Raw genomic sequence first — 144,179 nt, forward strand, 5'->3', positions numbered from 1 at the left:
AAATAATCTACCATTTTACATGAATACTCACTCCATTCTCTATGCAGATGATACCACTTTTTTTCAATATCAGCTCAGACATGGATATGCTGCAAACTGTGGCAAATGACGCAATATCACAAGCATCAGTCTGGTTTTGAGCTAATCGGTTCCTGCTTAATGAGACTAAAACTAAAAAGATTGTATTTAGTTTAAGAGATCTGCCAGTAGCAGATGTCATGGATAGTGTTAAGTTCTTAGGTATTGTTATAGATAGTAAATTGACTTGGGAGCCACATATTAAATACATTATAAGGCTGTCTAGAGTAGTGTATTTGTTAAGGAATTTAAAAAAAGCTGTGTACCTATAAACTTGTATATTTGCATTGCCCTACTGCATACAAAGAGCAACTTATCAGAATACCAGCGTAGAAGAGATGTACACTCTCATGGAACCAGGAATAGTAGCCATCCTGACATACCTTACTACAGATTATCCGTCACTGAACAGCTACGAAGTGGTGGGTATGAAGATGTTTAACAAACTGCCACTGGAATGGGTAGAAGCTCCATCTGATTTATTTAAAGACAAATTATTCGGTTGGTTAGCTGGAAATCCTTGCTACTCACTTCAGGAATTTTATGATTGTAAAATATCATACTGGTACCAGTTTGGAGAGTACAGCATAATTTCTTTAACTGAGTAATTTATGTTGCAATGTTATTGTATTTTATGGAAAATCAATAGTGACATATTGATCTTCATGTATATATGCTGCATAACTTGTATATATGTAACTTGACTTTGTCAATTGCTGTAATAGCTAAACGACAATAAAATTTCATTCATTCATTCATACATCTTCATTTTTAATGGATTTATCTTTATGATCCCGAGCAAGGAGCAGAATTTTATATATGTACAAGCTGTAGAAGGTCAGAATGTTATATTTTTTGAAAAGAGGCTTGCAACTATCTCTTGTTCTTTTGTTTCCTATTATTCTAATCGCTCTCTCTTGTAATTTGAATATTTTACTTGCCTCAGTCGAGTGGCTCCGGATTTCTATACCACAGCTCTTTACGGCATCAAAGTTCGAAAAATACACCATGCACACATCATCTTCAGTTATTAGTGGCTTAATTTGTCTTAGAGCAAAAGCGGCACTGCTAAGTTTATTGCTTATATTGGAAATATGATCTTTCCACCCTAAATTGCGCCAAAATGTAATCACATATCAGTTCCAGTATAATATATTTGTCCAATGAATATCCGTTTATCATCTGCATTTCTTCTTGGTGTAGCAATTTTAATGGCGAGTAGTGTACGTTTCAATTCCACAGAGCGAAATACAGTAAAGTGTGATAGAAGAATGGTGTTTGAAGAGGCATCGCACTGCACTTTGACACACACTTAACAGCAAAAGATATGTCTTACATTTCCTCGAATATTTTTGTTTTATATATGAAACTCTTCAGAAAGATTTGCGCTACAAAATGAACATATTTGTGAAAAATTGACTTTTTTAATATTCGATGTGCTGTCTCGGAGATGGCGCCACTATAAAGTTTTTGCCTCGGCTGGGAAATATCGCAGATCCGGGGCTGCCACAGAGGACAACCAGCCAAGTCTTGTCGTCTCCTCTGTCACCAGACTTTACTTCTGGGCACTGTTAAAGCGAAGAGTAGGTGTCTATACGGAACAAACCCACACACAACTGAAGAACTCGAGACCAGGATCCAGGATGTTATCAGTAGCATCACAAAACAAGAACTGACAGGGGTATGTATGAATCTCCTCAAGAATGCCCACAGATGTACTGATATGGGTGGAGGACACTTTCAGCACCTACTGTCAGGTGAGTAATCATATTCAGTACATTCCGTCTCATTTTATGTTCATGCATTGACCTTACCTGCCAGCTTCAGGTGTCACGCCCTGTACATTAATCGAATTTCTCTGCTGACCTCCGATGAACGAAAATCTGGTATCTGCTTTACTTGCGACACAACGCAAGTGTTGATTCCATACTACACAGAAGAGACAAAGAAACTGGCACAGTACACGTGCATACCATTGTGTAGGGCCCCCGAGAGCACGCAGTAGTCCCGCAGTAAGACGTGCCATAGACTCGACTGATGCCTAAACTAGTGCTGGAGAGACTTGTCGCCATGAATGCTGCAGGGCTGTCCATAAATCCGTAGGAGTACAAGGGGGTGGAGATCTCTTCTCGACACCGCATTGAAAGGCATCCCAGATGTGCTCCATAATGTTCATGTCTGGGGAGTTTGGTGGCCAACGGACCTGTTTAAACTCAGAAGAGTGTTCCTGGAGCCACTCTGCAGCAAATCTGGACGTGTGGGTTGTCGCATTGTCCTGTTGGAATTGGCTATGTCCATTGGAATGCACAATAGACACGAATGGATGAAGGTTATCAGACAGGATGCTTAGGTATGTGCCACCTGCTAGAGTCGAATCTAGACGTATCAGGGGTCCCAACTTCACACGCCCAACGCCATTACAGAGCTTCTACCAGCTTGAACAGTCCCACGCAGACATGCAGGATCCATGGATTCCTGAGGTTGTCTCCATACCTGTACACGTCTATCTGCTCGATACAATTTGAAAAGAGACTCGTCTGACCAGGCAACTTGTTTCCGGTCATCAACAGTCCAATGTCGGTGTTGACCGGCCCAGGTGAGGCATAGAGCTTTGTGTCGGTGCAGTCACCAACCATACGCGAGTGCGCCTTTGGTTCTGAAAGCCCATATCAATGATGTTTCGTTGAATGGTTCGCATGCTGACACTTGTTGATGGCCCAGCATCAAAATCTGCAGCAATTTGCGAAAGGGTTGCAATTCTGTCACTTTGAGCGCTCCTCTTCAGACATCGTTTGTCCTATTCTCGCAGGATCTTTTTCCGGCAGCAACGATGTCGGAGATTTGATGTTTTACTGGATTTCTGTAATTCCTGGTACACTCGTAAAATAGTCGTAGGCGTACAAAGGGGCCGTAAGAGTACAAAGGGGTGGAGATATCTTCTCGACACCGCATTGAAAGGCATCCCAGATGTGCCCAATAATGTTCATGTCTGGGGAGTTTGGCGGCCAGCGGAAGTGTTTAAATTCAGAAGACTGTTCCTGGAGCCACTCTGCAGCAATGCTGGGCGTTTGGGGTGTCGCATTGTCCTGTTGGAATTGCCCAAGTCCGACGGAATGCGGAATGGACACGGATGGATGCAGGTGATCAGACAGGATGCTAATGTGTGTGTCACCTGTCAGAGTCGTATCTAGACGTATCAGGGGTCCCGTATCACTGCAACTACACACCTTCCACACCATCACAGAGCCTCCACCAGCTAGAACAGTCCCATGCTGACATGCAGGGTCCATGGATTCCTGAGGTTGTCTCCATACCTGTATACCTCCATCTGCTCGATTCAATTTGAAACGAGACTCGTCCGACCAGGCAACATGTTTCCAGTCACCAGGAGTCCGATGTCGGTGTTGACAGGCCCAGGCTATGCGTAAGACTTCGTGTCGTGCAGTCATCGAGGGTACACGAGTGGTTCTTCGGCTCCGAAAGTCCATATCGATGATGTTTCATTGAATGGTTCGCACGCTGACACTTGATGGCAGGGCCGGCCGGGTGGACGAGCGGTTCTAGGCGCTACAGTCTGGATCCGCGCGACCGCTACGGTCGCAGGTTCGAATCCTGCCTCGGGCATGGATGTGTGTGATGTCCTTAGGTTAGTTAGGTTTAAGTAGTTCTAAGTTCTAGGGGACTGATGACCTCAGAAGTTGAGTCCCATAGTGCTCAGAACCATTTTTGAACTTGATGGCACAGCACTGTAATCTGCAGCAATTTGCGGAAGGGTTTCACTCCTCTCTCGTTGAACGATTCTCTTCAGTCGTCATTGGTCCAGTTCTTGCAGGATCTTTTTCCGACCGGAGCGATGTCGGAGATTTGATGTTTTAACGGATTCCTGTAATTCACGGTACACTCGTAAAATCGTCATACGGGAAAATCTCCGCTTCATCCCTACCTCGGAGATGCTGTGTCCAATCGCTCGTACACTAAGTTCAGACTCACTAAAATCTTGATAACCTGCCATTGTAGCAGCAGCAACCGATCTAACAACTTCGCCAGACACTTGTTGTCTTATACAGGCGTTGTCGACCGCAGAGACGCATTCTGCCTGTTTACATATCTCTGTATTTGAATACACATGCCTATTCCAGTTTCTCTGACGCTTCAGTCTATGTTCATGTGTTGACTTTATGGGCCGGTTTTACGTGCCGCGCCGGCCGCTGTGGCCGAGTAGTTCTCGGCGCTTCAGTCCGGAACCGCACTGCTGCTATGGTCGCAGGTTCGAATTCTGCCTCGGGCATGGGTGTGTGTAATGTCCTTAGGTTAGCTAGGTTTAAGTAGTTCTGAGTCTAGGAGACTGATGACCTCAGATGTTAAGTCCCATAGTTCTTGGAGCCGTTTGAACCTTTTTCTATTTTTTTTACAGGCCGCGCCCTGTACATTAATCGCATTTTTCTGGTCTAATATCTGCTGCGCCTGCGACAGAACGCATGTATTGATTCCATTTTATATCCCAGCAATTTGTTAATCATTCGGTAGGTGATCAATATGTCAAATTTCCCCCTGCCTGTCAAATTATTTGGCAGTGTGCTACCTCGTTTCAGATCTCTGTTAACGTGTTTGAGAAAAATTTGGACTGAAAGGCTGCTTGACCAACAAGTTCGTCCATTTACACATGCGTTTGTCGAATAGCCAGTTGCTTGCCAGACTATTACCAATAAAGAGTTCTATTTATGCATCAGCTGCAACTGTAGAAGTCCATTTTTTAAATGGTTCAAATGGCTCTGAGCACTATGGGACTTAACATCTGAGGCCATGAGTCCCCTAGAACTTAGAACTACTTAAAGCTAACTAACCTAAGGACATCACATACATGCTCGAGGCAGGATTCGAACCTGCGACCGTAGCAGTTGCGCGGTTCCGGACTGAAGCGCCTAGAACAGCTCGGCCACCGCGGTCGGCCTCCATTTTTTAAGATGAAGAAACTGTGCAACAGTTGCTTAATCCACAAACTTTTATTGTGTGCACGATCGTTTTCGAAACAGTTGTAGTTCCGTCATCTGGTGTAACAAAAAAACATCGCTTAACACTCCAGAGGTCATCGTCACATCAATGGTATCGTGGAAATACAGGTCAAAAAGATAAAAGTCTCAAATTCGATAAAAACTGTTCCTCAATGTTGCGCGATGGGAAGACCAGATGATAAGGAACTTGTAAGTGTTCCGAAACCGGCCTTGTACGCAATAAGATATTGTCGATTAAGCAACTGATGTGCAGTTTCCTCAATTTACGAAATATTATCTATAACTCTGAGATATGTGGCAACTGGAGCAGATACTGATCGTTTAGAGTTTCACTGGTACCAAGTAACTTCTCGACACGATACGCACAATATTGCAGCTGCTTGAGAAGTGGGGTTAAGTTTGACAAACACGGCTGGTGCATATACGCGCTCTTTTGACAAAACCTTCGATAGCTAACGCCGAATTTGACAAACAAGTTTGATCATTTACAGGGACCTTTACAGTCACGTGCACTGTTACCTTAGAAAAATACATTTTTTGATTTCATTAAGTACAAATGAACGTATCCGTTAGGACAGTGCTGCGAAATAGGACGTTAGTGGTGCTATGGCAGCAGACGACCGACGCGAGTGCCTTTGCTAACATCACGACATCGCCTGCAGCGCATCTCCTGGGCTCGAGACCATACCGGTTGAACGCTAGACCACTGTAAAACTGTGGTCTCGTCAGATGACTCCCGATTTCAGTTGGCAAGTGCTGATGGGAGGGTTTAGGAAAAGCAAAGGGACGAGAGAGGCAATTCTGACGTTACGGCTAATAATGGAAGCAAGGCTAAAGAAAAATCAAGACACTTTCATAGGATTTGTCGACCTGGAAAAAGCGTTCGACAATATAAAATGGTGCAAGCTGTTCGAGATTCTGAAAAAAGTAGGGGTAAGCTATAGGGAGAGACGGGTCATATACAGTATGTACAACAACCAAGAGGGAATAATAAGAGTGGACGATCAAGAACGAAGTGCTCGTATTAAGAAGGGTGTAAGACAAGGCTGTAGCCTTTCGCCCCTACTCTTCAATCTGTACATCGAGGAAGCAGTGATGGAAATAAAAGAAAGGTTCAGGAGTAGAATTAAAATACAAGGTGAAAGCATATCAATGATACGATTCGCTGATGACATTGCTATCCTGAGTGAAAGTGAAGAATTAAATGATCTGCTGAACGGAATGAACAGTCTAATGAGTACACAGTATGGTTTGAGAGTAAATCGGAGAAAGACGAAGGTAATAAGAAGTAGTAGAAATGGGAACAGCGAGAAACTTAACATCAGGATTGATGTCACGAAGTCAATGAAGTTAAGGAATTCTTCTACCTAGGCAGTAGAATAACCAATGACGGACGGAGCAAGGAGGACATCAAAAGCAGACTCGCTATGGCAAAAGAGGCATTTCTGGCCAAGAGAAGTCTACTAATATCAAATACCGGCCTTAATTTGAGGAAGAAATTTCTGAGGATGTACGTCTGGAGTACAGCATTGTATGGTAGTGAAACATGGACTGTGGGAAAACCGGAACAGAAGAGAATCGAAGCATTTGAGATGTGGTGCTATAGACGAATATTGAAAATTAGGTGAATTGGTAAAGTAAGGAATGAGGAGGTTCTACGCAGAATCGGAGAGGAAAGGAATATGTAGAAAACACTGATAAGGAGAAGGGATAGGATGATAGGACATCTGCTAAGACGTGAGGGAATGACTTTCATGGTACTAGAGGGAGCTGTAGACTGCAAAAAATGTAGAGGAAAACAGAGATTGGTATACGTCAAGCAAATAATTGAGGACGTAGGTTGCAAGTGCTACTCTGAGATGAAGAGGTTACCACAGGAAAGGAATTCGTGGCGGGCCGCATCAAACCAGTCAGTAGACTGATGACCAAAAAAAGATGGGAGGGTTCGAGTGTGGCGCAGAATCCACGAAGCCGTGTACCCAAGTGGTCAACAACGCACTGAGCAAGCTGGTGGAGGCTCCATAACGCCGGCCGGGGTGGCCGAGCGGTTCTAGGCGCTACAGTCTGGAACCACGCGACCGCTACGGTCGGAGGTTCGAATCCTGCCTCGGGCACGGGTGTGTGTGATGTCCTTAGGTTAGTTAGGTTTAAGTAGTTCTAGGTTCTAGAGGACGATGAGCTCAGAAGTTAAGTCCCATAGTGCTCAGAGCGATTTGAGCCCTTTTTGAACCAAGCTCCATAACGGTGTGGGCTGTGTTTCCATCGAACGGACTGCTTCTTTCGTTCCAACTGAACCGATCATTGAGTGGAAGTGGGTATGTCCGGCTACATCCAGACCTTCTGCAGCCGTTCATATTCCCAAACAACGATGGGGAGATCTGGGTGAAGATTTTAATTTGCCGGATATAGACTGGAAGACTCAAACGTTTATAACGGGTGGTAGGGACAAAGAATCCAGTGAAATTTTTTTAAGTGCTTTATCTGAAAACTACCTTGACCATATCAGAACAAATAAACCCGTGGTCACAAATATTAAGTCAAAATTGACCAGGTTTCGACGCTACTATGAGCGTCGTCTTCAGAATTAAACTAACTGTTCTAATACATATTAGGTATGTAATACATTAATAAAAGTAAAGTTTGTATTGACCGAAAAAAGATGCAGTACTTACAAGTCACATTTAAAAAAAATCTAAGCCGGAAAGGCGACGTCATTAAAAGTTGTAAATAAGATGGCGAGCCGCTAAGGGCTGCTCCTACTTTAGTGAACAAGGGTTGCAACAAGAGTCGTTCCCGTACGCAGTTGATGGCCGTTGGTAATCGCAACAGCGAATACGTTTCATATACACTACTGGCCATTAAAATTGCTAATCTACGAAGAACACGTGCTACAGACGCGAAATTTAACCGACAGGAAGAAGATGCTGGCGACGCCTACAACGTGCTGACATGAGGAAAGTTTCCATCCGATTTCTCATACACAAACAGCAGTTGACCGGCGTTTCCTGGTGAAACGTTGTTGTGATGCCTCGTGTAAGGACGACAAATGCGTACCACCACGTTTCCGACTTTGATAAAGGTCGGATTGTAGCCTATTGCGATTGTGGTTTATCGTATCGCGACATTGCTGCTCGCGTTGGTCGAGATCCAATGACTGTTAACAGAATATGTAATCGGTGGGTTCAGGAGGGTAATACGGAACGCCGTGCTGGATCCCAACAGCCTCTTATCACTAAGTTCGACGACGTTTGCAGCAGCACGGACTATCAGCTCGGAGACCGTGGCTGCGGTTACCCTTGACGCTGCATCACAGATAGGAGCGCCTGCGATGGTGTACTCAACGACGAAATGGGAGCACGAATGGCAAAACGTCATTTTTTCGGATGAATCCAGGTTCTGTTTACAGCATCACGATGGTCGCATCCGTGATTGGCGACATCGCGGTGAACGCACATTGGAAGCGTGTATTCGTCATCGCCATACTGGCGTATCACCCGGCGTGATGTTATGGGGTGCCATCGGTTACACGTCTCAGTCAGCTCTTGTTCGCATTGCCGGCACTTTGAACAGTGGACGTTACATTTCAGATGTGGTACGACCTGTCGCTCTACCCTTCATTCGATCCCTGCAAAACGCTACATTTCAGCAGGATAATGCACGACCGCATGTAGCAGGTCCTGTACGGGCCTTTCTGGATACAGAAAATGTTCGACTGCTGCCCTGGCCAGCACATTCTCCAGATCTCTCACCAATTGAAAACACCTGGTCAATGGTGGCCGAGGAACTGGCTCGTCACAATACGCCAGTCACTACTGTTGATGAACTGTGGTATCGTGTTGAAGCTGCATGGGCAGCTGTACCTGTACATGCCATGCAAGCTCTGTTTGACTCAATGCCCAGGCGTGTCAAGGCCGTTATTACGGCCAGAGGTGGTTGTTCTGGGTACTGATTTCTCAGGATCTATGCACCCAAATTGCGTGAAAATGTAATCACATGTCAGTTCTAGTATAATATATTTGTCCAACGAATACCCGTCTATCATCTCCATTTCTTCTTGGTGTAGCAATTTTAGTGGCCAGTAGTGTAGTTTTCACTTAATATATGACTACAGTTTTTTGTTTTGTTTATTCTTTTGTCAAGAACAATGCCCAGTTCAGTAACCTGTTAGCCATTAGCCTCCGGGATTATATCTTCTGCCTGCACAGTGTTTTCAGATCGTGAGAAGGACAGACGATTCACCGTGAGGATAGTGACTTAGGAAGTACGGAATATTATAAAATCATGTGATCTAGAAGCAAGACAGGAAAAGTGTGGTGTCACCGCCAGACACCACACTTGCTAGGTGGTAGCCTTTTAAATCGGCCGCGGTCCATTAGTATACGATGGACCCGCGTGTCGCCACTATCAGTGATTGCAGACCGAGCGCCGCCACACGGCAGGTCTAGAGAGACTTACTAGCACTCGCCCCAGTTGTACAGCCGACGTTGCTAGCCATGGTTCACTGAGAATTACGCTCTCATTTGCCGAGACGATAGTTAGCATAGCCTTCAGCTAAGTCAATTGCTACGACCTAGCAAGGCGCCATTTATCTTTTGCTATGTATCTAATGAAGCATGTACAGTAACAAGACCAATGTTCACCAATTGTGGATTAAAGTTAAGTATTCGAGAAGCTACGTACTTTTCTTTATAGCATTCATTACGTATCCTGTTTCAGACCTCACGCCAGCCTGCGTGAGTTTAAGCGCGTGCCTTTCGGTTACCCGTCACTGTGGACTGGCTGTCTTGTCAGTCCACAACAAAAAGTATAACAAGGTCATGTACTTCCTGCCTGTTATCTTCCGGTCTGTTGGAAAAAGTCGAAGAGGCGCACTTTCCACAGATTCGACCCCTCCGTGCTCCTGGTAAAATGCGTCCATGATATGAAGTACATAAGTTTCAGTATCATTACTTCGATATAAATGTAATAAGAGACATTATATGAGGCGTGTTTTTTAGGGAAGTGCCGTTTTGAAATTAAAATAAAAAGACGTGCTAAGATATCTCACTAATTATATTTTTACATCAAAGCCTGTACCTTAATCTACGCACTGACGCCAATACAGTCTGATTCTCCCTTGTTTACGTTGTGTACTCAGTGTTTAAGATGCCTCCGATAATCGTGAGTCCCGCCAACTGTGAAGTACGGCCTGTTGTAAGATTTCTTAGAGCTAAAGGCCTAAAAACAATCGATAGTCATCGTGAGATCTGTGCAGTTTACGGAGAAAACATTACGAGTGATGGAATGGTAAGAAAGTGGGTGAGAGCATTTAAAGATGGCCGCACAAATGTGCACGATGAACAACGGAGTGGGCGTCCTTCGGTTGTTAGTGTGTTTGGTGCAGGAAGTGGACAGTAAGGTGAGAGAAAACAGGCGTTTTACGATTTCCTCCTTGCGGGATGACTTTCCTAATGTTTCTCGTAGTGTTTTGTATGGCATTGTGACCGAGCACTTGAATTACCGAAAATTGTGCGCACGTTGGGTACCTAGAATGTTGACGGATGTGCGCAAAACCAACGTTTAGACAGTGCATTGACTTTCCTTGAGCGGTACCACAACGACGGCGATGATTTCTTAAGCCAAATTGTTACGGGCGATGAAACGTGGGTGGGCTACGTCACACCAGAATCAAAGCAACAGTCCGTGGCGTCAATCAACTAATTACAGAACAGCGTACAAAAATGAAGAAATCTACATCTACATCCATACTCCGCAAGCCACCTGACGGTGTGTGGGGGAGGGTACCTTGTGTACCTCTATCGGTTCTCCCTTCTATTCCAGTCTCGTATTGTTCGTGGAAAGAAGGATTGTCGGTATGCCTTTGTGTGGCCTCTAATCTCTTTCATTTTATCCTCACGGTCTCTTCGCGAGATATACGTAGGAGGGAGCAATATACTGCTTGACTCCTCGGTGAAGGTATGTTCTCGAAACTTTAACAAAAGCCCGTACCGAGCTACTAGCGTCTCTCCTGCAGAGTCTTCCACTGGAGTTTATCTATCATCTCCGTAACGCTTTCGCGATTACTAAATGATCCTGTAACGAAGCGCGCTGCTCTCCGTTGGATCTTCTCTATCTCTTCTATCGATCCTATCTGGTACGGATCCCACACTGCTGAGCAGTATTCAAGCAGTGGGCGAACAAGCGTACTGTAACCGACTTCCTTTGTTTTCGGATTACATTTCCTTAGGATTCTTCCAATGAATCTCAGTCTGCCATCTGCTTTACCGACGATCAACTTTATATGATCATTCCATCTTCCAGTTGCTGACCTGCTATTTTGTAGCTAAATGATAAGGGAACTATCTTTCTATGTATTCGCAACACATTACACTTGTCTACATTGAGATTCAATTGCCAATCCCTGCACCATGCGTCAATTCGCTGCAGATCCTCCTGCATTTCAGTACAATTTTCCATTGTTACAACCTCTCGATACACCACAGCATCATCCGCAAAAAGCCTCAGTGAACTTCCAATGTCATCCACAAGGTCATTTATGTATATTGTGAATAGCAACGGTCCTATGACACTACCCTGTGGCACACCTGAAATCACTCTTACTTCGGAAGACTTCTCTTCATTGAGAATGAAATGCTGTGTTCTGTTATCTAGGAGCTCTTCAATCCAATCACAGAATTGGTCTGATAGTCCATATGCTCTTACTTTGTTCATTAAACGACTGTGGGGAACTGTATTATTCCGGAAGAGCGGTATTATTCCTGAAAAGGCGTGTTGATTCGATAAATTTAATTTGTTGAAACGTATTGCTGACAAAGGCTGATCTACTTACATGACAACGTTTTGCAAACAATGTGAAGTCCCGCTCACAATGCTTGTCCGTTCTCTTTTGGAATTCTGCTGCACTGTGTGGGATCGTTACCAGATAGGATTAATGGAGTAAATCGAAAAAGTTCAAAGAAGGGCAGCACGTTTTGTATTATCACGAAATATGGGAGAGAGTGTCACTGAAATGATACAAGATTTGGTCTGGACATCATTAAAAGAAAGGCGTTTTTCGTTGCTACGGAATCTTCTCACGGAATTCCAATCACCAACTTTCTCCTCCGAATGCGAAAATATTTTGTATACACCGACCTACATAGGGAGAAACCATCACCACGATAAAATAAGGGAAATCAGAGCTCGTACGGTTCTTTCCGGGTGCTATACGAGATTAGAATAATAGAGAATTGTGAAGGTGGTTCGATGAATCCTCGGCCAGGCATTTAGATGTCATTTGCAGAGTATCCATTAGATGTAGATATCTACGAGAAAATTCGCGGCCATTCTAGTGATCTCGATACGTCGTTATTCTGTCTCTATTTGTTCGAGAAAAGTTGTATATATTCTACTGTTTTGTGATTAAAAAGAGACTAATGGGAGAGATTCTTGAGCACAAGCAAACGAGCATAAACGTCCTTAATGCTCTAGATTCTGTTATGCAACCGTTGTCTGTTTGTCCCAGATATGGCTATCCTACTTTGCACACGCTGTACAAAATATTTGCTTGTCTACATTAGGATATCCATTTCATTTTCATTGAAAAAGGGGACATTTAAAATAAATTTGAGAAAAACCTGGGACAATGAAGAAAAAAAAAAGCGGGACATAAATATTGCATTGACTAAATTTAATACAGATACAAGTTTACCTTTACAACGTGCACTCAGATGACCCCAAATCACTTTTTACAATTATTCTGCCACACTATCACCGTGCTTCTCACTTTTATGTACTTTATCAAGAAGTGCAATTTCGTTGAAATTGTATCATACAAGTCAGTACACGATACACCATTAAAGTGTGTTTTGACAAGGACCAAGGCCCTCACTGTTTCAACTTTCATTCTGTTTTTTTTTTTTTTCATCTGACCACAAAGAGTTCACTAACGAAAACACGCGTTCCACGGCAGCATTTGACCCAGGAATTGCCAGACAAAACTCCACCAAATGAGTCATGTTTTCATGTTAATGATTTTACTTTTGAACTAAGCAAATATTTTACACCACGTTGCACTAACACTTTCTTTGTCTACTTCTTCACTTTTTATGAAGTTCTGTGCACATGAAAATTCATCAAACAGTTCGCCTTTATCAACAGGAAAATTTGGTACAATACTTTTAACAAAAACACAACAGTCCTGAATATCCTTACATTGTAGCTGTTCCTTTTCATTATTAACCCAGTCAAATGCTTTAAAAGGTATGAGAAAAGGTAAACATCATTCTTTAATATACTCAGTGCAAGAGTCATAGCCAGCCGGTGTGGCCGTGCGGTCTAGGCGCTTCAGTCTGGAACCGCGTGACCGCTCTGGTCGCAGGTTCGAGTCCTGCCTCGGGCATGGGTGTGTGTGATGTCCTTAGGTTAGTTAGGTTTAAGTAGCGCTAAGTTCTAGGGGACTGATGACCACAGATGTTTAGTCCCATAGTGCTCAGAGCCATTTGAACCATTTTTTTGCAAGAGTCATAGAAGATGTCAGCACAAATATGAAATTATTCTGCAGTAATTTCACCCTCTTCTTCCAGCTTTCTTACAGTCTCATGTACAAAGGACGTGAGAAATCTTTCAGATTTACTACATTGTAATTTGCCCAATAATGTGTTTATTTCTTGATAAACTTCCACTATTGTGATTTCTTGTTTCTCAATACATTTAATTGTTGTGGAGATTGGTTTTAGTTGGCTAACAAGAAAATGTAGAAGATCAATAGACACAAGGTTATCAACAAATTATTTAAGGATAACAGGACACTTTTCAAGGGAAATGGAATATGATTTCAAAGCAGGAAACATCTCTACAATTCATTCCAATGCTGGTAGCAGAGATAGCCAAATTGTCTTGCTGTGCCCAAGTACAGTTTTGTATTCAGTTTCAGTAAACTTACAGAATTACTTCAGAGATTCAACCCTTACTGTATATATGTGGAAATGCTGGTAGATTTTGTTTAGAATTAATTGACAGTCGATGGGTAGGCAATCTGAGCCAATTGGTAAGGAATTGTGCACCACATGTGCTGGACAGCCAACAGCTACTATATTATTCACTGTGTTCTGTTGCAGTTTATAGAACAAATTGTTTTTTCCTTTCCTCTGCTCACCACCAAAATTGGTGTTAGTGATGTCTGCAGAAACTGCAATCACATTTCCCTCAAGATCATATTTCTTTTAAACCTCCAGCGCATAATTCTGAAGTAAATCTGAAGTTTACCCAGCTAAATTAACCAATTCGAGCACTTTCACCGTGATGCCACTTTCAGGGTGAAAATACCTTATAAGGAGAGGAACCAACTTCAAACCCAGATGATTCGATGTATCAATCATTACAGAAATGAATCGAGCACTTTTCAGTTCATTTAAAACCTGCTGAGCTGCATACGGTGCAAAAACATTTGAAATTATTGCATTACATTTTGTGTGTCCACATGTGAATTTAGGATTGAAAATTTTTTTAACGACTGCTGTAGTACAGTCCATTGACTTAAAGCTATGGTTACGCATTGCACTGCGGTATGCAAACGTAGCTTCTTGTGCTGCCAACTGCCTATCCATTTCTGTTACTGATTTTAAGTTTACATAGCAGTCACTCACGCATTTATTTGCTCTTTTCGTTTGATCACCCATGCGATGTTTCTTAGTCTTAATGTGATTCGCAATGTCAGACCTTCCACCATGACCAATAGCAAATTTTGATCTGCACAACGTACATTCTACAGTTTCTCCACTACCACTGATAAAAGGGAACTTGGTTTTTATACTGCTGTTAAAATTAGACTTTCGTTTTGGCATAATGAAACAGTGATTGCACAGTGAAAAACGTTAATAGTGTGGTGACGAAAGCCAGAGAGCAAGTATCAGTGGTGTAGAGTATCTCTGGACGGATTCAGTGGATCGATTTAGAAGAGAAGAGTCTTCGTTGTTATTCGTAACCTATAGTGCGTTTAAAATTACTTGCGAATTTTGACAGTTCGGTACATGTTTGGGGTATGCTGAAAGTCATCACACGCTTCCTGGCGTAAATAATTGCGCAGTTAATAGCAAGTCAAACAACCAGTAGAGTAAAATACTCTAGCCAAGCGGAATCATAAAAAAACGGGACATTTGAGCGTCCCCCAAAAAAACTTTCGGGACAGCGGGACATTTTGGTAAAAAACGGGACTATCCCGGGAAAAACGGGACAAATGGACAGCCTAGTCTACATGCGTCTGTTGCTACAGTAGAAAGAAGTTTTTTCAACATTGCGGCGTGCAGAGACATGGCTGAGGTCGACAATGAAGGGGGATCGACTTAATAGCTTAGCTCTGTTCAACACTCAGCCCGTCACTGATTGTTCTATTGACGATGTAATAAACCAGTTCGACAGGAAGGATAGGCGCATAGAATTCATCATTTAAGGAAGAGAATCACAACTGCAACTTTTTTATATCATAAGATAGCATTGTCTTGTATATGTGTATAACCAGTTTAAATAAAACTTTCCTAAACTTTGCATGTGACTTGATTTTTTATTACGGTAAAAGTAAAGGTAGCTCAAGATACCTTTAGCGCCCCCTCGATGTTTTTCTGTATCCGCCATTGCAGTCATGCGGCCATATGGCTATCAACGTTAGATGACAAAGGCATAGGATTCACACCTCAGCCAATTAGCACCAGATATCCGTAAATTAAACATACGAACCTACCTCGTGAATCACGTCACCTATTACAGAAAAACCGATCAAAATCCCTACCACAGTTACTGATATTTTTGACAGATTGCAAGTGTGATGTAAGTTTGTAATGGCAAAAAATGTTTTTTTACATGATATAATTATAGTTTAACAATTTTCGAATTTTTCCCTTTACTTGTACAGCGAAACCTTGCTTCTTCCCAAAACTAATGATTCCAGATCAAGTGGAAGTGCCCTATAGGTTTTGATGGTGAGTTTGACAAATATCAAAATATGTGACATTGCTGTTGTTGTGGTCTTCATTCCAGAGACTGGTTTGATGCAGCTCTCTACGATACGCTATCCTGTGCAAGCTTCTTCATCTCCCAGTACCCACTGCAACCTACATCCTTCTGAATCTGCTTAGTGTATTCATCTCTTGGTCTCCCTCTAAGATTTTTACCCTCCACGCTGCCCTCCAGTGCTAAATTTGTGATCCCTTGATGCCTCAGAATATGCCCTACCAACCGATCCCTTTTCCTAGTCAAATTGTGCCACAAATTTCTCTTCTCTCCAATTCCATTCAATACCTCCTCATTAGTTATGTGATCTACCCATCTAATCTTCAGTATTCTTCTGTAGCACCACATTTCGAAAGCTTCTATTCTCTTCTTGTCTAAACTGTTTATCGTCCACGTTTCACTTCCATACATGGCTACACTCCATACAAATACTTTCAGAAACGACTTCCTGACACTTAAACCTATATTCGATGTTAGCAAATTTCTCTTCTTCAGAAACGCTTTCCTTGCCATTGCCAGTCTACATTTTATATCCTCTCTAATTCGCCATCATCAGTTATTTTGCTCCCCAAATAGCAAAAATCCTTTACTGCTTTAAGTGTCTCATTTCCTAATCTAATTCCCTTAGCATCACCCGATTTAATTCGACTACATTCCATTATCCTCGTTTTGCTTTTGCTGTCTCTGACAGAACTACAATGTCATCGGCGAACCTCAAAGTTTTTATTTCTTCTACACGAATTTTAATTCCTACTCCAAATTTTTCTTTTGTTTCCTTTACTGCTTCGTCAATATTTGGATCGAATAACATCGGGAATAGGCTACAACCCTGTCTCACTCCCTTCCCAACTACTGCTTCCCTTTCATGTCCCTCGACTCTCATAACTGCCATTTAGTTTCTGTACAATAAATGGCAGTATCTTTTGATTAAACGGTGTTAGGAGCTTAAAATTTTAACACTGCCAATGGACCGTAGACCGTAGTGTGTCATACGAATTTCAACCTGATACGTCTGTCCATTTCTCAGAAAAAGAGGTCTTAACAGTCAGATAGACAAACGAATAGCACAATGATAAGAGTTCTCACTTTACCGATTGGCTTAACGAACCTTAAAAACTCTCTCTCTCTCTCTCTCTCTCTCTCTCTCTCTCTCACGCACACATACACACAAACCTAATCTATTGTTTTCCCTCTATATTTCCACACCATCCCCACCCTTCACCCAATCGAGATAGCTCGGTCAGCGTACTGCGTAGTACCTTAAAATAAAATGCATCCTCAGATAACAAGACGTGCGGAATTCACTGATAAAGAGATAAGACCATTTCAAGTACCTTTTCAGACTTAATAACGTGGAAAAAGAGTCCATTTCCTTATGATGGACGGCGAATTGTCAACACCACGATAGCTAACATCCAGTGTTTTACAACGCTCCGTCTAGTCGATGGTCACAAAGTGTCCGCACAATCAGTGTCTGATGATCAGACTGTTCTTTAGAGGAAAGGTGTTGTTTTTGATTAGTCGTAGGAAATTTCAGAACTACATCTGCATCTACATCAACATACATACTCCGCAATCCAGCATACGGTGCGTGACGGAGGGTACCTCATACCACAACTAGCATCTTCTCTCCCTGTTCCACTCCCAAACAGAACGAGGGAAAAATGACTGCCTATGTGCCTCTGTACGAGCCCTAATCTCTCTTATCTTATCTTTGTGGTATTTCCGCGAAATGTAAGTTGGCGGCAGTGAAATTGTACTGCAGTCAGCCTCAAATGCTGATTCTCTAAATTTCCTCACTAGCGATTCGCGAAAAGAACGCCTCCTTTTTCCTCTAGAGACTCCCACTCGAGTTCCTGAAGCATTTCCATAACACTCGCGTGATGATCAAACCTACCAGTAACAAATCTAGCAGCCCGCCTCTGAATTGATTCTATGTCCTCCCTCAATCCGACCTGACAGGGATCTCAAACGCTAGAGCAGTACTCAAGAATAGGTCGTATTAGTGTTTTATAAGCGGTCTCCTTTACAGATGAACCACATCTTCCCAAAATTCTACCAACGAACCGAAGACGTCTATCCGCCTTCCCCCACAACTGCCATTACATGCTTGTCCCACTTCATATCGCTCTGCAGTGTTACACCAAAATATTTAATCGACGTGACTGTGTCAAGCGCTGCACTACTAATGGAGTATTCAAACATTACGGGATTCTTTTTCCTATTCATCTGCATTAATTTACATTTATCTATATTTAGAGTTAGCTGCCATTCTTTACACCAATCACAAATCCTGTCCAAGTCATCTCGTATCCTCCTACAGTCACTCAACGACGACACCTTCCCGTACACCACAGCATCGTCAGCAAACAGGAGCACATTGCTATCCACCCTATCCAAAAGATCATTTACGTAGACAGAAAACAACAGCGGACCTACCACACTTCCCTGGGGCACTCCAGATGATACCCTCACCTCCGATGAACACTCACCGTCGAGGACAGCGTAGTATTTGGAGAGAGCAGAGCGAAAGCACCTCATTACCCTGCACCAGGATTTCAAGTACCTCTTATCTACAAAAACAATTGAAACGCGACGTCTCACATCGCAGCAGTCCTGGCTGTGCCCGTCCACAAAACACTCTCATCTGCATCTGCATCTACGTCTGCACTTACTGGCGACCCTCCAGTTCTCAACCAAGTGCGTGGCTGAGTGTTCATGGAAGCACCTTCTAGCTGTTTCTCCACTGTCCCACTCTCCAACAGCGTGCTGGAAAAACGAACACTTAAATCTTTCTCTTATTTTATTATGATAGCTTTTTTCTCTGCGTAGCTGGGTGCCAACTTTCGGAGGAGCAAGTTGGTGATCGAAATATCGTGGGAAGATACGCCGCAACCATAAACACCTTCGTTTTAATGAAGTCCACCCCGAAATAACGTATCATGTCAGTAACACTCTCTCGCCTGTTTCGCGACAATACAAAACGTGCTGCTCTTCTGTGAACTTTCTCGATTTACTCCATTAATACTATCTGGTAACGATCCCACACAGTGCAGCAGTTTTCCAAAAGAGGAGTAAGCAGTCTCTTTCCTAAGCGCATTCTTTCGTTTGCCTTCCCCACAACATTTTCTGTGTGTTGTTTCTAGTTTAAATTGTTCGTAATTGTAAATGCTAAGCTTCTGACAATGTTGACTGGAATACTCTCTTTCAAATTCTGAAGATGGCAGGGGCAAAATACAGGGAGCGAAAGGCTATTTACAATTTGTACAGAAGCCAGATGGCAGTTATAGGAGTCGAGGGACATGAAAGGGAAGCAGTGGTTGGGAAGGAAGTGAGACAGGGTTGTAGCCTCTGCCCGATGCTATTCAATCTGTATATTGAGCATGCAGTAAAGGAAACAAAAGAAAAGTTCGGAGTAGGCATTAAAATCCATGGAGAATAAATAAAAACTTTGACGTTCGCCAATGACATTGTAATTCTGTCAGAGACAGCAAAGGACTGGCAAGAGCAGTTGAACGGAATGGACAGTGTCTTGAAAGGAAGGTACAAGATGAACATGAACATCAACAAAAGCAAAACGAGGATAATGGAATGTAGTCGGATTAAGTTGGGCGATGCTGAGGGAATTAAATTAGGAAATGAGACACTTAAAGTAGTAAAGGAGTTTTGATATTTGGGGAGCAAAATAACTGATGATGGTCGAAGTAGAGAGGATATAAAACGTAGACTGGCAATGGCAAGGAAAGCGTTTCTGAAGAAGAGAAATTAGTTACTATCGAGTATTGATTTAAGTGTTAGGAAGTCGTTTCTGAAAGTATTTGTATGGAGAGTAGCCATGTATGGAAGTGCATACATACTGCAGCCTACATCCTTCTGAATCTGCTTCGTGTATTCATCTCTTGGTCTCCCTCTACGATTTTTACCCTCCACGCTGCCCTCCAGTACCAAATTGTTGATCCCTTGATGCCTCAGAACATGTGCTACCAACCTGTCCCTTCATCTTGTCAGGTTGTGCCACAAACTTCTCTTCTCCCCAATCCTATTCAACACCTCATTAGTCATGTGATCTACCCATCTACTCATCAGCATTCTTCTGTAGCACCACATTTCGAAAGCTTCTGTTCTCTTTATGTCCAAACTATTTATCGTCCATGTTTCACTTCCATACATGGCTACACTCCATACAAATACTTTCAGAAACGACTTCCTGACAATTAAATCACTACTCTATGATAACAAAATTTCTGTTCTTTAGAGACGCTTTCCCTGCCATTGCCAGTCTACACTTTATATCCTCCCTACTTCGACCGTCATCAGTTATTTTGCTCCCCAAATAGCAAAACTCCTTTACTGCTTTAAGTGTCTCATTTCCTAATCTAAGAGACGCCCATGATAGGAGACCAATATCCTTAACATCAGTTTGCTATAGATTTCTTTGACACATTCTGACTTCGAATATAAAAAAGTTTTTCAGACCGAAAAATGTTTGTCCACAAATCAGAAAAAAATTAGTAAGCATCACTGATGCGAAACTCAACTTTCCCTTTTCTCACATAATGTCCAACAATACGTGGATAGAGCGCAACAGGCTGATTCCATATTTCTAGGTTTCCGAAAAGCAATTGGGGCCGTGTCCCGTTGCAGGCTGTTGGCGAAGGTCCTAGCATACGGTTCAAAATGGTTCAAATGGCTCTGAGCACTATGGGACTTAACATCTGAGGTCATCAGTCCCCTAGAACTTAGAACTACTTAAACCTAACTAACCTAAGGACATCACAGACATCCATGCCCGAGGCAGGATTCGAACCTGCGTCCGTAGCGGTCGCGCGGTTCCAGACCGAAGCGCCTATAACCGCTCGGTCACAGCATTCGGAATGCGTTCCCAGATATGTGAGTGGCTCGAAGATCTCACGTAACAGATCCCAGTATGTTGTCCTCGACAGCGAGTGTTCATCAGTGACAAGCAGTGCCCCAGGAAAGCGCTATAGGATCGTTGTTATTTCGTACGTACATTAAGTAGGTTAGCGCCCACTGCTTCGCTCCGATACACTGTATGGCCGGCAGAGAATTTTTTTGTTTTGTTTTTATTGAATCGAATTTTCATGTTGTTCGCAAATTGCAACACCTTGAAAGCCTTTAACGCTAATTATGATCTTTTAACCATGGTCTTTTCAGAATATACTTCTGAGCAAAAAGCAATTTTCGTTAATTATGCATTATGCTTTCTTGTGGAGATATTTACATAAGAACTTCCATTCCTTACACACACAGTGGTTACGGTTACTACAAGCGACACCAGAAGTTGGGAAACGGGGCCAAATTTCTAGTAGTTTACTGTCGAGTTGAGATTTTCACATATGTTTTATTCGTATCTTACAGAAACTAGCAGTACGGCAATAAACAGCCTTTTAAACACGCCGCTAACGGCAACCAAGTAATTTATAGCAATGCAACAGTTTATAAAATCTAAAGAACATTAGTAAACAGGCTACTAAAGTAAATACAGAAGTTTGTTAATAAGGTACGGTGAGGTAGTAAAGCTACCAACAGCGCCATTTAAAAAAAAAAAAATCAAAGGTCTCAGCAAACTCACGATTAATAGCAATAAAGGAATGGAGGAATTTTAAAAAAGTTTTTAAACAAAAGAGTCCTGGAATATCATTAGAACATAACAGACATGACGGACCCGTGTAAGGCAGCCACAAATCACCCACTCAGGCTGGGCAGAATAATGACCAATTTAAATACGCCCGTAAACACAATGGCCACTCTCAGGCTGGTCACTGCACCGACTTTTAGCCAGCGAAAAGTTGTAATAAGATGGCTTAACTTGCTGACAGAATTAGAGCTAACCTCGTGCAAGGAAACATTACACCACACAGTCCTGAATGAGCGTCCACATGATCGACCAACAAGAAGCACGAATTTACTCATAACCCACGACAGAACAGCGAAACAATTAAACTGCTCAAAACTACACCTCCCATCGGACAGTAACGAGAGGAGGAGGAAAGACCACTGTGTTCAATGACACCGGTGCCGGGGACAGGAAATCCGATCGCCGGAGGCCACAAGGCAGAAGAGACTCTGGTTACAGAAGATTATTACCTAATGATTAAACCTTCCACGAACTTAACTTGCAATTATGCTCGACCAGGCAGTACACGACCTCCGATGGCCAGCATCCACACATCCGACCTCGCACGCGTCGCCAGCGTACCCGACACGCCACGGTCACGCGACAACACGCTCTGTCACCGGAGTCCCCGTCTTCTCTGCAACGTTGACGGGTAGTGACCGCTCCTTCATCTTAGGTGTCTCCTTTTTAAACTCCAGTGTCGAAACGGAGAACTTAAAGAAGCTCGTTAACGTCCCACCGAGGCGAAACGAACAGCAACTACTCGTGGGGCGATTCTGTATACAACCAACCGGCGGGGCGCTCTTCCGTCAACTCGACCCGCTCGTTACACACAGCCGACATACATCACGTGGCGACTCGGTACAGCCGACCACGCCTGCTTCTCGCTGGAGAGCCACACTGGCCTCCCGTGTCCACCACACTTTCTCTACGCGCAACGCCCCTACTGCCGCACCACCACACGAAGTTACAACCGGTCAAAGATCTCACTTCCTCCATAGCAGTTTCCCGGAAGCAAACGCAGATATCGATAGCAGAGAGAAAAGACGACCAGGAAGCCACTTAATGACAGACCACGTATCAAACAAACATGCCAGGGGAAGGAAAGGAAAACCAGTGCAATCTAATTACAAGGTGTAGCACGAGTCGACACACGGCTCAGTTACAGTTGGTTGGGAACAATATTTAAGAGTTAGGCAGGTGCTTCGGGAACTCGAAAGAGAATCCCCAAAGGGAAGGCGACATCCTTTTCGCGAAGCACTATTGGGAATATCTAGAAAACCGGCATTTGAAGTTGACTGCAGAACGAGTCTGCTGACGCCAACATGCATTTTGCGTAACAACCACCAAGATAAGACGAGAGAAATTAAGAGTCGTTAAGCAGGCTTACAGACAGTCTATTTCCTCTCGTTCTGTTTGCAAGTGGAAGCGGACAGCAAATAAGTAGTAGTCGTACGTGATACGAACATCGTGAGAGAGCAGAATGGCGCGTTCCGCGGAACTCACGGACTTCGAACGTGGTCAGGTGATTGGACGTCAGTTGTGTCATACGTCTGTACGCGAGATTTCCACACTCGTAAACATCCCTAGTTCTACTGTTTCCGATGTGATAGTGAAGTGGAAACGTGAAGGGACGCGTACAGCACAAAAGCGTACAGGCCGACCTCGTCTGTTGTCTGACAGAGACCGCCGAAAGAGAAAGAGATTCGTAATGTGTAATAGTCGGACATCTATCCAGACCATCACACAGCAATTCCAAACTGCATCAGGATCCATTGCAAGTACTATGACAGGCGGCAGGTGAGAAAACTTGTTCGAGCCGCTGCTCATAAGCCACACATCACGCCGGTAAATGCCAAACGACGCCTCGCTCGGTGTATGTAGCCTAAACGTTGGACGATTGAACACTGGAAAAACGTTGTGTGGAGTGACGAATCACGGTACAGTGTGGCGATCCGATGGCAGGGTGTGGGTGTGGCGAATGCCCGGCGAACGTCATCTTCCAGCGTGTGTAGTGCCAATAGTATAATTCGGAGAAGATGATGCTATGGTGTGGGATGGAGGGAGGTTGCACACCTTGTTTTGCGTGGCACTATCACAGCACAGGCCTACATTGATGTTTTAAGTACCTTCTTGCTTCCAACTCTTTGAAGAGCAGTTCGAGGATGGCTATTCCATCTTTCAACTTGATCCAGCACCCTGTTCATAATGCACGGCCTTTGGCGGAGTGGTTACACGACAATAACATCCCTGTAATGGACTGTCCTCCACAGAGACCTGACCTGAATCCTATAAACACCTTTGGGATGTTTTGGAAGGCCGACTTCGTGCCAGTCCTCGCTGACCGACATCGATACCTCTCCTCAGTGCAGCATTGCGTGAAGAATGGGCTGCCATTACCCGGGAAACCTTCCAGCGCCTGATAGAACGTATGACAGCGAGAGTGGAGGCTGTCACCAAGACTAAGGGTGGGTCAACACCATATCGAATTCCAGCATTACCGATGGAGGGCGCCACGAACTTGTAAGTCATTTTTTGCTGGGTGTCCGGATACTTTTGTCCAGATAGTGTATGTAGATGCAGATGTGAGTTACAACATTTTAAACAGAATGTTGTTTATTCTGTTTCGTAGCTGCTAAGATGGTTATCCTAAACTTAAGGGCGAAAATAACTTTCGCATGATTCGTCGTTGGCAAGCACAAGCTTGATGAAACGTGGACTGCAGATTGAAAGAACTGCTGTAGTATAGTACAGAATAGTACATTCGAAGAAATATGGCATGGGTCGAAGAGAAATGACACTTTTATTCAAAGACAATAACTACACTGAAGTCATTGCGATTTCTGATGCTGTCACTGCTGACTGGGGTTTTTCCAGACATGTCTTCGGCCGGAGTCTGATTGAATGGGGTAGAACTGTTTTCAGTGATGGGCGCTGTTGACCAGCGAAGAAGTGTGTGGATACGCCCCGGACAGTGATGGGGTGCCAATTACACTGCTGCCCGCCATATGGCCCGAGAAACAGGAATGATGGTCTGAAGTGGCGCTTCCTTTCGTCGTGGGACCCCTTTGTTGACCATCCGCTGCACGCATACAAAACAGTCGTATGTCCACGTTATTCTACGTCTCGTTTTGTTTGCCCCTGATGGCAAGCCGTTCTGGGCTTACATTTAATCAAAGTAATACCTGCCCACCGGCTCTGTCCCCAGTTGACAACGTCAAGAGCATTACGGGCAGGGCTCAATAACTAGCTCGAGATTTTTACGTTCTAACGTACCAGTTGCACGCAATTTGGTATGATATCCCTCAGAAGGCCTTCAACAACTTTATCAATCAATAAAAAACTAACCTCTATCTAATCAGGACTTGAGGACCCAACGGTACCGACCGGCCGCCGTGTCATCCTCTTCCCACAGGCGTCACTGGATGCAATATGGAGGGGCATATGGTCACCATACAGCTCTTCTGGCCATTCTCAGTTTTCGTGACCGGAGTCGTTATTTACCAAGGCCTTGAAGGCTCAACGGAACCGACCGACCACCGTGTCACCCTAATCCCACAGGCGTAACTGGATGCAATATGGAGGGGCATATGGTCAGCTCACAGCTCTCCCAGCCATTGTTAGTTTTCGTGACCGTAGTCGCTATTTAGAAAGGCCTTGAAGGCTCAACGGCACCGACTGACCGCCGTGTCATCCTCATCCTACAAGGTGTCACTGGATGTAATATGGAGGGTCATATCGTCAGCACACAGCTCTCCCGGCGATTCTCAGTTTTCGTGACCGGAGTCGTTATTTACCAAGGCCTTGAAGGATCAACGGGACCGTCCGACCACCGTGTCATCCTCATCCCACAGGCGCACTGGATGCAATATGGAGGGGCATATGGTCAGCACACAGCTCTCTCGGCCGTTCACAGTTTTTGTGACCGGAGTCGTTATTTACCAAGGCCTTGAAGGCTCAACGGAACCGACCGACCGCCGTGTCATCCTCGTCCTTCAAGCGTCACTGAATGCAATATGGAGGGGCATATGGTCAACACACAGCTCTCCCAGCCATTATCAGTTTTCGTGACCGGAGTCGCTATTTAGAAAGGCCTTGCAGGCTCAACGTGACCGACTGACCGCCGTCTCATCCTCATCCTACAAGGTGTCAGTGGATGCAATATGGAGGGGAATATGGTCAGCACACAGCTCTCCCCACCATTCTCAATTTTCGTGACTGGAGTCGCTATTTACCAGGGGCTTGAAGGCTCAACGGAACCGACCGACCACCATGTCATCCTCATACCACCGGCATTACTGGATGCAATATGGAGGGGCATATGGTCAGCACACCGCTCAACCAGCCATTCTCAGTTTTCGTGACAGGAGCCTTTTTTTACCAAGGCCTTGAAGGCTCAACGGGACCGACCAACCACCTCGTCATCCTCATCTCACAGGCGCCACTGGATGCAATATGGAAGAGCATATGGTCAGCACACTGCTCTCCCAGCCATTCTCAGTTTTTGGGACCGGTGTCGTTATTTACCGAGGCCTTGAAGTCTCAACGGTATCGACCGACCGCCGTGTCACCCTCATCCTACAGGCATCACTGGATGCAATATGGAGGGAAATGTGGTCAGCACAGCACTCTCCCGGCGATTCTCAGTTTGCGTGGCCGTAGTCGTTATTTACCAAGGCCTTGAAGGCCAAACGGTACCGACCGACCACCGTGTCATCCTCATCCCACAGGTGTCAAATGGTTCAAATGGCTCTGAGCACTATGGGACTCAACTGCTGTGGTCATAAGTCCCCTAGAACTTAGAACTACCTAAACCTAACTAACCTAAGGACAGCACACAACACCCAGCCATCACGAGGCAGAGAAAATCCCTGACCCCGCCGGGAATCGAACCCGGGAACCCGGACGTGGGAAGCGAGAACGCTACCGCACGACCACGAGATGCGGGCCCCACAGGTGTCACTGGATGCAATATGGAGGGGCATATGGTCAGCATACAGCTCTTCTGGCCATTCTCAGTTTTTATGACCTTAGTCGTTATTTACCGAGGCCTTGCAGGCCAAACGGTACCGACCGACCACCGTGTCATCCTCATCCCACAGGCGTCACTGGATGCAATATGGAGGGGCATATGGTCAGCACACAGCTCTCCCATACATTCTCAGTTTTCGTGACCAGAGTCGTTATTTACCAAGGCCTTGAAGGCTCAAGGGTGCCGACCGACCGCCGTGTCATTCTCGTCCTACAGGCGTCACTGGATGCAATATGGAGGGGCATATGGTCAGCACACAGCCCTCCCGGTGATTCTCAGTTTTCGTGACCGGAGCCTTTTTTTACCAAGGCCGTGAAGGCTCAACTGGACCAACCGACCACCGTATCATCCTCATCCCACAGGCGTCACTGGATGCAATATGGAAGAGCATATGGTCAGCACACTGCTCTCCCAGCCATTCTCAGTTTTTGTGACTGGAGTCGCTATTTACCAAGGCCTTGAAGTGTCAACGGTCCCGACCGAACACCGTCTCATGCTCATCCCACAAGCGTCACTGGATGCAATATGGAGGGGCATATGGTCGGCACACAGCTCTCCTGGCGATTCCTAGTTTTCGTGAGCGGAACCGTTATTTACCATGGCCTTGAAGTCTCAACGGTATCGACCGACCGCCGTGTCATCCTCATACCACAGACGTCACTGGATGCAATATGGCCAGCACACAGCTCTCTTGGCCATTCTCAGTTTTCGTGTCTGGAGTCGTTATGTACCAAGGCCTTGAATCTGTAACGGTACCGACCGACCGCCGCGTCATCCTCATACCACAGGCGCCACTGGATGCAATGTGGTGGGGCATATGGTCAGCACACTGCTCTCCCGGCCATTCTCCGTTTTCGTGACCGGAAACGCCACTCACCAATCGAGTAGCTTCTCAATTGGCCTCACGAGGGATGTGGACGCCCTGCTTGCCGACGGCACTTGGCAGACCCAGACAGTCACCCATCCTAATACCAGCCAAGATCGACAGCACTCAACTTCGGTGATCTGACGAGGTCGGGTGTTATCACTGCGGCCAGCCTGTTGACTCTGGCAGGCATAACAACCAGACATGGACCAAACCCTTTCTGACTTGCTCCGTTTGTGAAGCTCTCTCTCTCTCTCTCGCTCTCTCTCTCTCTCTCCCTCTCTCTCTCTCTCTCTCTCTCTCTGTCTCTCTCTCTCTCTCTGTGATTTTAATTAAACTGGAGCATCCAACAGACCGGAAGAGGCATGTGTATCCAAATACAATGTAAATAGGCAGAATACGGCGCTGCGGCCGGCAACGCCTATATAAGACGGCAAGTGTCTGGCGCAGTTGTTAGATCGATCACTGCTGCTACAACGTCAGGTTGTCACGATTTAAGTGAGTTTGAACGTGGTGTTATAGTCGACGCACGAGCAAAGGAACACAGCATCGCTGAGGTAGCGGAGAAATGGGGAGTTTTCCGTACCACCATTTCACGAATATATCGCGAATATCAGGAATTCGGTAAAATATCAAATCTCCGACATGACTGTGGCCAGAGAAAGATCCTGTAAGAGCGGGACCGACGACGAGAGAATCGTTCAACGTGACAGAAGTGCAACGCCTCCGCAAATTGCTGTATATTTCAATGTTGGGCCATCAACAAGTGCCAGCGTGCGAGCCACTCAACGAAACATCATTGAAATGAGCTCTCGCAACCGAAGACCTACTAGTGTACCCTTGATGACAGCATGACACAAAGTTTTATGCCTCACCTTGGCTTGTCAACACAAACGTTAGATTGTTGATGATTGGAAACGTGTGCCCTGGTCAGACAAGTCTCGTTTAAAATTGTATAGAGGAGATCGACATGTATGGATATGGAGACAACCTGCTGAATACGTGGATCCTGCATGTAAGCAGGGGACTGTTCACGCTGGTGGAGGCTCTGTTATGGTAATATGGGACCCCTGATACGTCTAGATACGACTCTGACAGGTGACACGTACGTAAGCAAACAGCCTGATCACCTGCATCCATTCACATCTACATCTTCATCTACATGGTTACTCTGCAATTCACATTCACCAGGTGTACTGGTATGAGATGAGTGTTTTTTTTATGAAAATGAAACACTAATTTTGAATTGAAAAGTAAAAAACATTTTATTCGAAGTACTGACCATTGCTTTCTATACATTTTGACCACCTTTCTGGTAATTTGTGGACACCACGCCAATAGAAATGTTCGTCTTTTGAATCAAACCAATCAGACACCCAATTTTCGACTTCTTCGTAGGAATCGAACTGTTCCTCAGCCAATGCGTGTCCCATTGATGAAGACAATTAGTAGTCGGAAGGGGCCAAGTCTGGTGAATACGGCGGGTGAGATAGCAGCTCCCAGCCAAGTGTTTGTGTACTGAACCAGTTTTACTTCGTGTGCAGGTGCATTGTCGTGTAAAAAAGTTACTTTGCCATGTCTTCTGGCCCATTCCGGTCTTTTTTTGACCAATGCACTACCGCAGACATTAGTGTAGTCCATGCGGCACTTCTACATGCTTGCGGGATCCCTACACGATATTAGGCAGGTGTACCATTTCCTTTGACTCTTCATTGTAATTGTTTGTCTGTACACGTGTATGGAACTATACCGATTTGTGTCCAATTCGGATAGTCCCTTTGTGGTCCGTCCCTTTTTTAATCACCGTGAAAATGACCATGGAAATGGAAATGGTCGTTTGGGGTCAGTGGGCGGGAGTTCCCAGTCGGGAAGTTTTGTCGCCAGTTGCAAGTCTTACTGAGTGCGACGCCACACTGGGCGACTTGCGCGTCGGCAATGGGGATGAAATGATGAGGAGGACAGCACAACACCGAGTCCGTGAGGGGAGAAAATCTCCCGCCCGAGCCGGGAATCGAACCCGGGCCCCCGTGCGTGGCATTCCAACGCGCTGACCATTCAGCTAATGGGGCGGACGACTGGAGCGTATCAGCAACAGCAGGCGGTCCTGCTGATGACCACTACGTGAGCAACAGGTGGTGTCACTAGTCGGGCCCCCGGACCGTGCGTCTGTTGTTTCTACGCACGCGTGTGGCCGGCGACATTACGGAGACAAGAGACGCGGACCGCCGTGTGACGTCAGACGGCGCGTGTGGGGCCAGATAACAGCGGGCCGGCTGCCGTCGTCCTGGATTAGTGTCAGACGGCGGCGGCAGCTGATCCGTGCTGCTCTGCGCCTGGCGATAAGCCGCAGGCGGTCTCCCAAGTCGCGAGGTCTGGAGGCGGCGGCAGCGAATACAACCAGCCGCGTCTGCATCTACAGGTTCTCGGGAGCGCCGGAAACGGTGAGTAGGCCATGCCCGACAGCTGCATCCAGTCAACACCGGCTCAAAGGAGGGCCTCGGCGCTTGTTGGTGACGTCACGTCAGCTAGGCACGGCGAACGCCAGGTCTGTTGCAGGCATACTCATAACGGTGGTGTCTCCCTCTCTGACACAGGAGAATGTGAAACTCTTGGCGGTAGTTGACCAACACACATTGTTCTGAGAGATTTCTGCAATCAATTAATTGTGCAATACATTACACTTCTTAACAAATAGTGTACTCCTGAACTTAAATTTTCATCTGTTTTAACGATTGAGGTACAAAAACAACTTCATGGTCCGGCAGCAACAGAATTCGTGCTTCTTTACCTTATTTGTAAATCTGAGGAAGTTACATTTGTACTGGGTTGCTTTTACAAGAAACTGAACATATTGGTGCTCTTCTTTAGGTATTTTGGTTGACTATGGGGTGAGGAGCACTGAATGTTAATGAAATATCTTGCGACTGTACACGTTGTGGGAGGGGGTGCGGGACAGAAGAAGAGACAAAAGAGAGATACTCGTTTTATCAAATAAAATTTTTTTATGTTATGAAGTTTCTTCTTTCAGTTGCAAGAGGGGAATATTTATCTTTTCTAATGTGCATGTTTAAAAAAGTTTAAGCTCGGCAGTATTTTCGATGTATGAAGCTATTTTGTTTCCTGTTTAGAACTTCGTTGAAATCGACTGTAATCTAATGACTGACAACAGTTGGAAATTTACACGTGTAAATTAGTTCACATTTCCAGTGACGATGTCTAACGAAAATAAATAAATAAAAGAAACGAGTTAATTGTAAGGGAGTTGGGGGTAAGTTTCGATATCAAAATGGATCAAGTAAATATAGTTACTTGAATGTAAAATTTCCGAAGCTTGCAATGGGGCAAAGCATCTTGTCATATTGGTCTACGGTTGTTTCGACAGGATTCAGTAATACAGAACTATGATCTTCATTTGTAGCTTTACGACAGTAATAAAATCTTTCATCTAAATAAAACTGCGGAATTCAAAACAATACCAAACCAAACGCTCAGGCGTTTCTGCCTGCAACAGACGTGGCGTTCGCCGTGCCTAGCTGACGCGACGTCACCAACAAGCCCCGAGGCCTTCCTTTGAGTCGGTGTTGGTCCACTGCCGCGTAGGCTGACCACATTAGGACCACCTGCTAGAAGTACGCTAGCGGCAAGTTACAATCGATGCCTTCACTGCGCGATAGCGATGGAAATACTATCGATGACAGTGCTGCCAAAGCAGAGTTACTAACCACAGTCTCCCGAAATTCCTTCACCAGAGAAGACGAAGTAAATATTGCAGAATTCGAATCGAGAACAGCTGCAAACGTGATTAACTTTCAAGTACCAGTCGTGTTTTTTTAAGTAAGTACTGTTTTGAAATTAAAAAAAGACGTGCAAAGATATCTCAATAATTTTATTTTCACATGAAAGGCCGTACCTTAATCTACGCACTGACGCCATTACAGTCTGGTCCTTCCTTGTTTACGCTGTGTACTGAGTGTTTGAGATGCCTCCGACAATCGCGAGTCACGCCGACTGTGAAGTACGGGCTGTTGTAAGATTTCTTAGCGCTAAAGGCCTAAAAACAATCGATAGTCATCGTTGAGATCTGTGCAGTTTACGGAGAAAACATTATGAGTGAAGGGATGGTAAGAGAGTGGGTGACAGCATTTAAAGATGGCCGCACAAATGTGCACGATGAACGATGGAGTGGGCGTCCTTCGGTTGTTAATGAAACTTTGGTGCCGGAAGTGGACAATAAGGTGAGAGAAAACACGCTTTACGATTTACTCCTTGCAGGATGACTTTCCTAATGTTTCTCGTAGTGTTTCGTATGGTATTGTGACCGAGCACTAGAATTTCCGAATATTGTGCTCACGTTGAGTACCGAAAATGTTGACTTCTTAAGTAATAGAATCCAGTACGTTGTCCTCGATGGTGAGTGTTCATCGGAGGTGAGGGTATCATCTGGAGTGCCCCAAGGAAGTGTGGTAGGTCTGTTGTTGTTTTCTATCTACATAAATGGTCTTTTGGATAGGGTGGATAGCAATGTGCGGCTGTTTGCTGATGATGCTGTGGTGTACGGGAAGGTGTCGTCGTTGAGTGATTGTAGGAGGATACGAGATGACTTGGACAGGATTTGCGATTGGTGTAAAGAATGGCAGCTAACTGTAAATTTAGATAAATGTAAATTAATTCAGATGAACAGGAAAAAGAATCCTGTAATGTTTGAATACTCCATTAGTAGTGTAGCGCTTGACACAGTCACTTCGATTAAATATCTGTGCGTAACATTGCAGAGCGATATGAAGTGGGACAAGCATATAATGACAGTTGTGGGGAAGGCGGATAGTCGTCTTCGGTTCATTGGCAGAATTTTGGGAAGATGTGGTTCATCTGTAAAGGAGACCGCTTATAAAACACTAATACGACCTATTCTTGATTATCGCTCCAGCGTTTGGGATCCCTACCAGGTCGGATTGAGCGCGGACATAGAAGCAATTCAGAGGCAGGCTGCTGGATTTGTTGCTGGTAGGTTTGATCATCACGCGAGTGTTACGAAAATGCTTCAGGAACTCGAGTGGGAGTCTCTAGAGGAAAGGAGGCGTTCTTTTCGTGAATCGCTACTGAGGAAATTTAGAGAACCAGCATTTGAGGCTGACTGCAGTACAATTTTACTGCCTCCAACTTACATTTCGCGGAAAGACCACAAAGATAAGAGAAGAGAGATTAGGGCTCGTACAGAGGCATGAGCCATATAGGGAGTCATTTTCCCCTCGCTCTGTTTGGGAGTGGAACAGGGAGAGAAGACGCTAGTTGTGGTAGGAGGTACCCTCCGCCACGCACCGTATGGTGGATTGCAGAGTATGTATGTAGATGTGGAAGACGGATGTGCACAAAACCAAACGTTTAGACAGTGCATTGACTTTCCTTGAGTGGTACCACAACGACGGTGATGGTTTCTTAAGCCAGACTGTTACGGGCGATGAAACATGGGTGGCATACGTCACACCAGAATCAAACCAACAGTCTCTGGAAGTTGAGCAAGGGCATCGTTTTGCTGTAAGGCAATGCCCGTCCACATGTGGCGAATCACGTCTTTTCGATGGGAAACATAGATCATCCTCCGTACAGCCCCGATCTTGCGCCCAGTGACTACCATCTGTTCCTGCACTTGAAGAAACACCTGGGCGGTCAGCGTCTTCGAGACGATGACCAAGTCAAAACTGTGGCGATGCAGTGGTTAACAAGTCAGCCGTCAGACTTCTATGAGGAGGGTATTTAAAAGCTGGTACCACGTTATGACAAGTGCCTCAATATTGACGGAAATTATGTAGAAATGTAGATTCAGGTACAGGCTTTCCTGCAAAAATAAAATTATTGAGATATCTCAGCACGTCTTTTTTTTACTTTCAAAACGGTACTTACTTTAAAAAACACGCCTCGCAGATATCGTCGGAATGGTGAAGCAGCGTAAATCACTCAATGAAAGCAAGTCTCCCGGTCCAGACTGTTAGATTCCTTTCAGAGCACGCTGATGCAATAGCTCCGTACTTAACAATCATACACAACCGCTCGCTCGGCGAAAGGTCGGTACCCAAATGCTGGGAAGTAAATATTCCAGAATTCAAATCAACAAAACCTGCCGATACGAGCAACTTAGAAGTAGAATACCTTGGAGTAAGGAAGCAACGGAAATCACCTAATAACAGAAGATCTTCCGGTCCAGACTGTATATCAGTTAGCTTCATTTCAGAGCACGCTCATGCTCCGTTGTTAAGAATCGTATACAACCGATAGCTCGACGGAAGATCCGTACCCAAAGACTGGAAAGTTGCACAGGTCACACCAATATTCAACAAATTTAGAAGGAGTAATCCACTTAATTACAGGCCCACATCGTTAACGTCCATATGAAGCAGAACTTTAGAACATACGCACGGTGGGCCACTGATAGTGACCGGGCCAAATATCTCACGAAATACGCGTCAAACGAAAAAACTACAAAGAACGAAACTCGTCTAGCTTGAAGGGGGAAACCAGATGGTGCTATGGTTGGGCCGCTAGATGGCGCTGCCATAGGTCAAACGGATATCAACAGCGTTTATTTTTTTAAATAGGAACCCCCATTTTTATTACATATTCGTGTAGTACGTAAACAAATGTGAAAGTTTTAGTTGGACCACTTTTTTCGCTTTGTGATAGATGGCGCTGTAATAGTCACAAACGTATAAGTACGTGGTTATCATGTAACATTCCGCCAGTGCGGACGGTATTTGCTTCGTGATACATTACACGTGTTAAAATGGACCGTTTACCAATTGCGGAAAAGGTCGACATCGTGTTGCTGTATAGCTATTGTGATCGAAATGCCCAACGGGCGTGTGCTATGTATGCTGCTCGGTATCCTGGACGACATCATCCAAGTGTCCGGACCGTTCGCCGGATAGTTACGTCATTTAAGGAAACAGCAAGTGTTCAGCCACATGTGAAACGTCAACCGCGACCTGTAACAAATGATGATGCCCAAGTAGGTGTTTTAGCTGCTGTCGCGGCTAATCCGCACATCAGTAGCAGACAAACTGCGCGAGAATCGGGAACCTCAAAACCGACAGTGTTGAGAATACTACATCAACATCGATTGCACACGTACCGTATTTCTATGCACCAGGAATTGCGTAGCGACGACTTTGAACGTCGTGTACAGTTCTGCCACTGGGCACAAGAGAAATTACAGGACGATGACAGATTTTTTTGCACGCGTTCTATTTAGCGACGAAGCGTCATTCGCCAACAGCGGTAACGTAAACCGGCATAATATGCACTATTGGGCAGCGGAAAATCCACGTTGGCAATCTAAATGGTGCAATGTGTACTGATTTCCTACGTAATGTTCTACCGATGTTACTACAAGATGTTTCACTGCATGACTTGGCGATGTACTTCCAACATGATGGATGTCCGGCACGTAGCTCGCTGTCAGATGGTCCATAAGTAAAAATTATCAATATACCGTGATATAACTCATTCAATTAACTGAATACATCGAGAAATTCCTTCGTTTCAACAGTTCCTTCTACCAGAAAGGCTAGGCCGAATTATTTGTTTAAATAACGAAATTAACACATCTAGTTATACAAACAAAGCTTTTGACAAACGTGGTAATTATTTTGGAATTAATTAAGGACTGGCTTTGCTAATATGGTTTCAAATAGGGCCAAATAAATACTTTCAGAATCCTAGTAGTTCTTCTTCCAAATGTTTATAATTAGTAGGGAATTTATATTTGTTTGTAAGACAAAAATAGAATCTATGTATCCGCCTGCTTAGCTGGGTGGTAACGTGCTCGGCTCCCATGCAAGTGGGCCCGGGTTCGATTTCCGGCCGGGTTGGAGGTTTTCTCCGCTCGGGCGTTGTGTAGTCCTCATCATCATTTCATCCCCATCTTCGACGTACGTTTATTTCCATTAGAATCTAAGTCATGAAACAATTACTGATTTTAGCCCAGTGTTCGTTTTGTGCTTTTACCAGTGAGGGGGGGGGGGGGGAGGGGGATGTCTTAGGAGGCTAGTATAAATAATTAGTATAATTACATATGTTACTAGCTTGGACCGTGGCGTTAGCTATGGTTAAACAGTTATTTATAAATAGATGTTAATGGCGAAACTCACTATTCACGCGTAAGCACTACCAGAAAAGCCATCCCTTGTTATATCTTTAAAAGTACATTATAGGTAAAGCTTATTTACAAAATCATCTACATACAGGTATATGAGGGCAATTCAAAAAGTAAAGGCACATTTGTGAAAAGCTGTACTTATTCTGATGATAGAAAACTGAAACATGCGTTATTTTTCTACGTAACCTCCCTGGACTTCAATGCACTTTTCCCGACGTTTTACGAGTTTTTTTTATTTCATCAGAAAATACATTTATCGGTTGCATCTGTAACCAATTTTGCACCGCAGCAATGGCGTCTTCATCACTTTCAAATCTTCTTCCCTGTAGTGCTTCCGTTAAGGGCTCAAACATGTGAAAATCGCTTGGAGCCAGGTCTGTACTGTATGGTGGATGTTCCAGCACCTCGAATCTCAATTCCTTTATTGCGTCGGCTGTCCGTTTGGCAGAATGTGGGCGAGCGTTATCTTGCTGCATGACGACACCTCTTCACAGTTTTCCACGTCGTTTGGATCTGATTGCAGGTTTCAGTTTCGTGCGCAACACATCATATCCACCATACAATACAGACCTGGCTCTAAAGCCTCGTTTACACTGGGGCGACGTCTGGCAACATTGTTGCATGCTACGGAAATGTGGCATGCGTAGTCTTGTCGTTTAGTTCTAAATGTTTTGAAATGCTTACCTACTACATAACACTTTTTCAAAATTAATAAGCAAACATATTAATAGTAAAACTGTATTAAAAACTTTCAGTGTTAGGCTCCACAAATTTAAATTATGTGTGAAGTTTTACTCCAGTGCGTGGGAAATAAAAATCCCAGGTTGGGATGCATAAACTAAAACCAGATGAGGGGATGGTCTGATGCAGAGGGAGGGAAATCCCCGCCATCCTCCTCTGCAAATCTCACACTTTTTACCCTATCTGTAGCATAAGATATTAACTAGGAATGGTCAAAATAAATTAGGAAATCAATTACATTGAAAAAACTAAGCACAGAATTAGACCTGGTGCTATATTCCTTAAGACTGAGGACCAACCTTACACGTTTGTGGAAATGCAGATTATACTCATGCATGTTAATGGTAATGACCCAAAAATGAAAACAAAATGAATTTATGGAGGCAGATGGCGAAACAACAAAGTAAAGAGATGCCAACCTGCTTCGTAACAGCTGATTTCCTGTCAGAGAGGTCACAGTTCGTAGTAACTGGCGAGACGTTGTCGAGTAAAATAGAGATGATTTCTGGCGTTATCCAAGGTAGTGTTATAGGTCCTCTGCTGTTCCTTATCCGCACAGACGATTTAGGAGACAATCTGAGCAGCCATCTGAAGTTGTTTGCAGATGACGGTGTAGTTTATCGTCTAGTAAAGTCATCAGAAGATCAAAACAAATTGCAAAACGATTTAGAAAAGATATCTGTATGGTCAGAGGATTCGTTTTTGACCCAAAATAACGAAACGTTTGGGGTCATCCACATGATTGCTAAAAGGAATCCGTTAAACTTCACTTACGTGGTAAATCGGTCGAATCTGTTGTTGTTGTTGTTGTGGTCCTCAGTCCTGAGACTGGTTTGATGCAACTCTCCATGCTACTCTATCCTGTGCAAGCTTCTTCATCTCCCAGTACCTACTTGCAACCTACATCCTTATGAATCGGCTTAGTGTATTCATCTCTTGGACTCCCTCTACGATTTTTACCCTCCACGCTGCCCTCCAATACCAAATTGGTGATCCCTTGATGCGTCAGAACATGTCCTACCAACCGATCCCTTCTTCTAGTCAAGTTGTGCCACAAATTTCTCTTCTCCTGATTCTATTCAATACCTCCTCATTAGTTATGTGATCTACCCATCTAATCTTCAGCATTCTTCTGTAGCACCACATTTCGAAAGCTTCTATTCTCTTCTTGTCCAAACTATTTATCATCCACGTTTCACTTCCACACATGGCTACACTCCATACAAATACGCTTAGACATGACTTCCTGACACTTAAATCTATACTCGATGTTAACAAATTTCTCTTCTTCAGAAACGCTTTCCTTGCCATTGCCAGTCTACATTTTATATGCTCTCTACTTCGACCATCATCAATAATATTGCTCCCCAAATAGCAGAACTCCTTCACTACTTTAAGTGTCTCATTACCTTATCTAACTCCCTCAGCATCACCCCACTTAGATCCTCCTTTCAAGACACTGTCCATTCCTTCCAACTGCTCTTCCAAGTCGTATGCTGTCGAATCTAAGGGCCGTAAATTTAGCTACAATATGAACAACTTAAACTAGAAGAAAATATTGTGGGGGAGACGAAGCAGAGAATGGGTTTTATTGACAGAGCACTCAGGAAATGTAACATAGCTACTAAGGAGACTGCCTACACTGCACTTGTCCGCCCGGCTTAGAAATACTGCCGCGCGGTGTGGGATGCTTACCATATAGGATTGACGGAGTACATCGACAAAGTTCAAAGAAGGGCAGCTCGTTTCGTATTATCCAGAAATAGGTGAGAGAGTGTCACCGACAGGATATATGATTTGGGGTTGACATCATTAAAACAAAGGCGTTACTCGTTGCGGTGGTATCTTCTCACGAAATTTCGGTATCCAACTTTGTTCTCCGAATACGAAAATACGCTACTGGCCATTAAAATTGCTACACCACGAAGATGACGTGCTACAGACGCGAAATTTAACCGACAGGAAGAAGATGCTGTGATATGCAAATGATTAGCTTTTCAGAGCATTCACACAACGTGCTGACATGGGGAAAGTTTCCAACCGATTTCTCACACACAAACAGCAGTTGACCGGCGTTGCCTGGTGAAACGTTGTTGTGATGCTTCGTGTAAGGAGGAGAAATGTGTACCATCACGTTCCCGACTATCATAAAGGTCGGATTGTAGCTATCGCGATTGCGGTTTATCGTATCGCGACATTGCTGCTCACGTTGGTCGATATCCGCTGACTGTTAGCAGAATATGGAATCGATGAGTTCAGGAGGGTAATACGGAACGCCGTACTGGATCGCAACGGCCTCGTATCACTAGCAGCCGAGGTGACAGGCATCTTATCCGCATGGCTGTAACGGATCGTGCAGCCACGTCTCGATCCCTGAGTCAACAGATGTGGACGTTTGCAAGACAACAACCATCTGCACGAACAGTTCGACGACGTTTGCAGCAACACGGACTATCAGCTCGGAGACCGTGGCTGCGGTTACCCTTGACGCTGCATCACAGACAGGAGCGCCTGCGATGGTGTACTCGACGACGAACCTGGGTGCACGAATGGCAAAACGTCGTTTTTTCGGACGAATCCAGGTTCTGTTTACAGCATCATGATGGTCGCATCCGTGTTTGGCGACATCGCGGTGAACGCACATTGGAAGCGTGTATTCGTCATCGCCATACTGGCATATCACCCGGCGTGATGGTATGGGGTGGCATTGGTTACACGTCTCGGTCACCTCTCGTTCGCACTGACGCCATTTTGAACAGTGGACGTTACATTTCAGATGTGTTACGACCCGTGGCTCTACCCTTCATTTGGTGCCTGCGAAATCCTACATTTCGGCAGGATAATGCACGACCGAATGTAGCAGGTCCTGTACGGTCCTTTCTGGATACAGAAAATGTTCGACTGCTGCCCTGGCCAGCACATTCTCCAGATCTCTCACCAACTGAAAGCGTCTGGTCAATGCTGGTTGAGCAACTGGCTCGTCACAATACGCCAGTCATTACTCTTGATGAACTGTGGTATCATGTTGAAACTGGTTGAAGCTTCATGGGCAGCTGTACCTGTACACGCCATCCAAGCTCTCTTTGACTCAATGGCGAGGCGTATCAAGGCCGTTTTTATGGCCAGAGGTGGTTGTTCTGGGTACTGATTTCTCAGGATCCATGCACCCAAATTGCATGAAAATGTAATCACATGTCAGTTCTAGTATAATATATTTGTGCAATGAATACCCGTTTATCATCTGCATTTCTTCTTGGTGTAGCAATTTTAATGGCCAGTAGTGTATTTTGCTGACACCGATCTATATAAGAGAAATCAGAGATTGCACGGAAACATATAGGTGTTCATTTTTGCCGCGCGCTGTTCGAAATTGGAATAATAGGGAATTATTTCGAAGGTTGTTCGACGAACCCTCTGCCAGGCACTTAAGTGTGGTTTTCAGATATCCATGTAGATGTAGATGTTAATAGCGATCTGGTCTGTGTGTCCAAAACAGAACAGCAGCCAATCTGCGTGGCTATCTATTCCGCAAGACGTCTCGTTACCTTTCGGAAGATATGTGCTGCCACATGCCTATGTACAGGCCACGCTATCCCCGGAAGATACCATACTCCGTCAATCCTATGTGGTAAGGATCCCAGACCGCACAGCGGTACTCCAAATGAGGACGGACAAGTGCAGTATAGGCAGTCTCTGTAGCAGATCTGTTGCATCCTCTAAGTGTTCTGCCAATAAAAAGGTCTTTGGTATTGCAACGTCCCCTTTGAACAATTTATACAAGACTGTCCTTTAGAACAATTATACACGACTGTGCTTAACCTGACACACAATATTTTTAGCGCAACGCAATCTGACTTTCAAAATTCCCTACAAAAGAATGGCCCTGACTAACATTAAACTATACCTTTCACAAATCACTTACCTCACAAAAATCTTCGCTGCTCAAGCTACTGCAATACAGCAAGCGCCACTACTGCCAGCTAAATAAAAGATTCAAACTACTAAAGGCACTAACTACTGATAGAGATAGTTAGCAAATGAAAGATATTAATAGAGAACAAACAATGTATTTACCTTAATATCATCACAAGTCATAATATATATATCAGTTCATGACAAATTGCAAACCTCCGCCATCTCTCTCCCCACATCCACCACTGCTGGCGGCTCACCTCCAACTGCGCAACGCTACGCGCTGTTCACAGCCAGCTGCCTAACACTACAATGGCGAGTATTACAACAATGCAAAGCAGCCACAGACTGCACACAGCACAGCCAGTGATTTTCATATTGAGCGCTACGTAACATTGCCAACAAGAAAACATAAACAGCCTACTTACATAGCCCCCATGCTCCCCACAAAAATTTTTACAAAATTTTTTTGGGCGGTGGCCAATAATGATTTGATAAAATTTTTCATAATTACAATAACAAAGAAATCAAATGCACACACTTATTGATACAATGTTGGTCAAAAGCTAAAATTTTCTCACAGTCCATAAAGATAGTCCTGATCATTCATTACAGTAGAATAGCAGTGTTTTTCTCAAAGTCTGAGCAGTAAAAGAAAATGCACACAGAAGTAGTGGATTTCCATGCAGTCTTGAAGAAGTAGTGTTGTCCTTCCAACGGAAAGACAGTGCTGGCTCTTGACATGCTGACAGGTAATGGGCCACAATGGAGCAAACCCACAGCAGAGTCATTCGAAGTTTTGAAGAGTATTGGTAGGTAAGTCATCACAGAGCGGACCCACTGTAGTCTTGGTAGAGAGTATGGTATTGGTGGGCCACCAGAGGTGCAGACCCACTGCAGTCCTTGTAGAAATAATGGTATTGATGGATCATCAAAGATGTAGACCCACTGTAGTCCTTGAAGAGATGGCCAGCAGCCATCTGTTGTGACTGTGCAGGTGCACAATCACCATTGAAGAGTCTTGCGGATAATATAGCAAGTCCATAAACCACCACTTGTGCACTCACAAAGTTTTTGGAATTGTCCTTAGATCCAGCAATGCTGTTATCCAGTCCCTTGCTGAGTTATTAACACACGTGCAAACACTAACAGTCCCTACTTCTCACATATTGTCCACATACTATGACCAACAGAAACGTGTGCAGTGAAATGTAACTTAATTTGAAGAACTGGTGTCTGTACACATTATAAATTTACAACATGAAAATACAATTACAAAGGTACAAAATACATCATTAAAGAACATAACAATACAGATAACATTTGTAGTAAAACAGGCGTTACAAAAGAATAGAAATAGACATATACGTCAGTGTTACAGGAATTATGACATGAGTACATACATAAAAGATCAGAATAACTTTTGAAACATCAACTTCACACATGAGCATTGAACAGAATGAATAATGTCTAACATCTTTACAAAGTAAATAACATATTATTAATGCCAATTATATTCGAGGATAACAGTATTCCTCATCATAGTGAATGTAGCTTAATATTAAAAGAAGAAAAAATTCTATGAAACTACACAGAGACAGGAAGAAAACAAATACACAAGGGTACACACACACATAGTGGGATAACACCAATAGGAAAGGACAGGGTTCGTTTTCAGTGTAACATTTGGTACTGCAGTCCAACCCAAAACTTCATATATCTTTCCTCTTATTTCATCCTTTGTTTCCACCAAAAAAAATTCTAACTAAGCATGCTTTCTGTGTTTATATGTTCACACGTTTCTTACCTCATTTTTATTTTCCATTATCTTACCTCATCATTTATTTCCAAGAAAATCCTACCTAAACCTGTTTTCTCAATGCATTTCTTCCAATTCATCGCAACTCATTCTCTTAGAGGCTACCCCCTCTTAAGCTAACTTAAATCTACTGAGCTCAGATGCTAAACTAAGGGACGAGGCAATGCAGCAGCACAAAACATGTAACACAAACAGCAATGACCAAAAAAATGCAGAGTGCAAAGCAAGCAGCAGTAAATCTAATTTACAGATAAAATGCAAAATTACAACTAATATGAGCCAATGTGCAGCAACATGAAAAATCAATGAGTAGTAAAATTGGCTTAGCAGAGTAATGTAATGTGAAATTTAGTAGCACTATGCCTGCCAAACAGCAACTTATATCTAAACATGACATAGCTCAAGAAGAAAAAATATTACAGTAAAAACAACAATGCAGATAAGGGAAATGTATATTCACATCTTAATGTCTATGTAATTAAAGTGGTGCACCACAACAACTTATTGTAAAAGAAATATTACCATGTACTTGAAAAGAATATTATGTATGCAGTTACTAGTTCCTTCTTATTGTTCTTTCCTTTCCAAGTGCTCCTTTTTTAAAGAATGTGGATCATAAAATAATTATTTAATAGATCTGTTGACAGAAAGTGTTCACATTAGCAAATGCATTTTATTTTATAAAAGCAATGCTGCAACACAGCTGGAAACCAGATATCAAGTGAAATAAGCAATTACGCAAACCAAAGCATAAAAACATCATTCAATAGTCATGTGGCATTTCGTAAGTCAGTAGCTCTCAACTCTCATAGAAAGACACTTGTCATAATCAGGTGTGCAGATGTACGAATATTTCCCATCAATTCATAAGCATTTCAGCAATTAGCACAAAGTGCGAGTAATCATATGTTTTCAAGTAACGAGGGTGTCGCATTAGCGATGAAAGGCACACCCTAATGGCTTGTTCTCCAGGTGTTTTCCTGTGCTCTGAAAGGCACGCGCTAATGGCTTTTTCTCCAGGCGTCTGACACAGCTGGGTGCCCACGACGCATTATGTGTAGGTGGTCCGTTAACTTTCTTACGGAAATATTTACGACAGCAGTTTCCGCTACAGAGACAGTCGCACATAAAAATATTTCACAGGTCAAGAATTAGCGTTGCAAATCTGTAGAAACAAAATCCTATAAATATAAGTGTCCAAAAAAAATATTGGTCAGCATTGTGATACAGTCACACATTTCATAACTCTTAAAGTACGTTTCTTGGTTTCCAACATCCTTTTCATAAATCAGAGTCCCTAAACACTACTCATTATTCCTTACCTCATTATACATATACATATTCGTCGACACTTCTTCAATATTTCATCATGAGAAATACGTAGCATAATAAACATTCCTCAACAACATAATACAAATCGTCGTCGTAATAATAACATCATAACACTTCAGTCAAATCTCAAAATCGTCGTAACTTCCTCCAATAATTTCTAAGCCTAAAATAATTCTCTGCTCATGTCAAAAGTGTCAGCTGCCTCAAACGTACTTTAAAAATCATGATCTCATACCAAATATCTCAAAGCTCTCATAGTATCACAATGATTCCGAAAAAATATGAACAGTTTACAAAGTACAGACAAAATACAGTTTCATAAGTGTGAAGTTATCCAACGGTGTAATTGCGTAAACATCTGTCACTGATGTAATAAAAACGTTTGTCTGTCTCAGTTAAATGATCAGATAGCTGTGTAATTTGTGTGTTAGAGAAATATGGTACCGATGTGTAAAGTTGTATAAGCAAATACCATATTAGCTAGGGTTCCTTATGGTTGCCACATACATGGTACACAAAGTAAGCGTGTACCCCCTTGAGGATAAACGTAATTATACCCTCAGGTGTTACAGATTACACCAATGGAATGAAATATATCACGGAAAACTTTCTTTGTAATTCAAAAATCTTTAAAAATAAATGTTTTAAGTACAAAATTAATCACTGAAATGCGTGTCCTGTAGCGCTAATTGTGCGTCTTGTTGCAACATAATCTGTGTGGAAGTGTCGTAGTTATCGTCCTCCGAAAGCTAAGTTCTGCAGAAGCCAATGTACTTACCTCATGATAAACAAAAGTGAAATGCTTTGCGTATAGATATCGTAGTTATAATGCTTATTGGCGTGATGAAGAAAGTACTGTACAGTAACGTAATGTTGTGACACGAAAAAGGCTGTCTCATTGTTGCTATACCACAAAAGTTACTACTAAAACCTGTTTTACTTTCCAGAAGAATTCAGAAAAACTGTGCAGATATAAAACAGATACACCGCAAAAGCAACATTGTAAATTGTCACTCATTAGTAGCGTCGTGATAAAATCGTGTAGCTGTCACATAAACTAACCTCTGTGTCATCTGGTATCTCTCAGAAAGCACTTTAAATACAGAATGTATTTTCAGGTAACCAAAATGTTGCATTAAAATCTCATTAGCAGTACTGGTAAATGTTCTAAGTATGTGAGCCTTATAGTCGTTACGTAATCGCACAACTAACAAGCAAGAATGTACACACACAATAACACTGTGACGTCTGTTCACTATAACAATGCATTCGTCATTTCTGTTTAAATAATTTCTCTTGGTTCTTGGCTGGATATTGAACTTCAAACATTGTTGCATGGTAACAGTTTCTAAAGCATACTAGTAACGTGAAGTGAAACGTTTTATGGCAAAGACAAAGTTAAAAAGCAGATTATCTTTCAATAAACGGTTTTACATGTGAAATGTGGTGTAAACCTTTACTCTTCCTAGTACGCAGAGTTTCAACTTGAATGCAATTGTCAGGCGGTATACGTCGGTAAAGAATACTGGAATTTTTCTCAAGGTTAGCGTCTATGTTATTTTTCTCTGAGCCACCAGGCGCACGCGGCTGCCTGCTGTGTGAGTCATTGTCTGTCTCTTTGTTGGCGCGCGTCGTTATTGGGATTAGGAGACCTAACTTCTACAAATTCGCCTTGCCGAGAGGGCCCTGCTCTGTTTGAATCCCGCCAGTTCTGATGCAATTGACGTCTGTCGTTATGATCATATCGTCTGTCGTCATTTCGGTAGAATCCGTAGTTTCTTCCTTGTCGGTCACGTGGTGGAGAATTTCTCCCTGAATCGTAACTGCGCGCTGGACCGTTGCGTCTAAAGTTATTCTGTCTCCCTTGATAATAATAGTTCTGATTACCATATTGTCTGTTTCTCTGATTGTCTCTGTGATAGTCATTACTACGGAAATGCGATCTTTCTCTGTAACTATTGTTACCTTGCCAGTGGTTGTCATATGGGTGGTGTCTGTTTTGGTCACGATTTGCGTTGTAAGAATAGACTTGTCGTGTCCAGTTATTGTTTCTGTCGTCACGGAATTGTGACGGATGTGACCTGTAGTGATTGTTTTCCTGTTTTCGCATTCCGCGACTGTCTGTGTCGATTTCTAATTCTTGTAGCAGTCCCTGAAAAGCTTCAATGTCGTCTTTGCAACGTCCTGCTAAAATAATATGTCGTAAATGTTCGGGCAATTTGAGTAAGCAAATGCGGATGAGTTCTGAGGGGCTGTATGGGTTTGACAGGTATTGATTCTTGTGTAACATGTCTTCAAAATATTTCACAAGACTGGAGAATTCTGATTGTTCGAAATGTCTCATCATTATGATGCTATGTTTTAGTCGGTCTTGTGTGGCTTGAGACCAATATGCTGAGAGGAAGGCATGGTAAAATTCTCCTTCACTGTGGCAATCGTGAATTACCGATCGCATTCTTACAGCTGGTTCATTCTCCAAGTAGCCACACATAAATTCTAATCTGTGTTCTAACGACCAGTTGGGAGGAAAACAATGAGAGAATTGATGGAGCCATGCTTGTGGATGAATGTCGTTGCCAGAATTCTTAAATGTTTTGAATTTAAGTGTAGTAATGAACAGCTTATAGTCAAAATCATTATGACGGCGAGTCGCATATCGGTCATTGTTAGGTCGTGTCGGCCGTTCCATCTCAAAATTCGGTGCACATTCCCAATTTCTTTCATTACTTCCGAAATGCCCTGTGTTATTATTTTGCAGCTTTTCCGTGTTTCTAAGTCCCTCTTCCCGTGTTGGAGCGCGAGTGTCCTCTGAAATACGTAATTCTTGTATTACCTGTGTCAGCTGATCTTGTACTTCCCGGATTTCTCTTTGGTGTTGTGTATTAATTTGATTCTGATTTTGTTTGAATTTTCTTATTTGTTCATACTCTTCTGTGTCAGTGAAGGCTACGGGTCTTGTGTCATTCAGATCATCATCTACCTTTGTAGATAAGTTAGTGAATTGATCCGAAAGTTCGGCTACTTTCTCTGATAGTGTATTTATTTCCTCAGCGTGTTTTTCTGAACCAAGTTTCAGAGTATCTACTTTGTCCTTTAAGTTTTCCTGAGCTTTTGCAAGTTGCGTAACCGAATCGGTAGATGCAACTGAGTCAAATTTAGCCCACAAGGTCTCAAGATTTTCATGAACAATGGTTTGCAGCTCTTTTATGGCTGCTTCGTGAGTCTGTAATGCATTTTCATGCCGCGAAAAAATAGGTTGAAAATGCTCACAAATTTGTGTTTTTACGTCATTACAGACTTTTTGACATTTCGATTCGATGTTATGTAACTCAGTGGTTAAATCTTCACGTGTTTGTTTAAGTGTGGTGTCTAACTTTTGAAGATTTTGTTCCATTGTGTCTAACTTTTTAAGATTTTGTTCCACTGTGTCTAACTTTTTGAGATTTTGTTCCACTGTGTCTAACTGTTGCTGTGTTTGTCTCTGGTGTTGTTCCATTGTGTCTAACTTTTCAAGCTTTTGTCCCATTTGTTGCATTAATTGCAATAATAATGTATTAGTGTCTGGAATCTGTTTCTCTACGCTTTTCGGCAGTGCATTTGCACCGGCAACATTCACATTTTGACAAGCAGAAAATGTGTCTTGACTTATTTGAGAAAACGGTGATGACCCAAAACCTGAGTCTACAGTATTCGCAAAATTGTGTCCTGACATTCCCGATTCCTGAGGCAAGCTGTTGCCGACCGATCGATCGATAATGCGTCCCTCTTCACTAATTGTTTCACTGTCCACGCCATTGTTTGCCGCCTGCTCCATTTCCCTATGAACAGTTACCAAATTACTACTTTGAACATCAGCTAATTCATTACTCGGTGGCGCTAACACACTGCTTTCATTTTCACTGTCATTTCTCAGTTTACTTTGGAGCCTAGTATTACGTTTTTCACACGCCATTATTGTCACAGTATTTCACACGACAACACAGAAAAACACAATTTGAAGATCAAAAATAAGAGAACACATTAACATAGCACTGAAAATAATATCTAGTTAATTGCAAGCGTAGCTGCGAAATACTTGGTGCAAATCTATATGCATGCCACAACTGTTTTACTGTACAACAATGAAAGACTGCAACTACAAAGGAGATTTTCTCTACAATTACGCGCTAGAAATAAACAAAATCTACACTAATTACACAAACTACAACAAAAGATCAGAAGATTCCAGTGAGGTATCCTGGCAGGGTCGCCATATGCAACGTCCCCTTTGAACAATTTATACAAGACTGTCCTTTAGAACAATTATACACGACTGTGCTTAACCTGACACACAATATTTTTAGCGCAACGCAATCTGACTTTCAAAATTCCCTACAAAAGAATGGCCCTGACTAACATTAAACTATACCTTTCACAAATCACTTACCTCACAAAAATCTTCGCTGCTCAAGCTACTGCAATACAGCAAGCGCCACTACTGCCAGCTAAATAAAAGATTCAAACTACTAAAGGCACTAAGTACTGATAGGGATAGTTAGCAAATGAAAGATATTAATAGAGAACAAACAATGTATTTACCTTAATATCATCACAAGTCATAATATATATATCAGTTCATGACAAATTGCAAACCTCCGCCATCTCTCTCCCCACATCCACCACTGCTGGCGGCTCACCTCCAACTGCGCAACGCTACGCGCTGTTCACAGCCAGCTGCCTAACACTACAATGGCGAGTATTACAACAATGCAAAGCAGCCACAGACTGCACACAGCACAGCCAGTGATTTTCATATTGAGCGCTACGTAACATTGCCAACAAGAAAACATAAACAGCCTACTTACAGTATGCCTTCTGCATAGCATTTTCTGTGTTTTCTTTCCAATTTAATTGTTTGTAATTGTAATTACTAGCTATTTAGTTGAATTTACCACATATAGATTGGTGTCGTTTATAGTGTAACCAAAGTTTAACGGATTCGTGTGGATGACTTCACACTTTTCATTATTTAGGGTCAACTGCAACTAACACACCTTACATACCATCAGAATCGTATTTGATCAATGTAACTCCATCTTCCGGTGGAGTATGGGACTACGGCTGTTCAGTGTTTAATAAAAACAATACCAGTCGCCGTTGTATAGGTTTATTTCTAGGCAACCAGTTCCGACGTTACACTACGTCATCTTCAGGCCTAAACTGTGGAAGATATAACAGATAAATAATCACATATTGAAATACAGACCATATTGACTAAAAGAATCAAGTGCTGCACATTACTTTACGTAATTAGAATTATACAGCGATGTTTTATCAGAGCAATAAATCATATTGAAATACAATGTGTTACATGTAAATTTCCTTAATTACAAGATCTCGGTCTTAACAAAACTCCATAATACACCGTAATATACACTATCAGATTTAATTAGTTTTCATACATATTGTAAAATCTTCAGTATCGTCATGTATTGATAAAACAGAAGTGTAGCCATCAGTACAGCATATTTATTGTCTTCAAAACGTATGACTCTACGTGGCAGACGCCTTGTTTAGTCAAAAGGCGAAAGACGGGTAAGAGGGACCAACAAATCACACGTAAAACAGACTGATGGTTGCATTACAAGGTTACATTTTGAGCATTTATTGTATTAATGTGGCGTTTACAGGTAATGACGCTGTAACAACATGCATTCTCAGAAATAATAAGTTCACAAAGGTATACGTATCACATTGGAACAACGGAAATAAAATGTTCAAACGTACCTACGTTCTGTATTTTAATTTATAAAACCTACATGTTACCAACTGTTCGTCTAAAATTGTGAGCCATACGGTTGTGACTATTAGAGCGCCATCTATCACAAAGCGAAAAAAGTGGTCCAACTAGAACAGGGCTTCACAACATACGTGCTCGCGGAGCTAGCTGTGAGCAGCAAGGCGCGAGCACGGAGCAGCGCGAGCACGCTACCCCCACTACCGGACCAGAGCGGAGAGGGGGGAGAGTCACGTGGGGCACACAACAGCTGCCGCCAGTCAATGTAAATCCGCGGCCACCTGCAGGGATATCACTCACGAATTATTACTGCGACAAATGAAACAAATAAAGGAGAATGTACACGTGCCACATAATTTTATTAGCTTGGTGCATGCCTCTACATTCGCATTAATTTGTGAACTGTTACACAATAAAAGATGTCACTGAAGTGTGGGATTCTCGGTTATCTTGTACTTTTTGCCCTTTACAATTGCGTCTAAGTTCGGAGTAATTGTTCTTGTGCATTGTAGATTTGTGTAAACGAGGAAATCTATTATGAGGGAAGTGTCTGTAGAATTCCAAAATGTTTTTCTTGTGCCGAAATTTGTCTCTGTATTCGCTGTCACACTGGAGGTCACTAATTTCTAGTTGCAGCTCACGACGAATCTCTTCAATATACGCTGAATACGGAGAGGAGAACAGATCAAAATCACTGTCTAGTGCTGTCAGATCTTGAAAGCATTGATCAAATTCTTCCTTAAGGGCAACTAAACTATGTGAATAACGATCACAGTCTTTGTGAACATCTTGCACGGATGATAATTTAGGAAAATGAGCTAGATTTCTTGTTCCCAGTTGACTCACCCAAAGCATCAATTTCATTTTAAAAGTTCGTGTTCGATCTATGAAATGAGTAATTAGCAGATCTTTAATCTTGTAGTGAAATGTTCAAAGCATTCAGATGGCTAGTTAAATCTGCTAAGAACGCAAGATCACATTTCCATGAAGGCTCTTTCAATTCAGGAACACACGTTACGAGGGCAGTTCTATAAGTAATGCAACACATTTTTTTTTCTCGGCCAATTTTGGTTGAAAAAACCGGAAATTTCTTGTGGAATATTTTCAAACATTCCCGCTTCGTCTCGTACAGTTTCTTTGACTTCCGACAGGTGGCAGCGCTGTATGGAGCTGTTAAAATGGCGTCTGTAACAGATGTGCGTTGCAAACAATGGGCAGTGATAGAGTTTCTTTTGGCGGAAAACCAAGGCATCTCAGATATTCATAGGCGCTTGCAGAATGTCTACGGTGATCTGGCAGTGGACAAAAGCACGGTGAGTCGTTGGGCAAAGCGTGTGTCATCATCGCCGCAAGGTCAAGCAAGACTGTCTGATCTCCCGCGTGCGGGCCGGCCGTGCACAGCTGTGACTCCTGCAATGGCGGAGCGTGCGAACACACTCGTTCGAGATGATCAACGGATCACCATCAAACAACTCAGTGCTCAACTTGACATCTCTGTTGGTAGTGCTGTCACAATTGTTCACCAGTTGGGATATTCAAAGGTTTGTTCCCGCTGGGTCCCTCGTTGTCTAACCGAACACCATAAAGAGCACAGGAGAACCATCTGTGCGGAATTGCTTGCTCGTCATGTGGCTGAGGGTGACAATTTCCTGTCAAAGATTGTTACAGGCGATGAAACATGAGTTCATCACTTCGAACCTGAAACAAAACGGCAATCAATGGAGTGGCGCCACACCCACTCCCCTACCAAGAAAAAGTTTAAAGCCATACCCTCAGCCAGTAAAGTCGTGGTTACAGTCTTCTGGGACGCTGAAGGGGTTATTCTGTTCGATGTCCTTCCCCATGGTCAAACGATCAACTCTGAAGTGTATTGTGCTACTCTTCAGAAATTGAAGAAACGACTTCAGCGTGTTCGTAGGCACAAAAATCTGAACGAACTTCTCCTTCTTCATGACAACGCAAGACCTCACACAAGTCTTCGCACCCGAGAGGAGCTCACAAAACTTCAGTGGACTGTTCTTCCTCATGCACCCTACAGCCCCGAGCTCGCACCGTCGGATTTCCATATGTTTGGCCCAATGAAGGACGCAATCCGTGGGAGGCACTACGCGGATGATGAAGAAGTTATTGATGCAGTACGGCGTTGGTTCCGACATCGACCAGTGGAATGGTACCATTCAGGCATACAGGCCCTCATTTCAAGGTGGCGTAAGGCCGTAGCATTGAATGGAGATTACGTTGAAAAATAGTGTTGTGTAGCTAAAAGATTGGTGAATAATCTGGTGTATTTCAATGCTGAATAAAACAACCCATGTTTCAGAAAAAAAATGTGTTGCATTACTTATTGAACTGCCCTCGTATTTATTTCCATGAACATATTTATCCCATCTAATAGGCAAAAAAATCGATTTAATAATTCGCCACGACTAAGCCAGCGGACCTCGCTGTAATAAGGCAGCCTACCATACTGGCTTTCATGCTCAAGAAAGCTTTTAAATAGCCTGTGTTGTAGCCCATGCTTCCTTATATAATTGGTTGTACGAACAACCACACTCATCACATTTTTTAAAGTGATACTCTTTGCACATAAGTTTTCCTGGTGGATCACAAAGGTATCGTCGTTATATTTTAATTGTATTCAAATGCATGTTATTATTATTATGACCGACCAAATCGTAACAAATCGCGCGGCGTGCGTTTTTAACGATAGCTTAACACTCGCCCAGCCTTTATTCGTGCGATATTATATATAAATATACAGACAGGACCGAAAGATCGATCTCTCTACCGTAACCAATGGAAGCAAATACGCTTTTCAAGTTCCGTTACCTCTATCTTGACTCGTATTGTTACATTAGGTTTAAATAGTTCTCAGTTCTTGGGGACTGATGACCTCAGATGTTAAGTCCCATAGTGCTCAGAGCCTTTTTTTTTTTTTTTTTAGGTGTTCTAGGGTGGTCAGCTATCCACGAAACGACGTTCTGTTTTTTGAGTGGCGTAGCGCACAACGCGTTACGCACTACACGCCGTAAACACGTTCAGCCGTGTACAAGTAAATAGGAAGCTAAACTGAAACAATGGACGTGCGACTAAAAGCTTGCGCGGTTTTATTTAATTGTTGCCGACGCGTTCAGTGTGACAGCGGAAGGAAGAAACCGTGGGCGAGGGAGCAGGAGCATTAACTCTCTCTGCTTGTTCCTCTTCTGTAACGATTTCGCTATGCAGTTGCTTCACGGTTATCGATTACACGCAGTTGTGCGGTCAATCAGTGAGACATCATAACTAGATAGAGCTAGAGACCGCCAGTCTAAATTTTTAAAATATTGTAAACATAAAGCGAAAATACGTATCGTCACTAGTTTTTAGTTAAAATACGCAATAACCGTAGAAAAGGAGCCAAATATGCAGATGCATATGCAACATGCAAATGCATATAGTCTGGTCTCTAATTATAACACTTAAGCTCATGAAATCATCGAGGACGACTGCAATGTAGGAACCAAAATTACTAATGTTGTGTAGGTCGACATCGCACGATTTTTAAACTACGGAAACTAGTCGTCACGTTTGGCAGTTAACAGTACACCTTGAGGAAGGCGTCTTGCAATAGTCGCCGAAACGTCGGAATTTTATAGTTGACGCTGCGGCCTCAAACCCAGAAGAATTTTATTGACTGTGACAACGAAGATTAGATGGGTAGATCACATAACTAATAAGGAGATACTGAATAGAATTGGGGAGGAGTTTGTGGCACAACTTGACGAGAAGAAGGGACCGGTTAGTAGGACATGTTCTGAGGCATCAAGGTATCACAAATTCAGCATTGGAGGGCAGCGTGGAGGGTAAAAATCGTGGAGACCAAGAGATGAATACACTAAGCAGATTCAGAAGGATGTAGGTTGCAGTAGGTACTGGGAGATGAAGAAGCTTGCACAGGATAGAGTAGCATGGAGAGCTGCATCAAACCGGTCTCTGGACTGAAGGCCACAACAACAACGTGACAACGGCCGCGGAAGCCTACATTTACAAATGTAGTGTTGATTTCACAGTTTCAGAACGATCGCGGGAAGGAATTACTTGCATAAAATATCAGGAAGTGTGGGTAGGGAGCGGTTTAAAGTGGAACGACCACATAAAATTCACCATGGGTGAAGCAGATACAAGATTCATATTGACTGGAAGAGTCCTCAGGAAGTGTAGTAGACATACGAGGGTCACTCTGAAAGAAAAGCACACTATTTTTTTTAAATCCATCTTTTATTGTACATGTTTGAAAGTTAAAGAATGTGTAGATACAGCCTTTAGGAACAATATTTTCATTTCTCCACATAATTTCCATCCCTCTCAGCTGCCTTACGCCATCTTGGAACCGGCGCCTGTATACCCGCACGGTACAATTCTGGAGCAACCTGTTGGAGCCACTGTTTGGCAGCGTGCACAAGGGAGTCATCATCTTCAAACCTTGTTCCACGAAGAGAGTCTTTCAGTTTCCCAAAGAGATGATAGTCACATGGAGCCAGGTCAGGACTGTAAGGCGGGTGTTTCAGTGTTGTCAATCCGAGTTTTGTGATCGCTTCCACGGTTTTTCGACTGACATGTGGCCGTGCATTGTCCTGCAACAGCAAAACGTCCTGCTTTTGCCGATGTGGTCGAACACGACTCAGTCGAGCTCGAAGTTTCTTCAGTGTCGTCACATATGCATCAGAATTTATGGTGGTTCCACTTGGCACGATGTCCACAAGCAAGAGTCCTTTGGAATCGAAAAACACCGTAGTCATATTTTTTCCAGCAGAAGGTGTGGTTTTGAATTTTTTTTCTTGGGTGAATTTGCATGATGCCACTCCACTGATTGCCTCTTCGTCTCTGGTGAAAAATGATGGAGCCATGTTTCATTACCTGTCAGAATTCTTCCAAGAAATTCATCTCCAACATTCTCGTACTGTTCCAAAAGTTCGCTGCATACCGTTTTTCTTGTTTTTTTGTGAGCCACTGTCAACATCCTGGTAACCCACCAGGCACAAACCTTTTTTAACGCCAACACTTTCAGTATTCTGCAAACCCTTCCTTCCCCTATCACAACGTAGTGTGACAATTCGTTCACTGTGATGCGTCTGTCAGCAGTCACCAATTCGTTAACTCTCTGCACAGTGTCTGGAGTGTTTGCAGTACGAGGCCTGCCGCTGCGAGGACAATCCTCAATATCGCCGTCCCCGCTTTCATCGCGTAACCTGCTCGCCCACCGACTAACTGTACTGCGATCGACAGCAGCATCTCCGTACACCTTTTTGAACCGCTTGTGGATGTTTCCCACTGTCTTCTTTTCACAGCACAGGAATTCTATGACAGCACGTTGCTTCTGACGAACTTCAAGTGTAGCATCCATCTTGAAGACATGCTGTGACAGCGCCACTCACGGGAACAGGTTGAAATAAGTTTGAAAACAAGCGGGAAGGATGTATCTGCACACTGTACACTTTCACACATGCAGAATGAAAACTGTATTTTTACAAAAATAGTGTGCATCTCTTTTAGATTGGATTGGATTGTTTGGAGGAAGAGACCAAACAGCGAGGTCATCGGTCTCATCGGATTAGGGAAGGAAGGGGAAGGAAGTCGGCTGTGCCCTTTCAAAGGCACCATCCCGGCATTTGCCTGGAGCGATTTTGGGAATTTCACGGAAAACCCAGATCAGGATGGCCGGACGCGGGATTGAACCGTCGTCCTCCCGAATGCGAGTCCAGTGTGCTAACCACCGCATTTTTTTGGAGTGACCCTCGTATGAAGGAGGTAGCTTATAAAAGCCTCGTTCAACCAAAGCCTGAATATTGCTCGTCAGTCTCGGTTCCATACCAGACAGGACAAACAGAGAAGATCCAAAGAAGAGCAGTGCATTTCTCTACAAGCTCATTTACTGAGCGCGAAAGTGCCACAGAGAGGCTCAGTGAACTCCTGTGGCAGACGCTGCAAGAGAGGCATTCTGCATCACGGTGTGCTCTACTGCTAAAGTTTCGAGTCCTTACAAGAGTTAATCAATATATTGCTTACTCCTACACTCATGCTCATAAATTAAGAATAATTGCAGTATGTGGTGCCACACAACGTGGCACTACACAAAACTGGCGCTAATAGCATAGGCGCGGTATTGGTGATAAGTTGAGAAAACCGTCCCAAAACACATGTGCTACAAAACGCCACTGTTTCCTGCGCATGTACCACGACATGAATGTGGGATATGATCACCATGCATACGTACACTGACCACACAATGGGTTGGCATACTCTGGATCAGGTGGTCGAGCAGATGCTGGGGTATAGGTTCCCATTCTTGCACCAGTGCCTGTCAGAAATCCTAAAGTGTTGGGGGTTTGAAGACGTGCAGCGATACGTTGACCGAGAGCATCCCAGATGTGCTCAATGGGGTTTAGGTCTGGAGAAGAGGCAGGCCACTCCATTTGTCGGTTTCGCCTGTTTCAAGATACTCTTCCACAAAGACAGCTCGGTGGGGCTGTGCATTATCATCCATCAGGAGGAAGGTGGGACCCACTGCACCCCTGAAAAGGTGGACATGTGCAAAATGACATCCTGATACACCTGACCTGTTACAGTTCCTCTGTCAAAGACATGCAGGGGTGTACGTGCACCAATCATAATCCCATCCCACATCATCAAACCACGATCTCCATGCAGGTGCCTTTCAAGGACATTAAGGGGTTGGTATCTGATTCCTGGTGCACACCAGATGAAAACCCGGCCACAATCACTGTTCAGACTATACACGGACTCATCCGTGTACATAACCAGGGGACCACTGTTCCAATGTCCACGTACTTTACGGGCTCTCCTGTGACCATGGGTCAGTGGACTGCGTCTTGCAGGTCTCCAGGTGAATAAACCGTCTCTGTTCAGCCATCTGTAGACTGTGTGTCTGGAGACAACTATTCCAGTGGCTGCGGTAAGGACCCGAGCGAGGCTACCTGCAGTACTCCGTGGCCGTCTGTGGGCACTGATGGTCATATATCGGTCTTCTTGTGGTGTTGTACACTGTGGACATCCCGTACTGTAGCGCCTGGACACGTTTCGTGTCTGCTGGACTCGTTGCCATAATCTTGAGATCACACTTTGTGGCACATGGAGAGCCCGTGCTATGACCTGCTGTGTTTGACCAGCCTCCAGTCGCCCTAGTATTCTACCCCTCATAATGTCATCAATATGTGTTCTTTAGCCATTTTCAACACACATTCACCATTAGCACGTCTGAAAAGGCCTGTACACTTACTCGCTTCACCGTGCTCTGACATGGACTGACACACCTCTGCGTACGTGGACTGCTGCTAGCATCACCATGTGAAGACCGCAGGTCAAATGCACTGCATGGCCGTACCGCAAGGTAATTTAAACCCGCAAACCGTCCACCAGAGCGCTGTTTCACCATGTATGAGCATTATCCTTAATTTATGAGCATGAGTGTACATACAGGGTAGAAAAAAAATTGTGTTATAAAATTTTTACCCTGGATGGCTGATGCCAGTAGGGACCAAAATTACTAATGTTGTGTAGGTCGACAAGCGCCATTTTTAAACTGCAGAAACTTGGCGCCATGCACTCCGATTGGCTGTGGGATTGCCCTGTTGAAGTTCATCGGTTGATGGGCAGCGCTATGGTTCTCAGTCCACACACACACAAATTTGCCTCACCCCGTCACTGCCCTAACGTGATACGCACACGTGTCCAATAGACCTTGCCATTTGTCTCCACCTCATGTCAGAGGCATTCACACGCAAGCTTTGCCTCAGAGCACACACACGTCACCTGCAATCTAGTCACACAGTAAGCACGGTGGCACAGTATTCATTTGAAGAACACCGAGATGTGGTATTTGTTTTTGGACTAGCCGACGGTAATGAGCATGAAGCTGGACGGTTGTATGAGGAACGGTACCCAGCAGGACGCCACCCACACTCGCAAACGTTTACAGCAGTTCACCGGTGACTTGGCGAAACAGGCTCGTTAGCAGGATATCACGGTGATGCTGGAAGACCTCGAACACGACGGGATGTTGCATTTGAAGCGACAGTTCTGGAGCGCATCGAGGGAGCGTCTACAAGTACTCGAGTGGTTGGACACGATGTGGGGGTCACTCATCGGTTTGAGGGATGACGGCCAGCATCCATTTAGTTTCCGCCCTGTCCAAGACATAAAACCTGTGGCGGACTATGAACATGGGCTAGGGTTTTGCCAGTGGTTTCTGCAAAGTGTTGCACGAGATCCCGACTTCCTCCCCATTGCATTGTTTACTGACGAGAGCACCTTCCATCGGGATAGCCTTTACAACACTCGAAACATTTATTACTGGGCAAGGGGAAATCCTCATGTCATGTACGTCCACGGACACCAGGAACGATTTTCGCTCAACGTTTGGGCAGGCATTTTGGCTGACGATCTGATTGGGTCGGTCCATATACCTCCTCGACTTACCGGGGCACATTACTTTCACTTTTTGCAAGAAACTCTACCCAGCCTGCTGGAAGATGTTCCCCTGGACATACGGCTACGCATGTGGCTGTAGTACGATGGGGTGCCCACACATAGCATTTGTGCTGTGTGTGGATACTTAAATGGACTCTTCGACGGCCACATAATTGGGCAGAGGTGCTTGTAGGCCCCCGCGATCACCAGACCTCACGCCACCAGATTTTTACCTGTGGGGATTTTTCGAGGTTCTAGTTCACCCACCCGGACTCTAAATACTTAGGAACATTGAGTAATTAATGGATCACATTCAGCATGCCACCAAACTTTGAAAGAATTCGACAAAACACCGTTCGACATTACCAAGCTTGTGTCGCATCAGGGGGTCGCCAGTTCGGGCAACTGCTTTAAGTAAACATGTCCTGCTACAAAAAAAGGCCCTTTTCAGGGCCGAAACAATTTGTAAAAGACTTTCTGTATGCAAACTAACAGCTATTAATGGGTTTGTTTACAGTACATCTTATCATGAAACTATAATGGATGTGTCGGGACCCTGGTGGATTCGCCCCCAGGCCCCCTGAGTGGAAGGCTGGAGTGGTACCACCGAACATGCCAGCTATCTCGGATACATTGCAATCTCTGGCAGGCAAAGCATTCGAGGTCATGCCTTGTCCAGAGCATCTGGCAGCAGGGCAATCCAGCAGCCAATTGGAGAGTGTGGTGCCAAGTTTCTGTAGTTTAGAAATTTTCCACTGTCGACCTACACAACATTAGTAATTTTGGTTCATACTGGCATCAGGTATCTAGGATTAAAATTTCGTAACATAATTTTTCTCGCTGGCTGGAGTGGCTTTGCGGTTCTAGGCGCTACAGTCTGGAACCGAACGACCGCTACAGATGCAAGTTCGAATCCTGCCTCGGGCATGGATGTGTGTGATGTCCTTAGGTTAGTTAGCTTTAATTAGTTCTAAGTTCAAGGCGACTGATGACCTCAGAAGTTAAGTCACATAGTGCTCAGAGCCATTTGAACCATAATTTTTCTCCATCCTGTATATCTCGCGAGAAGGACAGGAGGGTAAGATTTGAGAGACCCAAACTCACATGGCGGCTTACCAGCAACCGTTCATCGCATGAACTGTTCGCGAATGGAACTGGAAAATGGGAAAGTGACACTGCTGCACAAAGTACCCTTCGCTACACACTGCAACGTAGCTTCCTAAGTACAGATGGAGCTGATGATGTAGATCCAGATGTATATGTCATTTTCAAAGGAACCATACCTGCATTTGCCTTGTTGATGATGGATATTACTCCCGAATGGAATAAAAGTTTAGTCAGATAATTACTGTAATGTGATTAACAACTTTTCCTATTTTGAAGGATCACTGTGCAACATGTCCCTTTCACATTAGTATACTAATACACATTGCTTTTACTATTGACACATGCATGTTAGCAATGAATCATTTTGTTTTTACAGCAGGCAGTACATCATGACCATTTCTGTCGAGCTGGAGATGAAGCCGCCTCCTGAACATGCAGCTGAAGGAAGCCGAAGAGCCAGCAGACTGAAGCAGCACCTGGCCGCCATTGCTAGTGAGTACAAGTCTGACAACTGCCTTACACACGGCTGGTCCAATGTGATTGCTCAACACCATATCCCTAAAAATAGTTACACCTAGCAGTAGTGGAGCTGTACTGGCACAAAGACAGTCTGCATTGTTGCCAGATCCTCCAAAATTCAGGGGTCAAGCTTACACTGTTGCCAGATCTCCCAAAAGGGTCAATGTCCTAAGGCCATTATCCTCTGTATCTTCAAGGTCGTGGGCCGATGTCCTACTTTGTCAGAGTCCTCTAAGACTGATCACAGAAGACTTGTATGCAGTCCACTTTGTGCAATTACTGTGTTTTCCTAATGTTCTACCAATGAATCACAGTCAGTGATCTGACTTACCTATAAATAGGCCAACTGGTCACAACATTCCACATCCTTAGAAACTGCTACTCCCAGGTATTTCTATGAGCTGACCTGTACCAATTGTGACTCATTGATATAGTAGTCGGAGAACTCTACGTTTACGTGTCTTTCGCAAAATAAAACAAAAATTTCACTCTGCTCAGCAGTGATAATTTTTGCACGAATCTGGAATCTCAGAAAGCTCTCATGGGACACCTGTCCAGGTTTGGATTTCAGCTAGCTGCCATGTAAGACCTTGTACACTTCAAAAGTGAGGAGAAAAATGTGCAGTACACATGATGATGAACTCGCACCATATGCAATAACATCTAAATTAATTTATTTAATAATCATCAGTACACCTCTACATTTGAACCATTTGAAACAGAAAGGACATCGAGACTGTTTTCAATTTCTTGCCATGTTCTTTGTAACACATGCTCTGGCACTGTTGCAATCCCATCAGATGTCTCAACATAGTCATGTTATCCGCTATGATTGCATCCACACAGTCCTCTACGAGTCTCAACAAACGAAAATATGGCTGACATCGAAATAAGTGTGCAAGGAATAGAAAAGCCACTGAAATCACTCAACAGAGGAAAGTCCACTGGACCTGACGGGATACCAGTTCGATTCTACACAGAGTACGCGAAAGAACTTGCCCCCCTTCTAACAGCCGTGTACCGCAAGTCTCTAGAGGAACAGAAGGTTCCAAATGATTGGAAAAGAGCACAGGTAGTCCCATTCTTCTAGAAGGGTCGTCGAGCAGATGCACAGGACTATAGACCTCTGTATCTCTGACACCGATCTGTTGTAGAATTTTTGAACATGTTTTTTGCTCGCATATCATGTCGTTTCTGGAAACCCAGAATCTACTCTGTAGGAATCAACATGGTTTCCGGAAACAGCGATCGTGTGAGGCCCAACTCGCTTTATTTGTTCATGAGACCCAGAAAATATTAGATACAGGCTCCCAGGTAGATGCCACTTTCCTTGACTTCCGGAAGGCGTTCGATACAGTTCTACATTGTCGCCTGATAGACAAAGTAAGAGCCTACGGAATATCAGACTAGCTGTGTGGCTGGATTGAAGAGTTTTTAGCAAACAGAACACAACATGTTGTTCTCGATGGAGAGACGTCTACAGATGTTAAAGTAACCTCTGATGTGCCACAGGGGAGTGTTATGGGACCTTTCTTTTCACAATATATATAAATGACCTAGTAGATAGTGTCGGAAGTTCCATGCGGCTTTTTGCGGATGATGCCCCAGTATACAGAGAAGTTGCAGCATTAGAAAATTGCAGCTAAATGCAGGAAGATGTGCAGCGGATAGGCACTTGGTGCAGGGAGTGGCAACTCACCCTTAACATAGACAAATGTAATGTATTGCGAATACATAGAAAGAAGGATCCTTTATTGTATGATTATATGATAGCGGAACAAACACTGGTAGCAATTACTTCTGTAAAATATCTGGGAGTATGCATGTGTAACGATTTGAAGTGGAGGGATCATATAAAATTAATTGTTGGTAAGGTGGGTACCAGGTTGAGATTCATTGGGAGAGTCCTTAGAAAATGTAGTCCGTCAACAAAGGAGGTGGCTTACAAAACACTCGTTCGACCTATACTTGAGTACTGCTCATCAGTGTGGGATCCATACCACAGGAGATAGAGAAGATCCAAAGAAGAGCGGCACGTTTCGTCACAGGGTTATTTGGTAAGCGTGATAGGGTTACGGAAATGTTTAGCAAACTCGAGTGGCAGACTCTGCAAAAGAGAGGCGCTCTGCATCGTGGAGTAGCTTGCTGTCCAGGTTTCGACAGGGTGCGTTTCTGGATGAGGTATCGAATATATTGCTTCCCCCTACTTATACCTCCCGAGGAGATCACGAATGTAAAATCAGAGAGATTCGAGCGCGCACGGAGGCTTTCTGGCAGTCGTTCTTCCCGCGAACCATACGCGACTGGAACAGGAAAGGGAGGTAATGACAGTGGCACGTAAAGTGCCCTCGGCCACACACAGTTGGGTGGCTTGCGGAGTATAAATGTAGATGTAGATGTAGATGTAGAAACTGAGCGTAGTAAAGTCAGGGGAACGTGACCAGGCATTGGGTCCTCTGCATCTGATCCAGCGAGTAGGAAATTTCTTAGCCATTAACTTGTGAACAGGTATTGACCAATGCAGAGGAACTTAGTCCTGTAGGATGATAGTTTTGCGTTGCCAGCCTCGTATCTGACAGTATGCAAACTGCTCCAACATGTCCAGACACACTGACCCGTTCAGTGTGTTCTCTGCAAAGAAGAACAGTCCAGCAATGCAAGACGTTCAGTTTAGCGCCATTATGAACATGTTCAGTGATAGTGTGCAGATTTTGCAAGTCCCAGATCTGAATGTTATACCGATTAATTGTTCCTGATACATGAAAGGTTGCCTCATCTGAGAACAGCCATCTTTCCAGGAACTGGTTGTTCGTGGCAGTATGCTGCAGCATATCCGTAGAAAACTGTTGTGTTGGTTTCTCATTCGCCATAAGTGTTACAGACCGTGCACTTCGTAAGCATACAAACAAAGATGTTGTTGTACTACAGGATGTAATGTCGCCTGGAGCACATTAACTTGCCTAGGTGCCTGCGGAATTCATACAGGGTGTAACACCTCGGTTCAGATTACAGTGATAAAAGCTATAGAAAGAATAATTTAAAATTAAGAATAGAATTTTTAGAGAGGAAAATAGTGTAGAATCAGAGTTCGGTAATTGCAGATCAAAATTATAGTATATCAGCAACTAGTTTAACGTCTAAGTACAGCAAAGTCACGGAAGCTCCGTCATGGAGAAGGCGGTAACGTTAAACTCTTGTGATGAAAAACCTATAAAAAGGCCTGATCGTCATTATTGCCGCCTTTTTTCCTTGATCGTTTCGTTAAAGGGCGGGAACCCGTGTCAGTCAGCGAGACAATAATGAGATTGGTCTTCATCGTGTTGAGATTCACGATAAACTGTTCGAATATTACGGAGATTAAAAGTGATGTAGTGTACGATCTCTGACTGTTGGTAGCAACGGAATATTAAGGGGATTTTAGGACTTTAGTGCTAGATTGGAACTTTACGGACATGTAGGTGACAGAAACTCAAATTATCTGCTGATACGAGTGAATTCAGAGGTACCGGTATTCAGATATTAGCGCGTGGACTTTTGAAAATGTCGTGTGTCGTTAGTTGCGAATCTGGACGTAGAGCGCGTGCATATCGGCATTTGCGGACTATTTAGATTCCTCCAGGCTAGGAACCTTTTAAATAGGCCATGCTCCATTACCATCTTAATCCTCGAATATAGAGTGAAAGTGAAATACAAGAGTGTTGTACTTATTTCATCTACCTAGTAATAATCAGTGGAGGTTTTACGGAACCAAAGCTATTCAGCAAGAAGTCAGCACCATCTAGCGGAAAGCGTAGGCATTAACTGACACGCTAACTGAAGTGAACGTTTACGTGTTTTACGGACTGCTTAATATGAACTTTTGTGATTCTTTGACATCCCCACTCCCTCCGAAAGGTGGCGCAGGCTGTCTTAATCATAAAAGGGGAGAGTTTTACCCGGGCAAATTACTAAATAAAAGCGATATTTACAAGACTCGTAGTAATAGCGAAACACAAGGCCCGCACCCTATCGGAGAGTCGTCGCTGTCGGGAAGTAAAGCCGGAAAACCTACCGACGATACGTTCCTCTCCACCCTTCAAGGCGACCTCGTCCCCATCCCCCAGCATACCCGTCCCGAATCCAACTCCACTCCTGATGTTATCCTCTCCTCCCCCAACCTCCTTGGCCGCATAACGGTGGATGTCCTGGAACCTATTGGTAGCGACCATCTCCCTGTCCTCCTCACCATTGCAGACGGTCGTCGCCCTCGCCCCGATCCTCGTACTGATCCTCCCCCTAAGTATGTCCACGACTATTCCCGAGCCGACTGGAATGCCTACCGGGATACCCTTTCCACCCAGGTCGATAGCCACCCTCTCACCTACCACCACCCTGACGATGTCACCCATGCCGCCTCCTTTCTCCAGCAGACCTTGTCTGAGGCCGTGGAGGCCCACGTTCCTACTGTCGCCATCCACCCCCACCGTCCTACCTTACCCCCACAGGCCGTTCTCCTCCTCCATGAATCCCGTCGTCTCTACCGTGCCTTCCTCCGCACGCGTGACCCGGATTCACTACGACGCCACCGGCAACTCCAGCGACACGTTCGTAACTTGCTCGCGGCTAAGAAACGCCGGGACTGGCGACAGACATGCACCCGTTTAAATGCAACCCTACCAATCAACTCGTCCAAGTTCTGGTCGGCCTTCCGTCGCCTTACCGGAACTAAACCCTCCCCCTACTATCCTCTTCTCCACGATGATCACCCCTTCCCTGACACCCTTAGTAAGGCCAACCACTTTGCCTCCTACCTCTCCGATGTTTTCTCCATCCCCGACGATCCCCAGTTCGATTACTCCCTCTTCCCGGATATCCGCGATTGAACTGACACCTCTGTCCCTCCCCTCGCTCCTGGTTTCCAGTACTTGGACAACATTACACACACGGAACTCAATGCCCCTATCACTACCCAGGATCTCATTGATACACTCCGCACCAAACGCAACACCTGCCCTGGTCACGATCGTGCCACCTACCGTCACCTTCGTGAAGCTCCTGTCTCTTTCCTCTCCACCCTGGCCAGGCTCTACAATGTAGTCCTGTCCACCGGTTACTACCCCGACCTGTGGAAAACCTCCCGTATCCTCATGTTCCTTAAACCTGGCAAACCGCCGTCCGCCGTCTCCTCCTACTGTCCCACCAGCTTTACCTCGGTCTTCAGCAAGGTCCTGGAATCTATCCTCACCCGCCGCATCCACCAGCATCTCCGCCAGCACCGCCTCCTTCCCGTCACCCAGTGTGGCTTTCGGCCATCCTTCTCTTCCGACGATCTTCTCCTTCACCTCACTCATCTCCTTTCCGAACAGCTTAATTCCCGTCGCTCCGCAATCTTCCTCTCCCTTGACCTCGAACGCGCTTATGACCGCGTCTGGCATTCCGGTCTCCTCTTCAAGTTCCAAACCTTTGCCCTTCCCATTAACTACGTCCGTCTGATCGGTTCCTTTCTCTCCCGCCGTCCTTCCTATGTCACCATCCATAACACAGATTCCTACACCTTTTTCCCCTCCGCCGGTGTGCCCCAAGGCTCCGTCCTCTCCCCCCTTCTGTACCTTTTGTACACAGCGGACATGTCGCCGCCGTCGCCCCCCGTCCACCTCCTCCAGTTTGCCGATGACACCACGTTCCTCGCCCTTGCCCCCACCCTGCAACGCTCCCAACGCCTTCTCCAATCCCATCTTGACCGGTTCACCGCTTGGTGCAACCAGTGGTTGCTCAAGGTCAATCCCTCCAAAACCCAGGCGATCATTGTAGGCAAAACCACCCCTTCCTTCCGCCTCCTTGATTTCTATCTCACCGTCTATGGCCGTCCTATCGTCCTCACTCCCACCCTTAAGTACCTTGGCGTCACCCTCGACCGTCGCCTCTCCTGGACTCCCCATCTCCAGACGATCCAAGTCAAGGCACGTTCCCGACTCCGTCTCCTCAAGCTCCTTTCCGGCCGCACGTGGGGTCTGGACCCCTCCACCATCCTCCACATCTATAAATCCCTCATCCGCCCTATCCTTTGTTACGCCCATCCAGCCTGGATCTCCGCCCCCCCTACCTTCTATAAATCCCTCCAAATCCTTGAACGCCATGCTCTCCGCCTTGCCTATCGCATCCGTCTCCCCTCCCCCACGCGGATCCTGTATGATCTCATCCCCTTCCCCCACCTATTCCTTTTCCTTGAAAGGATACGGATCCTGTACACCTCCCGTAAACTTGATCCTCCTCACCCGCTCGTGTCCCCGATCCTCTCCCACCCCCGCCCACTGCCGCGCCTGTATTCCCACGTCCCACCCGGTCTCCATCTCTCCACCCTCCTTACCCTCTCCCAAGGTGGCTTCCGCCAGCTCCCCCTCCCTGATGATGTCCTCGTCCCCTCCATCTACCCCTCTTATCAACTTTGATCCTCCCCCCCACCTCCTGTGTCCTCTCCTTTAGGGACCCTCCCTCCCTCCCTTCCCTTCCCTCCTCTTTCCTTTCCCCCCTCCCTCCTCCCCTCTCCACCGGGCTTCCCCTCCCCCTTCCTCCCTCCCCCTCTCAGTGAATATTCGCGCGCCGGAGATCATCGCCGTCAGTGTTTCGTGTGTGTGCCTTCGTTTGTGTGTAGTGTTGTTCGCCGTCACGCCCCCACCGTTCACGTGCCGTCGCCATCATCCATGTTCTGTGCATCGTGTCGCCCAGTGTTAGTGATGTTTCTCGTCCAGCGTGAACGGCTACATGTTTTTTCGATTTTTAGTGTCTACATTTTTTTGCCCACCGTTTTTACTGTCTACTCTGTGCCACCTTTATGTACTACTTGTTGTAACACTCAAGGCTGAAGAGCGGCGTATTGTGCTGCTGCCAGCCCGCCTTTGTATAAGGTGTTAAGATCACAATAAAGGAAAAAAAAAACCGACGATACGTATCTACGAGCAGACGTCTACGTGGAGTACCTAAAAAGGGGACCACAAGAGAGCTGGGGATGGTTCAAGGGGCTTTTGAGAAATGCTTTTCTCGTGTCCTCCGCTGTCTCTTATGAAACATTACGATGTGCACCACCCAAATGATTCAGAACACTTCCAGTTGCCAGAAACCTATATACACTCCTGGAATTTCAAATAAGAACACCGTGAATTCATTGTCCCAGGAAGGGGAAACTCTATTGACACATTCCTGGGGTCAGATACATCACATGATCATACTGACAGAACCACAGGCACACAGACACAGGCAACAGAGCATGCACAATGTCGGCACTAGTACAGTGTATATCCACCTTTCGCAGCAATGCAGGCTGCTATTCTCCCATGGAGACGATCGTAGAGATGCTGGATGTAGTCCTGTGGAACGGCTTGCCATGCCATTTCCACCTGGCGCCTCAGTTGGACCAGCGTTCGTGCTGGACGTGCAGACCGCATGCGGATGACGCTTCATCCAGTCCCAAACATGCTCAATGGGGGACAGATCCGGAGATCTTGCTGGCCAGGGTAGTTGACTTACACCTTCTAGAGCACGTTGGGTGGCACGGGATACATGCGGACGTGCATTGTCCTGTTGGAACAGCAAGTTCCCTTGCAGGTCTAGGAATGGTAGAATGATGGGTTCGATGACGGTTTGGATGTACCGTGCACTATTCAGTGTCCTCTCGACGATCACCAGTGGTGTACGGCCAGTGTAGGAGATCGCTCCCCACACCATGATGCCGGGTGTTGGCCCTGTGTGCCCCAGTCGTATGCAGTCCTGATTGTGGCGCTCACCTGCACGGCGCCAAACACGCATACGACCATCATTGGCACCAAGGCAGAAGCGACTCTCATCGCTGAAGACGACACATCTCCATTCGTCCCTCCATTCACGCCTGTCGCGACACCACTGGAGGCGGGCTGCACGATGTTGGGGCGTGAGGGGAAGACGGCCTAACGGTGTGCGGGACCATAGCCCAGCTTCATGGAGACGGTTGCGAATGGTCCTCGCCGATACCCCAGGAGCAACAGTGTCCCTAATTTGCTGGGAAGTGACGGTGCGGTCCCTTACGGCACTGCGTAGGATCCTACGGTCTTGGCGTGCATCCGTGCGTCGCTGCGGTCCGGTCCCAGGTCGACGGGCACGTGCACCTTCCGCCGATCACTGGCGACAACATCGATGTACTGTGGAGACCTCACGCCCCACGTGTTGAGCAATTCGGCGGTACGTCCACCCGGCCTCCCGCATGCCCACTATACGCCCTCGCTCAAAGTCCGTCAACTGCACATACGGTTCACATCCACGCTGTCGCGGCATGCTACCAGTGATAAAGACTGCGATGGAGCTCCGTATGCCACGGCAAACTGGCTGACACTGACGGCGGCGGTGCACAAATGCTGCGCAGCTAGCGCCATTCGACGGCCAACACCGCGGTTCCTGGTGTGTCCGCTGTGCCGTGCTTGTGATCATTGCTTGTACAGCCCTCTCGCAGTGTCCGGAGCAAGTATGGTGGGTCTGACACACCGGTGTCAATGTGTTCTTTTTTCCATTTCCAGGAGTGTAATACTAGTCTTTAATCGTTTTCACAGCAGCTGCCTCACATCCATACTGCCGGGCTGGGGTGGATGAGCAGTTCTAGGCGCTACAGTCACGCAGGTTTGAATCCTGCTTCGGGCATGGATGTGTGTTATGTCCTTAGGTTAGTTAGGTTTAAGTAGTTCCAAGTTCTAGGAGACTGATGACCTCAGAAGATAAGTCCCATAGTGCTCAGAGCCATTTGAACCATTTGAACATCCATACCACGATAATTTATTTGCTTAGTAATCGGCGATTATCTTTCTGAAAATCACACTACTCCTTGTGCGCATTGCTACACTCTGGCGGCAGTTGTTGGCAGAACTGATGTGAGGTTAGAAATTCTTTGAGATTGTCTAGCCTGCGGAGAAATTTCACTATCATATCTATTGTAGTTTGGTCTTTGAAATGTCAAAGGACTGAGAGAGACAAACCGTAGACTGCCTGGCAGAAAAAGTGGAGCACCCAGAAAGGGGACAGGGAACGAAATGAAAATTAACGAATTGAGAGTGAATGTGAAGTTACTTCAGTGATTACAAAATGGAGTCAAATTACGTGTAAATTTAAGAGTGCAGGAAATCTGTGGCCCACTGTTGTGCCATCAGGATTCACTCAGTCCCCAACAGCTGTGACCTGAAGCCATAATCGATGGCTTCGCGCACTTCTTCATCAGGAGTAACACTAATGTGGCTCTCCAAAACATTTTAAGGATGGGAACTCTCCCTAAAAATGGTTCAAATGGCTCTGAGCACTATGGGACTTAACATCTGAGGTCATCAGTCCCCTAGAACTTAGAACTACTTAAACCTAACTAACCTAAGGACATCACACACATCCATGCCCGAGGCAGGATTCGAACCTGCGACCGTACCGGTCACGCGGTTCCGGACTGAAGCGCCTAGAACCGCTCGGCCACCGGGCTGGCTGGACCTCTCCCTGTGTCGCCACAATACTCACTGCAATGGTCATCTGTGGTAGTGCCGAACCATGATTCATTCCGAATACAATGAAACGCTTTCATCAGCACACCATCATTCCCAGGCACAGCATTATATTTCAACAAGTTACATAAATGGGTAACTGATGGAGACTTTTGAAACAGTGCAGAGGCACAGTCAAAATAGAAAATGTCCATTCCTCTTGGAGTGCTAGTCTTGCAAATTTCACACGAAAACGTCTTTGAAGTTTGGATGGTAGCAGCTGTATTCACGGAAGTAGAGCTGTGGGGAAGAGTCGCGGGTCGTGCTTGAGTAGATCAACCAGTAGAGCACTTTCCAACGAAAGGCAAAGGTCCCGAGTTCGAGTCTCTATCCAGCACACAGTTTTAATGTGCCAGCAACGTTGAAAAAGTATACTTCAGTAAAACAAAAAAACAAAAAATATCCCCATGCATAGCCTGGGTATTACAGCATGTATACCTTCCTCACTGGATAACGTGTCCTCGATGTCAGCATTTGTTCTTGTGGTGGGCACTGATCATAATGTTTTGGTTAGTCAACGTATACCTATGGGAGATATGAATTTGATAACCTATAAGGAGGGACTTGACTACAAGCCAAGAAGTAAACACACTATATGAGGAAAATTATCCAGACACCTGGCTGATTACCTACAAGTTCATGGCGCCCTCCATCGGTAATGCTGGAATTCAGTATGCTGTTGGTCCACCGTTAGCCTTGATGACAGCTTCCACTCTCGCAGGCACACTTTTAATCAGGTGCTGCAAGGTTTCTTGGCGAATGGCAGCCCATTCTTCATGGAGTGCTGCGCTGAGGACAGGTATTGATGTCATTCAGTGAGGCCCGTCACGACATCGGCGATACAAAACATTCCAAAGGTATCCAGAATGAGATTTTCACTCTGCAGCGGAGTGTGCGCTGATATGAAACTTCCTGGTAGATTAAAACTGTATGCCCGACCGAGACTCGTACTCGGGACCTTTGCCTTTTGCGGGCAAGTACTCTACCAACTGAGCTACCCAAGCACGACTCACGCCCCGTCCTCACAGCTTTACTTCTGCCAGTACCTCGTCTCCTACCTTCCAAACTTAATAGAAGCTTTCCTGCGAACCTTGCAGAACTTGCACTCCTGAAAGAAAGGATATTGCGGAGACATGGCTTAGCCACAGCCTGGGGGATGTTTCCAGAATGAGATTTTCACTCTGCAGCGGAGTGTGCGCTGATATGAAACTTCGTGGCAGATTAAAACTGTGTGCCAGACCGAGAGAGTTTCATATCAGCACACACTCCGCTGCAGAGTGAAAATCTCATTCTGGATATTCTACTGTTTCTGTGAGAGCCACCAGCAGACACCCAGAGTCCCAGACTGACCTCGGCCTCGCCCGGACCTGTCCGCAGTGAGCATCGGGGCGCTGGGCACGGGCACGACACTCGGCTGGACCAGCGTGGCTATCCCGGAGCTGCAGTGCGGCTACGCGTCTGCGGCCGGAGCGCAGTGCTACCAGTCGTGGCAGCTGTCCTGGGTCTCGGGCTGCATGTCGCTGGGGGCGCTGGCGTTCTCGCTGCCCGTGGGGCGGCTGGCCGATGTGCTGGGACGCAAGTGGGCCGGGCTCTGCCTGGGCCCCCTCTTCCTGGCCGGCTGGGCCTTCCTCATCTGGGGAGACTCGGTGAGTCCTGCTGTACTCCTCCGCACCACCACACCGCACACCGTTCTTATTGAACTACACTACTGGCCATTAAAATTGCTATACCGCGAACATTACGTGCTACAGACGCGAAATTTAACCGACAGGAAGAAGATGCTGTTATATGCAAATGATTAGCTTTTCAGAGCATTCACACAAGGCTGGCGCCGGTGGCGACACATGCAGTGTGCTGACATGAGGAAAGTTCCCAACCGATTGCTCATACACAAACAGCAGTTGACCGGCGCCGCCTGGTGAAACGCTCTTGTGATGCCTCGTGTAAGGAGGAGAAATGCGTACCATCACATTTCCGACTTTGATAAAGGTCGGATTGTAGCTTATCGCGACATTGGTGCTCGCGTTGGACGAGATCCGATGACTGTTAGCAGAATATGGAATCGGTGGGTTCAGTAGGGTGATACGGAACGCCGTGCTGGATACGAACGGCCTCGTATCGAAATGACAGGCATCTTATCTGCATGGCTGTAACGGATCGTGCAGCCACGTCTCGATCCCTGAGTCAACAGATGGGGACGTTTGCAAGACAACAACCATCTGCACCAACAGTTGGACGACGTTTGCAGCAGCACGGACTGTCAGCTCGGAGACCGTGTCTGGGGTTACCCTTGACGCTGCATCACAGACAGGAGCGCCTGCGATGGTGTACTCGACGACGAACCTGGGTGCACGAATGGCAAAACGTCATTTTTTCGGATGAATCCTGGTTCTGTTTACAGCATCATGCTGGTCGCATCCGTGTTTGGCGACATCGCGTCGAACGCACATTGGAAGCGTGTATTCGTCATCGCCATACTGGCGTATCACCTGGCGTGATGGTATGGGGTGGCATTGGTTACACGTCTCGGTCACCTCTTGTTTGCATTGACGGCACTTTGATCAGTGGAGCTTACATTTCAGATGTGTTACGACCCGTGGCTCTACTCTTCATGCGATCCCTGCAAAACCCTACATTTAAGCAGCATAATGCACGACCGCATGTTGCAGGTCCTGTATGGGCCTTTCTGGATATAGAAAATGTTCGACTGCTGCGCTGGCCAGCACATTCTCCAGATCTCTCACCAATTGAAATGTCTGGTCAATGGTGGCCGAGCAACTGGCTCGTCACAATACGCCAGTCACTACTCTTGATGAACTATGCTATCCCGTTGAAGCTGCATGGGCAGCTGTACCTGTACACACCATCCAAGCTCTTACTCAATGCCCAGGCGCATCAAGGTCGTTATTACTGCCACAGGTGGTTGTTCTGGGTACTGATTTCTCAGGATCTATGTACGCAAATTGCGTGAAAATGTAATCATATGTCAGTTCTAGTATAATATATTTGTCCAATGAAAACCTGTTTATCATCAGCATTTCTTCTTGGTGTAGCAATTTTAATGGCCAGTAGTGTATATCAAATAACGGTTTGCATTATGACATTCAAACTGCACAGTTGGCCTCAGGGCACTGTGGAAATTAGTATGTGCATGGTTTTCTTTAATTCGTTTGGTTTAGCAATGAAGCCCTCTTTCATTTGGACGGGTTTGTCAATAAGCAGAACTGGCGCATTTGGGGAACTGAGAATTCGCATTTCTCAATCGCGAAGTCTCTTCACCCTAAACATGGGATTGTGTGGTGGACAGTGTCCAGTCACGGAATAATCGGTGCGATATTCCTCAATACCATGGTACTACCAAACTCTATGTGAAGGTTTTGGAAGATGATTTCATCCCTGTTTTCCAAAGTGCCTCTGATTTCGACGAGATGTGATGCATGCGAGACGGAGCTCGACACCATCAAAGCTGGACAGTGTTTGATGTCCTGGAGGAGCACTTTGGGGACCGTATTCTCATTCTGGGCTACTCAGAGGCTACTGGCGTGGGCCTCCATTGTCTGCCATATCCTCTGGATCTGAACACGTGCGACTCATTTTGTGGGTCTGTACTAAAGGCAGGGTGTACAACAACAATCCCAATACCATTTCTGAGCTGAAAACAGGTATTCAGGAGGTCACCGACAGTATCAACGTTCTGACACTTCAGCCGTCACGCAGAATTTCGCTATTCGTCTGCGCCACATCATCGCTAATGAGGGTGGGCATACCGAATATGTCATAACCTAAATCCGAACATCTGTAGTGGCGTTTACATGTTGAATAAAATGTGTGCACGACGTAGTTTCTAACTAACTTACGTTTTTGTTCATACAGTTCAATAAGTGTCACCGTGTAGCTTCATGTCTAGTTGCGGCGAGGTCCAAAGCGATTTTGCGATGGTGTATGCTGAGAGTATCATTCGGAATGCTATACTGTTTTATGGTAGCGTGTGCAGACTGCATAACCTGTGGAAGTGACTGGACTGAGACCTGCTTTGTAAACTTCCAGCACCACTGTTCACAGCCTATACTACCACTTCTGCGCCCTGTCGCACAATGAATACACTCTGATGTTCTTAAAACGTACTTATGTTTTAGGGACATGTGTTCATCTTTTATTTAACAACGTAAGCCTGCTTTTAGTAAATACGACGGGATCCTATGATTATTTAATGATCTGTTACCATTTTAAATCTGACATTTCGTGGGGAACCAATATTTTTCTTAATTTTTGGCCAACATTGAACTTGACAACATGCTGAGTGTCTTGCAATGTATGTTAAAGGCATAAAATCAAATACCTCAAAATAACATGAAAGACCGAAACCTGGGATGTACTTAAACGAACAGCACAAGACACAAGTGGTGGTGTATTGCTCCAAAAAGAAATTGCCTTAAGGGGACATTGTACCGGGTGATCAAAAAGTCAGTATAAATTTGAAAACTTAATAAACCACGGAATAATTTAGATAGAGAGGTAAAAACTGACACACATGCTTTGAATGACATTGAGTTTTATTAGAACAAAAAAAAACAAAGTTCACAAAATGTCCGACAGATGGCGCTGGATAGCAAAACGTCAGTGACTGCGCATGACAATCGTGTATAAAAGGAGCTGTAATGAGAGAGAGAATCAGATGCGCCAGCAGTCGCAGCATGTTGACGTTACCTGAAAAGGCGCCTTTACTGAAGCTGTATTATCAGAATGGGGAATGTGCTAGTTCAGCGTTACGATCCTAAAGCCATAGGAAGGGGATTGGAACAGGTAAAGGTCCATTGACAAATGCAGCTGTGGCGAGAATGATTTCGAAGTTTGAAGCCATGGGTTGTTTACACGATAGACCCCATAGTGGCCGACCGAGCACAAGGCGCAATGCTGCTGAGACAGTTCAGGAAGAAATGGATACTGTAGCGTGTTCGTCTATGCACGGAGAAGTCAGCGCTCGTGCAGTCGCATGTCGCACCGGCTTTCCATACACTACTGTTTGGTTGGCACTTAGGCGTACCCTCCAATGCTATCCGTACAAAATCCATCGGCATCGTGAACTGTTACCTGGCGATTTAGTGAAGCGGAGGGCATTTGCGGTGTGGGCGTTTCAAAACATGGCGGAAGATGACGATTGGTTGAGTAACGTGTTGTGGACCGACGAAGCTCATTTCACGCTCCGAGGGTCTGTCAACGCCCACAACTGCAGAATTTGGGCTACCGAAAATCCTAGAACTGTCATGGAAACTCCATTGCACGACGAGAAAGTCACGGTATGGGTTGGATTTACCACATCTACCGTTATCGGGCCTTTTTTCTTCGAGGAAATGCGTGATTCTGGTTTTGTAAGTGCTACAGTGAAGGGTGAGAGGTACGCGAATATGTTACACAACCGCATCATCCCCAGCGTGGCTGATAAACACCTGCTGGAACGTACGATGTTTATGCAGGATGGCGCTCCATCCCATACTGCTAGACGCGTGAAATATCTCTTGCGCACGAGGTTTGGTGATGATCGTGTGCTCAGCCGCCACTTTCGTCATGCTTGGCCTCCCAGGTTCCCAGACCTCAGTCCGTGCGATTATTGGCTTTGGGGTTACCTGAAATCGCAAGTGTATCGTGATCGACCGACATCTCTAGGGATGCTGAAAGACAACATCCGACGCCAATGTCTCGCCGTAACTCCGGACATGCTTTTCAGTGCTGTTCACAACATTATTCCTCGACTAGAGCTATTGTTGAGGAATGATGGTGGACATATTGAGCATTTGCTGTAAAGAACATAATCGATGCTTTGTCTTACTTTGTTATGCTAATCATTGCTATTCTGACCAGATGAAGCGCCATCTGTCGGACATTTTTTGAACTTTTGTATTTTTTTGGCTCTAATAAAACCCATGTCATTCCATGCATATGTGCCAATTTGTACTTCTCCATCTACATTATTCCGTGATTTATTCAGTTTTCAAATTTATATTGACTTTTTGATCACCCAGTTTCTCCTTTGCTGCCAATGTTAAATTTTATCTAATTTTGTGACCCATTATCGTGGAAACTCTTTAAGAGACAAACTTACAGTTTTCCATAATTATTGAATGCACCTTTCTAGATATACTGGACTAGAATTATTACTAAAATTGTATTGTGGGGCATGTCCTCTTTTTTTTCAAACACTCATTTTTTGACAGATTTTGTAAATAAATGAACAAAAACAAAACAACTTAGGATATTTTAATCATTCTAGTTCCATATGTGTTGAATATCACTCTTGGCATGCTGTGAGAATTTCATGCCTCTACCATGAGTACTTTTTTAGAAAATGGGTAATTTATTGCAAAAGAATGTAGTTCAGAGATATTGAGGTTTAAAACTTTTTAATTACAAATTCTTATACTGACTTACATTTCTGCGTCTTTTATGCTCTAGAATTGCCCTGGCCCATAGCCTGTGTCTTCTTCAGTGTCACAACAGCCCAGTGCTTGCCTCCTCCTCTTCTTTCTGGTTTCTTTTGTCATTTGCTGAGCAGCTAACTCTGCTTCACGTACATGAAACTCATCCCCTTCCTGCAGTCCTTTAACTGCGTTCTGTCCCAATCTTACCCCTAACTTCTCCAGAACCTTAATTCTTTCATATTTCCCACCATTAAAAGTTATTTCAGCTTGAGGCACTGCTAACTTTAGAGTCACAAAGCCAACAAATACATTTTTACGCACATGCCACCACACAACATAATTGAAAGACTCATTTACATTCTGGGTCTTCCTATGTAAAGATTTGCTTAGTAGCTCAGGATTTGCCAAATCTCTGTAAATATCTTTGATTGCCTCCATTACTGCTGAAGGAAGAGAATTTTTATGTGTAAATTCATGCAGGGTGTCAGAAAATTCAGCTTGCCTATATTTACACAAAGTGTTTTGTGGAGGTGGACACAAAGCATGACATGGCTTTTCATCGGTTGATATTCGATGAAAGAAAGTGCTCCACACAGCTCTTTTCATCTTCTCTAAATTGTCATAGTTATCTCTAATGGCCTTCGCATAATATTGCTGTAATTCATCAATTACTTTGTCTGCTACTTTTCCAGCACATTTTATTGTCTTGCAATCAGACACGACACTACTTTGAACGAAAATTAGTATCAGAAACAAAGGACTGATTTGTTTATTATTAATTCGAACGTCTGAGACGTAGCAGCAGGCACAGAACAAAGCAATTCACAGCCTTCTAGACGGTGTAGTTCCCAAGATATGACTGCTCAACTGTGCCAGTATATGCGTAGCCGCGGAATTTGACAGTCACACGTCAACATTCAAAATACTATTTGAAGGTCCCACAATTGTCTGATTTTAATGTATTATGTACCGAAATGTTCAGGAAACTCCAAAGTACATTATGGAGTAGAAAACAGAAAATGTCAAATTTCAACGAATTTCACGTACAATGTCCCCTTAAAGATGCTGTCGTAAAAAAGGAACAGTGTCGTCCTTATACAATCATCATCTCCCAAATGTTCCTCTACTGTATGCAGTGAAAAATCCTGTAAAACATTTTTGTCTGCCTCTGCAAGTACAATAAGGAAACCACGCCCTAGACACGAAAGATTCCGAACACCGTCTTCTCCATACTTCACTGCTGGTATTACACTTTATGGCGGGCAACATTCTCAAGGCATTCGAGAGACACAAATCCTTCCACCAGATTGCTACACGGTACAGCCTTCCTCGTCACTCCAAACCACGTGTATACAGTCATACACTGTGCAGTGCCATCGCTTTTTACACCATCTCGAGCGCCGCTTACTAAATGAAGACCGGCTCGACTATTGTACCACATGATTCTTAACGCCTTTTTGCACAATCACTGTGCAAGCCGAACTGCTGGTAGAACTTTGGTACTCACTGGAGATTCCGTCCTCTCTTAACAGTCGATCTTCACAATGCACGACGGTTTCTCTCCTTCAGTACACGAGGTCTGTTCTGGTCTCGGTTTAGTCGTGGCTGTCCCTTCACATTTCCACTTCACAACAACGTCACCAACAGTCGACTTGGGTAGCTTTAGAGGGCCTGGAACGTTCCTGATGATTGTCACTCAGGGGATATCCAATGGGTAGTCCACATTTGAAGTCACTGATTTCTGATGTAATCTGTGAGACCCGATTTTCTCCTGACCTATACAATTTTCAATCTACTTATGGCAATTCAGCCAGGTAATATTTACAGCGACCGCCGATATCTCAGCAGGGGTACTCCCCGCCATTTTCAAGGCACAAACTGCAACGGACAGGCGATGTACAGGCAAATTTAAAGCCTCGTTTCCTGGAGCAATTCAGGAAAGATTACACACACACACACACACACACACACACACACAAACGCTGAACACTAGTGCCACAAGGATGACCAAAGCCAGAGGTATCGATAGTGAAAGACTACGAACTAGCAGGTGAGGTAACATTGACTTTGTCCCTCTGTTTTTTGACTTGGAAGAGGGCAGGATTCATAGCAGAGTTCAAACAAAAGCCTCCATCCCTGTTTACAAGGTTGCTCGCTAATTTAATCTCAACAGCTTCCTTAATAACACTGTCCCAATAGCTGGACTTGCATGCCAATATCTCGGTATTGTTACATAACATAAACAAAAATCTCCATCCCTGTTTACAAGTATCAGGAACTCAGATGATTTCTTGTGTCGTTTGGAGCGAATGCACTTCAATGACTGATATTCTAGTAAGTTTTGATGTGGTCTCTCTGTTCACTCGTGTTCCTCTGTCTGATTTGTTGCGGTTAATTGAGTATAGGTTTGGTGTTGAATTAACTAATGTCTTTCGACATTTGTTGACATCCGCTTACGGTACTTTTTATTCAGTGACCAGCATTACGAGCAGACAGATGGAGGTGCTATGGGTAGCCCGTTGTCTCCTGTGATTGCAAATTTGTTTATGGGAGACCTCGAGCAACGTGCATTGGAGTCAGCACCTTTGAAACCCGCCTGTTTCTTCATGTATGTTGATGATACTTTTGTTGTTTGGTCTCATGGTACGGAGAATTTGAAAACCTTTTTAGAACATCTGAACTCGATCCACCCGAACACTCGTTTTATGATGGAGGTGGAAGAGGATGGTTGCCTTCCCTTTCTTCACGTTTTGATTAGGAGTAAGATTAATAGATCATTGGGAAATGTAGTTTACCGGAAACGTACTCACACTGACTTCTATTCACAGGCTGATATTTGTCACAATCCAGCTCAATGTGAAGGGGTACTCCGTACTTTGGCACACAGGGCACATGTCATTTCCGGCACTGACACTTTGCCAGCTGAGCTGGCCCATCTTCAAACTACATTCCGTCAGAATGGTTATAGTGATAGATTGAACGTGCGTTGCGCTATCGACCAACAGTGCATCGGGTGACTGATGATACTGAGTCTACTGCCTTTTTGCCTTACGCAAGAAGAATTTCCAACAAGATCGGTCGTATTTTACGGAAATACGATGTGAAATGTGTTTTCAGACCTCCATCTCAAATTAGAGTGTTTTTGGGTTCTGTTAAGGATGATCTTGGTCTGCCTAAGACGGTTGTATATAGCATTCCTTGTAACTGCAGCTTGGCATATATTGGTCAAACTATCAGGACCGTGGAGAACCGATGGACTCAGTGTAAAAGGCAGACACGATTACAGCAGCCAACTAGATCTGCTACTGAAACTTCCTGGCAGATTAAAACTGTGTGTCGGACAGAGACTCGAACTCGGGACCTTTGCCTTTCGCAGGCAAGTGCTCTACCAACTGAGCTACCCAAGCGCGACTCACGCCCCGTCCTCACAGCTTTACTTCTGCCAGTACCTCGTCTCCTACCTTCCAAACTTTACAGAAGCTCTCCTGCGAACCTTGCAGAACTAGCACTCCTGAAAGAAAGGATATTGCAGAGACATGGCTTAGCCACAGCCTGGGGGATGTTTCAAGAATGAGATTTTCACTCTGCAGCGGAGTGTGTGCTGATATGAAACTTGCTGGCAGATTAAAACTGTGTGCCGGACCGAGATTCGAACTCGGGTCCCGAGTTCGAGTGTCGGTCCGGCACACAGTTTTAATCTGCCAGGAAGTTTCATATCAGCGCACCCTCCGCTGCAGAGTGAAAATCTCATTCTACATCTGCTACTGCTGAACATTGTTTGGATACTGGTCACCCTATGTTACATAACAATACCGAGATAATAGCATGCACGTTCAGATAACGGGACAGTGTTATTATGGGAGCTGTTGAGATTAATGTAACGAGCAGCGTTGTAAACAGGGATGCAGGTTTTTGTTTAAAATCTGCTTGCAATCCTGCTCTTTCCCGTGTCAGAAAACAGAAGGACAATGTTACCTCACCGAGCGAGGTGGCGCAGTGGTTAGCACACTGGACTCGCATTCGGGAGGACGATGGTTCAATCCCGTCTCCAGCCATTCTGATTTAGGTTTTCCGTGATTTCCCTAAATCGATTCAGGCAAATGCCGGGATGGTTCCTTTGAAAGGGCACGGCCGATTTCCTTCCCCATCCTTCCCTAACCCGAGCTTGCGCTCCGTCTCTAATGACCTCGTTGTCGACGGGACGTTAAACACCACTAACCTAAGACAATGTTACCTCACTTGCTAGTTCTTAGTCTTTTACTGTCGATGCCTCTCACTTTGGTCATCCTTGGTGGCACTAGTGGACAGTGTGTGTGTGTGTGTGTGTGTGTGTGTGTGTGTGTGTGTGTGTTTGTGTGTGTGTTATCATTCCAGAATTACTCCGAGAACTGAGCTTTTAAATTTGCTTGCACATCGCCTGTCTGTTGCAGTTTGTGCCTTGAAAATGACAGGGTGTACTCCAGCCGAAATACACTATCAAAAGTATCTGACCAACCCAGAAACATACGTTTTTCATATTAGTTGCATTGTGCTGCCACCTACTGCCAGGTACTCCATATCAGCGACCTCAGTTTGTCGTTAGACATTGTGAGAGAGCAGAATGGGGCGCTTCACGGAACTCATGGACTTCGAATGTGGTCAGGTGACTGGGTATCACTTGGGTCAAACGTCTGTACGCAAGACTTCCACACTCCTAAACGTCCGATGTGACAGTGAGGTGGAAACTTAAAGGGGCACGTACAGCACAAAGCATACAGACCGACCTCATCTGTTGACTGACAGAGTCCGCCGGCAGTTGAAGAGGGTCGTAATGTGTAATAGGCAGACATCAATCCAGACCATCACACAGGAATTCCAAACTGCATCAGGATCCACCCAAAGTACAATGACAGTTAGGTGGGGGTTTACAAAACTTGGATTTCATGGTCGAGCAGCTACTCATAAGCCACACATCACACTGATAAATGCCAAACAATGCCTCGCTTAGTGTAAAGAGCATAAACATTGGACGGTTGAACAGTGGAAAAACGTCGTGTGGAGTGATGAATCACGGTGCACAATGTGGCGATCCGATGGGAGGTTTGTGAGTATGGCGAATGCCCAATGAACATCATCTGCCAACAATAAAATTTGGAGGCGGTGGTGTTTGGTGTGGTCTTGTTTTTCATGGAGGGGGCTTGCACCCCTTGTTGTTTCGCGTGGCACTATCACAGCACAGGCCTACACTGATGTTTTAAGCGCCTTCTTGCTTCCCACTGTTGAAGAGCAATTCGGGGATGGCGATTACATCTTTCAACACCATCGACCACACATTCATGATTCACGGCCTGTGGCGGAGTGGTCACACGATGATAACATCCCTGTAATGGACTGGCCTGCACAGAATCCTGACCTGAATCCTACAGGACACCCTTAGGATGTTTTCGAACGCCGATTTTGTGCCAGGCCTCACCAACTGACATCAATACTTCTCCTCGATGCAGCACTCCGTGAAGACTCAGCTACCATTCCCCATGAAACCTTCGAGCACCTAATTGACCATAGACCTGCGGAAGTGGAAGCTGTCATCAAGGCTAAGGGTGGGCCAACACCATATTGAATTCCAGCATTACTGATGGAGGGGCCGGTCATTGTGGTCGAGCGGTTCTACGCACTTCAGTCCAGAACCCCGTGACTGCTGTGGTCGCAAATTCGAATCCTGCTTCGGGCATGGATGTATGTGATGTCTTTACGATAGTTAGGTTTAAGTAGTTCTAAGTTCTTGGTGACCGATGACCTCAGAGCCTAAAGTCCCATAGTGCTCAGAGCCATTTGAACCGATGGAGGGCGCCCTGAACTTGTAAGTAATTTTCAGTCAGGTGTCCGGATATTTTTGATCACATAATTGTAGGTGGTCGCTGTAAATATTATCTGGCTGGATTCCCTGAAGTGGTTTGAAAAATCACGTGAAAATTACTGCTTCTCTGCTGACAACACAATACTCCTCACCCCGTTTTATACCGTAGGAGCCCACCTCTGTTGATATCTAGTGGTGATTTCCGCATTACATAGGACTGACTCGGTTCTTATGATCAGAGAGTATAAATTGGAGACCAACAAGAACAACAAAGTGGCTGCTGATGTCTTTTAAATCATCTATATTGTTCCGCTCAATTAGTGTTCTCATTTGAAGGGGTGACCAATTGTGAGTCCAGACATACATGTAAGATTACATGGGGAACCTCTATCCGCAGCTGGCGTTGCTGTGCGTGGGCCGCCTGCTGACCGGAGCTGCGGGCGGAGCCTTCAACGTGCTGGCGCCGGTGTACATCGCCGAGGTGGCCCAGAAGGAAGTCCGGGGAGCACTGTGCGGCTACTTCCAGCTGCTGCTCACCGTCGGCACCCTCTACGTCTACGTGCTGGGTGCGGTGACCGGCCTGTTCTGGACCTCCGTGGGCTGCGCCGTGGTGCCCGCGGTCTTCCTGGTGGCACTCTCGCTGGTGCCCGAGACTCCCCCCTACCTGCTGCAGGGTGGCCGGGAGGACGAGGCCCGGGCGGCCCTCCGCTGGCTGAGGGGACCGTGCTGGGACGTGGAGGCGGAGCTGGCCGAGGCGAGGGCGGCTCTGGAGGAGGACTCCGGGAACGGGAGGTCCGGGTCCCTCCGGGAGGGGCTGAGCACCCCTGCTGCCGGTCGGGGAATCGTCGCGGGGCTGGGGCTCGTCACGTGCTTCCAGCTCTGTGGCATCAATGCTGTGCTTTTCTACGCGTCCGATATCTTCCTGGTGAGCAAAATCTGCCAGCGACTCTTGTGACGATTCACAGTGAGGGACGTTTGGCCAAGAGAATGCGCCATCTAAGATAGTCCTCACTAGTACAAATCTAGCTTAGTTGGTTTGTGGGATTAAAGGGACCAGACTGCTACGGTCATCGGTCCCTTGGTCCAAAACTGAAAACACCCACAGAGAATAAAAACGACTATGGAAAAGACGACACACGACACAAGACAAGAAAGACATACACAGAGATCAGACAAAACGAAATAAAATCACACAGAGTGTGACAGTGGTTGGCTGACCATAGAGATAATAAAGGAAAAGCCAAACACCGAGAAACACTCGAAAACCCAGTCTAGAATCGTAGGCCAAAGGCCAGACTCAAAACAAAAAAGACATAACTAACACTCAGATTACGTGATAAAAAACCCCTGCCTGAATAAAACGCAGAACTAAGCCTGCCATGACAGTGTCATTTGTTAAAAGGGCAGGGAGCGTGTCAGGTAGCGCTAACGTCTGCCTGAGCACAGCTAAAAGGGGACACTCCAACAAAATGTGGACCACCGTCAAAGCGGATCCGCACCGACATAGAGGCGGGTCCTCACGGCGCAATAAGTGGCCGTGCGTCACCCGTGTGTGCCCAATGCGCAGCTGGCACAGGACAACGGACTCCTTGCGAGAGACCCGCATGGATGACCGCCACACACTCGTCGTCTCCTTGATAGGACAGAGTTTGTTTGGCGTGGTCAGGTTGCGCCATTCAGTGTCCCAAAGTTGGAAAACTTTGCGGCATAACATCGCTCGCAAATCAGTCTCCGGGAGGCCAATGTCCAGAGATGGTTTACTGGTGGCCTGTTTGGCCAGGCTGTCAACATGTTCATTGCCGGGTATCCCAGCATCGTCTGGGGTCCACACAAAGACCACAGAGCGGCCACAATGGGCAAGAGTACAAATCTAGTTTTAATGTTATTTTTACAATCTGATGCCCCTTCTTATTGGGTTAAAATTTCATCTGTGGCACCTTGAGAAGCTGTGGTCATGAACATTGCTTGTATTGTTATCTATCCCTTCATATTCACTCATGAATGTGACACATTTTTCCCAACAGTGCATCACTTAGTTGTACAAGACTGAATTTTGGCTGTTGAAGAAACATTCCACCTTGAAAATCACTGTGTCCTGGTTCTGGATACGCAAGAAGGTCATGGGTGCCGTATCAGGAGAATAAGGGAGATGAGGAAAAATTTTGCACGGAAAAGAGACACACTGTGTGACTGTGACCTGTCCAGGGCAATCTGGGGCACTGAAGTTAAAATGTTCTGGGTTGTTTGATCGTGTCAAAAAATGGTTCAAATGGCTCTGAGCACTATGGGACTCAACCTATGAGATTATCAGTCCCCTAGAACGTAGAACTACTTAAACCTAACTAACCTAAGGACAGCACACACACATCCATGCCTGAGGCAGGATTCGAACCTGCGACCGTAGCGGTCTCGCGGTTCCAGACTGTAGCGCCTAGAACCACACGGCCACTCCAGCCAGCCTGATCGTGTCATATTTCTTGGAGTGATCGACATTTCAACCCCTCTGCTGGGATCTACTTCAGGATCTTTTACTGTCCGTTGTAGACTGAGCACAATCTGCGGCATAAGATCTTGAGGAAGATCCAAGCAACGGGGTCGAAACGGCGATCATGCGAAGAAAAATGATGTGGCCTAACAAATCAGCAGATTTCAACTTCAGTGACAATGGTCACAGAATTCTACAGACTGTGCATTTTCATCGACCAGTGGCACTAAGTCGGACAGCTTCTCGCTACACTTCATCATCACAACCTCCCATAACCTTGCAAGAGATTTCAGTTGTATGCTCCTGTGACTGATTTACACTTCCGAGTGTAATTGCTAGTAGACCAACCACACTGTAGCAGTCATGAACACACACATCATCAGCTTCTCCGATGTTGGTTGAGTTTTCGAGTTTTCTGATAGTCATGAATGCACATGTTCTTGCTTTGCTCTTTTGTCTCAGTGTCCCTGTAATACACCCAGTACTTCGGCCATGGAGATCAGGCAGCTAAAGAAGTCCTCTGGACTGGTCTGAGAGAGTTGCTGCATCTTCACAGCTGCATCGATTTGGTGGGCTTTACAATGGGCATAAGCAGTCAGGAAGCCATTGGGTGGCGACCTTTGCCGTGCCCAATGTGCCATCCAAGATACTGAAAACTGATCTGTGACTAATTCTGACATTTCTCACTATCAGATTGACAGTGATACCCCTGGTCTCCGAACATTGGTGCCTCCACCACTCTTCCACTTTCTTCTCCATCACACAGATATAGTTCTTTCTCATTCAGCTTCTTTTTTTTTTTTTTTTTGCAGCACTAAAAGCATTCCTGCCAGCTAACCACATGTCATATGGTGGGTTACTGTTGGTGTACGCTTCTACCAATTCACCATCGATTGTTGTCACATTGTTAACCTACTAATGCAGGAAAGTAATGAACCCCACCAATCTCAAATCTGGCAATCGGCAGGGCCAATTTATTTTGGCTCATCTAACAGCACGCTGTGGTACTGTGGTGGAGGCATTTCAATCAGAACAAGAGATATGTAACTATGAACAAACGAAAAATTAATTATGTAACTTTGTTGCTGTGCAGCTTCGAATTTGGGGCAGCATATTGTGGAAGACTGCAACAACAGATCCACAGTCCAGTTCTGGGGTTGGTTTCTCACCATATCCCCATTCCCCCCCCCCCCCCCCCCCCCCACCACCACTCCTCCCGAATATCACATATTGCGAAACTCACATTTAATACCGAGTGATGTGGCGCAGTGGTTAGCACACTGGATTCGCATTTGGGAGGATGGTGGTTCAAACCCGCTTCTGGCCATCCTGATTTACGTTTTCTGTGATTTCCCTAAATTTCTTTGGGAAATGCTGGGACGGTTCCCCATCCTTCCATAATCCAATGGGACTGGTGACCTTCCTGTTTTGTTCCTTCCCCTCAAGTCAACCAACCAACCAACTACAATTAACACTCTACAGATTACTAGAATTTAAATAATAGTAACAATACACTGCCCGACAAGAAGCCGAACACCCAGGGGAAGGAAAAAACGAAGAAATGGGGTGGAAGGATGTGTGACGTTACTTCAGTTATTTCAAATTCAATTCAAATTGAAAAAGAAATTGACAGTATGAGCCCACTTACTAGTACGGCGTTACCCTACCTGTGGCCTGGATGTATGTGCTTATTTGGTTGAGAAGAAGCCATGAAACAGTTATACCGTATCCTGAGGCAAGCTGACCCACAAGTGTTTCACCTTACCCTTAATATCTGGATGCCGACACTAAGACAATTGACATTTAACGTGGTTCCACACATCTTCTGTTGGGAATAGATCTTGGGATCGTGCTGGCCATGTGATTACCTCAACATGCTGCACAAATTTCATGAAGAAATTTGGCACGTGTGAACGACCAGTGTCCTGTTGACAAATGGCACATGAGACTGTCGCATGAGAGAGAAGAGATGAGGATGTCCTTGAAGTGCTGTTGTACCACCAGGATTCACTCAATCCCCACCAGCTATGACATGAGGTGATATCCAAACACTGATCATATCATGACTCCAGGAGTGTCTGTCTCTTCAAAACAATGGAAATTGGGACTTTGATAACAATGATCAAACAGTGTAATGCAGAACTGCTGAGCGATTCAAGTGTGAGATCCAGGCCTAATGCCATGCGATTATCATGTGTTCAGCAAGATGAAAGACGATCTCGGTGGACGACGATTCCGAAACAATGACGAAGTGAAAGCAGCTGTATCCAGGTGGTCACATTGCGCTGGGGGTGATTTCTCCGCATCTGGAATCGAAAACTTGGTTGCTCATTCCGAGGAATGTTTACAGTCTGTTGGAGACTATATGGGGAACTGAACTTACATTGTGTATTGCTGTAGCCGTGTTCCCTATGTGTATGTGGTTTAATAAATGGCCAGAACTTGAAAGTGTAACATACTGTTTGATTTGCCCTTGTATCAATATTTCTCCATCACCTTCACCTTCACCATCATCATCATCATTCTGAGACACCATCCGCGTGAGTGGGCACGTGTGGTGCTCGCACAGTGAACTGTGTCCTAGACACAGCACGGCCCACGTAGAAGTGGGCACATGCTGCCCTGCCCTACCTTTGTTGATTGCATCCCAGTGTACAACCCGCCTTACTGTATCTGTCATCTAGTTTGCCTTCCAAAAGCAGGGACCTGAGACGTTTCGAAATGTCGGTGTCGCAGAGAGCGTCGTGCGGAGCCCTGGAGGCGGATACGTCTGCCGTGGTGGTGGGCGCCATGCAGGTGGTGGCGACGCTGGTTGCGTCACTGGTGGTGGACCGCGCGGGCCGCAGGCCGCTGCTCGTGGCGTCCGCCGCAGTGGTGGGGCTGTGCGCTCTGCTCCTGGGAGCCTACTTCCAGCTGGACTCCAGTGGCGAGGCCGAGGGCCTGGACTGGCTGCCCCTCGCCAGCCTCTGCCTGTTCGTGGTGGCCTTCTCGCTGGGGCTCGGGCCCGTCACCTGGGTGCTGCTCGGAGAGCTGTACGCCCCCGAGGTGCGCGCCTTTGCGGGCTCCCTCTGCTGCCTCGTCAGCTGGACCTTCTCCTTCCTGGTCACCACCTTCTTCAGCGAGCTCAGCTCCGCCGTCGGCGTCCAGGGAACCTTCTGGATCTTCGGCTCCGTGGCAGTCGCCGGCGCCCTGTTCGTGTTCTTCGTGGTTCCCGAGACGAAGGACCGGTCGCTGGAGGAGGTGCAGAGGCAGCTGTCTGGCGGGGCCCGAGTGTGGAGTTTGTCCTGCACCTGCAGATGAACCTCCTCACCTCAACAAATCTGGATGTTACAGTGATCACCATTCCTCTGGATGAACCCACATTCGTACACGAATCAGCGAATGGTAGTAACACGGTCTCACTTTTTCTAATATCAGACATTCACTTGATCACTTGGAACAATCTACTGGACCACAACAGGAACCCAGGCCCTCATCTGCCACCAGTAATGCTCTTCCAACTGAGCCACTACCTTTTTTCCTTAAAATGATACAAGTTTCCAGCTCATGGACTTTATCACATTCATTAGCTGATTTAAATAGTGCTCCAGATCACGATTCATGACTTTTCTCAAGTACAGCAGTTACCATATACGTACCATACACTTACATACCATCCTGTATGTCTTATTGGACCCGCTACAGTTGCAGGTTCGAATCCTGCCTCGGGCATGGATGTGTGTGATGTCCTTAGGTTAGTTACGTTTAAGTAATTCTATGTTCTAGGGGACTGATCACCTCATATGGTGAGTCCCATACTGCTCAGAGCCATTTTGAACCTTATTGGACCAACACTTCTGGAACAACCGAATTAGCATAAAATGGCTTGACCATTGTATAATGACTGTCGCCATAGTCGAATTGAGAATACATAACTAAACTGTTCCGTTATAACTCATCCCCTCTCCCCTTTCTTCCCCTCTCCAAACCTATACAATTCCCTCCCACACCTGAAGATGTAAAATGCCTGACCACTATCCAACTAATTTGATGGACTTCCCTCTAGTTTACCTTGTCGGCCGGCCAGTGTGGCCAAGCGGTTCTACGCGCTTCAGTCTGGGGGTGTGTGTCATGTCCTTAGGTTAGTTAGGCTTAAGTAGCTCTAATTTCTAGGGGACTGATGACCTCAAATGTTAAGTCCCATAGTGCTCAGAGCCATTTGACCATTTTTTACCTTATCGCCTGTTCCATATACCACCTTGATCTCTTAGCCACCTGCTGTTCCAACCCAGTACGCTTCTGTGTGAATAAAATGGTCCCTGGTGTAAGCTACTAATGAAATATTGTTTCCAGCTGAATGGTATTGTCGAGATAATCTGACACGCCACACTCATAACTTTCTGATATAGTGACTTTGCCTGAAAATGGTTTGGGCGAGTCTGGGGGATGTCTCATAGTATCTCAACACTGCCATCCAACTGGATACCTGAGAGCCATTCATCAAGTACACGTCGTTTACAACCATCTCAGTTCCCTTCCGTAAGCCTTATCACACTCCCCTTAACCTGAATACTACTCTCTAACGTTAAGTAAACTACGACACTGCTGAAACCTCCTTTCCCACAAGATCTCGTGCTTCTGCAAACCACGATTCTGTTCATGAGGACACTCAGTGAACACAAACTTCAAACCCTTGTCCTCAATGTGACCTTCTTACAAGCTTACAAAGTGAAGACACAGTCCACAATCTGTGTGTTGAGATGAAGTTCTCAGTGCTCGACTTAGGTACACCACTGTTCATCAACAATCCCTAAAGCATTCACCATCTTACCCAATCACTTTCCTGTAAGCTGTGAAACCTTTTTCCCGTCATTCTAATCCTCTTGACTTTCTCACAGGCACAGCTAAGACCTTCCCTATCTCTAGCACTACCATCACTCTCAATGCCCACAGTAACTTCCCCGTGTCAGAATCAAGTGCTGGTGTCTAATGACTCTTTCCATGGTCACACAATCACTATCCCACTTTTAACCTATCATTCCAGCTAAATCACTGCAGAAAACATCATCACTGGAATCAAGTATCAATCGGTCTATCCGATTGTCGCTCTATAGACCCTACCTGGATGCCTTAATCCCAATAGCCTACCTGTTCACATCCTGTACTACCTCCACATATGATTGTAAACCTATTGGGAAGCCTTAGGTATAAAACTTTGAAGCCAATCAGTACTATCGTAACAGTCTAATAGCGTGCCTTTCTTTCTTCAGAAGACTTTCCCCATTTGTCATATCGAGCCACAATGCAGCAAACCCTATCTGTTCCCAATGCTATCTGCTATCTGCTACTCCCTCTACCGAACAACGTCTCCAAAATTAACCACTTTGCAATCCATCCTAATGACATCACCCACAATGATGCGAACTTTGATCAGTCCCTACTCCAAAAAGTTTAAAACTACCCAATCTCTCCCACCCCAGACTCTTGGCTCGCTGCACACGTAAAAGAATTAGCCAGCTACACTTCAGGAATGAAGTTTCCCCACCATTATTTACATCTTCAAACCTTGGTGTATAAAGTGCATACCTTTTTAAATGTGACTTAGCCACCTGAACCCCAAAATTGTACAAGTATTTTAAGTCTTCAAACAGCATTCACTTCTCGTTCTCTGTCTCTTTCTTGTCCCGCAGGTGAGTCAATTAGCCACTCATCAAATTATGTCCTCTCTTCACTGTGAATGAACACATAAGAATATCCTACAGCTCCAAAATACCTGATACCATCCAAAGTATCTTTTCTTGTCTAACCTCCTGTCTTTACACACTGCCGCATCTGTAACAGCTCATACCTCTACCTTATACCTACATAATTTTCACATCATCTCCTAGAACATTTTCATTGAACCCCTTTTGACTCTGGCTTATACCTGTACCATCAGCTGTCACGGGCCCTTTCTTTCTTTCTCCATATCCATACTCGCCTCTTTCTCTTCTCTGTCCTAATCTTTCATTTATTACCCATTATCCCTATTTTTATTATCCCTCCAATCAGCTCTCCAGAAAAACCTTCACAACTTCACGCCCAATATCCATTCCACACCTAATCCACTACCTGTTTACTAAAGTACTTAACTTCCATATTCATTTGTTCCAGACTCCAAAAATCTTTAAGCAAAGGCCCACCACATAGAATTGACAGTTTGTGTGTTTTTATTCCTTCACTTCATATTGGTCTCTTTGCATTGCTCACGTTACGTAATTACAATGAATCGTTTCATTCAGTTTATAGATTGTGAAATAACTATCATGTTGTACCTAAAATCATGTATTTTAAGGACTCTGTCGATATATTAAGATAAATTTTTGTATACTTCTAAAATTTTTTATAGTATAAACGTTATAATTTTGTACCACTATTATCCCTCACTAACCGTATTGAGTGAAGGGCAAGAAAAGATAATAAAAGAAAAATAACCATCGCTTCTGTATGTCATAGATGATGGAAATCCCATTGATGAGATGTATTCAAAGAATGCCGATATTTTCATGAGTGTCAATAAGTTTCTGCATTGTTTAACTCAAGTAAAAATGTTTCGAAAAAGGTTTTTCTGCTACACAGACAATATCAACACGAAAATGCAATTTCACTCGTAGGTTCCTTTCTCTCAGTGTGTAACATCGACTTCTTTGGCCAAATGAGCAAACTGCTTCCAGAAGACTTTTAAAAAAGAATTTTATTTATATTTCATGTCCGTGGTACCATGCTATCCTAAGCTACTTGGTCATGGAATGAGTCTATATACACAGTAATTATAAAGTCTGTGAAACATTTCAGAAATTTGGTAGAGATAAACAGCCAAGAATAACGTAATAAATGATACAGTATATGAAAGACGGACCTCACAGTATTTTTTACAATGTTTATAAATGTTCTATGTGTCCATCCTTCCTCATACTGTACACATAATCGGTAGTCCAACTCTGCTCATACCCAACATATCTGAGTAGACAGTAAGAACAGCTGCTCCACTGTGGTGTCGCAAGTATTGGAGGTTCTGCCGTAGAACTGGGACAGAGGTGCAAACCTCGATGTTACCCCACAGGAAAAAGATCTGAAGGTGTCAAGTCCGGCGACCTCTGTGGACACTCGAGTAGCACCTGGAGAGTGCCCGCATCACGGCCTATCCTGAGATGTGGCAACATCTCGTTCCGGTTATCTCATATACACAGTTGTGGAGGTGTGCCGGGGGTGGGGGGGGGGGGGGGGCGCCGTAGTGTTAAAAGACGAAAACCCTGCTTTCAGTTTCAAGATGTGGCACGATTGACAATTTATGCACTTCGAGATAGGTGATACTATTGGCAGTTCTCTCGGCAAAGAAGCGGTCCGTAGACTGTCTTGTTGGAAACGGCACAGGTGGTATCACGTCAAAGGCCTTTGAATAGTCACTGACGATTGGCAGCGGGCAAATTCCAGCACACAAAACGCTTTAGCTGCCTTGTAAGCCGACATTTTCAGCAACTACACTCTGTGGCGCCCCTGTCGACAGTTTTCAAAACTAACTGGCAGGTACCTCATTCACAATTTGAGAGATTGCCTTTCACTTTTTTTTTCCTTTATTGGATTTCGATTCCCCCCATAGGAGGCGGGCTGGTAGCAGCTTAGTACGCCGCTCTTCAGCCTACAGAGTTTGTTTTGAAAAGGTGAAGATAATATAGAATAAAAAACAGGCGATAAAAACGGAGACTGAAAGGGTAACATGGCGAAAAAATCGTGGAACTTAGAACATACAATAAAGGGATGATCATGCTAATAAAATACATCTGAAGCAGACAGGTAAAATAATAGACAATTAAAAAAAACACCGCAACAGTCTGGTTTCTGTTCGCAAAAGACATAAAATTCACACCCAGCAACAGCATGGTTTCTGTTCACAACACTTGTAAAGACGAAACAACACTGAACATTCACTGGAACACTGCACTAAAATATGAGATACCACAGCCGAGAGCTGGTGGGGGGAAACTGGGCAGATGACGGGAATATAAAAAAGGGGGGAAGGTGAGGAAAAGCGAAGGGGGGGAAGGGAGAAAGGAGCCAATGGAGGATTAGGACCCACAAACGGGGTCGGGTATGTTGGGCAGATGCAACAGGGGGTGGGGAAGGCAGAGGATGGGAATGCAAAAGGACTCGGGGGGGGGGGGGGGGAGAAGGGACGTCGGGAGAGGTTAGGTAGGGAGAAACACAGGATGGAATGGGGCAAGAGGGAGCCCAGGGAAAGGACGGAGGAAAGGAGGGGGGGTGGGGTGGTACTATATCGTTTTTTACGTTGTCTTCAGCATTTGTGCATACTGTTAATCGTATTTTAAATGTTTAATTAATTTTACAATTAACACACACACAGACACGACCAGACCAAACATTTCACGAAATAAGCGTCAAACGAGAAAACTACAAAGAACGAAACTCGTCTAGCTTGAAGGGGGGAAATCAGATGGCGCTATGGTTGGACCACTAGATGGTGCTGCCATAGGTCAAACGGATATCAACAGCGTTTATTTTTTTAAATAGGAACCCCCATTTTTATTACATATTCGTGTAGTACATAAAGAAATATGAATGTTTTATTGGACCACTTTTTTCGCTTTGTGATAGATGGCGCTGTAATAGTCACAAACGTATAAGTACGTGGTATCACGTAACATTCCGTCAGTGCGGACGGTATTTGATTCATGATACATTACCCGTGTTAAAATGGACAGTTTACCAATTGCGGAAAAGGTCGATATCGTGTCGATGTATGGCTACTGTGATCAAAATGCCCAACGGTGGTGTGCTATGTCTGCTGCTCGGTATCCTGGACGACATCATCCCAGTATCCGGACCGTTCGCCCGATAGTTAGGTTATTTAAGGAAACAGGAAGTGTTCACCCACGTGTGAAACGTCAAACCACGACCTGCAACAAATGATGACGGCCAAGTAGGTGTTTTAGCTGCTGTCGCGGCTAATCCGCACATCAGTAGCAGACAAAATCGGGAATCTCGAAAACGTCGGTGTTGAGAATGCTACATCAACATCGATTGCACCCGTACCATATTTCTATCCACCAGGAATTGCATGGCGACGACTTTGAACGTCGTGTACAGTTCTGCCACTGGGCACAAGAGAAATTACAGGACGATAACAGATTTTACGCACGCGTTCTTTCTTTGCGACGAAGCGTCATTCACCAACAGCGGTAACGTAGACCGGCATAATATGCACTATTGGGCAACGGAAAATTCACGATGGCTGCGACAAGTGGAACATCAGCTACCTTGGTGGATTAATGTACGGTGCGGCATTACGGGCGGAAGGATAATAGGACGCCATTTTATCGGTGACAATCGAAATTGTGCAATGTGTGCTGATTTCCTATGTAATGTTGTACAGATGTTACTACAAGATGTTTCACTGCATGACAGAATGGCGATGTAATTCCAACATGATGGATGTCCGGCACATAGCTCACATGCGGTTGAAGTGGCATTGAATAGCACATTTCATGACAGGTGGATTGGTTGTCGAAGCACCATACTGTGGCCCGCACGTTCACCGGATCTGACGTCCTCAGATTTCTATCTGTGGAAAAAGTTGAAGGATATTTGCTATCGTGATCCACCGAGAAGGCCTGACAGCATGCGTCAGCGCATTGTCGATGCATGTGCGAACATTACGGAAGGCGAACTACTCGCTGTTGAGAGGAATGTCGTTACACGTATTGCCAAATGCATTGTGGTTAACGGACATCATTTTGAGCATTTATTGCATTAATGCGGTAATTACAGTTAATCACGCAGTAACAGTATGTGTTCTCAGAAATGATAAGTTCACAAAGGTACATGTATCACATTGGAACAACCGAATTAAAATGTTCAAACGTACCTACGTTCTGTATTTTAATTTAAAAAACCTGGCTGTTACCAACTGTTCGTCTAAAATTGTGAGCCATACGTTTGTGACGATTACAGCGCCATCTATCACAAAGCGAAAAAAAGTGGTCAGACTAGAACATTCATATTTGTTTACGTACTACACGAATATGTAATAAAAAATGGGGATTCCCATTCTTAAAAAACGCAGTTGATATCCGTTTGACCTATGGCAGCGCCATCTAGCGACCCAACAATAGCGCCATCTGGTTTCCCCCTTCAAGCTAGACGAGTTTTGTTCTTTATAGTTTTTTCGTTTGATGGACCACCCAGTACCTGTGTGTGTGTGTGTGTGTGCGTGCTACCCAAAAATGGGCCTAATTCTTTTCCATATAAATCGATTCCGCATCAACGCATTAGCATACCTACCAGGTTTCGCTAGCATACGATAATTACAGCCCACACTGGACCTGTGCGATTCTGTGTGGGCTGTAACTATTTCCTCTCGTGTTGCAGTTTCGTTTTTGCAGTGAGTAGCTGTCAGCCAAAACAAATACTGGGCATCAAATGTGTCTTGTGACGCGCCATAACAGACAAAATGACTCTTAAAGTGAATTTTACGAGTTCATTCGATAGAGCTGACGCAAATTAGTCTAGTACAGCATCTGTTCTCTAGGTAAGTATTAAAAGTTACAGTGATAGATGAAGAATAACAGACTGCATTCTAACTGCCAGAATGAGGCAGCTCGTACTCCACTTTTCAGAGTCTCTTAAATAAAGAGCACCATATTCGCCTTCTTCCGATAGGAGCATTTTTCCGCCGGTTCCCTTCTTTTCCCTGCTACAGGAAGGCATATGAGGGTGGTGTGAAAAGTTCTCAGAACAGAATAGAAAAAACTACTTATGTCACTGAAACTTTTTTTATTCTTCAATGTAGTCTTCTTATAGATTAATGTACTTGGTCCAACGATGTTCCAGTGCCTTGAGCCCATCTCGAAAATGAGTTTCCTCTAGGCCAGCAAAATAGTAGTTAACTCTGGCTATTAATTCTTCGTTTGAAGTGAATCTTCGTCCGCCAAGAAAAGTTTTTAGTTTTGGGAAGAGGTGGAAGTCTGAAGGAGCCACATCAGGTAAATAAGGCGGGGGTGGCAACAGTTCATACCTTAGTCTGTGTAATTTTGCCATAGCGACGGCACATGTGTGCGGGCGCACATTGTCTTGATGGAATATGACTTTCTTCCTTGGTAAACCGGGCCTTCTCCCGCGTATCTCTAGCTTCAATTTCTGCAGGAGGTTAGCATAGTATTCTCCAGTAATTGTTTGCCCAGCGGAGAGACAATCTACAAACAGAACACTGATACCGTGGCCTTTCCCACTGTAGGAATTGTCTCGGCTTTCTTTGGTGGCAGAGAATCAGCATGTTTCCACTGTTTTGACTGTTGTTTTGTCTCTGGACTATAGTATCGCACACAAGTTTCATCTGTGGTCACAAATGGGAGCAAAAAAGCTTGCTCATTTCTCCTAAGACGGGCCAAACATTGTTCCAATATGTCCATTCTCACGCGTTTTTGATCCATCATGAAGCGTCACGGCACCCCGCTTGCAGATAATTTTTCATTTCTAATTCTTCAGTTAAAAAGTGATGATATACTCTTTCAGATGACATCTGGCAAGCGTGAGCACTTTCACGCACTTTCAGTCGGCGATCCTCCGTGCTCTTTTGCAGTGATTTCTGGAGTAATGACACTTGTTGGCCGACCACTCAGCAGATCATCGTCTATGCTCTTCCGACCAAATTTAAATTCATTTGTCCACTTGGCAACAGTGGAATATGAAGCAGTAGAGTCCCCCCAGTGTACTCTGCAAACCGGCATGAATGTCCTTAGCTTTCATACGTTTCTTTACGAAGTACTTACTGCTCGAATCTCGATTTTTTTCCATCTTCGCAAATCACTACGTGGGAACAACAACAGAGCCACGACACAGCCACAGCTCTCTGACGTGGCACGTGTTTACAGGCAACAGTCCAGTGAATATCACGTGACGAACTTGTGGCGCTAGCACTGACCTCCCGTGGTGCTTCCGAGAACTTTTTAAACCACCCTCATATGCCACCATGTACCTTGTATAAATACGTGTCTGAATCCTAATGTACCTTACGTGTGGCTGTAATACCCAAATCTCGTACTTGTAAACTGTTCTCCAGTCTATACGGTGCTGATAGACAAAAACGAAAACAGTTCTTGTGTAACATACAAAAGAACATTTTATTGCTAGTTTAGATACATAGTCATTAATATGGATTGAACTGGGAATGTCCCAATTGTGTACGAACACCGATTTATCACGTCTTATTGTATTTATATGAGCAGCCATCTTAAGTTATTTGCAGATGATGCTGTCGTTTTTAGTCTAGTAAAGTCATCAGAAGATCAAAACAAATTGCAAAACGATTTAGGAACGATATCTGTATGGTGGGGAAATTGGCAATTTACTCTAAATAATGAAAAGTGTGAGGTCATCCACATGAGTGCTAAAAGGAATCCATTAAACTTCGGTTACACGATAAATCAGTCAAATCTAAAAGCCTTAAATTCAAGTAAATACCTAGGAATTCTAATTACGGACAACTTAAACTGGAAAGAACACATACAAAATGGTATGGGAAAGCTAAACAAAGACTGCATTTTATTGGCAAACAGAAAATGCAACAGATCTACTAAAGTGCTGCCTACACTACGCTTGTCCGTCCTCTTTTAGAATACTGCTGCATGGTGAGGGATCCTTACCAGATGGGACTGACGGAGTACATCGAGAAAGTTCAAAGAAGAGCAGCAAGTTTTTTGTCATCGACAAATAGGGGAGAGAGCGTCACTGGCATGATACAGAATTTGGGTTGGACATCTTTAAAATAAAGGCGTTTTTCTCAGGAAATTTCGATCACCAACTTTCCCCTCCGAATGCGAAAATATTTTGCTGACGGCGACCAGACATGGGGAGGAAGTATAACCATGATAAAATAAGGGAAATCAGAGCTCGCACACAAAGACATTGGCGCTCTGTTTTTTCCGCCCGCTGTTCGGGATTGGAATGACAGAGAATTATTGTGAAGGGAGTTCGACAAACCCTCTGCCAGACACTTATGTGTGATATGCAGGGTATCCATCGAACTGTGGATGTAGGCGTAGGCTGTGTTACCAGTAGCATACAATACTACCCCTGTGTTTCCTGCGCTACATTTCGCCCTGTTAAATGGTTTCAGTATACTGAGGAAGTAGAAACTGTTTTATCTCGGTATTTGTCCTATGTTGAGCCTATGTAACATCGTAACAGCGTACGACTTAAAACAATGTATACTCTGAGCTGTCTCAACAAATTACACTATAATGCTTCCAGTTTTGAGATGGCTGTGTGGGCAATTTCCGAAACCCAATAAACGAAATAAAAGGTCTTCACTCACATATTTGGGAACCTAGTCTGTACGCTCGGACTTTTGACAGCAGTCTGCAGTGGGCACCGTGTCAAACACTTTCTGGTAACCTACACTGTGTGATCAAAAGTATCCGGACACCCTCGAGAACATACGTTTTTCATATTAGGGGCATTGTGCGGCCACCTACTGCCAGGTACTCCGTATCAGCCACCTCGGTAGTCATTAGACATCGTGAGAGACCAGAATGGGGTGCTCTGCAGAACTCACAGACTTCGTACGTGGTCAGGTAATTGGGTGTCACTTGTGTCAAATGTCTGTACGCGAGATTTCCACACTCCTAAACATCCCTAGGTCTACTGATTCCGATATGATGGTGAAGTGGAAATATGAAGGGACACATACAGCACAAAAGCGTACAGGCCGACCTTGTCTGTTGACTGACAGAGAGTGAAAACAGTTGAAGAGGGTCGTAATGTGTAATAGGCAGACATCTTTCCAGGCCATCAAACTGCATCAGGATTGATGACATGCCAGTTAGGCGGGAGGTGAGAAAACTTGGATTTCGTGCTCAAGCCACTGTTGATAAGCAACACATCGCGCCGATAAATGCCAAACGACGCCTCGCTTGTTGTAAGGAGCGTAAACATTGGACGACTGAACAGTGGAAAAACGTTGTGTGGAGTGACGAGTCACGGAACACAATGTGGCGATCCGATGGCAGGATGGGGATATGGCTAACACCCGGTGAAAGTCATCTTCAAGCGTGTGTAGTGACGACAGTAAAATTCGGAGGCGGTGGTGTTATGGTGTGGTCGTGTTTTTCATGGAGGGGGCTTGCTCCATGTACAGATTGAATGACATTGGGGATAGGCTACAGTCCTGCCTCACTCCCTTCTCAGCTACTGTTGCCCTTTCATGCCCCTCGACTCTTTTAACTGCCATCTGGTTTCTGTACAAATTGTAAATAGCCTTTCGCTCCTTGTATTTTATGCCTGCCACCTTGAAAATTTGAATGAGCTTGTTCCAGTCAACACTGAAAAAAGCTCTCTATGCCTACAAATGCTATAAACGTAAGTTTGTCTTTCCTTAACTTAGGTTCTAAGTACTAGGGTTAGTATTGGCTTGCGTTTTCCTATATTTGTGCAGAATGGAAATGTCTCTACCCTGGGTTCATCGTCCACCAGATTTTTCCTTGCGTATGTTTTGCAATGGTAACTCATTAAACTTTCAGCATGGTACTTTTCACATCTGTAGCAGCAGCTTTATGTGGAACTGGAATTATAATACTCTTCTTGATGTCTGAGGGTATTTCGAATGTGTCACCCATCTTTCTCACCAGGTGTAAGAGTTCTATCATGGCTTGCTTACCCAAGGATATCAGTAGTTCTAACAGAACACTCAGGTCCTTGTTTCAACTTTGGTGTTTCAGTGCACTGTCGAATTCTTCATGCAGTATCATACCTCCCACCTCATCTTCATCTATGTCCTCTTCCATTTCCATAACACTGCCATCAAGTACATCACCACTGTGCGGAAACTCTACATACTCCTTCCACCTTCTTGTTTCCCCTTCATTGCTTAGGACTGGTTTTCCATCTGAGCTCTTGATAATCATACAGGTGGATCTCTTTCCTCCAAAGGTCTCCGTAATTTTTCTGTAGGCGGCACTTATCTTTCCCCTAATGATTTATGCTTCTATGTCCTTACATATGTCCTCTAACTATTCACACTTAGACATTTTGCAGTTCCTGTTGATTTCATGTTTGAGATGTTTGTATTTCATTTTGCCTGCTTGATTTGCTGCATTTTTTATATTTTCTCCTTTCATCAATTAAATTCAATATCTCTTTTGTTACCCAAGGATTTCTACTAGATCTCGTCTTTTTACCCACTTTATCCTCTGCTGTCTACACTATTTCATCTCTCAAAGCTACCCATACTACTTCTACTGTTTTCCTTTCCCCTGTCCTTGTCAACTGTTCTCTAATGCTCTCTCTGAAACTCTGTACAATGTCTGGTTCTTTCAGTTTATCTGGGTCCCATCTCTTTAAATTGCTACCTTTTTGCAGTTTCTTCAGTTTTAATCTATCGTCTGTAATCAATAAATTGTGGTCAGAGTCTACATCTACCTCTGGAAATATCATACAATTTAAAAACTGGTTCCCAACCCTCTGTCTTACCGTTATATAATCAATCTGAAATCTTTCAGTGGCTCCAGGTATTTTTCACATATACAGCCTTCTTTCATGATTCTTAAACATCCATATTCACCTACTACTTTCATCCTCTTCCTTTTCCTACTACCGAATTCCAGTCCCCAGCAACTATTAAATTTTAGTCTCCCTTAACTATCTGAATAATTTCTTTTTTCTCACCATACATTTCTTCAACCTCTTCACCATCTGCAGAGCTTGTTGGCATATACACTTGTACTACTGTGGTAGGCACTCACTATGACGTTCATAGTAGCTTATCTGCATTCCTAATTTTTATTCATCATTAAACCTATTCCTGCATTACGCCTATCTGATTTTGTATTTATAGCCCATAAGTCCAATTTGTCCTGCCACTGAACTAATTAACTCTCATTATACCTAACATTAACCTATCCATTTCCCTTTTTAAATTTTCTAAGCTACCTGCCCGATTAATGGACCTGACATTCAACGCCCTGATTCATAAACGCCAGTTTTGTTTCTCCTGATAAAGCTGCTCTCCTGATTAGTACCTGAACGGAGATCGAAATGAAGAAATATTATACTTCAGTAATATTTTGCCCAAGAGGTTGTCATCATTTAACCACACATCAAAACTGGATGCTCTCAGGAAATCTTACAGGTGTACTTTCCCCTTGCTTTCAGTGGTTTGCAGTATGAGCACAGCAAGGCCATTTGGCTGACGTTGAAAGGCCAGTTCAGTCAGTCATCCAGACTGTTGCCCCTGCAACTACTGAAAAGGCTGCTGCCCTTCTTCAGGAACCACCCATTTGCCTGACATTTTAAAAGATGCCCCTCCATTGCAGTTGCAAGTACGGTACAGCTACCTGTATCGCTGAGGCACGCAAGCCTTCCCATAAGGATTTAATTCATTTCCAAGACAGAAATCTAATTTCATTTAAATAGTGTGCACACATGTAACATACACAAAATTTATTGATGTGCTACTGTGGTCTTGGTCTATGTCTGTTAATAGTTTTCATAAACTGTTGCCAGATATTTTATGAAACTGTCCACATTACCATTATCATTTTATTTCAGGGTATCTGCAAGTAGTTGCACTGCATGACAATAGCCATCTTCAGTCTCCTTAGATTTTGTTGGTGTTGAAGATCTGGGTGTAGCAGATCCTCCTGGTTCCATATTGCTTGTGGTGGCAGTTGCTGTTCCAGTATTTATTTGTTTATTCTCCATGGACAAATACAAGGTTCCGTTTTGGATAGTTTACATATTGATTATTTCCCCTTATAATACTGTGAGAAACAGTTATATACAAAAGACCTACAGATAAAAAATTATGTTGCTTTTTTTGTACATGTAAACACTATTTATACAAATGAAAGTATTCTACTCATCTGAGAGGAATTCCTTAATGCTATAAAAACAATTATTGCTGAGGAACTCCTTCAAGGCAATTTCAAAGCAGCTTCCACTTAAGCTTTTTAACTTTTTTTGGAAGTTTGTTATGAAATTTGATCCCCATGTAATAGGGGCTCTTGTCTGCAATTTCTGTATTATTTCTTTCCAGGTGATAATTATTAGCCCTCCTAGTATTGTAAATGTGCACTTCTCTATTTAGATGATTGTACTGCTTGTATTTTAGCATCAGCTGAATAGTTTTATAAATATATGGTAATGGGAGTGTTAGTAGTTTCTTAGTTTTGAAAGTTTCTTTTCAGGACTCATTATATCTAAGCTTACACATGATCCTAACTGTCTTTTTTTGAAGGAGGAATACCCTATTTACATGTTTGGCAGCAGCACATCCCCATGCTTTAATTCCATATGTGAGGTATGGCGACACTAAAGCACAGTAGATTTTACTCATTTGCTCATATTTAAGAACTTGTGACATTGTCCACATTCCATAAATTGATTGGCTTAGTTTTTAGCATAATAAATCGATATGATGCTCCCAAGAGAGATGCTGATCTAACATTACACCAAGGAAGGAAGTTTTATCATTCAATTTCATATCTGAACCATCATCAGACACAGCACTCCATTGTATTTCACCTTCTTTGTGGTGTATTTGAAATTCCATTAGATTTGTTTTATTGATGTCTAAGCTTAAGTGATTGTTCTGGAAGTAATTCTTCAATCCAAATAAGACACCAGAACAATTTTGGGCCAAAACATTCTTGTTGGTTCCCCAGTTAACAACGGTTATGTCATCCGTTTAATTAAGTATCTTGTTGTTGTGTTCTGTGGGCACATCATTAACATATAGTATGAACAATAAACGACCCAGAACTGACCCTTGGGGTACACAATACTTTACTATAGCTGGACTAGAGCCGTACTTATTAATAACGCTGCCCACTTTGTGTGTGACTTGTGTGACCTGATTTCTGTCTTGTAGGTATGACTGTATGAGACTTTTGGCTATTCCTCTGATACCATAAGTTTCCAGTTTCTCAAGTAGCAGTTCATGAGGTACTGTGCCGAATGCCTGGGATAAATCCAGGAACAAACATGCCACCAGAACAAATGTGCCACCCTTTCTTTTTCATCTAATTTCATAAGTATCGTATGTACTATATCACATATCGCAGATGGTGTTGAATAGCCTTCCCTAAAACCATGTCGGGTTTCTAGTTGCACTTTTTCTTTGACAAGAAAGTTTCCTAACTATAATAGTTAGGATTGCTTAGGATTGGAATTAAGCTAATGGGTCGGAAGTTTTTGACTTTGTTGATACTACGTTTTTGTGCAATGGCTTGACTATTGTATATTTTAATTTGGACGGAAACACACCTTTATTCAAACGTTCATTGAAGAGGTGGACCAGAACAGGTATGAGTGAATGTTTGCATTGTTTTAATATAATGGTGGAGTTTTCATCCCATCCCATAGAGAATTTGTTTTGCATTTTATTTATGATTCCCTCCACTTCAGTTGTATCTGTTTCACACATAAACACTGATTTTTGTACCTGGTAAAGAGTTCTGTAATCATCAGTGTCAGAGGTAACACGCATGTTACCTGAATTTATAAAGTGGGTATTAAAAACATTGCTGATCGTATATGGATCTGAAATATTTACATTATCAGTCGTTAGTTGGATATTGTTGACACTAGGCTTTGGTTTTCTGCTGATTATCTCATTTACACAGTTCCATACTGATTTGCTTATGTTATCTGAGATAGCAAATTTTTGCTGCATAATTTCCTTTGTGTATACATGTAGTGCTTGTTTATAGGCTTTTCGACTTGTTTGGTAGTTGTCCCTAGTTGTCTCCGGGAACTCTTTATAGATTTTCCAAGTAATAAACTTTTTCTTCTTCAGCTGTTTTACTTCTGAAGGAAGTCTTATGTGGTTTCGAGTATATTTCTTTTTGAAAGTAACTGGACATGTTTCATTGAAATGGGCAAAGAGAGTGTTATAAAAGTTATTCCATTTGTCTGCAATATTTTCTGCACAATACATGTCATTCCATGTCTCAGACTGCAGTGCTGACTCCAATTTCTCTAAACGTTTTTCATTTGTACATCTTATTTCCATCGTGTCATATGTACTTCGTGAATCTTACATTTTCAGTATTTTCATTATCTGGCAAAGATGATCACAGAGGTGAAGATTTGTTATGTCAACTCTGCAGTTATCTAAGTTGGTGTAAAAGTCATCTATACAGCTAGAGAAGTCTTTAGTTAGTCTGGTTGACCCATTAACTCTGTCTTACAAATTATAGCTACACAGAATTACATTTACATTTTCATAATCTTTAGTATACTTCAAGGAATCTATATTAAAATCACCAGCTATAACAATACTTATGTTCTTATACTTATTACATACATTTTCTATCTTTTCTCCATGTTTTGTAAGAAACTGCCCACAATACTACTAGGAGATCAGTACAGACCTACAACAATCAGGGGCACTTTGTTTACCAACAGCTGTATTGCTGAAATTTCAAATGTCATTTCCCCACTAAGTTCTGTGATAAAATCCAGTTTTGTGACATGTAGATGGTCTTTACAATATATGGTAATTCCCCCCCCCCCCCCCCCCCCACTTATTCATGCAGCAACTCCACGTCATTTCCTTCTGTAGGCTCTGCAGCACTATTGGTGGAAGCTGCTACAGCATCACTTTCATGTCATGAGCTTCCGCCTCTCTGAAATGCACAAAATAATGATTTAGATGTAGGAGGAAGAGATCAATGTATAACGTCTCTACAAAAATGAGGTCATTACAGATGGGCCACAAGCTCAGATTAGCAAAGTATGGCGAAGGAAATAAGGTCGTGCACTTTGAAAGGAACATTCCTGGCATTTCGCTGAAGTGATCTAGAGAAATGACCGAACATCTAAACTAGGATGCTTGGACGCAGGTTTGAACCACTATCTTTCTGAATACAATCGAATTGTGCTATCCACTGCTCCACCTCGTTCAGTATGATTTAGATATAGTAGTCTGTTTGGTGTTCTGGGTAGTGTAGACAAAAAATTAATTATTTAGTATCTGCACGTCACAACAAATGCACACATAAAGTTCTAATATCTTTGGTTCTATAACTTGTAGCTGCAGCAGAAAAATTAGTGGTAGTACTAGCAGAGGCAAAAATTGCATTTCTATAAATTATATTTAGCGTGAAATATCCAAACAGTAATAAACTAAGATATGGAGAAGTTAAGTTGAATCGAATAATCTGTACATTCCTGCTGTTAGTAATTATTAAAATCATTGCACAAACATACTGCCATCTATTAAAGGTTGTTTCTGTTAATAGGTCACAAAGAGACCTACGCAAATATGAAAACTTATCAGAGAAATACAGATACTGTGACAGCAGAAGTGAAGAGACATATGAAGTTTTCACTTTGACACAGTAAGTGCTGTTTCAGGTAGCAAGGTTGGATGAGATATCTGGATGAAGTAGGGGAAGAGTGGAAACAGTGAGGTACAAAATTTGAAATCCAAATTACACTTTTAAAAAATCTTTATTGGTTTAATATCTTATGGCAACCATGTATACTGTGCTTAAGAATGTTCTAAGTGGTACAATAATATTTTAATGTATTCTCTTTCCTTTTTAAAAAATTAATCATGAAAGTGTCTCACTGTACCCATGAATTTTTAATGGTGGGTACAGTGAGACAGTGCCTCAAATTCTAACGAACATCATAAGGAGCAAAGTTGATCTCAAATGAAACAGCAGATTGTTGTATTTTTGTCTTGCTATGTGTTGTAGTAGGGTTAGGCAATAACAATTTTATGCATTTTGTGTCAATGAACGAAATATTTGGAATTACAGGCATCACAAATTTGTTATCTAGTTTCAAACTTTTCCTAAGAAATGTAACTTCACATTTGGGTGACTCCCCCTACAATTGAAAGAATTTTTGCTAAATAATATATTTCCTTTATTGCCTCAAATTCTACTAAAACAAAGTCACCCACTTTGGGTGAGCGCTGTAAGTTTTCAAAGTTTACCATTTCCGGTTCTGGAATCAGTTGTATCTGATCAAAGGTCTCATCATCTCAAGAATCGTACAAAATTAGTTCACTTTCGTCAGCATCAGTTTCATCAACTAGGAATAAAGCTCTCTTTGCTTTAGGTCCCTTAATGTCTTTTCGTTTCTTTTTCATTTGTAGTTCATTCCTTTCTGGTGTGTCGGTCGCAATCATCCTCCTTCCTTTAGGCCGTCGGCGACTGCAGCTTTTTCTTGGTTTTGCCTTTGGGAAACCTCATATGTCTTCTGGAGAGAGATAAGACATCGTTGCAGATCTTCCATGTGACTGCGAAGAACTGGATTCTATAGACTGTGGTTCACTTTCATCATGTGGTGGCTGTCCCACATCAGTTTCAGGTTTAAGGTCTTTTTCGGGCGATATGTGTGTTTCCAGGCTTTCATTTAGAGGTCTGTCGGTATCAGAGGATGGAAGAAAATCATCCTCATTGAACGCATGGCGATCTAAAGGAAATATTCCTGTCTTGTTATATCTGGCAATGATACTGAGAGGAGTCATTCCTTGGGGATATGCTATCCCCGCACAGTGAGCGACATTTTAAATTGAAAATGTTTCACCCGGATGTGACATCATCCATGTAGCTACAGCGGCATCATAAAATGTATGGAAAGATTTCATGACGCTGACATCAAGAGGCTGCAGTTTATTGGCGCAATGAGGTGGAATTGTCAGAATCGTTATCCCATTTTCATTGCACAGATCTATTGCCTCTATTGAGTAGTGGCTCTCATCATTATTCATCAGTATCAAAGGTGGATTTGACTTTGAGCTGGCAGAGAACTTGATGAAGTGATGAATGACTTTCACAAAACATTCTGAGTTCATCCAGCCTCCTTTAACGGCAAGACCCAATGTGCCAACAGGTGCTCCTAATATCATATGCTTTTTAAAATTCACACATGGAATTATGACAGGGGGTAGGCTGTTACCGAGAGCATTTACACTACTGGCCATTAAAATTGCTACACCAAGAAGAAATGCAGATGATAAAAGGGTATTCATTGGACAAATATATTATACTAGAACTGACATGTGATTACATTTTCACGCAATTTGGGTGCATAGATCCTGAGAAATCAGTACCCAGAACAACCACTTCTGGCCGTAATAACGGCCTCGATACGCCTGGGCATTGAGTCAAACAGAGCTCAGACGGCGTGTACAGGTACAGCTGCCCATGCAGCTTCAACACGATACCACAGTTCATCAAGAGTAGTGACTGGCGTATTGTGACGAGCCAGTTGCTCGGCCACAATTGACCAGATGCTTTCAGTTGGTGAGAGATCTGGAGAATGTGCTGGCCAGGGCAGCAGTCGAACATTTTCTGTATCCAGAAAGACCCATACATGACCTGCAACGTGCGGTCGTGCATTATCCTGCTGAAATGTAGGGTTTCACAGGGATCGAATGAAGGGTATAGCCACGGATCGTAACACATCTGAAATGGAACGTCCACTGTTCAAAGTGCCGTCAAAGCGAACAAGAAGAGACCGAGACGTGTAACCTATGGCACCCCATACCATCATGCCAGGTGATACACCAGTATGGCGATGATGAATACACGCTTCCAATGTGCGTTGACCGCGATGTCGCCAAACATGGATGCAAACATTATGATACTGTAAATAGAACCTGGATTCATCCGAAAAAATAACGTGTTGCCATTTGTGCACCCAGGTTCAACGTCGGGTACACCATCGCAGGCGCTCCTGTCTGTGATGCAGTGTCAAGGGTAACCACAGCCGTGGTCTCCGAGCTGATAGTCCGTGCTGCTGCAAACGTCGTCGAACTGTTCGTGCAGATGATTGTTGTCTTGCAAACGTCCCCGTCTGTTGACTCAGGGATCGAGATGTTGCTGCACGATCCGTTACAGCCGTGTGGATAAGATGCTTGTCATCTAGACTGCCAGTGATACGAGGCTGTTGGGATCCAGCACGGCATTCCGTATTACCCTCCTGAACCCACCGATTCCATATTCTGCTAACAGTCATCGGATCTCGACCGACGTGAGCAGCAATGTCACGATACGATAAACCACAATCGCGATAGGCTACAATCCGACCTTAATCAAAGTCGGAAACGTTACGGTACGCATTTCTCCTCCTTACACGAGGCATCAAAACAACGTTTCACCAGGCAACGCCGGTCAACTGTTGTTTGTGCATGAGAAATCGGTTGGAAACTTTCCTCGTGTCAGCACGTTGTAGGTGTCGCCACCGGCGCCAACCTTGTGTGAATGCTCTGAAAAGCTGACCATTTGCATATCACAGCATCTTCTTCCTTTCAGTTAAATTTTGCGTCTGTAGCACGTCATCTTCGTCGTGTAGCAATTTTAATGGCCAGTAGTGTATGATACAACATGTCCTAACCAGTGTTCCATGTTCTGCACTGGTTGCCTTGTTAACTTGTTTCACACCCTTCAAGGCCAAAACATTCTGTGACTTCTGAACCATTGTTCTTCCAGTTTCATCAAGACTGAAAATACGTGATCCATCAGCAAAATTTGGATGACGTTTGATTATTTCTTCCAGTTTATCAAAGAAATTTGAGACATTAAATTTATTAAAGCCTTTATTTCTAGATAAGCTGTGTCCTTCTGGGGTTCGAAGAGACAGTTGAGGGAACCTCTGTCGAAAGCCTTTCATCCAGTCGATGGATGCTTTCTCACTTTCAGTTCAGGTTTTGGTTAAAACAGTGTTATTTTTAATACCTAATTCATAAGCTAAAGTGGGCAGTTGTTCGTAGTAAGTCCATAGAACACACAACTAGATATTTACACAAACTAAGCTCCAATTCTGGGGGAAAAATGCGGTTCACTGAACAGTTGGGACACATGTTTGAAGTGTTATCCTCACGATATTTCTTAACGTATCAACTAACTGTTTCAAAGGATAAGCCTTTCAGCTTAGATGCACTCCTGATGCTCATTTTATTTTCGATCACCAGCATGACAGCTTTCGTCATTGAAGATTCTGAAAACCCTCCTGTTTCCTTACCAGTCTTCTTTCTTCTGTCCATTTTATAACCTAAAAGAAAGGTTTGCACTCTTAAATCTGTAGAAACTACTGTTTTATACAGCAAGCACGCATTGTCAGGCACCATCAACAAGCACTGGGAACTGTGAGCCACGTCTCACTGTTCCCAGTTGCAAACTTTTTTCAAAATGGTTCCAAACACATTCAGCTTAAAGCAACATTTCAATGAAGGGGATTTTTTATGTCTTGGAAAAACTATAGTTTTGAGTGACTAATGAAATGATTTGAAAATACCAATGGTCTACTCAGAAACCAGCTACGTAAATTTAGTATAAATATACTTTTCTTACCTCTGAGCATAAATATACCTACAACGAAATCACAACAAAAATGTCAAGTACGAAACATGGAAATCCATAGACTAAATAATAGTGGTTACCACATTCACAGTAGGTAGCAACAACTGAAACCAAAATTCCAGAGATAAAACTAATGTCTCACTGTTCCCACTCTTCCCCTACTGTTCCCATCCTCATTACTTTTATGTAAAGACACACAAAATATCTCATTTACGTGTTACATACAAGCCTGCTGTATAAATCCACTCAGTACTTGTGGTGCGCCAGAATGCATATCGACATATGCTACATGTAAGACACTTATTTCTAAAAGCTGCAAACAATCCGCAACCTAAATGTAACAAAAATAACCAAAGGATACATGCATGTAATCAACTGATACCAAACGGAAGGACAAAAACCGTTTTAAGTAGGTAACTGGAATTACATTCAATAGGTGTTGATGAAATTGCCTTGCTCTTTTAGAAATTCAAGTTCTGATGATGGTGTACAGCTTGTGCAAACAGTAGAAAATCATTAGCACCTAGCGGCAGCAAGTGCGAGAATTTATTTCGATACTGGTGCGGGGTTTACCATCAAGTTCTGTGCGTGTGTTGTTTATAATGCAAAAGGTGACGTTGAATCCTTACAGAACCTTTTCCACCTACACGTCTCATACTGTCTGCCCATTTATAATAATAATAATAATAATAAAGATTTTATTGTCTTTAGGCCATTACAGCAATTGACAACGTCAAATGAAGTTACAATTTATAATACAGTGTGATAAGGTATTGACTACTAAAATATTTTAGCTTATATTACAATAAATGTACAGTGGGTCATCTGTTGGATTACTGCATTTTACAGTTGAAGAATTCATTGATATCATAGAACGGGTGGGCAATAAACCATTCATGCAGTCTTTCTTTCAATGTATGTTCAGGAAGATCCTGCATGGCATGTGGCAGCTTATTAAATAGCTCGTGCCCTGTGACTCAATAGCTATTTATTGATTTTGGTAGTCTGTGGTAAGGCGTGTATATGTGTTTGATGTTTCTTGAGTTGTAACAATGTACATTTTCTCTACATTTCACATCTTGTAGGTTCTTCTTTGTAAAGATTAAGACATTGTATATATAGAGGTTTATTACAGTCATAATTTTTTGTTTAGTAAATAAGGGTTTGCAGTGAGCCTTATGTGAAGAATTTGTAATTATCCTAATGGCTTTCTTCTGCAATAATAGTATGTCATGCATATGACCACAGTTACCCCACAAGATAATGCCATAGGATATTATACTCTGGAAAAATGCGAAAAAAGATGATCTGATGTATGTTTCAGGTACACAATTTCTGAGTTGTCTTAATAAATAAATTACTCTAGATAGTTTACTACTAATATAGTTTACATGTTGGCCCCAGGATAACTTTTCGTCTAAATAAACTCCCAGGAATTTAACGGAACTAGGGTCATCAGATAGTGGCTTGTCTCTTAGGGTGAAGATTATCTGCTGAGTTTTATTTTCATTTAGCAGGAAACCATTTGCTCTGAACCAATATGCTGCATGAGTGAGTGTATTTTCAGCACAGGTTTTAAGAGCATTAAGACTGTTACTGCTATGGAGAAAAGTCGTATCATCTGCATACAATACAGTGGTGGATCTAATAAACGAGGGGAGGTCATTGATCATTATCAGAAACAGGACGGGCCCCAGTACAGATCCCTGAGGCACACCTACTTTAACATTTTCTATGTTTGACATTTCCTTACCAACACAAACTACCTGTTTACGGTTGTTGAGATAAGCTTTTAATAGTCTGAGACTGTTTTCTTTGATGCCGTAGAATTCTAGTTTCTCTAGTAGTGGCATGTGCTCAACACAGTCGAAGGCCTTGCTTAGGTCACAGAATGAGACCTGAGCAAAGCCTTTGTTCTCAAAAACTTTGAGGATGTAACTGACTACCGTGTTGATTGCATCAATGGTCGACAGATTCTTCCTAAACACGTATTGTGTAGCATTAATTATTCCTAGATTCTCAAAGTGAGATGATAATTGTTGGTACATGATGCATTCTATTACCTTGGAGAATGCGGGTACTATTGAAATAGGCCTGTAGCTAGATGGAGAGCCTTTATCTCCCTTTTTGCATACTGGGACGATCCTAGACAGTTTTAACTCATCAGGAAAATATCCCTCAAGTGAGCACTTGTTTATGCAATGGGTTAAGGGGTAGAGAATGCGATCACACACTTTCTTTAGCAGGTTGCATGATATGCCATATATATCTAAGCTATCAGATGATTTCAGTTGTTTTATGACCCCTTGTACATATCTAGGCGATACTTCGGAGAAGGTTACCATGCTTGTATTTAGTGACTGTCTACCCCAATTTTGGGAGAGTAACTCTGATGGACTAATGTCTGGTTTGATAATTGTGTCTCCTATTTCTTTCACTGAATTAATAAAAAACTCATTGAGTGTTTGTGGTGGGATATTAATTTTGTCTTTTTTAGTATCTCTGGCAGCACTGTTAATTACTTTCCAAGCGGTTTTGCATTTATTGGTGGAATTATGTATGCTGTTGGCATTAGAGGTTTTTTTGGCTTGCTGGATGGCTTTTTTGTATTCGTTCCTACATTCCACATAGGCTGATTTGGCACAGTCAGACTTCATACTATTGTATACGTTGTACAGTAACAAAACTTGTTTCTTTAGATCTGTCAGCTGTTTAGTGTACCATATATTTTGTCTGTTTTGAGATCTGGATTTGTGGCTGCTGTCCATTATTTTGATTTTCTTTATGGGAATACTATTGTTAAATAGGGTCAAGAATGCATTAAAAGATCTGTCAAATATTATTTTGGCTGGCAGGTCATTACTTGATGTGTAATGTCCATCGACACTACAATGGCCAAACCAGTCTCTGTCAGCAAGGGAATTACGAAATGTGTTAATTTTATCCTCAGTTACGGGTCTGGTAATCACAACTGTTGGGACAGGTCTGTTTGCGTTGCTCCTATTGAGGGGAATTTTACTTGCATAATTTAGAGATACGGAGTCATGGTCAGAGAATGGGAACACTACAACTTCGCATGTGTTTTCAGTGGTCTTGAAGTTTACAAAGATGTTATCTAAACATGCTTTGTTTCTTGTGGGCCTGTTATTAACATGATGTAAATTGTATTGTCTTAGTAAGTTTTCCAGATCTGCAACACTATCCTTACATTTAGTAACATCAAAAACAGCATTCAAATCACCTCCTATTGCAATATCATAGTGTAGCCATTTAATATTACTTAATTTACTCAATAGCATGTCCATTTTTTCTAAAAATATGTTAATGCTTCCCTTTGGTGATCTGTACATGGATACTACTATTAGCTTATGACTATTAATGATTATACCCGTAACTTCAAAGTGCTGTTCATCACACAAGGAATTTAGGTCTAGTTTGGTTATTGTACAATTGAGTGACTGGTTGGAATAAATTGCCACACCACCTCTAATGTGCTTTTTCCTACAGTAGATATTTACTATACTAAAATTGTCAAATTTGGCAACTGCAAGTTCATTCTCATTATCCCAGTGTTCACTCAGACAAAAAATATCAAACTGGTTATCAAGACCAAACTCATTTATGATAAGTTCTTTATCTTTCAGTCCTTGAACGTTAAGTTAACATATTTTAAGATCCATGCTCTTATCGCTTACACACTGAACACTATGGTGATTGGTTTTCAAACGTTTTTCAGGGCTTATCTTTTGGATTTCTGCCTCTTGTTGCCTTTTACTAAAAAATTGTTCACTTGGAGTGGTAGCACATCTACTGTTGTATACCTACTCTTCCCTCCTTGTGATGATATTGTAGATGAAGCTGCTACTACAGGAATTGATGTAACTGCTGTTATGGTGTCTGGAGGCACTGTTGTGGCATCTGGTGACTGAGGAGATAAGGTGGTTGCTTCTTCTTCTGCTGCTGTTGAATCTTGCTGGTGAAGTGTGATAGGTACTGCTGCTGCTGCTGTAGGTATTGTTGTGGCAACTGGTGACAGTGGAGATTTGGATGTTGCTTCATTTTCTGCTGCTGTTGAATCCTGTAGATGAAGTGTGGTAGGTACTGCTGCTGCAGCATTTTGTTATGTGTGTAGGTACAATTGCTGCTTCCACCTCTACTTCTACTGCTGCAATAGAAGTAACCATTTCTTCAGGCTCTGCTTGCGTCAAGCAAGGAACTGGAAGAGCAGCAATTACTTCTTGGTTGTCAGATGCTTTCAGTATAATGCTGATGTTTTGGCACAGAATCTTCTTGCCTCTGTTATTAAGGTGCATGCCATGTCTCGTGTAACAGTCTCTTTGCAAGGAGTCCATACTTATAAAATATGCATTTTGGTAGGCCCTGCAAATCTTTGAGTATTGCCTGTTTGCTTTTACGAAACTTTGCCGCTCTATCCGGCTGCATAATTGATGGCTTAAAACACTGTTGTTCATTCTTCCACGAGGAAACCCTTTTGATAGGAAGTCCGAAGTTGACAGCATAGTGAGATGAGATGCATTTCGCTCCGCTGTGCTTGAGTTTTGTCGTGTTTACGAAGGCAACGTGTCAGTCTGCCATCTGTCGGCAACACCATGCAACAAGTGTGATCGGGAGTTTCTCGCATATTACTTGCCCCCATTTCGCATTTGGAAGCTTCACAAGAAAATCCTACAAATAACAAACATCCCCTGCACCAAATCAACTATTTGTACATATTTTATTAATAGGATTGCTGTAAGCTGAAATGCCTGAACACTATTTCGGGTGAAAATATTTCACATTCAGCAACGTTTGTGGTAACTCGTTGTATATATTTATCAACCGCATTGCGGTAAACGATCAATTCGAGGGTTGGATTCCCTCTCTTCTTCAACGAAGAGTTTCACTGCCTGGGCTACTCTCAGGGTGCACCTTCGACATGGAAGATCCCCGCCGTTTCCCTGCCGTGTCGTCTGCTTGCCGTCCATACTGCCTGCCGGTGCTCGCCGCCGCCGCCGCCGCCGCCGCCACCACCGCCGCCGCCGCCTGCCAGGGCTCGCCGCCGCCCCCGCCCGGTCACCGCCTGCCGGCGCTCGCCGCCCCCGCCTGGTCGCAGCCTGCCGGGGCTCGCCGCCGCCGCCGCCGCCGCCGCCGCCGCCGCCGCCGCCATCCGGTGCCCACCGCCGCCGCCATCCGGTGCCGCCTGGTCGCCGCCATCGCCGCCGTCCTGACCCTGGTCTACGGCCGTCTTCGTCTTCATCCGTCTTCGTCTTTGTCTGTCCCCAGTTTCTGTCCTTTCCTCTTCGTTCTGTTCGTTCTTGTTTCTCTCTCCCGTCATGTCCGCCCCCACCACCACTGTCACTACTACCACCACCGCCATTGTCTATACCTCCCCTTCCGCCACCTCCACCACTATAACTTGGTGTGCCCAGTCCCACCCCCCTCCTTCCATTCCGCCCCTCCTCACTCTCCCTTCACCCTCTGTCTTTGTCGCCCCCTCTCCCGCTTCTTCCTCCCGCTCCTCTCGTTCTGATCCCTTCCCCCCACTCCCCCAGCCTGTCACTGCAGCTCCGGCTCGGGTGGTGGCCCGTCGGGCCACTGCCCACGCCCAGCTCTCCCCGTCACCTTCGCCATCACCGCCGCCACTGCCACCGTCATCGTCATCGCCGCCATCGCCTTCGCCTTCACCGTCACCATCACCATCTCCGGCGCCGACTCCGGCCCCGGGACCTGCCCCTCCCCGCCACATTCCCGTTGTTCCCGTCCCCCACACCTCCGCCTCCGCCGTCAAGCGCCCCGGTGGCACTCCTGCTTCCTCTGCTTCCAAAAAGGCTGCGCCTCATCCTCCTTCCCCCACCCATGATGCCATGGAAGTCTCCCCGCCTGTCCCTGCCCCCTCATCCTCCTCCTCTCCCCCTTCCTCCTACCGCTACCTCCTCTCCCGTCCTGATCCCTCTCTCCTTGAAGTCCGGAACCTCACCCTCTTCCTTCGCCAGCATTGTCCTGGTGCCCCCATCTCCCTCCTCACTCCTCGCCGAGATTCAGTCCTCATCTCCTCCCCCAGCCCAACCCTCCACACCTACCTCCTTTCCCGCATCCCTGTCACCCGCTTTGGCCCTCATGCCTCTCTCACCCCAGCTCCTTCACCACCTCCCTCCCGCCAACCCCAACCTCCGCGTCGCCCGCCAACTCTCACCGCCGTGATCACTCGGCTTAGTCCAGTGATCACGGAGGAGGAGGTGTTGGCGGAGCTCCAGGCGCATCCCCATTTGGAGGTGCGTGCGGTTCGCCGCATACATAACGCTGCCGGCCCCACCCGCCTTATGCGGGTTTTTTCTGAGCACTCCCCCTCCATTGACCGTCTCCTGAAGGAGGGTGCCCTCCTTTTTAACCAGCGGTACAAGGTCGACCCCTCCCGTTCCCCTCCTCAATCCCTGCGCTGCCAGAGGTGTCTGCACTATAACGCGCACCCCACAGCTGAGTGCCGCGAGGCCCCCACCTGCCCGCATTGTCGGCAAGCGCACTTCCTCAGGCAGTGCCCTAACCTCCAATCCCCTCCTTCCTGCAATACCTGCAATCTCCCCCATCCCACCTACTCCCAAAAGTGTAAAGCCCGACCATCTCCAACCACTCCTGAACTCACCGTCCCTGTCTGTCCCCTGGACGCCCCCACCCCTCCTGGCAATTCCCTTCGTCCCCCCCCCCACCGCTGAGGACATCATCAGGTTCCTTACCATCGTCCTCCAGAATGTTCATCCCTTTCAGCGCCCACACACCCTCCAACAGATCTCCCTCGCCGCCCGTTCCATATTCCAACTCACAAAAAGATGTACGCCACCTACTCCAACAACCAGGCCCATTTCACCTTCTCCCGCCTCGACACCCTCGTCTAAATCCCTATCATGGCGCGACAGCAACGTATCCTTTTCAACAACATCCGCTCCCTACCCGCCAACAGGAACCTCTTCCTGCACACCCTTGCCACCCACCGCGTGGATGCCTTCCTCCTTAATGAAACCTTCCTCCAACCCCACCACACCATTCACACTTCGCCCTACCTCCTCCACCGCTCCGATAATCCCCTCCCAATTGCGCGTGGCGGAGTTGCCATTGGTCACCACCGCCAGATCCCCGTTCGGCTCCAACCTCTCCTTCCCGACCCCACCGAACACCTGATCCTTAGTCTCTTCTTCCCCGGCCTTACCGTTACCTGCGCCACCATCTATGTCCGCCCCAACGCTCTTATTCCCTTCGACTTCCTCTCCCACATCGATCGTACCTTTTCCTCCTACGTGATCGCCGCCGACCTCAACATCCATAGTCGTTCCGCTGCCCAGTTACGGCGATGGCATCGGTTCCTCTCCACCCTTCAAGGTGACCTCGTCCCCATCCCCCGGCATACCCGTCCTGAATCCAACTCCACTCCTGATGTTATCCTCTCATCCCCCAACCTCCTTGGCCGCATAACGGTGGATGTCCTGGAGCCTATTGGTAGCGACCATCTCCCTGTCCTCCTCACCGTTTCAGACGGTCGTCGCCCTCGCCCCGACCCTCGTACTGACCCTCCCCCTAAGTATGTCCACGACTATTCCCGAGCCGACTGGAATGCCTACCGGGATACCCTTTCCACCCAGGTCGATAGCCACCCTCTCACCTACCACCACCCTGACGATGTCACCCATGCCGCCTCCTTTCTCCAGCAGACCTTGTCTGAGGCCGTGGAGGCCCACGTTCCTACTGTCGCCATCCACCCCCACCGTCCTACCTTACCCCCACAGGCCGTTCTCCTCCTCCGTGAATCCCGTCGTCTCTACCGTGCCTTCCTCCGCACGCGTGACCCGGACACACTACGACGCCACCGGCAACTCCAGCGACACGTTCGTAATTTGCTCGCGGCTAAGAAACGCCGGGACTGGCGACCGACATGCACCCGTTTAAATGCAACCCTACCAATCAACTCGTCCAAGTTCTGGACGGCCTTCCGTCGCCTTACCGGAACTAAACCCTCCCCCTACTATCCTCTTCTCCACGATGATCACCCCTTCCCTGACACCCTTAGTAAGGCCAATCACTTTGCCTCCTACCTCTCCGATGTCTTCTCCATCCCCGACGATCCCCAGTTCGATTACTCCCTCTTCCCGGATATCTGCGATCGAACTGACACCTCTGTCCCTCCCCTCGCTCCTGGTTTCCAGTACTTGGACAACATTACACACACGGAACTCAATGCCCCTATCACTACACAGGATCTCATTGTTACACTCCGCACCAAACGCAACACCGCTCCTGGTCACGATCGTGTCACCTACTGTCACCTTCGTGAAGCTCCTGTCTCTTTCCTCTCCACCCTGGCCGGGCTCTACAATGTAGTCCTGTCCACCGGTTACTACCCCGACCTGTGGAAAACCTCCCATATCCTCATGTTCCTTAAACCTGGCAAACCGCCGTCCGCCGTCTCCTCCTACCGTACCATCAGCCTTACCTCGGTCTTCAGCAAGGTCCTGGAATCTATCCTCACCCGTCGCATCCACCAGCATCTCCGCCAGCACCGCCTCCTTCACGTCACCCAGTGTGGCTTTCGGCCGTCCTTCTCTTCCGACGACCTTCTCCTTCACCTCACTCATCTCCTTTCCGAACAGCTTAATTCCCGTCGCTCCGCAATCTTCCTCTCCCTGGACCTCGAACGTGCATATGACCGCGTATGGCATTCCGGTCTCCTCTTCAAGCTCCAAACCTTCGCCCTTCCCATTAACTACGTCCGTCTGATCGGCTCCTTTCTCTCCCGCCGTCCTTCCTATGTCACCATCCATAACACCGATTTCTACACCTTTTTCCCCTCCGCCGGTGTGCCCCAAGGCTCCGTCCTCTCCCCCTGTCTGTACCTGTTGTACACGGCGGACATGCCGCCGCCGTCACCCCCCGTCCACCTTCTCCAGTTTGCCGATGACACCGCCTTCCTTGCCCTTGCCCCCACCTTACAGCGCTCCCAACGCCTTCTCCAATCCCATCTTGACCGGTTCACCGCTTGGTGCAACCAGTGGTTGCTCAAGGTCAATCCTTCCAAAACACAGGCGATCATTGTAGGCAAGACCACCCCTTCCTTCCGCCTCCTTGATTTCTATCTCACCGTCTATGGCCGTCCCATCGCCCTCACTCCCACCCTTAAGTACCTTGGCGTCACTCTCGATCGTCGCCTCTCCTGGACTCCCCATCTCCAGACAATCCAAGCCAAGGCACGTTCCCGCCTCTGTCTCCTCAAGCTCCTTTCCGGCCGTACGTGGGGTCTGGACCCCTCCACCATCCTCCACACCTATAAATCCCTCATCCGCCCTATCCTTTGTTATGCCCATCCAGCATGGATCTCCGCTCCCCCTACCTTTTATAAATCCCTCCAAATCCTTGAACGCCATGCTCTCCGCCTCGCCTATCGCATCCATCTCCCCTCCCCCACGCGGATCCTCTACGATCTCATCCCCTTCCCCCACCTCCTCCTTTTCCTTGAAAGGATACGGATCCTGTACACCTCCCGCAAACTCGATCCTCCTCACCCGCTCGTCTCCCCGATCCTGTCCCACCCCAGCCCGCTGCCGCGCCTGTATTCGCACGTCCCACCCGGTCTCCACCTCTCCACCCTCCTTACCCTCTCCCATGGTGGCTTCCGCCAGCTCCCCCTCCCTGATGATGCCCTCCTCCCTTCCATCTACCCCTCCTACCAACTTTGATCCTCCCGCCCTCCTCCTGTACTTATTCCTCCGTGCACCCTCCCTCCCTCCTCTCCCTTTTCCCTCCCTCCTCCTATTCTCCCCCCCTCCTCCCCCGGGCCTCCCCTCCCCTGTTCCTCTCCTCCTGCCCCCGACTCCTCAGCCATTGGCATCCTTTTTCTCCCCTCTCCCCCACCTCCCCCTTCTACCCCTCTTGGTAGGTCCCTGGACTCGCACACGTTACGTGGACATTCGCGCGCCGGAGGTCGCCGCCATCAGTGTTTTGTGTGTTTAGTGTTTAGTGTTTAGTGTTCACCATCCCCTCCATCGTTCACCAGTGCCATCATCATCTTCAGTGGTTGTGCATCGTCTCATCAGTTAGCAGTGTGGATTATCGACGAGTGTGAACGGCTCCGTGATTGTCTCTATGTGTCTCCTGTTTTATTGCCCACCGCTCTGTGACTTATGTGTCTTCTCACTGTTTTTGCTGCTTGTGTCTTCTATGGCTGAAGAGCAGCGTAGTGTGCTGCTGACAGCCTGCCTGTTGTACAGGTTTCAAAATAACAATAAAGTAAAAAAAAAATTGCGGTAAAGGAGTAGAATACCTGGGCAAATTGTTATCATTAATTTTTTGACGATCATGGAGTCTTGTAACCGTGTCTATGGTATGAAACGAAATGCGGGTGCGAGCGATGTGCATTATAGTATAGGGAAATTATATGTTGCACGCAAGTCATCGCAGCAATTCTTATAGTGCACCTGCACATTGCTGTCAGACGAACTTTCCTCCTATGAACAGTTCTTGCATTTAACTTCCACCATTGCTGGAAGTCAAAATTGATGATCGAAGTGTTTCCTAATTTCCCCTTTCGGACAAATCGGAGGTTTGGTACGCTCGTTTAGTGTTGGAAACACTACCGATTAGCCCATGTCATTTTTACTCTCCTAATTATGTCCTTGCCTGCCCATCACTATCTTCAATTTCCGTAAATGTAAACGCTCAGCCTTATTTTCTATGATTTTTACCTGTTTGTTGCTTGTGCGTTACTGCTGTGTTGCTGGTACGTTGCGTTCACGGCGGTGGTCCAGGGGTGGAGAAGGCAAGATGGCGGAGAACCCACACCTGGCCGGCTGCACCTAGTCTAGAGGAGCGGCGCGAGAGGGCAGCAGCTGCCGGCGGCAGCACAAACTGCCCCTGCCTGTGAAAGTATGGCCGTCATTGTGTACGTACGGCTTATAGCTGATTGCACTTTGTGGTATTTGTAGCCACGTTAGTCATGGTCGTTCTTTGTTTAAAATAGCAAGTATTGTGTATTTTTGTCTTGAATAAGTCAAACAAAGCTGTGCTTTTAGCTGCACTTTCGATGCCAAGAGGAGAGGGAAGCAGCAAGAAGAAGAATATGGCTGATGAACATCTGCAGAGCAAGTTGTCAGAACACAAAAGCAACTGCATTGTGTGGAGTAAGTGCAATTTTCACGCATTAACGTAGATTAGAAAATGTAAGATTCCCCGCCTAGTATATCACGTAGCAAAGACGTGCAGTATTTTTACTTGTACAGCTCGTGACGTAACTAGCTGCAGAATGTTGAGGTTAAATTCGTAACGTACATTATAGGTGCTTTTACTGGTGAACACTTGTTGGAAAACACAAAATAATGTCACTAGTAACTGAGCCAGCAAAACAAAATCTCGTTTCAACTTGTAGCGTGCAGTTCCTGGAGCATGCTTTTCTCATTTGTTTATTTCTGTTCAGTGTAACATCACGGGAAGTGACGAATTAAAACGAAACGAGACAAACGTGAAAGAAAAACAAATATGAGAACAGTATAGTTGATTTCTCGTTCTTTTACGGTTGTTGTGTAAGAGGCTGTTGCAGTAAACTTGGAGCAGAGATGTCATAATTTTTGATTTGTTCATCAAATTTCATTATGTACACAGCACCAGTCCGCCAGATCAAATCTCAGAGTTAAATTTCCTACTATCACATTTGTAGTCGACAGCAACTGAAGGATAATGATCAGATTTCTTATAAATGCACTGGCCTCATAGCAGTAACATTGTTTGATCCTGCTATGAGAACATCACAGTCACTTTTAGTGGAACTGGCAGATTCTTTTTGTATATATTGCTGATTACATTTCTGAATTTTGCTCCAGGCCTAACAACAGCTGACGCAGAGTTTGATACAAAGTTTGAAACGTTGCATGCATGGCTGTCTTCAAATATTTTTAATTTGAATCCATGATGTATTTGTTTTTACATGGCTGAAAAATTGTTCGTTGGAGATTTCGTGTTTGTTTTTGTGATTTTTAACACTGCAAAGCTGTCTTCAACATGGTCAGACACAAGCTTTTTTTTGTTCTGGTTTTGAATATTTATGAAATGTTGGTGCTCATCTGCTATTCTTACACTATTTTTACGTGAATTATCCTGTTCTATTTTTTTTGGCTGCAGCACATTTCATGGGTACACATGATTTAACAGTTACAGTACATTTGTTTTCATTTACTTTTAAATTATTGCTGCTCCCCAGGATTTTGCATTTGTGTTCTAAAGCAGCACACTTTATTTGTAGGGCTTCAATATCACATTGCAACATTTCAATTATTGAATCCTTGTCTCTGATAATGTTTGTATACTTCTTTTCACACGTTTCTGTTACACACACATCACACGACCACAAGTAGTCCACAGTTATTAATTTTACGCTTATTTTGCAACAGTTTTCATGAAACTACCCCGAAACTCAAGCTTGATCTCCTGCTACCAGATGACGGATGAGAGTAGTATCATTCCATCATTGGAATATGATTGAAGCATTAGTTGTTATGTTGGGTGGTATTACCTCAAGATGGAAACAAACAATGGGTTACCATTACACAGGCCATCATTTTCCAGTTCTCATGTCAAAGTCATCATTATAAGCATTTAGTGAATCTGAGGCACTCGGTATCAATATTCACTGCATCGCGTCGGATACGGAAGGGCAAAATCAAGCTGTATGGTGAGAATTTGAAAGTGTTGTTAGTTTTTGAAAAATAGTCAAATTTTTCCAGTGTCCTTGTGGTGATAACAGGAAGCTATTTTTCGCCAGAGATACACCACACATTTTGAAAATATGAGGAACCACTTAGTCAGTGGGCAGTCAGTCTTCCTTTCACAAAATGTTGTCAGGGAACAATATCTACCTTGTAATGAGGTACATATAAATCATGTAAACCAGTCGCTTGAGATAGACAATGGCTGAAGTCTTAAACTGGCTCCACAACTGCGTGAGAGGTGTTTGATGCCAAACCTTTATGATAAAATGAAAGTTGGCTTGGCTACTGCCCTACTTATCAGCCAGACTGCAGCAGCCATTGAGTATGGTGTCAGGACAGAGAAACTGCAGAAAAATGCTTTAACCACAGCACGGTTTCTAAAGCACGTTCATAAGTGGTTTCACCTCATGACATGTAGAGCTCCAGTTATGGCTCTGAGTCGTTCTGATGAACAAACATACAGTGAGGCTTTCTGTCATCTTAAGGACACCCTGTGTTTATTTTGGAATTGCAGGACACATTCCTGAATGCGAAGAATTTGAAATTTGCGCTAACAAGTAGATTTGCACAAGATGCCTTAGGAAATCTGTTTTCAATGGTCTTCTTCAAAAATCCAGTATCAGCACCATCAGAACTGAAAAAAGCACTGATGATTATTACTCTTTCTTAATTCTTTACTTCTACCACTGATAATGAAAATTAAGACAGTAGATTCCTGGCAGAATTAGTGGGGTAATTTGTAAGTGAAGATGAGGATAAGTGTGCCGAGAAGTTGACGAGCCACTTGTAACATGGTGTTTGATGATGAGCACCAGTCTCTCTACTATTTATGTCGTCACAATGTTAGGCAAGCTATGAAGCGCCATGCACTTTGGAAATTTTGCGAGGAGAGCCTAATCGCATCTAAAGAAAATTCCTGTACGTGTGTGAACATGCTTTTACATCTGGAGTCCTTTACAGATACCTCACTTATTCAGCCATCAAGTGTGAAATTACTCACAGGTGAATTTTTGCTCTCTGATATAGCCACTTCTGTTTGCATCAGTGGAGGAGAAAGTAGTTTTTGTAGTCTGCCACAGTGTACAGAAAAAAATATTTCACAGTTTGTTGGCAACAAGATAACATATGCTTCTAAATGAGGCAAATAAAAGGTACCAGGGTGTAGTGACACAGGGCAGTAGAAGCATGGCCATGAGAAAATTATTGCAGAATCTGTGACTTCCAAAATCACTTTTTACTAAATAATTTGGAAAATTGACATTGAAACTTCTTTAGGTTATCATTAACATCTTGAGGCACAAAATCTGTGGTAACATTTTCTCTTCAAATAATCTCATTTCTGTTTGACTTACAGAGATTTTTATAAAATTTTTGTTCCATGTTTCTTTCTGAGTGTGGAATGTTATTATTATCTCATGTAATATTTGTTACATTTTACAAACAGACTCTGTCCCTAACAAGGGTTAAGAATGATACATATATAAATAAAAACTTCATCCTTCAACCTGTGTACATATTTGACATTTGTGCTTTACCATCACCTTTGTTTCTTCCTTGTGCTTCATTTGCTTTCTTTAATTTGTTTCTCTTGGTTTTAATAGGCTTTTGTACATACATATGAAGACAGTAACTGTTCTCGAAAGAACAGAATACTGTTGATGACCATGTTTTTATACATACAGTGTATCTACATGTTATGTAATATTGTAGAGAGGGAAAAAGTATAAATACTTCCAGGAAGAAATTAGCTTGTACTCCATACTCTTTCTTAGCCCAGAATGAAATAGCACGTACAAAATCTGGTGATGGTTCACAGGTAGGCCACCCTTTTTCAAGAATACGTGTTTCAAAACATGGTGAAATTTGAAGGTTATTTCATGTAATTGTCATGCACATTATGTATTGTAATTGCTATTTTTATTTCTCTTCATAATCTGACAATTTATGTTGAAATCACGAATGTGTGAGCGGAAATGCGGTCAACTGTGGTACATCCTGTAGTTAAAGTTACTGAATGCTTCTGATAGTGAAAATATAGACAAGTTAACCTATTGCTGTAATAATTTAATATGTATGCTGATAAAGTTACACTGCCATTCTGGTTAAGTTTAGGTTAGTCTTAGACAACACTTATTTTATCTACATGGAATTCCGTGGGTAACTTTTTAGCCATCGAAAAAGTAACTCAGTGGTTAATAAATAGTTTAAACAAATTGTTCTAGTTCAGTAATGCAGGTTTACTTTGAAATTTCAAGATATTTGTATAGACCTGTTATTAACAGTTTTAATTTAAGTGGATATAAAAGTAAAAATAAGTTTTCTTCAGGGTATTTTTAACAACACGTATTACAAATAATACTGCAGAGATTGTCTTCAGAGTAGAACAACACTATTCAGCAATACTATATAGTAAATACATTCCCTCAAACATTTCAGATACTTAGTGTAGATGTTCACTTCTGTTATGGACCATTCCCCTTTCTGTTAACAGGTATTGGGTGAGATTTATCTTTTCTATTGATAAACTGTCTTTACAGTACAAAACTCCATCTTAGCCTTCAGGTCCAAAACCTGTTTCTTTTTTACTTTCTTGGTCCTGGAAATGCAACTTATTTAAAAAATTTGTTTTATATATCTGCTGCAGTGACTTTTCCAGCATATGATTTACCTTCATATAGTGTAATGACAACCATTTATTTGAAAACCATATTCAAAAACTAATTTAAATTTGGTGACAAAGTCCCCCAGCAAACTTGTTCCAATGTTCATTATTGGTAGTGCAGAAATGATGTTCACAAGTTCCCATGATCGTGAGCACGCAACTGCTGTTTACACCTAATGCAGCTAATTTCAGGCTACTATCAGGAGCATCTCCAGGCCCATTATTTTAATTTCAGTGTCTGACCACTGCAGCAAAAGTCCTTATACATTTTCTTGTTTTTGGGTTTATCTTGGTCACAATGGGAAAGGTTGCAGGAACTTGACTTAATGATTCAGTTAAATTTATTTATTTATGGCCTTTTGTCTTTCTACATTTCTGTTACTTAGTTTCCAGTCCATTCAAACAGCAAAAAAAAAGTCAGAAGAGCTAATAGGATGGTTTGATTGTAATTTAATTACAAAATAGAAATTTTAAAGATAAAACTGACACTGTTAAAGCAGAAAACGAGAAATAGTGAGTGGTTCCATAGAAAGTTATCATGACTGGTAAAAAAATTGACCCTATTGACCGCAAAGTAGGGTTTAAACTCATATTTAGGATGCTCGTAATAATGAATTGTACTTTGTTCAAGACAATATAATGTACAAAAAGTAAATTTATGCACTACGCAAGTATTGAATATATGACCTTTTATTTAGCAACCATTGTTACCAGGAGACTATTATTACAATTGCCACCTGGTTGCTAAAGAGAATTTATCAAGACAAATACAGTTATTACTGTTTTCTACATACTCATTTTGATTGTAGACCTAGTTTTCTTTGAACACATTTCAAAAATATTGTATTCTTAATCATTTTTCTAATGTTATAGAACAATTGCACACAAAATTTTATAGCATACATCTGACAAAAATAAAAGGAATGTGTAATCATATAGGCACGTTTATCAATTCTATTTACTAAGGCACCAAGCATATATATTTGAATCCAATGCTTTATTTTGTATTAAAAAAAGACATTGGTCGTATTTTCTTAGTACCAAGTAGCAGGAACAAGAAGTCGATACAGAGCTTTACATTAGCGATAGATTTTTCCTTGCACTTGGAAAATATTGGTTCCCCTGACACCTATGAGTATTTAATAATAATAATATAATAATTATAATAATAATGATGATGATTTCAATGTCTTTAGGCCATTACAGCAATTGACAATGCCAAATGAAGATACAATTTATAATACAGTGTGATAAGGTATTGACAATTGAAATATTTTAGCTTATATTACAATAAATGTACAGTGGGTCATCTGTTGGATTACTGCAGTTTACAGTTGAAGAATTCATTGATATCATAGAATGGGTGGGCAATAAACCATTCATGCAGTATTTCTTTGAATGTATGTTCAGGAAGATCCTGTATAACATGTGGCAGCTTATTAAATAGTTTGTGCCCTGTGACTTCATAGCTATTTATTGATTCTGATAATCTGTGGTAAGCCGTGTATATGTGTTTGATGCTTATTGTGTTGTAGCAATATACATTTTCTCTACGTTTCACATCTTGTAGGTTCTTCTTCGTAAAGATTAAGACGTTGTATATATAGAGGTTTATTACTGTCATAATTTCTGGTTAGTAAATAAGGGTTTGCAGTGAGCCCTATGTGAAGAATTTGTAATTATCCAAATGGCTTTCTTCTGCAATAATAGGATGTCATGTATATGACTACAGTTACCTCATAAGATAATGCCATAGAATATTATACTTTGGGAAAATGCAAATTAAGATAATCTGATGTATGTTTCAGTTACACAATTTCTAAAATTGTCTTAATAAATAAATTACTTTAGATAGCTTACTACTAATATAGTTTACATGTTGGCCCCAGGATAACTTTTCGTCTAAATAAACACCCAGGAATTTAACAGAACTAGGGTCATCAGATAGTGGCTCGTCTCTTAGAGTGAAGATTATCTGCTGCATTTTATTTTCATTTAGCAGGAAACCATTTGCTGTGAACCAATATGCTGCGTGAGTGAGTGTATTTTCAACGCAGGTTTTAAGATTGTTACTGATATGAAGAAAAGTCGTATCATTTGCATACAATACAGTGGTGGATCTAATAAACGAGGGGAGGTCATTGATCATTATCAGAAACAGGAAGGGGCCCAGTACAGATCCCTGGGGCACACCAACTTTGAACGTTTTCTATGTTTGACATTTCCTTACCAACACAAACTACCTGTTTACAGTTGTTGAGATAAGCTTTTAATAGTCTGAGACAGTTTCCTTTGATGCCGTAGAATTCTAGTTTCTGTAGTAGGGGCGTGTGCTCGACACAGTCGAAGGCATCGCTTAGGTCACAGAATGAGACCTGAGCAAAGCCTTTGTTCTCAAAAACTTTGAGAATGTAACTGACTACCGTGTCGATTGCATCAATGGTCGACAGATTCTTCCTAAACCCGTATTGTGTAGCATTAATTATTCCCAGATTCTCAAAGTGAGATGATAATTGTTGGTACATCATGCATTCTATTACCTTGGAGAATGCGGGTACTCTTGAAATAGGCCTGTAACTAGATGGAGAGTCTTTATCTCCCTTTTTGTATACTGGGACGATCCTAGACAGTTTTAACTCATCAGGAAATATCCCTCAAGTAAGCACTTGTTTATGCAATGGGTTAAAGGGTACAGAATGCAATCACGCACTTTAACAGGTTGCATATTGTTGAGTGATACTTAAGTAAATAAATTAGTGAAATCAAAGTGAACTAGAAATTAGAATATAAATGAAAAACTTGGTTTAGTTTAGAGAGTTACGTACTAGCATTCAGCGGGCAGAACAGCAGAACAGAAGAGACAATGACCGTGAAGTCAGCAAGTTCCACATAAGCGGGCGCTGTCGATTCAGCCGTCAGCGCATCGCCCGATTGGCTCACGTGTTTCTCAGTTGTCGCATGTGAGCAAAGGCCCTCGCCTACATTCCAACAGCCAATGACCGACGTTAAGAAGATTCTTCGAGAAGCTTTTCAACGTGACGGAAGAGGCAATGACCGGCTCACGTGTTTCTCAGTCGTCACATGCAATCAGAGGCCCCCGCCTACATTCCAAGAGCCGATGACCGACGTTAAGAAGATTCTTCGAGAAGCTTTTCAACGTGACAGAAGAGGCAATGGCCGTGAAGTCGTTCACCTCCAGTGAACTGAAGTGAATAAATATGCGAGACGCGGTGGGCCCGACAGATGAAGACGGGGACGAAGACGGAGACGGGGACGGAGACGAAGACGAGAGACGAAGGAAGAAAAGAAGAGTAGCAGTAGTTTTCAGTCAGTTTCGGTGCTGAAGACCGTCATGCAAGAAGAGACTGCATCATGCACAGACGCACCAAGTCCGCCGCTGTAATGGAATAGCAAGCAGGAGCCGCGGCACCAGAAGACAGCAGTTAAAAGGTATTTGAAGTCTGATCTTTACGTACCCGGGTGACTCGTGAGGACGGGAAGGAGACGGCCTCACATCAGCAGTCACCTGTGAGCTGGGATGAAGACCTGACAGCGGAAGACTGGCAAGCAGGCGTCCGTGGTTCGAGTTCGGGACACTGGCCTTGCCCCGCCGCGCCGCTCCGCTGGTCGACACACAACACACGCGGCCGCTTAGAGAAGAGAAACACTGGGACGCCACATCCAAGGTATCACCATCCGATGCACGACTTCGCTCGCAATAATTAAACGGGCCACCTCCTACTGCGCATCTCCAGTCAAATGGGCGAGACGGCGACACGAGATACACACCGCTACGCGTAATCAGACGCCGCCGCCGCTGCCGCAGCAGAAGACTTCACAAACGACACAGCTGCCGCTCTCCGAACCAGAACATCCCGTAAGATACAGTTGTACAAATCTTCAATAAAAGCTATCTTATGTAAAAATGATGTTTCATTCGACCTCATACCCGAGCCAAGGAAGAACCCACCCTGCCCACATGTTGTTAAGAGAGAAAAGTTAATTTATTTAATATTTTCACCCTTACAGAATGCTTTAGAATGCTCAGCCTGACAACTGACGGCATCAAAAGAGAAAACCCAGTTACATTGAGTGACAGAAGTGTCACATTTAGTAACACAACTGTTACATTTGGTGTCGGAGAAAAAACCCTTGGCTCAATATGAGGTGTGAATGACAGTCACTAAAGGTCCACAGTTAGTATTTTTTAATGTGTCAAGGGATAGAGGTTTGCATAGCAGTCGTAATATTTTCTTTATTTAGAAGAGTATTTTCTCTCATGATTTTAAGAGTTTGTCGGAAATATTTAAACATCTTCTAAATTCAATATAGTAAGATTGTGTAACTAACAGTTTGTAAAATGATGACACGAAATCGTACAAAGTCAGAGTCAGCACCACAAGCGGTTTCTACTGATGAAGCTATTCAAAGCTTAGTTAATCAAATAGCACAGCTTAAAAACGATAACAATGCATTATTTAAACAGTTGAGTGAGGTTAGGCAAACCAGTTTAATCCCTCCCACCCTAGATTCCTCAGCAGCGGCCTTAGTAACTCCTTTTTCAGGTAAACCTGGCGAGGACATAACAGCCTTTTTTGATGATTTAGTAGCAGCTGCAAAGTTAGGATCATGGTCAGATGAACAGCTCTTACAAATGACAAAGTTAAGATTGACAGGAGAGGCTAAAGCACATGTCTTATACCATGAAGAATTACGGAATGCTCCAACATTTGAGGAATTGAAGAAAGGATTGCTTAAACGTTTTCAAAAACAGAACAGCTGTAGATTTTATAGGGAACAGTTAAACACTATCACTCAGAGGCAAAACGAGTCGTTAGAAAGCTTTGTAGATAGGATTAGAAAAGTTAATATTAACACCTATCAGTTGACAACTAGTGATGAAGCAAATAAAGTTATTTTACAAGAGGCAGAAGATAGAGCTCTGGATACATTTTTACGTGGGTTACCTCCTGAAACGTCCCGTCGTGTCAGGGCAGAGTTTCCTAAAAATTTAGCGGAAGCTGTATCTGTGGCGACGGCTTTCGAAGATATAGACATTGCCACCAGATACAAGGAGAAGCGAAATATATTTTCAGCAGGAGTACGATGTTTTAGGTGCGATCGACACGGACATATAGCAAAAAACTGCAGACAACCTCAATGCACTAATTGTCAAAGAATATGTCACACATTCAAGGAATGCAGGTCTAAGAAAGTTTTTGGAAATAGAAATCAGTTAAACTCAAACGGGAATGTCGGAGCCGCCGCCAGGCGTTCCCAATAAAATTTCATGCCATTAAGGCGAATGTGAAGGCGGAATGCTGGTTATCTGCTACCATACAGGATAAAGAGGCAAGGATACTGGTGGATACAGGCGCAAACGTATCAATAGTAAGTAATAAATGTATTGGAGAAAAGAAATATGACCCTCCAAGGTATAGATTGAGTGGAGTAGGAGGAGGTACAGTGAAGTCATTAGGATGTACATCATTGATTTTCTATATTCACGGTGTACAATTTCAGGAAGATGTAGAAGTGGTAACAAAGGTAATTGACGGGTACGACGCGATCCTAGGGTTGGATTTCCTGAATAAACATCACGCTAAAATCGACCTCAGACAGCAAACTGTAGAACTTAGCGGAATAGTGTTTCAGCTAGGTGACACCGCTGCAAAGGGCCCTCTGCCGCAAGATTTCCCCAACCGGAAGGCGAAATCAACTACACTGCGTGCAACGTCCTTGAAGGTTGATTCGCGGGATCAGATACCATCTGGCTCAGGAAAACTTCTCTGGATGACCATTGACCCCGAAGTACCTACAGATACAGTGTGTCTAATAGAGCCTTTAGAGGAAAATGAGGAATTAGATGTATCACATTGTTTTGTACGTAGGAGTGTTGTACGGGTTCAAGACGTTGAGGGAGAAAGAAAAGTACCAGTGCATATTGACAGTTTCGGAGTGGAGGACAAAGAGTTGCATAAGGGAATATTAGTAGCTACAGTCAGTACTTTTGAAGAAGAAGATTTCATTTGGTCAGATATTAATGATGGTCAGAAACCAGACGCCTATAAAACCGCATTACGCCAGAAGATTGAGCATTTGCAAGGAAAGGATAGAGACACGATAGAAGCAGTTTTAGTTGAGTTCCAAGATTTATTTAATGCAGAAGGTACATTGCCAGCAACAGACATCACACAGCATAGGATCCCAACAGGAAATAGCCCCCCAGTTTATAGGAAGCCTTATAGAGTTCCGCATCACTTACAGCCAGTACTGGATGAATTTATAGAACAGCATCTAAAAGATGGAATTATAGAATATTCTGATTCGCCTTATAATTCAAATATCGTAATTATTCCAAAGAAGTCTCCCGACGGTACGAAACGATATAGATTTTGTTGTGACTACAGACACCTTAACAAACATACTATCTCAGATGTTTATCCTCTTCCAAACATTACAGATATCATTGACAGTTTGGGTAACAGTAAATACTTTTCAACAATCGATCTACGTAGCGGATGTCATCAATTGGAAGTTACTCCTGTAGATAGGCATAAAACAGCATTTTCTACCCCTGGAGGCCATTGGCAATTTAAAAGAATGCCTTTCGGTTTGTGAAAATGCACCAACAACTTTTCAAAGACTACTCGATGGAGTATTGCGAGGACTCAAAACTCAGCAATGTAGTGTATATCTAGGCGATATTATTGTATTCTCCAGAGACATTAATGAACATGCTGTGCGTCTGCGTAATGTTTTTCAGAGACTTAGAAAAGCTAAATTAACATTAAATATGGAAAAATGTACTTTTGCATTGACAGAGGTTACATGCCTAGGGCATGTCATTAGTGAAAAAGGAATTAAAACAGATCCTCGATTAACTTAAGGACTTCCCAACACCACAACGTGTTAAGGAGGTACAAAGTTTCATTGGTCTCGCATCGTATTACCGAAAATATGTTCAAAATTTTGCTGAAATTGCCCGACCCTTAACCCAATTATCGAAAAAGGGTGCAAAATTTCATTGGTCTGAAGATTGTGAATCAGCATTTCAAACCCTTAAAGATAAGTTAACACACAGTCCAGTATTAGCCTACCCAGATTATAACAAAGAATTTATTTTATCCTGTGACGCAAGTGGTCATTCAGTGGGAGTTGTTTTGAGTCAGAATATTAATGGCGCGGAACACCCCATAGCCTATGCTTCGAGACAACTAACAACGGCAGAGAGAAATTATTCCACAACGGAGAAAGAATTGTTAAGTGTTATTTATGGTATCAAATACTTTAAATGCTACTTGTATGGTAGGAAATTCAAGGTCATTACAGGCCACGCAGCTTTAAAATGGTTGCTTGGATTAAAGGATCCATCTAGTCGTCTTACCCGTTGGGCCCTATGTCTTTCCGAAATGGATTTCAAAGTTATCCATAAACCAGGCAAAAAACACACGAATGCAGATTGCCTAAGTCGGAAAATAGCACTTTTGGAAGCAACAGGCAGAGATACTGAGGACTGGAGAAAGGCACAAGATGGGGATACAGAATGTAAAAAATACGCAACTCAAAAACAATTTTGCTTTGAAGATGGTGTATTATGCCGTAAAACAAAACTTGGACCGCGAATTGTTGTTCCCCAACACCTTAGACAAGAAATAATGGCAGAGGCCCACGATCATATCCTTGCAGGACACGGTGGACAGCGGACAACCGAAAGACTAGTAGCAGAGCGATTTTGGTGGCAAACCAGAAAGCAGGATGTTGTGCAGTACGTTCGTAATTGCATTGCGTGCGCGCAACGAGCTGATCTTTCTCATTCAAAAATACCCTTGCAGAGGCTCCCCGAGGCTTCATGTCCGTTTCAAATCTGTGGACTGGATCTCTACAGGCCATATCACAGAACACCTGCTGGTAATAAGTATGTCCTTACAATTATAGATCACTTTTCACGCTATCTAGCTATGGTGAGTCTCCCAGATGAGCAAGCAAATACAGTTGCCCAAGCTTTAGTTAACAACTGGATACTTAAATTTGGCGTACCTGAAGCTATTATCACAGATCAGGGATCTAATTTTATGCCTGAATTAATGAAACAGCTATGCCACTTATTAAAAATACGTAAATTATGCACAACTCCGTTACACCTTCAGTGCAACGGGCGCACAGAAAGTGTTCATCGGACAATTGGCAAGATGCTTAGTTATTATATTAACGAACAACATTCTAATTGGGATACGTATTTACCAATAATCGTGTCGGTATACAACGCCAAAACGCATGAAGCAACTGGCATGTCACCTTATGAAGTGGTCTATGGGAAAAAAATGCCGTCCCCTTTTGATGTAATCAGGCAGAAAAACGGAAAAGTCGGAGAAACAGTAAGAGATTTCAGTCGAATGATGAAGGATGTATGGAAAAAGATTCAAAAATCTAATACAAAGGCTTTGGAATGACAGGAAAGATTAGATAATACCCAAGCTAAATATCCAAATTACAAAATCGGTCAGTGGGTTATGCTTTCAACTCCTTACATAGCGAAAGGAAAAATGAAGAAATTTGTAACAAACTACAGAGGTCTTTATCAAATTATTGAGATCACGTCACCAGTCAACGTTAAATTGCAACTGCCCACCCGAACTACCATTGTCCATGCAAGTCGTTTAAACCCTCTAGATGTAATTCCTTCAACAATAGTATCTGCTTTTCCGAAGGGTGGAGGAAGTTCCTGAAGAGGAAGAAGAGTGGCCACGCCGGCACAACATACAGACATGGCACCATACAATCTTCGACCAAGAGTGCGAATGTCCTAGTGGAATCTTAGTAGGCTGTGGATAATATCCAAATGTGAATAATTAATACATAATAATGGTTTATTTTTTAAGAAAGAAAACTTGAACGTAGAAACATGTAGATCTTGTAGTTAACAATGTATTCCTTCTTTTCTTTGTTCTTGTTTTTACTAGGTTGGTAGGTTCATAACCATGTTGTTTGCTTTTTTCAGAAAACGCCGTGAAAGCATTTCCTACACAAAACCTATCCTACCTCAATGACTCCCTTGACAGTTCCCTTCTGAAGTCATAAACTCACAGCAAGGCAAAATTGATGCCAATGTTATGATGCAACATGTCTTAAAATTAAAAGGTGAACGCAAAACTAAAATTATAATGCTAGGAACGGGTATATCTGGAACCTTTGTGTTGGTGTTTCAGCTTTGTACAGTTTTCTTTTATTTAAGACGAAAAAATAAGCCAAATAATAATATACCACTTCATCAAATCCCTGTTAACTGGATACCACACTCTTAACTGGTGTACTTCAGTAGTTACTTTCGAGCATTAGTGTATTAATTTTGTTTATTGTACTTCATTCTTTATTAAACAGTCTCTTGTTAAAATAAACAATACTGTAGAATAGCTATTCTTGCATTAGTATAGGGTAGATTAAACAGCTGTTGCTATGTAATTTTCTAAGTGCCCCCTCCACCGCTGCCACCGCTACCACCACCGCCATAGTTTATACTTCCCCTTCCGCCGCCTCCACCACTATAATTTGCTGTGCCCAGTGCCACCCCCCTCCTTCCATCCCACCTCTCCTCACTTTCCCTTCACCCTCTATCTTTGTCGCCCCCTCTCCCGCTTCCTCCTCTCGCTCCTCTCGTTCTGATTCTTTCCCCCCACTCCCCCAGCCTGTCACTGCAGCTCCGGCTCCGGTGGTGGCCCGTCGGGCCACTGTCCACGCCCAGCTCTCCCCGTCACCTTCGCCATCACCGCTGCCACTGCCACCGTCATCGTCATCGTCGCCGTCGCCTTCGCCTTCACCGTCACCATCACCATCTCCGGCGCCGACTCCGGCCCCGGGACCTGCCCCTCCCCGCCACATTCCCGTTGTTCCCATCCCCCACACCTCCTCCACCTCCGTCAAGCGCCCCAGTGGCACCCCTGCTTCCTCTGCTTCCAAAAAGGCTCCGCCTCGTCCTCCTTCCCCCACCCATGATGCCATGGAAGTCTCCCCGCCTGTCCCTGCCCCCTCAACCTCCTCCTCTACCCCCTCCTCCTACCGCTACCTCCTCTCCCGTCCTGATCCCTCTCTCCTTGAAGCCCGGAACCTCACCCTCTTCCTTCGCCAGCATTGTCCTGGTGTCCCCATCTCCCTCCTCACTCCTCGCCGAGATTCTGTTCTCATCTCCTCCCCCAGCCCAACCCTCCATACTGACATCCTCTCCCGTCTCCCCATCACCCGTTTTGGTCACAACGCCTCCCTTACCCCAGCTCCTTCTCCATCTCCTACCCGCCAACCCCAACCCCCGCGTCGCCCGCCGACCCTCACCGCCGTGATCACGCGGCTCAGTCCAGTGATCACGGAGGAGGAGGTGTTGGCGGAGCTGAAGGTGCATCCCCATTTGGAGGTGCGTGCGGTTCGCCGCATACATAACGCTGCCGGCCCCACCCGACTTATGCGGGTTCTTTCTGAGCACGCCCCCTCCATTGACCGTCTCCTGAAGGAGGGTGCCCTCCTTTTTAACCAGCGGTACAAGGTCGACCCCTCCCATTCCCCTCCTCAATCCCTGCGCTGCCAGAGGTGTCTGCGCTATAACGCGCACCCCACGGCTGAGTGCCGCGAGGCCCCCACCTGCCCGCATTGTCGGCAAGTGCATTTCCTCAGGCAGTGCCCTAACGTCCAATCCCCTCCTTCTTGCAATACCTGCAATCTCCCCCATCCCACCTACTCCCAAAAGTGTAAAGTCCGACCCCCTCCAACCACTCCTGAACTCACCGTCCCTGTCCGTCCCCTGGACGCCCCCACCCCTCCTGGCAATTCCCTTCGTCCCTCCCCCCACCGCTGAGGACATCATCAGGTTCCTCACAATCATCCTTCAAAATGTTCATCCCTTTCAGCGCCCCCACACCCTCCAGCAGATCTCCCTCGCCGCCCGTTCCATATTCCAACTCAAGATGTACGCCACCTACTCCAACAACCAGGCCCATTTCACCTTCTCCCGCCTTGACACCCTCGTCTAAATCCCTGTCATGGCGCGACAGCAACGTATCCTTTTCAACAACATCCGCTCCCTTACCGCCAACAAGAACCTCTTCCTGCACACCCTTGCCACCCACCGCGTGGATGCCTTCCTCCTTAATGAAACCTTCCTCCAACCCCACCACACCATTCACACTTCGCCCTACCTCCTCCACCGCTCCGATAATCCCAACCCAATTGCGCGTGGCGGAGTTGCCATTGGTCACCACTGCCAGATCCCCGTTCGGCTCCAACCTCTCCTTCCCGACCCCACCGAACACCTGATCCTTAGTCTCTTCTTCCCCGGCCTTACCGTTACCTGCGCCACCATCTATGTCCGCCCCAACGCTCCTATTCCCTTCGACTTCCTCTCCCACGTCGATCGTACCTTCTCCTCCTACGTGATCGCCGCCGACCTCAACATCCATAGTCGTTCCGCTGCCCAGTTACGGCGGTGGCATCGGTTCCTCTCCACCCTTCAAGGCGACCTCGTCCCCATCCCCCAGCATACCCGTCCCGAATCCAACTCCACTCCTGATGTTATCCTCTCCTCCCCCAACCTCCTTGGCCGCATAACGGTGGATGTCCTGGAGCCTATTGGTAGCGACCATCTCCCTGTCCTCCTCACTGTTTGACGGTCGTCGCCCTCGCCCCGACCCTCGTACTGACCCTCCCCCTAAGTTTGTCCACGACTATTCCCATGCCGACTGGAATGCCTACCGGGATACCCTCTCCACCCAGGTCAATAGCCATCCCTTCCCCTACCACCACCCTGGCGATGTCACCCATGCCGCCTCCTTTCTCCAGCAGACCTTGTCTGAGGCCGTGGAGGCCCACGTCCCTACTGTCGCCATCCACCCCCACCGTCCTACCTTACCCCCACAGGCTGTTCTCCTCCTCCGTGAATCCCGTCGTCTCTACCGTGCCTTCCTCCGCACGCGTGACCCGGACACGCTACGACGCCACCGGCAACTCCAGCGACACGTTCGTAATTTGCTCGCGGCTAAGAAACGCCGGGACTGGCGACAGACATGCACCCGTTTAAATGCTACCCTGCCAATCAACTCGTCCAAGTTCTGGTCGGCCTTCCGTCACCTTACTGGAACTAAACCCTCCCCCTATTATCCTCTTCTCCATGATGATCACCCTTTCCCTGACACCCTTAGTAAGGCCAATCACTTTGCCTCCTACCTCTTCGATGTCTTTTCCATCCCCGATGATCCCCAGTTCGATTACTCCCTCTTCCCGGATGTCCGCGAACGAACTGACACCTCCGTCCCTCCCCTCGCCCCGCGTTTCCAGTACTTGGACAACATTGCACACACGGAACTCAATGCCCCTATCACTACACAGGATCTCATTGCTACACTCCGCACAAAACGCAACACCGCTCCTGGTCACGATCGTGTCACCTACCGTCACCTTCGTGAAGCTCCTGTCTCTTTCCTCTCCACCCTGGCCAGGCTCTACAATGTAGTCCTGTCCACCGGTTACTACCCTGACCTGTGGAAAACCTCCCGTATCCTCATGTTCCTTAAACCTGGCAAACCGCCGTCCGCCGTCTCCTCCTACCGTCCCATCTGTCTTACCTCGGTCTTCAGCAAGGTCCTGGAATCTATCCTCACCCGACGCATCCACCAGCATCTCCGCCAGCACCGCCTCCTTCCCGTTACCCAGTGTGGCTTTCAGCCGTCCTTCTCTTCCGACGACCTTCTCCTTCACCTCACTCATCTCCTTTCTGAACAGCTTAATTCCCGTCGCTCCGCAATCTTCCTCTCCCTGGACCTCGAACGTGCATATGACCGCGTATGGCATTCCGGTCTCCTCTTCAAGCTCCAAACCTTCGCCCTTCCCATTAACTACGTCCGTCTGATCGGCTCCTTTCTCTCCCACCGTCCTTCCTACAGGGTGTTTCAAAAATGACCGGTATATTTGAAACGGCAATAAAAACTATACGAGCAGCGATAGAAATACACCGTTTGATGCAATATGCTTGGGACAACAGTACATTTTCAGGCGGACAAACTTTCGAAATTACAGTAGTTACAATTTTCAACAACAGATCGCTGCAAGTGATGTGAAAGATATAGAAGACAACGCAGTCTGTGGGTGCGCCATTCTGGACGTCGTCTTTCTGCTGTAAGCGTGTGCTGTTCACAACGTGCAAGTGTGCTGTAGACAACATGGTTTATTCCTTAGAACAGAGGATTTTTCTGGTGTTGGAATTCCACCGCCTAGAACACAGTGTTGTTGCAACAAGATGAAGTTTTCAACGGAGGTTTAATGTAACCAAAGGACCGAAAAGCGATACAATAAAGGATCTGTTTGAAAAATTTCAACGGACTGGGAACGTGACGGATGAACGTGCTGGAAAGGTAGGGCGACCGCGTACGGCAACCACAGAGGGCAACGCGCAGCTAGTGCAGCAGGTGATCCAACAGCGGCCTCGGGTATCCGTTCGCCGTGTTGCAGCTGCGGTCCAAATGACGCCAACGTCCACGTATCGTCTCATGCGCCAGAGTTTACACCTCTATCCATACAAAATTCAAACGCGGCAACCCCTCAGCGCCGCTACCATTGCTGCACGAGAGACATTCGCTAACGATATAGTGCACACGATTGATGACGGCGATATGCATGTGGGCAGCATTTGGTTTACTGACGAAGCTTATTTTTACCTGGACGGCTTCGTCAATAAACAGAACTGGCGCATATGGGGAACCGAAAAGCCCCATGTTGCAGTCCCATCGTCCCTGCATCCTCAAAAAGTACTGGTCTGGGCCGCCATTTCTTCCAAAGGAATCATTGGCCCATTTTTCAGATCCGAAACGATTACTGCATCACGCTATCTGGACATTCTTCGTGAATTTGTGACGGTACAAACTGCCTTAGACGACACTGCGAACACCTCGTGGTTTATGCAAGATGGTGCCCGGCCACATCGCACGGCCGACGTCTTTAATTTCCTGAATGAATATTTCGATGATCGTGTGATTGCTTTGGGCTATCCGAAACATACAGGAGGCGGCGTGGATTGGCCTCCCTATTCGCCAGACATGAACCCCTGTGACTTCTTTCTGTGGGGACACTTGAAAGACCAGGTGTACCGCCAGAATCCAGAAACAATTGAACAGCTGAAGCAGTACATCTCATCTGCATGTGAAGCCATTCCGCCAGACACGTTGTCAAAGGTTCCGGGTAATTTCATTCAGAGACTACGCCATATTATTGCTACGCATGGTGGATATGTGGAAAATATCGTACTATAGAGTTTCCCAGACCGCAGCGCCATCTGTTGTTGAAAATTGTAACTACTGTAACTTCGAAAGTTTGTCTGCCTGAAAATGTACTGTTGTCCCAAGCATATTGCAACAAACGGTGTATTTCTATCACTGCTCGTTTAGTTTTTATTGCCGTTTCAAATATACCGGTCATTTTTGAAACACCCTGTATGTCGCCATCCATAACACAGATTCCTACACCTTTTTCCCCTCCGCCGGTGTGCCCCAAGGCTCCGTCCTCTCCCCCCTCCTGTATCTTTTGTACACGGCGGACTTGCCGCCGCCATCAGCCCCCGTCCACCTTCTCCAGTTTGCCGATGACACTGCCTTCCTTGCCCTTGCCCCCACCCTGCAACGCTCCCAACGCCTTCTCCAATCCCATCTTGACCGATTCATCGCTTGGTGTAACCAGTGGTTGCTCAAGGTCAATCCTTCGAAAACCCAGGCGATCATTGTGGGCAAAACCACCCCTTCCTTCCGCCTCCTTGATTTCTATGTCACCGTCTATGGCCGTCCCATCGCCCTCACTCCCACCCTTAAGTACCTTGGCGTCACCCTCGACCGTCGCCTCTCCTGGACTCCCCATCTCCGTACAATCCAAGCCAAGGCACGTTCCCGACTCTGTCTCCTCAAGCTCCGTTCCGGCCGTACGAGGGGTCTGGACCCTTCCACAATCCTCCACACCTATAAATCCCTCATCCGCCCTATCCTTTGTTATGCCCATCCAGCCTGGATCTCCGCCCCCCCCCTCCCTACCTTTTATAAATCCCTCCAAATCCTTGAGCGCCATGCTCTCCGCCTTGCCTATCGCATCCGTCTCCCCTCCCCCACGCGGGTCCTGTATGGTCTCATCCCCTTCCCCCACCTCCTCCTTTTCCTTGAAAGGATACGGATCCTGTACACCTCCCGTAAACTCGATCCTCCGAACCCTGTGGAGCACCTAATGTAATTTCACCTCAGTCAGATGAAGTGGCAAACTTATTTAAATCACTAGACCCATACAAGGAAACTTTTTGCTTTCTGTTCTGTGGGTATGAGCTGTTGTGGGCCGACGTGTCTCTCTCTCTCCCTCTCCCTCTCCCTCTCCCTCTCCCTCTCCCTCTCCCTCTCCCTCTCCCTCTCCCTCTCCCTCTCTCTCTCTCTACAATACGAGCAGGTGGAGGAGTTAGAATCGCCTCCATTACACCACCTGCCGTCTTCTGCTAGCCTGGATTTCCAAAACTGAGAGCAATGGACAGGCTGACGCCGTACAGAAAGAAAAAAATTGTCATAGCGCTACTGGGAGTGAGGGAAGACTAATCCCGAACCAGTTGGTACGAAAGCATATGTTCGTGTCATTTAACTAGCACTTTTCGTCATAATTCACGAGACCCACTGGGTGAGACGAAACGCGGGAAGTATTTTGACGTGAAGCACCCTGCTTTCAGCTTTGGATGGCAGCATTGTGCTACTTACACTTGATCCACATAAAGCTGCAATCTAAAACAAAGATTGAAGGATGCTTGTAACTCGATACAAAAAGCTAAACTAACATGCAAAGAGCAAGTGGATTAAGTTGCAAGTTGGACAGAGAAGAAAAATAAACAGGAAAGTAAAAGTAACCTGGGTTGCACTACAGTAAACACGATACAGGCTTTCCAAAATTGTTTGGGACTTGTTCGAAAGGCAAAGACTAGAAATACAACCAGATTTGACTGTAAGCTAGGAAATATGCCGGTGATCTTAACAATGCAATTCTTGTAGAGGAGATGGGTTGTAAACAGAAGACAACCATATGCTATACCGTCACAGCGTCTCTTTATAACCAGTTTTCAGGCACGGAACATTTAATCCGTACCCTCCAAAAATTGAAGACGACAAAAAAATATCCTAAACAATTATCTCAACGTCACCTAACAATGGCAGGTTTAAAATCTAAATAGAACCTTGCCAGAAAAGCTTACGGGTACGACTTCAATTCTTCACAGATAATCAAAAGAGATGGGTACATATTGCTATTTTATTAGCATACTAGAAATAAATTGTTGATGTAGCTGCGGAGATGTTTGTTACATGCAATATTATGGTGCTAGAATTGCCAATGCGAACTGAAATAAAAAAAACATTGGAGTATTGCGGTGTTCCTCGGTGTTGCCAACAGATGGCAGCTCGAGACGCTGCCTCAGCTCGTATGGCGATCATTTAATCTCCGTCACTTATCGCCGTCCTCAGTTCGTGATTGGCCGAAAACGAGTCGTTTTAGCGGTTGTTTGTATATCGTCATTATTGGAAGTGGCAAGTCCTAATTATTTGAGTCGCACTATTAACCTTTTTGTCTATGACGCGAAAAAGTGTTCTGCTAGCAATACATTGTAGATTCGTTCACTGCGGAACTATTGTGTGTTTACGAAAGTGTAAATGCCCTAAGTGTAAGAAAATGATGTTTCACCCTCGACCGTCGCCTCTCCTGGACTCCCCATCTCCAGACAATCCAAGCCAAGGCACGTTCCCGACTCCGTCTCCTCAAGCTCCTTTCCGGCCGAACGTGGGGTTTGGACCCCTCCACCATCCTCCACACCTATAAATCCCTCATCCGCCCTATCCTCTGTTACGCCCATCCAGCCTGGATCTCCGCCCCCCCTTCCTTTTATAAATCCCTCCAAATCCTTGAACGCCATGCTCTCCGCCTTGCCTATCGCATCCGTCTCCCTTCCCCCACGCGGATCCTGTATGACCTTATCCCCTTCCCCCACCTCCTCCTCTTCCTCGAAAGGCTACGAATCCTCTACACCTCCCGTAAACTCGATCCTCCTCACCCGCTCGTCTCCCCGATCCTCTCCCACCCCCGCCCGCTGCCGCGCCTGTACTCCCATGTCCCACCCGGTCTCCATCTCTCCACCCTCCTTACCCTCTCCCAAGGTGGTTTCCGCCAGCTCCCTCTCCCTGATGATGTCCTCGTCCCCTCCATCTACCCCTCCTATCAACTTTGACCCTGCCCCCCCTCCCTCCTGGTGTCCTTTCCCTGCGGCACCCTCCCTCCTTTCTCTTCCCTTCCCTTCTCTCTCCTTTTCCCCCATCCCCTCCCCCCACCCCTCTTCTTCCGGGCTTCCCCTCCCCCTTCCTCTCTCCCCCCTCTTTCCCCAGCCCGTGGCGTCCCTGCTCTCCCCTCTCGCTTTCCCTCTCCCCCTCCTCCTCCTCCTCCTCCTCCTCCTCCTCCTCTCTTGGCAGGTCCCCGGACTCGCACACGCATCGTGAACTTTCGCGCGCCGGAGATCATCGCCCTCGGATTAGTGTCTGTGCCGTCGTGTCTGTGCCTCAGTGTTTTTCGCCGTCCACGCTCCTTCGTTCACGTGTGTCATCTACCTCGTCAGTGTTTGTGCCCAGTGCCGACGGTTTTTCTTGTTTGTTTCGTCACGTGTGAACGGCTTCATGTTTTTTAACTATTGTATCTCCTGTTTTTTAACCGCCATTCTGTTACTTGTCTGTCTCCCTTTCTTTTTTCTTGTACTGCTTATGGCTGAAGAGCGGAGTACACTGTTCCGCTGCCAGCCCACCTTGTATGGGGTGTCCAAATTACAATAAAGAGAAAAAAAAAAAAAAAAAAAGAAAATGATGTTAGCTGTAATGCGTTTGCATTAAGGCATTTCTTTCATATGTAATATGTAATGGACCCCCTTGCGTTTTTCGTAGTTAGTGCAATTTACGTACATTATATGGGTAGAAATAGTCGTTGAGGTCACGTCCTGTATTTAATGTCAGTTTTCCGATTTTACCACATATGTTTTCTGATAAAAATGTTTTAAATATGGTGCGAAGCACAACATTAGGCTACAGCTCAGAATAGTCTACTACTACTATTGTATATATTTCGTTTTGGTGAGAGGGGCGGGAGTAACATCACTGTAATTCACATGCTGAAAGTGCTGCCTCGTTACTTGCAGACTGTATTGGAGCCCACTAGTGATACGGTATATCATGCACACTATTAGCAGCTATGGTTCTGTATTCTTTTGTAATTCAGAAGTAATTTAACGAATCATCCGTGTGTGCTAATATAGCTATCGAAAGGGGTTGTGTTTTACTATCGCTTATAGTGAGATCTTTGTTGAAATTTGTGGTTATTCAGGTAGTACAAAAAATGGTAAATTTTGTGCAGGTAGGCTATAGTCTACAAAGATCCTTTTCCATGTCATATAATCTCACCCCCCCCCCCCCCCCCCCCGAAATTAATGAGAGGTGTGAGAACTAGTGTTACTGCTATGGATACAAAATATACAAGGTAACATTGGAAATCCCAATTTGAGTACTCGAAGATCCGTAGGGATAAAAATACGCCAAGAATTCAGGGAGTTTATGAAAAATATATTCCCTAATACAGCCTATACGCCTATATTTAGTTGCCGGAAATTCGGCTCGGAACAAGATTAATAAACTTTAACATTTTTTTTCATTGTTTGCTATGTATGCATAGACTGCCATTATCCGGATACTAAACAGAGCTGTTAATTTCCTATTGTAGACCTCGGCATTATGATGTTGGTAGAAATACTGATTGAAAGTGGTTGTTAAATGGCTCGTCTGAGGTAGAGGCGTCGACAGTTTGCACGTGAAACCTTTACTGAAACTGCCAGCACTATGTTGCTGGTATAAGGGGCTGTTAAATGCTAGTTTGCGGTCAGTTTGCTGTTATCTTGTGTGTGTGGGGGGGGGGGGGGGGTGCAGTATGCAGTATAAGGTTTTGCATTTGTCGTCAACTGGTATCTCTGTTTGTTAGTTAATTAAAGTATTCGATGGTTGTAGTACATTGTTCTGATAGAGATGGCAGGGAGGGGGGGTGGTTGGATTTATGGTGATTGTACGTAAATGCCCCAAAAATGTTGCCAGGTTATTGATTCAGGAATATTGATCAAATAGATAATGCGTGTCACATCAGCAAGTATTGTCACCATAGCTGTGGCATGCACTGACCGTGTGAATTGTGCTGCATTAGTGCTAGAGCAAGAAGTCTGTGTTATGATCTGAAGGCTGGTTGCATACAGCTCTCCATGCTAATCTCTCTATTCATCGTATATAACTATTGAGAGAGAGAGAGAGTGTGAGTGTGTGTGTGTGTGTGTGTGTGTGTGTGTGTGTGTGTGTGTGTGTGTTACATCTTTAAATGGTTCCACCCCACCATTTAGAATCTAAATAACTAGACCTACTTGTAATATCATGTGATTCATTTTCTCTTCGTGTGTTTGTTGATTGAATAGCCCCCCATGTATACTGCTGGTTCACAGTGACTTTAGTGCTTCTGGGACAGTCAGTAACCCATAGACTGTTCAGTCATACTTGTAGTTTCAGTATTTCCAATATTATGTAAAAAAAGTCCTTGGGGTTTGATATATTAATAATTTACACTTAGTGTTTTTCACTACTATTTCAGTAAATACTTTTGCTGTATAACAGTACCAACATGAAGTTAAATGAATAATGATATAAGTAAATATTGCAGGTACTTGTCTTTTAGGCTCCTTATGTTTCATAATAGTGTTTCTGTCTCTAGGGGCAGATCAGTGGACCCGTTTGTAAAAACCAAGTGACACTGCCTCTTCACACAGTCACTGCACAAGGTATATTACACATTTATTTATTTATTCTTTGCCCGTGGACTCCAGCTGAAAATCCAGCTGAGAGTTTTGGGTGTGTCATACAATAGCCTTTTAACATCAAACTTGATTTCAATATATATATAAATGAAACAAATGATTAAACAGAAATAGTCCATAATCATACAAAGGTTTTACATATTTCACATTATACGTACGCACAAATCAAAAAAACATACAGAAATGATAATTTTTACAGGTACATTTCAGTAATGATATATTTAAACACCATCTTAGTATTCACTCAAACTGTATATACATTTCTCTGTGAGATATAGTTTCAAATGATTTTTAAAACATTTTAGATCTGTTTCTTTTTTAATGATTTTGGGGAGTTTATTAAAAAACCTTTTGCCTGCTTCTTCTGGGGCAGTCATAGACAGTTTTAGATTTCTGTTTATCATGTAGTAATTTTCATTTCCTCTTGTACTGTGTTTGTGTACATCTTTATTTTGGAGGTGTTTATCACTTGACCTTACCACCATTATGCTTTGGTATATATACAGTGAATATACTGTCATAATATTATAGTGTACAAAAGCTTGCCTACAGGTCTGTCTTGGTGGTATTTTTGCAATGCATCTCACTGCCCTTTTCTGAATTGTGAATATTCTTTTTAGGTAGCCAGCTTGTGCATTTCCCCATATATGAACTGAATAAGACAAATGTGGGAAGACAAGTCCATAATACATTGATCTGAGGACTTTATCATCCACAGTCTTAGCTGTTTTATGCATGATGAAGATCTGTTTGTTTATCTTTTTACACAGTGCATCTATGTGCTCCCCCCATGCCAAATGTTTGTCTATT

The 144,179-nt window shown here is 44.5% G+C and overlaps 1 protein-coding gene across 1 annotated transcript; it reads left to right on the plus strand.

Moving 5' to 3' along the window:
• The first annotated feature begins 29,673 nt into the window (after positions 1–29,673).
• On the plus strand, positions 29,674–87,451 carry LOC124553536 (solute carrier family 2, facilitated glucose transporter member 8-like). Its single transcript, XM_047127384.1, has 6 exons — positions 29,674–29,732; positions 29,851–30,030; positions 59,293–59,408; positions 70,334–70,602; positions 81,606–82,133; positions 86,430–87,451. The coding sequence occupies exons 1-6, from the start codon at positions 29,674–29,676 to the stop codon at positions 86,991–86,993; spliced, it is 1,716 nt and encodes a 571-aa protein (XP_046983340.1). The 3' UTR covers positions 86,994–87,451.
• Positions 87,452–144,179: the final 56,728 nt, after the last annotated feature.

Source organism: Schistocerca americana, chromosome 11, assembly GCF_021461395.2.
Source record: "Schistocerca americana isolate TAMUIC-IGC-003095 chromosome 11, iqSchAmer2.1, whole genome shotgun sequence".
Lineage (NCBI taxonomy): Eukaryota > Metazoa > Arthropoda > Insecta > Orthoptera > Acrididae > Schistocerca > Schistocerca americana.

Coding starts and splice junctions, on each gene's coding strand:
- LOC124553536 (XM_047127384.1), top strand. CDS start 29,674: ATGGGGCGGACGACTGGAGCGTATCAGCAACAGCAGGCGGTCCTGCTG. Junction 59,409..70,333: donor GCACCTGGCCGCCATTGCTA/GTGAGTACAAGT, acceptor ACCTGTCCGCAG/TGAGCATCGGGGCGCTGGGC. Junction 70,603..81,605: donor TCCTCATCTGGGGAGACTCG/GTGAGTCCTGCT, acceptor CTCTATCCGCAG/CTGGCGTTGCTGTGCGTGGG.